The sequence below is a fragment of the Puntigrus tetrazona genome, chromosome 2, assembly GCF_018831695.1.
Source record: "Puntigrus tetrazona isolate hp1 chromosome 2, ASM1883169v1, whole genome shotgun sequence".
Lineage (NCBI taxonomy): Eukaryota > Metazoa > Chordata > Actinopteri > Cypriniformes > Cyprinidae > Puntigrus > Puntigrus tetrazona.
In genome coordinates this window covers 6,378,919-6,523,097 of record NC_056700.1, presented here as the reverse complement: position 1 = coordinate 6,523,097, position 144,179 = coordinate 6,378,919, and the positions used below count along the sequence as shown (strand labels likewise).

Genomic DNA, 144,179 nt, shown 5'->3' with positions numbered 1-144,179 from the left:
CATTTGATAGTGTGAAGGCACTCCTGTGCAGCGCTCCAGTACTCGCAACCCCAAATTTTGAGCGTCCATTTAAGTTGGAGGTTGATGCTAGCGCTGTGGGGGCTGGTGCAGTCCTATTGCAAGAAGATCCAGATGGAATTGACCACCCGATTTGTTATTTTTCTCGTAAATTTGACAAGCATCAATTTAATTATTCTACTATTGAAAAGGAGGCTCTTGCATTACTTATGGCACTCCAAAATTTTGAGGTATACGTGGGTTCTAGTTCACTCCCTGTTATTGTCTATACTGACCATAATCCGCTTGTCTTTTTGTCGAGAATGTACAACCAGAACCAAAGGTTGATGCTCTGGTCTCTAATAGTACAAAACTATAATCTGGAGATCCAGCATAAGAACGGAACTGACAACATTGTAGCTGACACTTTGTCTAGGTCTGAAATGTGAGTTTGTTCTTTTACTTTTTGGATGGACTTGTGTTTGTTTATTGTCCCTTGTTATGTAAACTTTGATTTAACAACCATGTTTTAAAATGTTTGTTTTTAGTGGGGGGGTGTTACGTTACAGAACGTTATTGGGTTTTCTTGTATGTTGTTTTCTGCTTTATTTCAGTTTATCCCTTGTTGTCGCTGCTGATTGGTTGCCTTTCATCCACGTAGTCCAACTAATCCTGTCATCCTGCTTCCTTGATTGGTTGCTTCACATGCCAGCATTTCAACCAATCCTGTCAGTCTGCTCTCCTGATTTGTGCAGATAGTGGTCCATTGCTCAGGCTTCAACCAATCGCCATTCTCAACTGGGTTTTAAAAAGCCTAGTTTAGAGACTGATGGGAGATTTTGTTTGAGACTCATGTTGTAAATGGTTGACATTGTTGGTGGCAGAAAGACTGGCTAAGGAAAGCAAGCCACGTGGTTTACATCGCAACATTTAGGTGATTCTTTGTCTAGAGATACACTAGGTAAGGTGGTGCGTGCCAACCTATGTACTTCTTAAGAAGAGCAGTTTAGGACTTCCTGGACGTTGAAGATTTTCTTTTTCCTTTTCTTTTGTTTTTCTTAGGTCAGTTTTAAAGGGGAACTTGTTTGTAGTTAGATTGGCTTTTTGGTTTATTTTCAGCCGCACCAATAGCCAGTCTTTCTGTCTGTTCTGCTTTACACTTGAAATGATTCTTTTATGTAAATGTTTTTCTTTAATTAGTATTATTTCTTTTGCACTTTCATATTCATTGTAAATAAATCACCTCATTCAGCATCTCGTTTGTCTCGTGTCATCGCTTTGGTAGGCTGAATATCCAACACTGGTTACAACCAATGTCTCTTAAATTTAAGTGTGCGACCCATACACCCCTAGTCCATCTTGGGATCGTAACAGGTGGCCTTAACTACTGTGTACTTACATTTAAATTAATAATTTGGTACACTGCATTCACTGTGTCATGCACGTTTTTACACTGTACTTATATTTTTTAAAAGCACCTATATACAATTTAATTTGTAATTAATTTCTAAAATTACATTTATATTTACTCTGACCCATCCTAAACACCTAAACCTACCCATGCCACCAAACCTGCCCCCAACCATACCTGTATCACAGAATAATAGCACAGAGCTTAATTTGTGCCAGATCAATACGGATTCGGGCACATTCGAAATCCGATACGGCACCTCATTTTACGAAGTACCAAATAATGTTCCAGCGACCTAACTTTGTGATTCCCATGTATACGTCTTGGCGACATTATAGTGTTGTGACTGGAACGTGGTGAACTACCAAACTGGCATGTTGCGAGAACGTTACTTTATGGTACCATATTGGTCTCAGCGACATACCAAATAACGCACCAGCTACATAACTTTGTGGTTCCCATATTTGTCGTGGCGAAGTTATAGTGGTACATCATTGGAACATGCAGAGTACGTCCCGGGTGTGTCCTGGAACATGAAGCTGGTGGCTAATAATAATAAAAAGCTAATAATTTGGTGCTATGAAAACGGGACATGTCGTTGCAGTTGATTGGGTGTGAGGGGGTTTTGGTGGGGCTCCACCTCATGACAGTACTGTAAAATACTCTGCAGACTCTGTAAAAAAGATGACATCTTGAATAAATGACGTCATCCAGAGCCAGTCTATGTAATGTCCTAACGACCAAACTGGCACAATGTCACAGCAACATACCAAGTATGTCCTAACGACATACTGTATGTCCTTATTTTTTTAAATGTACACCTCACCTTTAGTCCAGGTCCTGTGCTCCAACCATTCCCTTGAAATATATATAGAACTAATAAAACTCATAAACTTTATCAAGTGAAAAAATAGAAACCATATACAATCTAATAGCAATCTAATTATTTGGGATTAATAGTAAATACATTCACTACACACATTCAATGCAAATACAAAACAATACATTTTAATAGAAAATAGACAAAACCACAATGCATTCATTCATAAATCAGTATCAGTATTTCTACTTTCTATAATAATAATTAATAATAATATAATCAATAATTATCAGTACTCTCATTGGTACAATTACCCTTAATTTGGTGCAAAAAATAGTAAAATGATAAAAAGATCAATTTTATAAAGTGAAATTGTTTCATGAGTGTGACTGCTGACTATGGAGAAGAATCTTTCAGACAGTGCTGAGGAGGCAGAGTTAAGTGCTGGAGGGTTGTAAAGGAAGAGTAAGAATGCCTTTCTTAGGCCAGCAGGAGAAGGACAAGACATTGACACTTCACTCTTAACCTTTTTCTTTAGGGGACGATAGAGTGTTTTGCTGTAGAACAAGACTCCTTGTCAGCATTTGGTCATTTTCAGTTCCTGTAGTGTTCTTGTAGTCAGAGACTCCAGATTCATTGCAAATTGGAATCTTTTAATACAATTATTATTATTACTGTAATCAGGTGCATTGTTTTTATTACAACACATGGCAAAGATATGAGAAAATTGTTAAACATGTTCTTCCTCTTCACCATACCGAGCATTTACTGTAATATCCTTTTGTTGCAGTTGAAAGGGAGGATATTATGTTGTTAATGTTGCTAATGTATGTACACAGTCAAAAATCTTTTTTTTTTATGTTTTTCCTCTTTTGTTCACAACGGCTATATTTTTATAGTTTTTATACTATTTCAAATATACTTTAAAATGTGTTTCACTGCCAAAGATTTGTTTTCATGTTTTCCTTTTGTTTATATTAGCTTGGGGATTTTTGGAGTTAGGTTGATTATTGTTTTATTACTTTTTTGATTTTCAGCTCTGCTCATGTCCCTTACCATTGGTCTTCGTATCATCTGTGCCATAAACATCTTGTTGTTTATGTGAGAGCTACTGTCCCATTGTTTGATGAATATTTATTCCTTACTAAAATATTTGTGATCAAGTGATCTTGTTTGTTTGCCTCATTATACTCATCAGACCACATTACTGCAGTAACAAACAACTTTCCTGACTTCACAAAATGATACATTGTATTACTTTATTATCTTATTATTTCTTCTCTGTGTTCGGCTTCCTTACTCCCTAGACTTATTTTTACTCCCTTTTTTTTTTGCACCTAATCACATTATTACCACAAGAGTGCATGTGCTCATGAATGACGTGACACCAAAAAGCATCTTTAGCTAACTATTCCACATTGTAACTAGTTCCACTGAGATTTTGGCCAAATGTATTAACTTACAACCCAATAACAACTGAGTGTCCATATAGCTACAATAAACTTTATAATCTGCAAACTAATGAAAATGTGATGCTATTCATTTACTATTCTAAATTAGCATTCTAATTATGGACAAAACATATATCTCTGTCACTGGGTCATCAAAAAACTTAAACTCGATTTAAGTATGATTTTCAGAAATTAGGTGCAAATCATTTATAAAGCCAAAATACCAACCATTATAATGCAATGTTTCATTACTAATATATTTATTTATTTATTTATTTATTGTACCGTTTGTGCTGGGAGAGAGTTTCGTATCCTTATTGGTTCGCAGCAGTCGGGTGCTCGGAGGTTTTTCGGAGTCCCAGAGAGGTTGAATACACTAGGCCAGGGGTGTCCAAACTTGGTCCTGGAGGGCCCTGCAGAGTTTAGATTCAACCCTGCTAAAACACATATACTATGTATGTCTGAAGTACTTGATTAGCTGGATCAGGTGTGTTATTATTAGGGTTGGAGCTAATCTCTGCAGGACACCGACCCTCCAGGACCGAGTTTGGACACCCCTGCACTAGGCAAACTTAGCCAAAGTAAATTGCCAAAGAAAGGTGTCTCAAAGGGGGAACACATGAGCAAGTACGAGCAGGTCACGGGAAGGTCCAAATGAGCCAGCTGTTTTATCTCCTGTCTCATTTGTACTTATATGACCGCCTGCACGAGCATGCTTCAGGAGTTAAAAATTGTTTTACACAAGAGTAAGATAACGGTGGAATAAGACACATTACAGTACTATACACCATCATTTAAGAAATAACAAGAGGAGCATTTACATATGAAACATGGCAGGGATTTGAGTATATTCACCCATAGTTTCAATAAGAATTTAAATATAAGCAGGATACAGTTGCTATGTTTGGCCTTTACAAGTGAGGTAGAATAGGATGAAAACAGCTAATTAATATACAGTAGAGTCATGAGTTTTATACATTTTAGGCCCTTCTGTTGTAGCCAAAGGAAAGACAATCTGAACTCCATTGTTAGGACCTGAGTTTCTGGTTTTCTGGGGCAATGTGGCATTTCTCATTTCCCAAAAGGCCCTTTGAAGTCACGGGGGTCAACCCATAAATAAATTAGCTGTACCAGGAAAAATAGGTTTATCTGGGTAATACTAATAATATTAGTTAATACAAACCAACAAAATCAAGTTGAGTTAAGTAATGTAACAGTTTTTATTATACTTAAAAAAGGCTGAAAGTTGACTCAATTTAAAACATCCAATGCAGCCACTTGCCTCACTTTTTATGAGTTAGATCTAAGTATTACTTTTTACAGTCTTACACAATAGCAATACACAATTTGTATCAATGATATATCCAGTGTCATCAGAGGAAAGTAAACAGAGTAAAGTAATGACTGATAAAGAAAATATGGGAAAATATGTTGATTTATTGTGGTGCAGGGGCGAAGCCAGAAATGTTTAAGTGGGTGGGCTTACATAAACCTGGGTGGGCCAAGTGTAGTGTAGCCTATAAAAAACTGCATATAAAATTCCCCAACAGAAAATACAACTGTCACACAGTTGGACTCCCTTTTGTTGTTGTTTTTGTCCTGTGCCATGTGCCCTGTATGACCAACTTTTAGTTAATTGTCTAATTTGTTGTCAGCTGTATCTTATTATCTTATCTGATTGTATTTAAGTTCCAGTTTGAATCTGTTTAATCGTCAGTTCTCGTCTTTAATATGTGTGTGTCTGCCTGCCTACAAAATAAATAAATAAATATATATGACAGATGAACAAACGAACATAAGGATTTTAAGGTATTTATTGAGTTTAACAAGTAAAATTAATATAATGAAGGAGCACTGATTTCAGAGAGACCCAAGGCCAAAATAATAAACCAAAAGAGCTTAATAAAATAAAATATATAAATTACCTAAGGATAAGGAAAAGAAAATACAAATCATCTTCCCTAACTCCCTAGGCAAAAACACATAACCAAAATTATGTCGAAAATAAAGGGCAGATCTCTCCTACGCTCTAGAGTGGTTACTTCAACATTACACTTCTTTTGTTATTAACTGAAACCGACAAAACATAACGACGAGGAAGGCAGATGGTCTGTTGGCTGTGGTGGAATCCGGAGCTCATCACGCCATGGTCGCAAACGCCGAATTGAGCTCGCCATGTTTTGGGGCGCCGCCCTTTTAAAGACGTCCCCATCCGGATTCGCCCAATCACGTCCCTCGAAGAAAAGCCAATCCCTGCACACAAATATTCAAAATACACAAACCCCGATGCCGGGTACCGTAACAATATATATATTTATTGTAACTCTCAGTGTTTCTACCCGTTTCTACCCTGTGTTTGCTGCATCCACTGCTTATTTACCGTCGGCTGTTTGGGAATCAGATGCCTGAATCAGATCAGATTGTTTGAATTACCAGCCAACGGTAAGGACGTTTCCACTCAACTCATTCACATTATGAAGAGTTGACATTTTTGGATTTTGTAACCATTACTATCAAGATAGACAACCTGATGCGGCAGAACCCCAAACGCAAGAATTACCAAAAGCCTCCTTGTCCTGCACCAGTAAACACTTCCTCTCAAGCACTTCTTAAGGAAAACCCCATGCAACTCAATATTTCCCGACTCTCTGAGAGCAAAATAGAGAGACACAAGCACCTGTTATGAATGAACTTGTCTTTTCAGCGACACCAAATGAAGACCTCCAACCTTGTAGTCAGCCAATGGATATCCATCAGCTAATTCACTTTCCCTCGATGGAGAACAGGTCAGTTCAAAGGCCCTAAAATGCTTTCTATAACAACAGTCCCTTCTGCACTATACACATCTGAATAATCTCTGCAAAGCCCGTCTAAAGTGACAAAAAAAATGATCATTCCATTTCTGTAACTGAGGCCTTTACTGATGACACTTGTGCTGATCAGGACAAATTCAATGTCTCAGTACTTGTCTTGGATGACCTGTGTTATTTCTGTTCTCAAAACAGTCAGAGGCATTGTTGATACATCTAGTGCAGATTTTTCAAGATGGTATGATTTCAAACTGTGAGAAATCATTAGCTGGTGCTTAGCTGCTAGAGTAAGGGGGATATTTTTGAAACAATTGGTAACCCGACCAACTTGCTTGGAAAAGCGGTTTTTGGCTTCAAAGCGCATAGTCCACAAATGCACAAGTGGACCATATGACTTGATAAGTGCAGGGTAGTGCTCCAAGAAGTGCTGTTTTGGAAGTAACTTCACACCTGGAAAAACTTCCTGAAATCTATGTTGGTGTTCAGAAATGTTGCCATCAAGGTGTGCAATTGATTCATCAGTGTGAACTGGTGATACCACAAGCTCAACAATGTCTTTGAAATCCATAAGCACCAGCCATGCAGGCTCATCTTCTGGCACCATGTGTCCTACAAGAAATGGAAGCAACCTTATCAGGTTCTAATTCTTGTGAGCGTTGCCTCCAATAGTATTCTGGCTGAACATTGAGCAAGGGATTGCATGAGGTCTGTTTGTCTTATGCATCCATTTATAGGGGAAATTAATAATACGTTCATTGAAAAATTTAAAGGTGAAGTACTTCTTCGATAAAAGCTATGATAAACAATGTTTAAGCTAACACCTTCAAAAACATCATGCATGACAACCGGGGGATAACCAGAGAGAACATGAAAATAAGCAAGGCGTGTGGAGAATACACATTCTTTTTTAACACCAAAACAACAGCTGCCAGTCTGTTGTGCAGATTTCAGGTGAGCATCATAACTCTCTTTCTTTCTTAGGCTAAACCCGCCTGACCGAAGTCTGAAGTTCCAGTGCAGAATCTGCAGTAATACTCAGAAGAAAGATTCTCAACATAAGCAGCTATGCTATGGGCCCCAAGGTTGACTGCAATCACAACATGAACTGTACCCTTCACAAAATGACCAACTGAAGGAATAAAAATGCCAACTCCTCAGGTCCTCAAGAAGAGGCTCAAGGATTTCATTGAAGCCGCATTCTTTCACGTCATTACTTTTACACAATACAGCCAAGTAAATGGACAAAATTGTTGCATGAGACCTTGTAGGTAAAGTGCTTAGAGTCCAATACACTGCACAGAGCTTGTGTGCTCTCCGAGAGGTACCAAGAGGGTTACACACTTCAAAATTATGAACATTCAACCTTAGCAAAAGTTATCTCCTTACAGGAACGCATTTTCCCTAAAGATACTGCCATCCTGATAGGATGAATAAACAGCTTAATTTTGCTCATATCTGTGATTTGCCAGTATTGTTTCAATCACATCCTCCTTGGCTAAAAGCTGCTGCAAGAACAGTGGACCACGCGATTCTATTGCTGTGTTCAGTGTATGAGACTCACACACAACTTCAGCAATGTTTTGAATAATTGCATAATTGCACTGTGTTCCTGAAACAGTTATTTGACCCTGTCACATGTAGCAGTTTGGGATGAGGTACTCAACAAAAAGTGCAGCTCTTCTAAAAACTCATTAATTGCTATGCCTGATGACAGATGACAGCTGAAGGTAGTCAGTTCTGATTGAGCAGGATTTGAATGAATTTGACTAAGATGGACCAATAAAGCACCCCATGTCTTAAAAGAACAAGGACAACTTGAATGCAAGCATGGGAATGAGTGGCTTCAGCCAAAGTGCTTATGCTTTAACTTGTAATGTTTCAACAATTCAGATCTAGAATATGCTGAAAACTCACAGGTCTTACACTTCCATATATCTAAATGTTTGCATTTTCTTTTAAATAAAAACAAAAATGTAGATTTTTAGAGTAAAATGCAAATGTATAAAATATATAAAAGAATATAAAAAGGGGCAATACTGGATGCCTGGCACAAAGTTTTAGGTAAGTATGCTTGAATTAGAAATTTTCTAAATTTGCAATATTCTACATGGTCCTCAAAATTACTACAATATTTTCTCTAATATTCAATGCATCTTACAGCCCTAATTCTCTCATAAAAGCAGTAGTATCAACAGACATAAAATCACAATCATGCAAATGGATGGACATGCAAGTTACCCGTTTGTTTGAGGTTTGATTTGAGTTGTTGGCGTAGTGGTCTTTCAGGCATAAAAATTGTGCATTCTGTCATAAATACATTAGTACATAACATAATAAAGCGGGTGCCTAATATAGTTTCTAAAACACCAATGCAAATAGACGGACACATACCTGTTTGTCGTGCATCACCAGCGTTGCCATATTCTAATATTAAAATTACTTATGTGTTATGACACAACATTATTGCTGTATTAATTATATCAATATAATTATATTAATACTATCTGTTTTGGTTAATTCTCTGCAGCATATAGTTTGCAAACATGGTTAAATGACTTTCTGGTACAGTGGCTTATGGCTTTCCGACTCCTTTTCCTTGTTCCTCCTCGAGCTCTGCCGACACTGTTGCAGTAGGTCAATCCCTTCCGCCTGGAGTTGCCTTTATCCTGCTGGTGTGTATCCACTGCGGCTGGAAGTCAGTCAGCACTCTTGTCCTCGTTACAGCGATGACAGTCGCAGGTCCAAGGTATCCCAGCTTCAGAGGTTTCAGACACCTTATTAACACCTGTTGGCCAGGAACGAAAGAGTGAGTTGGTCCTTCTGCAGCAAGAGGGAGAGAGAAACGTCACCGTTTATGCAATTTAACGTTTTTACCAGGGAATCATCTGCGATGATTACCTCCATGTCTCCTGTGGAAAAAAGTACCAGCACAGCCTTTAACCCAAGGGGTTGGGAAAGGTCGGCCCATGATTATTTCAAATGGAGACATTTTTGTTGTTGCTGAGGGGGACATTCATATTTCTGGTAAAACAGCAGACAATACATGATACATTCATTCCACATTTGACGCTGATTGTGGATGGTAGGGAATGTGGAAGTGCCAATTAATATTAAGCTCTTTAGCCAATAGCTGTGTCACTTTAGAGGCAAATGGTGTGCCATTGTCACTGTCAATAACTGACGGTATACCGAAACGCGATATAATTTCTTTAGCCAAAATTTTTACTACTGTCTGTGTGTTTTCTTTTCCACACAGGAAAACTTCTGGCCATTTTGAAAAACATTCCACTATCACAAGTAGATATTTGTGATTCCCACACGGAGTCATGTGTGTGAAATCTATTTGCAAATGTTGCAATTCTGGGTGTGGAAGAGAATGTTTGCTGGCTTTGTGTTTGTTTGTTTTAGCATACCAAACAAGCATCTAGTAACAACAGGGTGACATTTTTTGCTGACATTTTCTATACAATACGAAAAATTCTAATTTTGAATTACTTTATCATGCCATGATAATGACAACATAGCATGATGACAGCAGATGCTGCCAGTGCAATCCTGTCCTGCTTGTCTCTCAGAATACCTGTGTGGTCCAGTTTCACCTCATTTGCTGCGCATTGTGGCAAATCAGCTTGTGTAGGGTTAGCCTGTTACAGCTTAAAATCTAGATCATCAGTTAACACAAAAGACATCATAGGCACATTCTGTACCATGATAGCTGTAGCAGCCACTGCACACAGACAGGCGGGAAGCTCCTTTGCCACAGAATCCAATGTTTTTGACAAATATGCCACAGGATGAAAATTACCCCCATGTTTCTGAGCCAAGATTGCCGCCGCTGTTCCTCCGCCTTCGTGCACATACAAGTGAAAGTCTTTCGTATATGCAGGTAAGCCAAGAGCAGGTGGCATAATCAAGGACGCTTGTAGATGTCTGAATGCGTGGTCCATTTCAGTCGTCCATGTAATATGATTTAGTCCAGTAAAGTGGCCACTCTCAGGATTTTGTCATACTTGGAACAATTTGACACTCACGCTCTGCAATAGTTCTCTAGGCCCAAGAAGCTTTGCATTTACTTCTTCGTAGAAGGATGCTTGTATGTAGCAATGGCCTTGATGCGCTTTTCAGACAGTTTTATTGTGCCTTGCGACAGTTCATGTCCAAGATAATTCACCCTCCTCTGAACCCACTGTATTTTGTCTTTGGATGCCTTAAAACCGGCCTCTGCTAGAATATTGCACACAATGGTGGAGGCAGTGGCACTTGAGTCCTCAGAGGCTCCGGTAACTAGCAGGTAATCCACATACTGCAGCAAACAGGTGTTTGGAAGTAGTTGTGCATCCTTGAGCGTCTCGTGTGCACGAGTAGTGCTACCGCGAAGAACGAGGATGGCGCATTGGTCAGACCCATGGGAAGTCACTGAAATGTATATTGGGTGTGGTCGTTTCAGGATCTACAGGAACAGAAAAAAATGCAGAGCAAAGATCAATAACGTCTCAGGTTACGAATGTAACCATGGTTCCTCTAGGGAACGAGACGCTGCATCACAAACGCTTTGGGAACGCCTTGGGCGTGAGCCGTTCTGAACCACGAGTGAAATCTGTCCAATGGAGGGAAGCGGCGTCATGGGCGAGATGACGTCGCCGACCAGGAAGTATAAAGTCACGCTCTGCGATGCGGCACCAGCCTCGTAGTGAAGTAAGCGCCGCGGCAGGGTGCGGGAAGTATGGCATCGGGACGCAGCGTCTCGTTCCCTAGAGGAACCATGGTTACATTCGCAACCTGAGACGTTCCTCTTCAGGAACTCGAGCTGCGTCACAAACGCTTTGGGAACGAGATGCCCACGCCGCCATAATTCCAAGGCCCTGCCTGAAAACGGGGTCCTCAGACCACCCATCAGGATAGGACCGAGGAGCCAGGAGCGGCCCTCATGTCAAGGTTGTAGAACCGGGCAAAAGTGGAGGGCGTGGGCCACCCCGCAGCGTTGCAGATGTCCCCGAGGGGCACACCGCTAAGATAGGCCTTAGAGGCCGCCATACCCCTGGTAGAGTGCGCTCTGACCCCGAGAGGGCATGGGAGTGCAGAGGCCTCATAGGCCAGGTGGATAGCCTCAACTATCCACCTGCTAATAGTCCGCTTAGCAGCAGCGCCACCCCTATTCGTCGGACCAAAACAAATGAGTAATTAGTCCGACCTCCGCAGAGACGCAGTCCTGCGCAGATAACTGGACACACGCTCCTCGTAGAGGGAGCTCTGGATTGGAGGATGGTCTCAACAACCTCAGCTGAAAGACCAGAGGCTATGAGTTGTGCCCCATCAGGGGCCACACCCACAGCTTCAATAACTCCGGGCGAGGGTGAACTATTGTTCCCCCCACCTGAGAGAGTAGATCCGGCCTCAGGGGGATCTCCCACGGATGACCGTCTACTAGGCCGATGAGGTCCGCAAACCATACTCGGCCCGGCCAGAACGGGGCTACCAGCAGTAGTCTGATTCACCACGTCGGGGTGAAGCATCCATTCCCCCAGCCTCAACCCCTGTCTCGACAGAGTGTCGGCTCCCGTATTGAGATGCCCAGGGATGTAGGTCGCTCTCAGCGAGCAGATTTTGTCCTGGGACCACACAAGGATCTGGTGCACCAGCTTGTTCAAGGGGCGTGAACGCAGTCCTCCCTGGTGGTTGACATAAGAGACCACCGCTATGTTGTTGGTGTGCACCAACACATGGTGACCTCTCAGGTCTGGGAGAAAGTGCTTCAAAGCACGAAATACAGCTAACATCTCTAGCAAATTGATATGCCAACCCCTGGTGGTGATCGCTCCACAGACCGTGGGCCGGGCGCCCGTTCAACACTGCGCCCCAACCGGTTAGGGATGCATCCGTCGCAAGGGAGGTACGGCGACATAGAGCTCCTAACCTTGGGCCCTGATTCAGGAACCAAGGCTTTCTCCACAAGTCTAAGGCCCGAACTGCACGGCGTGACACTTTGATTTTGCGGAGTGGGTTTCCCCTCGGGGAGAACCCCTTGGCCCTGAGCCACCACTGTAGGGGTCTCATGTACAGCAGGCCAAAGGGTATCACGTTGGACGCAGCTGCCATCAGGCCCAGCAGTCTCTGATACTGCTTGACAGCGAATGACTGGCCTTCCCTGACTCTCTCGACTGACATGAGGATCGACTGCACACGAGCAGGAGACAAACGTGCCCACATCGTGGTCGAATCCCACACCACGCCTAGGTATGTGGTCCTCTGAGCGGGACGCAATACGCTCTTCGTGGCGTTCAGTCTCAAACCCAACTCCCCCATGTGAGACAGAACAACATCTCGATGTTGAACTGCCATCTGCTCTGATTGAGCTAATATCAACCAATCGTCGATATAATTGAGTATGCGGATGCCCTGGAGTCTCAATGGAGCCAGAGCTGCATCCATACACTTCGTAAATGTGCGGGGTGAGAGTGCTAGGCCGAACGGAAGTACTCGATATTGGTATGCTACGCCCCCAAAAGCGAACCTCAGAAACTTCCTGTGTTGAGGAAGGATGGATATATGGAAGTATGCGTCTTTCAGATCTATGTTGACAAACCAGTCCTCGGATCTGATTTGAGTCACCACATGCTTGATGGTAAGCATTTTGAACTTCAGTCTGTTGACTGAGCGGTTCAAGACCCTCAGATCTATGATAGGACGCAACCCCCCGTCCTTCTTCGGAACAACGAAGTAGCGGCTGTAAAACCCCGATTCCACAGCATGAGGAGGGACCACTTCGATGGCCTCCTTCCTGAGCAGGGATTCTACTTCCTGTTCCATCACCAGAGCCTGCTGGGGGCCGACCACCATCGGTGTGACTCCCCTGAATGTCGGAGGTGGAAAACCGAACTGAATTCGATAGCCTTTCTCTATCGTTAGTATGACCCATTGAGATACATTTGGCAGAAGTTTCCACGCTGCTAAATAATCTACTAAGGGAATCAGCCTCTCGAGGCTGACCTCTGGTGTGTGAGATACAGGTAACTCGGTGGCCTGAAGCAGTTGACCGGCAGGCAGACACCGGGCCAGCTGTAAATGGGACCCCTGCAGGGGTGGCGCGTTCCCCGGCCGTGACGCACCCTCGGGTGAATCCGGCTGGGGAAACGTGCTGGAAGCCTCCGCGCTCTGGCACGAGGGCAGAGATAGCAGAGTTACTCCCTGAGGGCCCTGAGGAGGAACGGGTGCCGTCTGACCCGTCATAACCTGATCCTCCCCAGGAGGGGCAGCCCTCAGAAGCCCTGAACCATTCATATCAGGGCTTCTTGGCCGTGGACTTCCTGTCCAAAAAGGCCCTTAGGCCTTTGGGCCCGGAAGTCCCCGGCCCAGAGCGCCGCTTCGCCCCCTGTTGTTTTTTAGAGGGGGAACGAGAGGCGACGCTCTGTTTCTGCACTCGCCTGTATGAGGAGCTGGCACGCGGTGGGGGCATCTCTCGTCCCGATGCCCCCTGAGATCGACGTGGTAGGAAACTCTTGAACGCCGCCGCCTGTTTACGGGCCTCCTGGTACCTATCGACGACCTCATTAACAGAGTCGCCGAATAGGCCAGAAGGCTGCAGGGGGGCGTCATAGGCAGACCCTGTCCCGCTCTTTCATATCGGACAGGGTCAGCCAGAGATGCCTCTCCGCAGCCACAAGGGATGACATAGACCGCCCCACAGCACGGGCGGTCTCCTTAGTGACGCGGAGGCAGAGGTCAGCCGTCCGGCGCGCAGTTCTGCGATGTCATCGGACCTGACCCCCTCTCCCTCATCGATCTCTTTCAGCAGGTCGGCTTGGTATGCCTGCAACACCGCCATAGTGTGCATGCAAGACCCAGCCAGACCCGCTGCCGCGTACCCCTTAGCCACCAAAGCCGACGTTGTTCTCAGCGGCTTCGATGGTAAGGTCGGAGCCTTCAAAGACGATGCCGCACCGGGGGACAGATAGGTAGCAAGAGACTGTTCTACCCGGGGCATCGCCTAATAGCCGCACTCCGCGACTCCCGCCACATTGCCAAAATAACTAGCAGCGGTGGGGGAGAAAACACGAGCGGAGTACGGCCTTCCCCAGGACCTCGACAGCTCACTGTGGAGGTCTGGGAAGAATGGAAGGCTCCGTCTTAGAGGTGGCTGCTTCACTCTCAGAAATCTTTCATCTAATTTAGATTTCTGTGGGCCAATCGATGTTCAGTTTGGCTACCGCACGAGTTACCACCTCTAAGAGCTCCTCATACTGCGGCGTGTGCAATGGCGCGTCGTCCACCACCTCAACATCAACCTCCTCGGAGGAAGAGTGAGCGCGAGTGGACGTCTCCCCCGTGGCCGAAGAAGCCGGAGTTCGGGCTTCGGACACACGGGATTGAGCGCCCGATTTGCGATCCCCAGACGTACGTTCGCTGCTCCGCCTCGGCGGAAGCGGGTCCCGCACCCCTGGGAACGCTGGTGAAGGCTCCCTCCTCAAAGAGAGCCCTCCGGGAGCGGAGTGTTCGCAGCGGCAGCTGCAAACAATGCGGGCAATCAGTCCCCTCGAGGGCTGACGCCGCGTGCTCCGCTCCCAGGCACGCCACGCACAAGCTATGTGTGTCCCCACCTGTGATGTAGCGAGGGCAGGGATCAGCACACCGCTTGAAACGCGGCGGATCACCACAATGCTATCCTTTGCTTTTTCTTTTCAAACCCTGATTATCAGCCATGTCAATTTATCTAGACAGACAAACGATAAATCACAGACAAAATCACAAATAGCGCTTACTGAACAGCAGAAGCTGGTGCCGGCATCGCAGAGCGTGACTTTATACTTCCTGGTTGGCGACGTCATCTCGTCCATGACGTCGCTCCCCTCCATTGGACAGATTTCACACGTGGTTCAGAATGGCTCACGCCGAAGGCGTTCCCAAAGCGTTTGTGACGCAGCTCGAGTTCCTGAAGAGGAACTGTAAAATAAGCATTTGAGTGAGGAATAGAATTAAGTATTGTATGTACATCAGGTACAATAGGAGCTCATGGCTTAATCAGTTCATTAATTTTTCTTAAATCCTGTGTTAATCGCCAAGAACCATTAGCTTTTTTAATTTGACTAATTGGCGTATTGTAGGGTGAATGAGTGCGGATCAGAATGCCTTGAGCCAGTAACTGTTCAATAACAGACTCAATTCCATCTTCCTTTTCCTTGGAGAGAAGGTATTGTTTACAATAAACTTGTGTGCGTTTGAGCAGAGTAGCCTTGTATGGGCGGGCGTTAATAAGGCTTGCTTCATTGTTATTCGCCGCCCATAGTTGTGGGTTAACAGCAGTCAGTTCCGGTATGGTTGCAGATGCAGCTGTGTCCTCCAAAGGAACACTTCCTGCATCAACAGTGAGAGAACAGACGGCAGGAAACATGAGTTGCAGAGAATTATTGTCAAATGTAATTTGAGCACCAAGTTTATGTAGCAAATCTTGTCCCAAAATGGAGCATCAGGTATTATTGCAAATGCATGCATTGTAAACAAAGAGAGATCATCTTTAGACGTCACCGGTAGTGTTAGTGTCATCTCACATTGAACAGGGACACCACTTATTCCCATAGAGTTGAACGTTTTCCCTGTAATAGAGCCATTGTAAAATTTACTAGACAGATAAGACTTACTAGCTCCCGTGTCGATCAGGAAAACATATAGTTTAGAATCAACATACAATTCAATAAAAGGCAAAACAGACGGAGTATTAGGGTATGTAATGTAAATCATTGAATATACATCGCGAGAGGGCTGACACTGTGGGAATCCCTAGCGAGTACTCCAACTGGTAGGATATTGCGGGTTTTGTTTCTGCTGCTGCGGGCTTGGGACTTCAGGCCGGGGCCTGAAACCACCCAATCCTCCCTTTTTCCTCCTGTTGTCAAAGTCTCTTTTTCGACAAGTCTTTGCGAAATGCCCATGTTTTCCACAGTAGAAACAGACTGTAGACCCTGCTGTTTGTTTTGGGTGTGCATTCACATTAAATTGCATCATTGCAGGAGCCTTCACCCAATGAGCATCAAATGCCTCTGCAGTGGAGAGCTCACGCAATCTGCGAGACAAAGCCTCAACTGCAATATCATTAATATTTGGGGTAGTCAGTCGAACTGTGCAGTTTCTTTATGCATATTATTCAGGAATGTATTAACAAACAATCCAGAATGTTGATGCAATGGGATGGCTGATTCCGTCCATGCATGCTTAAATCGATAAAAAAATGCAACTGGATTTTCACCACTTTTCTGTTTAGTATTTGCAGCATGCGACAAGTCTTGTTTGCTGAAGACAATTTCACCAAAAACGCAGTTAATTGTTTAAAAAACTGTTTTGAGCTGTACGGAGTCAGCCGACACCCATGCATCATCCTCATCTGAATAAAAAAAATCGCAACTTACGCACTGGTGGAGCGTCATTTACACGTCTTAAAAACACGATTTCATCAATCAGTTCCTGTTTTGTAATGTCTGTAGGCAACGTTTTGGTCAAAATGAAGCGATAATCAAGCCCAGTCAGTTGACTGTACGCGGTTAAACGCTTCTGCATTGACACATATTGAAGTGGACAATGTGTCGGATCTGGCAGTTCCTTAGAAATTGCCATTGCCTCAGACATTTGCAGGGGAACTATTTTATAACCTTCTGGCATTTGTAGAAACGGAAAGGCTTCCGTTGCATTTGGAAGCTGCGGATACAAACGATTTGGGGTTGTTTTTTCTCTATCTGCAGGATGCGCAACATTCTCATAACGGGGTGGGGACATGCTAGAAGAATCAGCAAAAGACATTTGCGAATAGGAATTGTTAGTCGTATTTTTGACCCGTTCAGGTTCTTTATCCCAATAAAATAATTTTTTTTTACATTCATTATATGACTCTCTCATATAATCATGGTCCCAATTTGGATTGCCCCAACCCTGTTTGACCATAGCTTTGGCCGATTGCATATCATCATCTTTAAATGAGCCATCGTGAGGGAAAGGATCCAATTGTACTTTTCCCTCCGACCAACCAGCCAAATTACTCAAATACGGTTCTGTATTAAAACCTTTATTGTTTCCACACATTCAATCTCTCGCCCATCAACAGTTTTGTTTCTTGACCCATCATTCAACAAGGATGTCTCCTCAGATTTAATACACTTTTCACAATTTTTACGATGCCCAAATAAAACACAAAATAAATTCTGCGGTTTAATTTTAACCTTTTGATATTTAGGCCAAATGAAAAGTTTCAGATCTGTATTATTCATGAAATCACTCTTTGAGTTCGAGAAACTCTAACTAAGTGTGGGTACTGAAAAAATCAGTCCAAACCATCCACACTTCGTCCCATGAACAATTTGTGAGGAAAAGCCAATTCTCCTATTGTTATATATGAGAATATCCCTTTGTTTACCAAATATGGTTCAAACAAAATGACATTATGAGAACGCAATCAAATTTCTCTCATAGACAGGAAGAAAGAAAAAACATTTCTTACCTGTCTCTTTTGAGAAACTCCCAGTAGGACGAGCCCCTAATTGTTAAATAATTAACAAAGTTTAAGGTCCCGCTGTTCTTGTAGAATACCTCTAGACGAATTCTCAATCTCATAAAGTGTAACGGCCAGGGAGCAAGAAGACACACAGAGATGTATATTTCCTCACTCCAAAGTTTATTCCAGAATACAATGATTTATATAGGCATGTAGCCAATGAAACAAAAGCCCCAAAGCAGCCCCAGATATAGTATTAGCTCATCCTCAGCTGCTTAAGTCTGCTGAAGTAAATGTCGCACAGAAAGCTGTCCAGGTAACGGGAGTCATTGGCGAGGATGAGGAAGGTCTCTGTATATTCCTTGAGAGAGCAATCCCTCTGCTCCAGCCGGAAGAGGAGGACAGTCGGGTCGATGAACGGGTAGAACAGGACGGAGAAAAAAATTTCAAAAAAGGAAAACGTGCTGCTAATTACAGGTCCGATTGTTCTGAAAGGGTCCCCCTTTTCCTGCAGAACGGAATCCAGAGGCCCTGGTTGAAGGTCAATGCGTGTTCGGTCTTTTCTTTGCATCTCGTTAAAAATCACTAATATTTATTAATCTTTTGGGTTTCCAATTATAGTACTGACCTTATACATAATTTTATCTGACTCCAATCTTTCGTGATTTTAGTTATATTTATTAAAATGTAACTGCTGATCCCTCTAGTTGTGATTAAATTTGGATCATTAATTAATTATAATATTTCCTAGTTTCAAATTATCGTTCGTTAGGAGTCTGGGTCGCTTAGAGACCTTGTTTGGCCAGAACAGACTCATGACACATCTGGGCTAGTCCAGGTCTTAGTCAGAGGCTACCCCGTAGATCGCTTACCTTAATGCAGACATCTCCTCGATAGACTCAAAAAGAGTAATTTTTTATGTGTTGCCTAAGTAATAGCATGCTAAGCCAGTTTGGTGGCCAGAAGTTAAGATCTCAAGACGGCTCCATCCATCGATCGTTGATCTGACTCACCCTAGCACGCCAACAATGCGGAAAACCTCAGAAGTCACTAACCTACTAGAAAAGTTATTTCAGACAATATTATAAGTTAACCAAGATTAACATTTATTTTGCCAGGCAAGAACAGTTCCCAAATTGGTATAATTGATAAACATTTGCACAACTGATCAGCAGTACTAAAACAACACAAAACAAAATAAAACAAACTTAAAAGGTCAGTATACCTGGTCTTTAAAAAGTACATAGTGTAGTGTATGAGTGTCACGCCAGCACCACCATCAGATGAGCCGGTCACATGGTCAAGATCCAAATTACCCGATTACTAGTTCTCCCATATTTCAAAGGCTAATGGAATGGGTAAATAATTGAATGGGTAAATATTTTGAGGATCACATTTTGAAATTTTGAACAGATTCAGGGAAGCAAGTCTCCGATCTTTGATATTGATCCCACAAGATGCAGAGGTTGGTGGGCTATAGAGCTTGATCCATATGACGAGCTTGATCCAAACGACCAAGATGGTGGCGCGTACACATCGCGAGGCTCAGTGTCTCTCCAGTTTTTGCAGTTTTGCAGTATTTTACCTGCTCATTTCGGGCCTGTTCATGCAGAACAGCAGTGCCTTTACACCGTACACCCGACAAGAGCTTTTGGATATTGGTTCATCCATTTTCGACAGTTTTAACGGCAACCTTCAACTCGTCCCTGAGATCATCAGAACAACCGAGGCTGAGCACTCTTCCCGGCCGGGCGGAAGCGCTCGAAGACGGTGGCGCGATCGTAAACAAAGACGGGGAAAGCGCGGAGGGCTAAGAGCTAAGCTAAAGCTAACACCACATCGGCTCTCTTTACCCAGCATTTTCCTTCCCAATGTACGATCACTGGTGAACAAAATGGACGAGATTCGACTCCGCATCAGATACAATAAGAGACTTCAGAACTGCAATGTCATGATCTTCACCGAAACATGGCTAAACAACAGTATACCAGACCATGCTATCAGCATAGCTGGACACCACACATTCCGGGCAGACAGACCGGCGGATGACTCCGGTAAGACCAGAGGTGGGGGATTGTGCATTTATATTAACTAACTTGAAGGCAGTACTCCCTAAATTTCATCAAAACGTTTTCTGTCACACCAGAGGAAACAAAACTTTGGACCATGTATACACAAACATGGCTGAAGCTATGCTGTGACCCCCCTTCCCCATCTAGGACAATCGGATCACCTTTCTTTTTTCCTCACCCCCAAATACTCCCCCATCATCAACCGTGTGAAGCCATCAGTGAGGACCATCAAAGTCTGGCCAGCGGGGGCTGACTCCACACTCCAGGACAGGTTTCAATACACAGACTGGAGTATGTTTGCTTCCCAGGCTACCTGTGGCTCTTATACGGATATAGACCACTACACTTCCTCTGTTCTGGATTACATCAACACCACCATAGACAGTGTTACTACCCAGAAACAGATCACCACATACCCAAATCAGAAGCCATGGATGAACAAGGAGGTGCTCCTTCTTTTGAAAGCACACAACACTGCCTACAGATCAGGTGACGCACAGGCCTACAGCACTTCCAGGGCAAATCTGAAGAGGGGCATCAAAAAGGCCAAGTACTGCTACAAGCTGAAGCTAGAGGAGCACTTTTCCAACTCTGACCCTTGACGCATGTGGCAGGGCATCCAGGCCATCAGTGACTACAAACCCAACCACTCCACCCCCACAGCACCTAATGTCTTCTTTCTGAATGAGCTTAATGACTTTTTACGCTCGCTTTGAGAGGGATAATAATGAAACGGTCACCAAGATCACCCCCTCAACCGACCCACCCATCACACTCACCTCCTCAGAGGTTTACACTGCACTGAGCCGGATCAACTCGCGCAAGGCTGCTGGACCAGACGGTATCCCTGGACGTGTATTAAGGGCATGTGCAGAGAAGCTCGCTGGACATTTTAAACATGTCCCTTGCCCAAGCAGCTGTGCCAACATGCCTCAAATCCACCTCCATTGTGCCAGTGCCAAAAATCTCAAGCCCAGTGTGCCTAAACGACTACCGCCCTGTAGCACTCACACCCATCATTATGAAGTACTTTGAGCGACTAGTCTTGTCACATCTGAAGGACTCTCTGCCTTCCACACTGGACCCCCACCAGTTTGCCTATCAAGGCAACAGAAGCACTGAGGATGCAGTCTCCATCGCACTGCACTCCGTACTCACACACTTGGACTATAAAAATACTTACACACGGATGCTGTTTGTTGACTTCAGCTCAGCATTCAACACGGTCATACCCTCTAAGTTAATCACCAAACTCAGAGATCTGGACATTAACACCTCACTGTGCAACTGGGTTATGGACTTCCTGACCAACAGACCTCAGCATGTTAGGTCAGGCCACATCTGTTCCACTACTGTCACCCTCAACACTGGTGTACCACAAGGCTGTGTGCTGAGCCCTTTCCTCTACTCCCTTTTCACCCACGACTGCAGACCTGTGTTTGGATCTAACTCCATCATCAAGTTTGCAGACGATACTACGGTGATCGGTCTCATCAGCAACAATGATGAGACTGCCTACAGGGAGGAGGTCCAGCATCTGGCCACGTGGTGCAAAGACAATAATCTGCTCCTTAACAACTCCAAAACCAAGGAGCTCATTGTGAACTTCAGGAAGGTGAGAAGAGGCACACATGATCCCATCCACATAAATGGGATTGCTGTGGAGCCAGTCTCATGCATCAAGTTCCTGGGAACCCACATCTCGGAAGATCTGTCCTGGACCACCAACACCTCCAGCCTGGTCAAGAAGGCTCACCAGCGTCTTTTCTTCCTGAGGAAACTTAAGAAGAATCAGATGTCCTCAGCCATCCTGGTGAACTTCTATCGCTGTACAATAGAGAGCATCCTAACAAACTGTGTCACAGTCTGGTATGGGAGCTGCTCTGTTACTGAGCGTAAGGCACTGCAGCGGGTGGTGAAAACTGCCCAGCGCATCACAGGATCGCCACTTCCATCCATTGAGGACATCCAAGAAGAAACACTGTTTGCGTCGAGCACACAGTATTCTTAAGGACTCCTCTCACCTTGCCCACAAACTGTTCTCCCTCCTGCCATACGGCAGGTGATTCAGATTCCCCCGGACTAGAACAAGTAGACTGAGGAACAGCTTTTTTACCAGAGCTGTCTCAATACTGAATTCTACCCCCCACAGATTTCTGCCCCACCCATCCCCCATCCCCACCCATTAAAAATAAAAAAATACAAAAATGCACTGTTTAACATTCATTGCACTCCACTGTACACACACACACACACACACACACACACATATATATATATATATATATATATATATATATGCATTTTGTTACCTTGTACTTGTACATTGTGTAATGATAATAAAGTTGAATCTAATCTAATCTAAAATGAATAGGTGAGCATTCACAAAGATGGCAAGAGACTTACTAATGATGATGCCATGTATTGGATTCTTTGCTTTCACAGGTTTATAGTTGGGTTGAAAATATAAAGAAACCAAACCTTAGACAGGTAAAGGGAAAACTGAAACAACTTTGGTGGCAGCTTCCTCAGTTGGTATTGCAAGGTGAAGTCTTGTGTTAGTATAGCCTGTAGCGCTCCAGGTAAGCCCACACTTATCAGGTGGCCATTCCTGATGTCCTCATTCAGGACATGTTACACTATTTGCATGGTGGTCCCTGTTCTGGACACTACAGTGCTGAACATACACTGAAGAGAGCTCAGAATTTGTTTTTTTGGCCAGGAATGAGAGGTGCCATTGAACAGCAATGTGAGTCGTGTGAAGCTTGTGAATCCAGTCTATTAGTGCTGGTCAACCTTTTAAATTTGTGTGTACTGATATCACAGAACTGCCTGTCACGTCCAGTGGTAGTTATGTGTTAGTGGTGCAAGATCACTTCATTAAATGTCAATGCATATCCTATGGTGGAGTAAATAGCCAGTACAGTGGCATGGTTGTTGTGTGAACGATTGCTCCTGTCTGCTGAGAGGTTCGTTTGTTTGTAGCTCCAAGTAGCTTCGCTCTTCAATTTATCATCCTCTGTTCTTTAGCAATCAAATGTAATTTAATTTTCTACATACCACTGATACTATCTATCAAACTGATCTAACAAACTTGACTGTTGTTCGTTTGCTCTCCTAAATCTAAAACCGTGCGGTGTGTTAGCACTCGCTAGCCGATCAGCTTATTACTTTCGTTCCCACCTGCGTTTACATGCTTGTTATTGTCTTCTTTTCCTCTATGTTTCATTTGTGCCTCAGGCTATTTCGCTCCGTTTTTACAAGCTTGTCAAACAAGACTGTTAAGTAATTCTTCCATCATTCACGGTGAGTAAATGGCTTGTCCTTGCATCGTCACTTGCACCACTTGCCACATGTGTAATTTATCTGTCATATCTCTGGTCTTTATTATTGTTTTTGTCTCGAGCCACGTGCTATCTGTGCCCTGCCTTCCCCTTGTGTTTAATTGTATTATTGTCTGCAGTCGTGTCTCATTAATGTAGTTAATTTTGTGTATTTAAGCCCTGTGTTTTGTGTTCACGTTTGTCCAATCGTTGAAGTCCCTACGTGTGGTTTTTTGTTCTGCCTACCAGTTTTGAATTAAATCTGTTAAGTTTATTTCGAGTCTCGAGCCCTTCTCTCTCCCGAGAAACCACAGAAACGTGACTGAACAATCGGACCATAAAAGTGAAGCGGCGTATTTCCCCTTTTGTTTTTTTTTGTTTGTTTTTTGCCATGGATTCCCCCTACAACGACCCAAATTTCCTCATCTCTCGAGGGATATACTAAGGACTTCCTCGCCCTCGCGAACGACTCGCGCTTCCCGGACAGCTTCCTGTGCTCGATCCACTTCCGAGGACTAAACACCACCACATGAGCGAAGCTGTCCGGGAATGGCCCTTGAGAGAGCGTCGCCGCTTACATCGAGTGGGTGCTGGTGTCGTGCAATTCGCCGATGACTGTTGCGCTGGAGGACAACGACACCAGCCCCACTCCAGATCCAGAACCCAGCCCATCATCTCCCCGCGTCCCGGAGTCCAAACCTGTGCCTACGGAGGGCGCAGTCGCCGAGTCTAGGACGACCACGGAACCATCGCTGAGGAGAGCGACAGAGCCGTGGAGCGCGACCGAACCCGAGCCGACTGTGACAGACCAGGTGTGTGAACCGGCAACAGAGCTCGCCGCGGTGGAGACAGCCGACGGCAATGAGAGCGCGGAGTGGAGCTCCGCCCACTGCACATCGGCTGAGGATGAGCTGATCATCCACCTGGGGCTGCTGGATCTATAAGAGGAACTGGATGATGTGGACTTAGACTGGGCACCTCCCGTGTATCCTGAGTTCCTGGCCCCGCCCAGCCGTCCTGTTAGCCCGCTGGTCCCGCCCAGCTGTCCTGTTAGCCTGCCTCAAGAATGCACCCTAGAGACTTCCCTGTGCGCTCCTCCGAGTTCCAGTGCCCGTGCCCCGAGCGCTCCCCTAGTTCCAGTGCCGCGCCCGAGCGCTCCCCCGAGTTCCAGTGCCCGCGCCAGCGCTCCACGAGTTCCAGTGCCCGCGCCCCGAGCGCTCCCCCGAGTTCCAGTGCCTGCGCCTCATGCACTTCCAGTTTTCCCACCCTCCCACCCTGGTCATACCACGACGATGGATCCCAGCAGCCCCTGTGCTCATCCTCAGCTCTCCATCAGGAGCTCGCCACGGGTCTGCCGGTCCCCATCACCGTCGAGGGTGGAGGATCCCTCGCCTCACCGTCCTGCCTCCTCGGCTCGTAGACCCGTCGGCTCCCCCTGGGCTTCTAGCTCCCTCCTCTCCACCGTGGTCCGTCAGTCCACCAGCTCCATCAGGCTCCATCGTCCCTCCGGCTCCGCCTTGGTCTGTCGTCGACCATCCGTCGCCTCGGGATTCCTCTCCTCCGGCTTCGCCTCGTCCCTCCATCCCACCGGCTCAGTCAGGCTCCTCCTTCCCTTCGGCTCCACCTCAGTCCTCTGTCGCTCTGGCTCTGCAGCGTCCTTCCCGCCCCCCGTCTCCGTGTCAGTCGCCGAAGCCTGCGGTGTCGCCTAGGACCTCCAGCGCCTCGACGTCACCTTGGCTCTTCGGCTCTCCGCCTCCGCTTCGGTCTCCTCCGCCACCTGTTCCGCCGCCGTCGGTCGGACTCATGGAGTCGATGGCTGCTCCTCCTCTATGGCTCCTCCCTCCATCGGCGCCACCATGGACCATCATGGCTGGGCTCTGGATCTCCTCCCTGGCTCCTCCCTCCTTCTGTGCCCCCCTGGACTCCTGTCTGCTTACCCCCTCCTGGGGGCCGTCCTCCACCAGAACCTCCTCCCAAGATCCGGTATCCCCAATTCCGAGTTGTGTTTTTTTTATGTTACTTTAGGTGCGAGGACGCACCTTCCGGGAGGGGGGCATTCTGTCATATCTCTGGTCTTTATTATTGTTTTTGTCTCGAGCCACGTGCTATCTGTGCCCTGCCTTCCCCTTGTGTTTAATTGTATTATTGTCTGCAGCCGTGTCTCATTAATGTAGTTAATTTCCTTGTGTATTTAAGCCCTGTGTTTTGTGTTCACGTTTGTCCGATCGTTGAAGTGCCTACGTGTGGTTTTTTGTTGTGCCTACCTGCCTTTTGTATATATTTTTTTTGCCAGTTTTGAATTAAATCTGTTAAGTTTATTTCGAGTCTTGAGCCCTTCTCTCTCCCGAGAAACCACAGAAACGTGACATTATCTCTCTCTGTCAGCAACCAGGGATTCACATATGATAAATGCAGAGAAATAGCTAGGCTGACAGAGAAGGTTTTAGAATTAAAGACACGCTTCTAAACCTTAATTGATGCAGAAAGAATTTGAGGGCTGTAGATACTGCTTTGGATGTGACTAGTACAGTGAATCATGTACATTGTTCGGTTCCGGCTTTAGAGCCCAAGCAGCAGTGCAACTGGGTGACTTTGAGGCGCACTAGTTGCGGGTCAAAACACCGCTCTTCCATTCTGATCAAAACATCAAACAGGTTCTCCCCACTCAGTGACGCACCCACTGAGAAACCTGATGAAAGTACACTAGTAATTGCCGATTCTATTGTACGGAACTTGAAAATAGAGACACCAGGTACCATTGTCCAATGTTTACCTGGAGATAGAGACATCTTTAGGCTAATGCTAAATGTAAGTTCCGTAAGATTCTTAATCCTAAAGATTAAAGAAGTTTAAATTAAAGAGTTGTGCGAATTTGCAAGTACGATGTCAGACAATGTAATATGTTCAGGTCCCCTCCCTGCTTACCGGGTTGATGAGATTTACAGCAGACTACTGGGTCTCGATGGCTGGATGTTTATGTGGTACCAGCAGAATAACATAGGTTTTATAGACAATTGCTATAAAAAACCTGGATGAGTAACATTTTAATGCTAAATTTGGAAAAAATGGAGGTGCTAATTATTGGAGCTAAAAACCCCACATGTAATAATCTAGAACACAGTCTAACACTTGATGGCTGCTCTGTTAATTCTTCACCATAAGTTTGGAACCTAGGTGTGCTGTTTGAGAGAAATCTTTTCTTTGAAAACCCTGTTTCTAGCATCTGTAAAACGGTGTTTTTCTATCTTAAAAATATATCCAAATTACGACCTATGCTTTCAACGTCTAATGCAGAAATGTTAATTCCTGCGTTTATGACCTCTAGGTTAGAATATTGTAATAGTTTATTGGGTAATTCTCCCAGGGGAAGACCCGAGAAGTCAGCATCTGCACCCGTATTAAGCCTCCGCCCACCAGGGGGCGGCAGAAGGCCCCCAGCTAGTGCTAGCAAAGCCCAGGACCCAAACACCAGCAGCTCTTCCTCCAGTTTCCAGCAAACAACCCACGCAGCAGGCACCACGGCTCCAGCCCCCACAAGCCATCAGCCTAGCCCGTACCCAGCCCCCCCCAATCCACTGTCCGTTATTTACCAGCCTCAAGTTCCTCCTATTGCTCCAGGACCTAATTCGTCCATTTCTGTTCCCACAGCCCAGCCAGCCATAGGTGCCAGCACAGGCACACAGATGCCTCCACTGACGATCCCAGCCGTACCACCTCCTATTCCTCCTCCCCTCCCCTATTTTTCTGCTACCAGTCTGAACGCAGGTTCAAGACCCCCCCCCCATCATCTTTACACACCCATTCTTCTTTACCTCCCTATCTTTCCACTCTTTTCCCCTAGATCCCCTGCCATAGCCGCCGTGAGCTCCAACCCACCCCACAAGTAGCTCCCATGAGTTACCCCCGCCATCTCTCCCCTTGCCCACCACCCTTTCTCAGTATCCACTGCTAACCCCCTTCCTATGCCCTCAAATGCCACCGCGCCGGACCCCACCCCTGTCTCCAATTCCATCAAAGCACAGATCCTTGCAGAAATCCAGGATGCTGGTGCCAGAAGCGGAACCCTATGCAACCCTGGTGCTTCTCTTTTCACAACTAATATTCCAGCGAACCATCCTTTAAGGTCCCTCCTCGAAGCCTCCCTCGACTCTATCCTACAAGCAGTTTCTCACAGAATCCTGCAATCTTACCTGACCACTTGGAAATGCTTTAAATCTTTCCAGGCAAGGTATAACCTCCAATTCCCCAATTTTTCCCTGCTATCCATCACTTCTTTCATCTCCTTTCTTAACACCTCAAAAAACCTGCAAGTCAGTTCTATTAAGGGCTACTTGAGTGGTATCCAATTTTTCCATAAACTCATCCACGGCATCGCCTCACCTCAAATAACCAATGCTCAGACTTCACTTTTAATCAAGGGCATCCAAAGAAGGCATCCCTCCCGATCCGACTCAAGGATGCCCATCACCCTTGAAATTCTCTCAAAATGCATATCCACCTTCCGCAGAGGCTACTCTTCTATCCATACTGCCCGCACTCTTGATGCAATGTTCATTCTGGCCTTTTTCGGTTTCCTCAGATGTTCAGAATTTACAGTCAACTCCAGAATCGACCCAAATATTTACCCCACTATTTCCGACCTATCTATCGTAGACCACGAAACTGTATCCTTTTTCATCAAACAAAGTAAAACGGACCAGACCAAAAATGGGCATTTCATATATATTTTTAACCTCCAAACTCCTACTTTTCCCCTTCAAACACTTCTAGCTTTCCTCCAATACAGGAAATCCCAAACTAAAACTCCACTCGACCCTCTGTTCACAGATGATTCCAACCACCCCGTATCTCGATTCTGGTTCCAAAAGCACCTCAAATCAGTCCTATTTTACTCCGGAATCCCATCAAAAAATTTCTCCACACATTCCTTCAGAATAGGGGCAGCCACCACTGCAGCAGAGAAAGGTCTCTCCCAACAGCAAATCCAAACCCTCGGCCGCTGGTCTTCTAACGCATACAAAAGCTACATTCGTTCAGACCAATCACTCATCAAAAAAGCCCTCCAGACCCTAACCAGTCCCAACAGAACTCCAAACCTACCACCCCCGCAGCGGATCACCCAAGGCACGGCATCACTCCTTCTACAACGGCCAGCTCTCGCTGTATACGACCAAATACAAAATCCGCCACCGCAGCAGCCACACCAAGCAGGAACATTGCACCCACCGCCCTGGGCCGCTCCCGCTATAAACAGCCATATTCAAAATCTGCCACCACAGTGGACATACCAAGCAGGAACATTGCACCCACCGCCCTGGACAGCTCCCGCTATAGACGTTTGTATACAAAATCTGCCACCGCAGTGGCAATGCCAAGCAGGAGCATCGCATCCACCGCTGTGGACCGCTCCCGCAGCAGATGACCCTATAGAAACCTGCCACCGCAGTGGCCAACACAAGCAGGAGCACCGCACCCACCGCCGTGGACCGCTCCCGTCGTAGATGCTAATACACTCCCACTGCCTTAACAGCGGACCACTCTAACTAGAGTACTGCACCCACCGCCGTGGATCACTCCTGCCAGAGACGCTCTCATGCACCTACTGCTTTTAGCAGCGGACTGCAAAGCAGGAGCATTGCACCCACCGCCGTGGACCGCTCCCGCTGTACATGACAGTATACAAAACCTGCCACCGCAGTGGCCAACAGAGGCAGGAGCATTGCACCCACCGCCGTGGACCGCTCCCGCCGTTGATGATAATATACAAAACCTGCCACCGCAGTGGCCAACACCGGCAGGAGCATTGCACCCACCGCCACGCACTGCTCCCGTTACAGACGCACACTCGCACCCACTGCTTTTAGCAGCAGACCGCAAAAGCCGGAGCTTTGCACCCACCGCCGTGGACAGCTCCCGCCAGCGACGGTCGTTCACACATGCTGCTATTACAGTGGACCGCTCTAAGCCGGAGCACTGCACTCACCGCCGTGGACCGCTCCCGCTAGAGACGCACACACTCGCACCCACTGCTTTAGCAGCAGACCGCAAAAGCCGGAGCTCTGCACCCACCGCCGTGGACAGCTCCCGCCAGAGACGGTCGCTCACACATGCTACCATTACAGTGGACCGCTCTAAGCCGGAGCACTGCACCCACGGCCGTGGACCGCTCCCGCAAGAGACGCTCACTTGCACCCACTGCTTTTAGCAGCAGACCGCAAAAGCCGGAGCTCTGCACCCACCGCCGTGGACAGCTCCCGCCAGAGACGGTCGTTCACATATGCTGCTATTACAGTGGACCACTCGAATCCGGAGCTCTGCACCCACCGCCGTGGACCGCTCCTGTAAGAGACGCTCACTCGCACCCACTGCATTTAGCAGCAGACCACAGAAGCCGGAGCTTTGCACCCACCGCCGTGGACAGCTCCCGCCGGAGACGGTCGTTCACACATGCTGCTAATACAGTGGACCACTCTAGCCGGAGTACTGCACCCACCGCCGTGGACCACTCCCGCTAGAGACGCTCATCTTAACTCACAACATTTTCATGCCCATTCTCCTACACCCACATAATATCATCCTAATACCATTCCAATTTCAACTAACATATCCATGCTCATCCTCCTTTTTAGCTAAGCCAGTAGCTTTTTTGGGGGGCCGCTTACACGTGTTTTTGGCTGCTGTCTTAATTGGCTTTTTTGGGGGGCACTCAGGGATCGGGTCGGACACCGAGCCCTGTCCGCTTTCACGGACAAGAGGAAAAAACTCTGGACTCGGTAGTCCACCAAGTTCCGAGCCCTCTCCCTGACAGCACGCCAAACATGCTTACTTTTTACCGTTACTATGATTAATTATATGTAAGTGCGAACACGCTGGATCTTGTTTACACAAACATTCCCTGCGCGTATCGTGCGGAGCCCCGCCCCCACCTCGGCTACTCAGACCACATCTCTGTTATGTTGATTCCAGCAAACAGACCACTCATCAGACGCTCTAAACCGGTTCTGAAACAGATTAAAACCTGGCCAGCAGGATCCATATCTGCTCTTCAGGACTGTTTTGAGTGTACTTAAATATTTAGGGAGGCTGCAACCAACGGCGATTCCATTGAATTGGAGTACAACACATCATCAGTGACTGGCTACATCGAGAAGTGCATTGATGATGTGGAGCGAGACTTCGCCTTTAGAGCAAAGGACCGGGCAGCCCTGAAAACAGCGAGGGCCAAACTGTCCCGAGCTATCAGAGAAGCAAAGCACGCTTATGCTAAAAGAATCCACGGCCACTTCCAAAACAGCAGTGACTCACGGCGCATATGGCAGGGCATTCAAACGGTCACCAAATACAAGACAACTTCACCTGTCTGTGATGGTGACGCCTCCCTAAATGGCTTCTACGCACGTTTTGAAAAATCCTTTCACCAACTCCATCACCAAGAAAGCCCAGCAGCGCCTCTAATTCTTGAGGAGGCTGAGGAAAGATCTCTCTCCACCCATCCTGAATATGTTCTATAGGGGGACCATTGTGAGTGCCTTGTGCAGCTGCATCAGTGCCTGGTTTGGGAATTGCACCGTATCGTATCACAAGACCCTCCAGAGGATAGTAAGGACATCTGCATCTGCAAAGCCCACAATATAGCACAGGACCCCACACATCCCTCACACACATTATTCACCCTCCTGCTATCTGGAAAGAGGTACCGGAGCATTCGGACCCTCACAACCAGATTGCTGAACAGTTTCTTCCCACAAGCCATCAGACTCCTCAATAACCACACCTGAATGGACTTTCTGTTCCATAAGCATTCTTGCATGTCATATTTATTGTTGTGCACTTCGTATTTATTATTGTTTATATTTTGTGTTTTTGCACTGATTTTGTCTTTGCACTGTTTGCACTAGTTTGCACACTGGGTTTGCACTCTACTCCCCTGCTGTTTGCACTAGTCTGCACACTTTGCACTTTATGTGGCTAAGACACTGTCTTAGCTCAGTATGCGAGTTTTTTTATTGTGTATTTTGTTGTAAGTGTGACTTCATGTAGCACCAGATCCAGGAGAAACGTTGTCTCATTTCAATATGTACTTGCACAGCTATATGTAGTTGAAATTACAATAAAAAGCCACTTGACTTGACTGGACTCCAAGAAAAAAAAATCTAACTAAAACCTAGCACAGTGAAGTTTATATGTTTTAAGGGGGAGGAGTACATAGAGGTGGAGACCATTGAAACAAAAGTATGCAAATACAGAACAGGACCTTAGCCCAGAACAGAAAATTTCCAGATCCGTGATTTATTTATCATCATAGTGTCATTTAAATGCATAGGTGCTATAAACAAAGTTGTACCATTTGATTAGCATTCAAACTTAACTTGGAAAAACCTGCCAGATGTTTAGTAACTGAAAGACAAAGGATTACTGTCTCAGGGCTTGGACTTCCTGTGCTTATATTGTAAATTACAATATACTTTCAGATTGGAAGCTGTGTTTAACCTTTTATAAATTTGTAATACAACACAGCAAAAATTTAAACTAACCACCAGCAAATCTTGGACACCATAACTGCACAGAAACAAGATGAGAAAGAAAGAGCTGATCAACTGACTAAAGCTATGATGGTGATGATATCAGGAGAGCTGCAAAAAAAGCAGTCTACATTGATTTCAGAAGTCTGTTTAATGGTGGATCAACTTCAGGTCAAACTTCAGGGAGATGGCAACCTCAAACGAAAGATTGTCCACTTCCAAGAAAACACCCTGTACACCACCACCTGCCACTACTGTTGTTAACCTACAATGATGACCTTCCCCGATCAGTGGCCTGCAAATAAATGTAAGCAACAATTATTAATTTACTGAAAAAAAACAACAACCAGACTAAGGGTAAACCTGTAGTTTAATTCTCAGGTCTGCACCCTATAACCCTTTGTTTGAACTTGTAAAATAAATATTCCCATGAATTGACTTTTTTTTATTAACTATTATATTTTTGTAACTAGTGGTTTTTCTTTGCTATCCTGGGTTGATTATAATTTTGTCAGGTTTAATACTAACTGGCGCCCAAACCCCCTCTAATTTGCGCTAGGGTGGTTGCCACGGTTACAATTACCTATACTATACTTTTTACTACATTAAATCATAGGGTGTATTATTCTACAAGACACTGTATATAGTAAACTTAGTACAGTACTGGAAAAAGTAATTAGTTTATATTACTAAAGTTTTCTATTACAACAACTGTGGTCATTTTATAATTACAACACATTAATTCAAGTACTTTAATAATTTATTTGTTCTAGCACATATTTACCATTAGGAGTCTCTATAACAAAAAGAATGCATTTGTAAACTGTAAGGGTCCCCCTTTTCCTGCAGAATGGAATCCAGAGGCCCTGGTTGAAGGTCAATGCGTGTTCGGTCTTTTCTTTGCGTCTCCTCAAAAATCACTAATATGTATTAATCTTTTGGGTTTCCAATTATAGTACTGACCTTAGGCATACTTTTATCTGACTCCAATCTCTCGTGATTTTATTTATATTTATTAAAATGTAACTGCTGATCCCTCTAGTTGTGATTAAATTTGGATCATTAATTACCTATAATATTTCCTAGTTTCGACTTATCGTTCGTTAGGAGTCTGGGTCGCTTAGAGACCTTGTTTGGCCAGAACAGACTCACAACACATCTGGGCTAGTCCAGGTCTTAGTCAGAGGCTACCCCGTAGATCGCTTACCTTAATGCAGCCATCTCCTCGATAGACTCAAAAAGAGTAATTTTTTAAGCGTTGCCTAAGTAACAGCATGCTAAGCCAGTTTTGGTGGCCAGAAGTCAAGATCTGGGTTTTTTACTCTCTTTTTGAAGTCCTTTTGTTTCTTTTGGATATGTCTTATTGCATTTACAGGTTTTGATTCACCTCCTTACAAAACATTACTACAAACATTTAAACTAATTTAACTAGTTTATGGTAAATAGCTGATTGTATCTTTTTACTTCTAGGTTTCTCAGTTGTTTTGGTATATTTCTCAGATCATAGCTGAAATTTCCAGAACTAGTGTCCACATCATCAACTCATCATTAAAGCAATTTGTCATCTTTTAAACAAGTAGCGCATGCTTGTCGCATTCATAAAATTCATTATGTACAATTGACTTTGTTTCCTACATTATTAATTGCTTGTGTCATGTTTTTCTGGTTCTCTGTTGAATATATAACCCAGTGGTCACCAACCTATTCAAGCCTGAGATCCTGATGAAAGGCAAGATCTACCAGAGGGACAGGTAGAAAAAGACAACACATTCATAGAGCCTTTTAATTTAGTACTGTAACCAGAATTCATCATTTTAATTGTATTTGAATAGCATTTTTTTCACTTTTAAAAATGTTACAAACCAGAAAACATCAGTCACAATACTTTTATGTTGCAGTTAGCAGCACATTAAACTCCACTGTAAAAACTGTTAATAGGAAAATGCATTGCATCTAATACTTATAGCAACGTTGGTCATTTTAAAAAAATCCAAAAAGGATTTCACAAAACTAAACAACACTAGTATACCTGATCAACATAAAAAGTGTATACAATTAATCATGAAAGAAAATCCTTTAGTGATTTTTTTTATTTACAGCAGCTGTGTGAGCAGAGTGTTACATACATGTTAATGCATATATATAATAAATGTTATTTGGAATCAACTCAAAGCAATGGAATTACTGCTACAGAATGTTGGAACCTCCAACATTATATTATCCAGTGGAATCAAACAAGGCTTCCTGCTTTTTTTTGTCCGTCTAGTTAAACTTGGTTCAAACTAAAATCAGATCAGATTAAGGCTGAAATGTCTGTGGTTGGACCTTAGACTTTTTAGAAAGGTCAACCAACATAAAATATTTGCTCTAAATATCAGCAAAACTAAGGAAACCCCCGTCTTTACAAAAATATCCATATTCAAGACCAAGATACATATGTCGTTATTTGATGCAATCTACTTTTAAACCTGTATACAGCTTGACAGTGAACAGAAGGGAAAATATCAGTCACACTTAATCATGTCATGCACTTGTTTATTTCAGGCTCAACAGTTGTAATTCATATCCATTATGTTAATTAACCACAAAAATAAAAGAAAAATAAATTTAAAAATTAGATTTACTTATCCCTCAAATTAAAAAAAGAAACTGAACAGTCCACCTTTAATTAAGCTGAGGAATTTACTACTTAGTAAGACAAAAGGATAGTATTTATTTCATACCACAGCAAAGGAAATCACTTCTCATCTATCAACATTTAATTAAATAATATCAGAAAAGATTAAAATAATATTCAGTATGTCACTGTTTCCCTGGCATAGGAATTGGTTCATACAAAATAACAAAACCAAGACTGCTGGGACAATTGCTGATCACTGGTGCAGAATGAGACTGGGTTCTTGACTGACTTTGTCTTGTTTAAACATCATTTTTCTGTTAAAAGACACATTATTTAAGGTCATCTAAATCACACTTTATTTTATTCAGCAAAATAAATGAAAATAAATCTAAATTAATCCATGAAATTGAGGTTTTGAGATTTTAAAAGATTTTTTAAAACTTTTTTTATTTACAAAATCCACATTTATGCTTACTTTTTTGTTCCTTAGTGAAAGTGATGTATGAGTACACAAGACTGCCAGCAATGCTATAGGGGAAAAAGATAAGAAAAACTTTTAATAGAACAGCTGAAGGAAACATTAAATAATTATGTAAAGCATTATTTAAGCATTATTGACATTAATAAAGATTTTAATGAAAAGTAATCAATTGTTTTATATTATATTCAATCATGTTTTCAAATTACAGTAAACTGTATACAAAAATGTTTATGTTTAATGTTGAAATGTTACTGACTGCACAACAGTGCAATCACATTTTTTGATCATGATGATTACCACCATAAACATTCCCTAAACCATTTTCTCAATAATGGCCGATTCAAGAGCGAAAGAAAGGAAGAGAGAGAAGTTGTATGTATACCTCTGTTCGTCTTCCTTTACAATGAGTGAGTTTACTTCAAAAACAGTTATTTCAGTATTTAAATTATAATTCTAATAATTATAATTATAAGTCATGGGGCAGCATTTTATTTGCACCTGGATGTGAGAGCTGTACGATATCAGATATGTGTGTATGTCAGTAGGCAGCGCATATTAGTAAAGCTCAGAATGGTACATCAGCAGATGTTTGTATTTTGATGTATGTAATGTATGACGTTAAAGTAGTGGTGTCCCTTTCTTAGGGGAATATTTTCACCCTTACCCCTTGACACTCTGTTTCAAGGGACAAGGGAAAGAGGCAGGGAAAGAGATATAAAATAGAAGTGGGATTCAGTCTAAATTATGATTTTTTATTAAATTTTTTACTTCTCTTCTAAATTCTTGTTTTCTGAAAAAAAAAAATTAAATACGTTTCTGCATGTTAATTAATTGGACATGATGAGGAACCAATTTATGGTTTCTTTTAAAGTATTTTGCTAAAAATATAATATAATTTTGGGCTATCTTCACTGTCATTTTGAAATTGACCTTTTTACCTGATGTTTAGGCCGATAAAATTCACCCACGTAAAGATGTAATCTCCACCAAATACCATCCCGATGTATGTCACTAAGATATTCTGTTGGGTTGATTAACAGAAACAAATGTAAATTAACTGATTTAATTTAATTTGATTTAATTTCATGTCAATTTACCAACCTTGATGCAGCCGACAATGGTTGTCGTCAAAGCAGAGTTACGATGGGTGCATAACATAATTGAGTACATGAGTATAAACCTGCCAAAATAACCAATGAGATTATAAATCATGAGTACAAGAGAAAGAAAAAAGCATATACATCTCAAAAGTGTACACTATTTACCTTAGTAGTCTTAAAAACATACTGCACTTAAGGACAGAAAGATTGGAAATATTAGGCTCACCCCATGACACTTGATAACACAAACTGAATCACAAATAAAATATCAGCCCAACCATCATACTCCAAAGCCTGAAAATTCACAAGATACTGTATTATTTAATCAAATTAAATTGTAAATTTTTACTCATATGAATTCAAACAAAATTCTGATATACATTTTTCAAAACATTTAGTCTCATAATATATTTTCTTAATTCAAAATCTTACTTTTTTAACGTCTCCAGTAAAGTATGCTAAAATCATAGTGGGAATAATCATGAATAGAGCATTGTAATACAGCAGCCCATATTTTCCCAGTTCCTGAAATGCAGGGAGGAAAAAAACTGTTAAACTAAATATGCTCTAAAAAAGTCTGGTTAGCAGGTCTCCTGCTTGTAGCTCAAATCATACATGAGACTAAACACTAAGTGAAGCTAACAAGAAGCAGCACAAGTAAAAACATCTTAGGTTACATATGTAATCTTGATTCCCTAAGAAAGGAAATGAGATACTGCTTCCTCTAGTGCTCACTACGAGGGGCTCCTTCAGCTTGAATGGTACATACATCTACACATAACAACAACATTGTCTGCCAACAGCCTGACCACACAATAAAAGGCCATGGTATTCAATGCATGAAAAGAGAGGATGCAGTGTCTAATTCCCTTCTTAGGGAACCAGAGTTACATACATAACGTGATACGTTTCCTTCTGAGGAAAATTTGAATTACATTGTCCAGCGGTCGTTATGGGGAATGGTATACATTCTTCCATGCTGAGGTGAGTGCATGCCAAGCACCAAAGTGACTACTAAGTACCAACTTTACCAAGGTTGTGGGTGTTTTCTTTAGAAAACCTTGACTGTCAGTGACACTCTCCACTTGGGCCAAAGGTCTGAGCTGTTACCTGGTAAAGTAGGCTTTATTCAGTGAAAAGTCATAGCATACGTCATAGAAAAACCCTCCAATTGACCACCGTTTTCTAAGGACAGGATTATGGTCATACATAACTTGAAGAAGTGAAGCACCCAACTCACAGAATGAGAAAGGGATACAAGCCAGGTTTTCATCCGAAGAGTTTTTGCAGAAAAATTTAGTACTTCAAATATAACTGATGGAAATAGCATTTATCGCAAAAAAAATTCTTATGTGTCAACAATTTTTTTTCCACTTAACTTTAGCACATAAATTCTACATAAATACTTCAAATGTCGCAAAAATTAGTTTGGAAACACCTTTTGTTGAAAATGAGCTTTAACGCAAATAAATGTAGTGTGACATGACTTCTGTGTTCGTGGTGTTGCTCATTAAATCATATTGTTATTGTTGTAGGCCTATGTAAAATTGTATACATGCTAAGAAAAAGACGAGTTAAAAACATACACATCTCAAACATACATATCTTAATTTGATGTTGCTTTAGTATGTTGAAAGTTGAAATTTATTAGGCCTAACTTTGTTCTGAAGATGAAAGTTGTCCCATCAGTAATGTGTAACTGCTTGCGTAGCCAGCGCGATCACTTTATTCTTTTGCCTTATAAAAGGTGAACAGTTTACAATACTCATCCAAGAATAAGACATTATTGAAAACTATTCAACATATTTTATTTGTGTATATTCCCAATAAAACAGCTGTGCATTTCTAATGAAAGGAAATTTTTTTTTTTTTTTACAAAAAAGGCGCATCACAAAAATTAAACTGAAATTCTATTGATATTTGTTTTTTTTTGGTTTTTTTAGAAAAATATATTTGGGATATGGGCCTCTTTATTTCTTTTATATATAGCTTTAAGTTTTTCTCTGTTTGCACAAACTCGGCTCGTGATGTGATCCTCACATTGTGATGTTAACGCTGCTTTCTACATGTTATAAAATGAAAACCTGGAAACAAATGTAGGTATTTTTAATGGATTCCATCCACGTATCAATTCAAATTTAATTTAATTGGTAATTAATCAAAATTAATTTACACAAAACTCTCATGTAAAGATTAGAAACTAAAGTAAAAAAATAGAAAAAACAAGACTACATGGTTTTCTTTTTACCGTGGATATGCAGCAATGGCCATGCCAACCAAAGCTTACTGAAACGTCTTTCAAAGAACGCAAAAGTGATTGCAAAAACATGAGTAAAAATTTAATCCAATCTGATTCTTATCTTGAGTCTCTACGAATAATTTTGCTCATGTGATGATCAGAATGTGCTGTGACAATTAATATTTTCTTTTGCATTAATGTTGCAAGCTAGTCCGTGAAAGAGTTGTTTAGAGATAGAAATAAGAAGTATCTTATTTGCTTTAAAACAATACAGTAGAAACACCTAGCATGGCTGCTTAACGGATATTGAGTTCTGAGTGTATCAGAGCAAAGCCTGGTGAGAGAACATGCATTCCTACTTGTGCTTAGGTTTCTGCTAACATAAAAAAATTATCTATACTGTGTGAAACCGGCAAAGAGGCCATAGACTGTCATCAACCAATGTTGTTAGCATGTTTAGATGTAGGCTTCAGACACCGGTCAAGCTGAAGGCATCCCCCATAGCAACCTCCAGAGGACACATTTTGAAGTTCCCTCAGAAGGAAACAAACGCTGACAAAAAGTACAGAAACCATTTCTTCTTTTTATTAATGAAACTTTTGTATCTAAATGTTTTATTAAACAAAGGCTGTGGATAAATACCTTTTCTAAGCAGAATAACATATTATGCTTTTGGATTTTAAGATTTTTGAGCATGTTAAACAAAAAGACAACAGGACTTTGGTGCACATACACACTTGCACTTAGGTGGATGTGTCAAGCTAAAATCAGGTTTATAAGATAAATTACCTTGGAGTCCAGTTTTTGTTTCATGTATGTCCCATTAGCCGCAGTCAGAATGTTGTTAAGTGTAATGAACACATATCCATGGAGGTCAAAAGATAAATCTGTACTGTAAAAGTCAAATGAAGGAAAATTAATTGAAAATAAAATGTAGAACACCCCCCAGTTCTGCAGCAAAGTGATGATATTTCAGATCATTATCTAGTCTTGCGTGAACTCCACATGCAAACTCTGCACCTTATTACAAGTATGGTAGAACCATCATTTCCGCCACAAAATAGTACTTTCTAAATATTCTGCCCTGATCTAAATTCCTTAGCGCATCCAATGCAGCAAAAAAACTTGAGGATGTAACAGGATGTATGTATGTATCTTTCCTTTAGATACAGTCGCTTCTTTAAGCTTTAGAAAGATGAAAGTAAACAATCTGACACTGTTGTATAATGAGCACACTTGCACCTTAAAGAGAGCAGCCTGGAAAATGGAGCAAGTGGAGAGAAACAAAACTAGAAGTATTTCGTATAGCCTGGCAGGAAAGTATCCTATTGTACAGAAAAGCATTAAAAACTGCTAGATCTGATTATTTTTCATCTCTTTTAGAAGAAAACAAACACAACCCCAATATTTATTCAATACAGTGACTACATTAATGAAAAATAAAGTGTCAACCGGTGCTGACATTTCCCAAGAGTACAGCAGTAATGACTTGGACTACTTTACTTCCCAAATTGATACTATAAATACTATTTTGACCATTATTAATTTGTCCTTGTCATTAGTATATGTATTAGGATACTTAAGTCTCTCAAGAAACCATATCTTGACCCCAAAGACTTCAAAATTACAGACCAATATCGAATGTCCGTTTTCTGTCAAAGATACTAGAAAAGGTAATATACTCAACTATATTCATTCTTAGAGAAAAAGGGTATCTGTGAAATTTTCCAATCAGGATTCAGACCGTACGATAGTACTGAGACTGCTCTCATTAGAGTTACAAATAACCTGCTGCTACTTGATCATCTGATCGTAGTTGTATCTCGTTATTAGTGCTATTAGATCTTAAACGCAGCGTTTGACACCTTTGATCATTGAACATTCTCCTGAATAGACTAGAAAACTATGTTGCATTAGTGAAAGCCTCTTAGCATGGTTCAAGTTCTGCACGCTTGATAAATAAACTTCAGCTGTTCCTAAACACAGCAGATAGAGTTCTTACTAGAACTAGAAAGTATGATCATATCAGCTCGGTTCTGTCAACACTGCATTAGCTCCCTATCAAGCATCGGAGAGATTTTAAAATCTTGTTAATTACTTACAAAGCCCTGAATGGTTTAGCTCTTAACACATCCTGCATGTGTTCCACTGTGATCTCAAAAGTCTGTACATTTGATAATACCTAAAATATCAAAATCAACTGCGGGCAGCAGATTCTTTTCCTATTTAGCACCCAATCCCTGGAACAATCTCTGTTTGTGAAGCAGACACACTGTCAGTTTAAATCTAGATTAAAAACATCTCTTTAACTTAGCCTACACAAAACATACTAGTACTACACATATATAGGAGCGTCCCGAGCAGCCATCGTCGCCCTGGTAACCAACGAGGAGCATGAGCATGCACTCGTCACAGGCTGACCGGTCTCAGCTGTCGCTCATCAGCGGGCTGGGATAAAAAGGCTACGCTGCACGCTGTCAGTGAGTTTTTGCCTCCATAAACTCTGGTATTAACGACTCTTCTCTTTTCCCCCGCAGAAAGCAGCGTGTAGGCCCTACGTTCCGCCGCTGCTCAACAGATTCCTCTGCCGGACCCCCGAGCCCAAGCCACCAAACTGCTGCCGAAAATGTCCACGGATGATAATCCAGAGGCGTATTTGCAAATGTTCGAGACGACAGCACCCCGAGGAGTGGGCGCAGATACTAGCCCCCCTCTTAACCGGCGAGGCGCAGCGCGTGTATTTCTCGCTTTCGTGCGAAGCGGCAGAGAGCTACCAAGACGTGTGCCGAGAAATCCTCTCCCGTCTCAGCCTCTCGCCGATAGTCGCGGCCCAACAGTTCCACAGCTGAGAGTATAACCCACGCCTTCCCGCCCGTGCGCAAGCAACCGAGCTCACACGCCTCGCCCAACACTGGCTTCTCGACGGGTCCCCAACCGCAGGTCAGGTGGTGGAGCGGGTTGTAGTGGATCGATTTTTGAGAGGCCTTCCCATGCTATTAGGAAGATCCGGCACCCCCTGCACCCGCATGGCTGGTATCTCGGCCAAGCAAGGGACCTGGACAGTGGAAGTCGGGGTGGTGAAGGACCTACCTGTATCAGTCCTGTTGGGAAGGGACTGGCCAGGATTTGATCACCTGCTCGCTGCCGCCACTCAGCCTGCCGACCCCAGAGGGAACCGCCAACGACCACGGCCAGCCCGCGAGCCACTGATACGCCCGGCATTACGCATGGTGGCCAAAGACAGACGAGACTGGGACCTGATGCTGCCGTACATACTCTTCGGCATCCGGGAGGTTCCCCAAGCCTCAACTGGGTTCACGCCCTTCAAACTCCTCTTTGGCCGACAGCCTCGGGGCCTCCTGGATGTCGCCAAGGAGGCCTGGGAGCAGCAGCCGGCAGCCCATCGTATCGTCGTGGAGCATGTAAAGGAGATGAGGGACCGGATAGACCGCGTCTTGCCATTAGTCCGGGACCACCTGTGTAAAGCTCAACAGGCCCAACAGCGACACTACAACCGGGCAGCCCAACCACGGGAATTCCAGCCCAGTGACAAGGTCTTGGATCCGGACGCCCCCTGGAGTTATTGTCCGGCAGCGGCCCTACCGTGTCCCGGAGGCTCGTCGGCAGGCTATCGAGGAGGAAATACAAGAAATGCTCAAGTTGGGGGTAATCGAGCCATCCCGTAGCCCGTGGTCCAGTCCTATAGTGATGGTGCCAAAACCCGATGGCTCCCTCCGCTTCTGCAATGATTTCCGCCAGTTGAACGAGGTCTCAGAGTTTGACGGGTACCCCATGCCCCGCGTGGACGAGTTGTTGGACCGACTGGGAAGGGCCCAGTACATCTCTACACTCGACCTGACGAAAGGCTACTGGCAGGTACCCCTCTCAAAGTCCTCAAGACCTAAAACTGCATTTTCTACACCTAGCGGACACTGGCAATACCGGACCCTTCCCTTCGGACTTCACTGGGCCCCCGCAACCTTCCAGCGTATGATGGACGTTGTCCTCCGGCCCCACCAGAGCTATGCCGCGGCCTATCTGGACGACGTTGTCATCCACTCGGAGACATGGGAGGACTACCTAGAGCGCTTGCTGAGAGTGCTGTCAGAACTCCAGAGGGCTGGGCTCGCAGCCAACCCCAGGAAATGTCACCTGGCACTGTCTGAAGCAAGGTACCTGGGTTACCAAGTCAGGAGGGGCCTTATCCGGCCCCAAGAAGACAAGGTGGAAGCAAGAACGCCCCTAGGCCCCTCACCAAAACCCAGGTACGAGCCTTTGGGTGTGAGGAGCGTCCCGAGCAGCCATCAGCGTCGTCCTGGTAACCAACGAGGAACACATGCATGCACTCGTCACAGGCTGACTGGTCTCAGCTGTCGCTCATCAGCGGGCCGGGATAAAAAGGCTACGCAGTACGCTGTCAGTGAGCTTTTGCCTCCATGAACTCTGGTATTAACGACTCTTCTCTTGTCCCCCGCAGAAAGCAGCTTGTAGACCGGTCAGTCGGCACCCCACGGCATGCATTCACTCTGCACCAAGAAGGAAGAGAACGAGCACCGGAGCACGAGTATCCCACGGACTGGCACTTTCACCCGTATTTCTTTTGGCTGTTTTGGTTTTGTTGAATAAATCCACCCTCGGGGGTTTTGACTTGAGCCCTCCTTGCTGTGTATTTCTTCACCCCGTCCCAAAAAATATATATACAGTATATATATATATATATATATATATATATATATATATATATATATATATACACACACACATATAAATGCATACATATACATATATACATGCATATATACATACTGTAAGCCCCTGACCACCAAATTGGTGTGATTAGCTCAGGTTGTCCACTCAGGAAATACAGCAGGCAGGTTTAGGTGGAACAGAACTCAGATTTCTTTATTTTGTAATAGGGTGAGGGAGAGGGGTTGGAAGAAAACTACAACTAAAGCTGTTCCTTCTTTGTGGGCTGGTCTCTTGGCAGCCCTTCAATTTCCCTGAGGGGAAGGCAGAAGAAAAGGGAGTTAGTGGAAGGTGTCCAGGCTACTCACGGCCACACTGCACTTCTGTGGTTCAGGGGTTCCAGCATTCAGCCCCTGCTCATCTGCCCTTGTCTCCCCCTACTGAGGCTTCTCCATCCTCTTATGTGGTGGTTCCTGATCGCACCCAACAGTCTGCAGCTGAGGCTCCCTATTAGCGAAGCAAGGATGAACACCTGTGTGGGAGCTATCCTTGGTCCTGATTACCTGGTGACCCCATTCTTGTGGGGTTCTCCATGGTGCTGAAAGTGCTCAGGATGCCTTGTGGGGGACCATTACTCTTCCGGGCCACCACAATACATACACACACATACATATATATACACATACACCATATATACACATACACATATATATATATATATATATACACATACATATACATATATATATATATATATATATATATATATATATATATATATATATATATATATATATATATATATATATATATATATATATATATATATATATATATTATTCACACACACACACACACATATATAAAATCTGTTTGTGTATGTGTTGCAATGCACACATTCTGAAACCTGAATACGTTGACACTGGAAGTGAACTAAGCAGAAGAGAATGACAAAATAACGTTGGCTAACAAAATAATACACTTTTATTATTATTAAATGTGGCACAATGTATTCGTCGATGCATTTAATAGTTTCAAATCATTTAACTTTCAGTGTCTCAGTTGACCAGCAATGTGGCGATGCTAAGACTGATTTCGCTTTTCTTGGACATGACACATATACATGACAAAATTCTGGAGGGCACATATGTCTCAAGAAGTGAAAAAGAGGAGATAGTGGTTGTTTTGTAGGTAAGCACAAATACTTACAGTTTATCATGTTTATGAGTTTAAATGACTTCAGGATGTTTTAATTAAAATTCTGTCTGGCTGCAAGGGCACTGCTAGGCTTTTGCTGTGATGTCCTAGATGGATACTAAATTAATGCTAGGTGTTTTTTAGGTTTTGCTAACTCCTACCCAACTCACTGCAGAATTAAATGTGCACCTCATCTCTCCTGTTTCCACCAAAACTGTCCATCAAGTGCTCCACAGGGTCAATATAAATGGCTGGGCTGCTATAGCCAAACATTTGGTCACTCATGCCAATGCCAAACGTCATTTTCAATGATGCCAGAAGTGAAAATCTTGGGCTGTGGAAAATGTGAAACATGTACTGTTCTCTGCTTGGTCCACCTTTACTGTCTTTCCCACATCTGTGAGAGATACGTTGTGGAGAACCTCCAAAGAAGCATACCACCCAGACTGTTGCATGACCGAAGTGAAGCATTAGTGATGGGTTGGGCTGCAATATCATGGCATTCCCTAGGCTATGTGGGGCCTCGATGAACAGACACGAACCATAAAAGGGGGAATCGCTCTAGAACCAGGTCGTAAAATCGCTCATCCTCCGCACCCCGGACCATAAAGGCAATCAAGATGGTCAGCCGAGCGATGCAGAGCGCCACAACGTCTACCAAACATTCTCAAGGGACTGTCGCTGCAGTGAGCTCGGCCAATCCGAGAGTACCCACGTCAAGATTGGGATGATTGAAAACGCAACATCTGGTCGACAGCGCGATAACCCGTTCTGTGCACTGACCTGGGATCAGTTCTACCAAGCCACCAAGTCAAAAGGTGATAAGACTCCCGCGGTGAATCAACGTGGCCAGGACAGCCTCACACTTTCCAACCCCCCAGGGAGGTTTGCTCTGTCCCAACATACATTCCTTAAAAGCGCGCCTTTTTCCTTTTCGCTACAATAAAGGAACTGCCAGGACACACATAAAACCACTAAACGAACAATCTAAATGCCTTCCTTTCAAACGAATAAAGGTTCATCTGTAAATAACTGCTTAATAAATGTTTCGGGATGTATGTAGGAACCGCTATATACTTGTTAAATAATCCTCTAACAGAGAGCGTTCCATAAGCGCTAGATAATGCATGTTTGATATCAAATTGAAGCTTACGATGTTTCCAATATCGTGATGAATGAATATATGTGTTTGTGCAATGCACAACAGTGTATTCCACTTATAAGCTTTTGATAGGGAACAGAAGTGCAGAATGTCAATTCTAACTGGGATAAAGTATGCACGAAACCGGGAGTCGAAAGCAGGTGTGGACACGCCCCTTGACCTCGGGATTGGACAACTGCCCAGGGCACGGCCCAAAACTTGCACCTCAAAACGCAGGAACAGAGCTCTCTGAGTTGAGTTGAGAACGAGAAGAATCGGAGTCGGAGTCGAGTCGAGACGAACCTTTCGGAACTACCGGGAGTCGCAAGGTAATTCAGGTCGCTGCAGGAATCGCCAAGGAAACAGAGAAACTTCGGAACTTGGAGAAGTCAGAAGACTCCGAACCAGAACGACCCGATACCCTCGACTCCGGTCCGCTCCGTCACATCACTCCACGGACACTCACTGCCCTTTTCATAACCAACCCGGTTCATCCAAAGCGAACCACCAAGCTAGAGACTTCATTCAAACGGCCCGGAAAGCCCGACCACGTCATCCCAAGGACGAGCCTGCCCAATCAGCACGCCGGGATTTCCCCAGACACGCCGAGTGGTAAAACTACCTTTCCGTCTCTACTGAATTGGCGCAGACACATAGAAGCGAGGCTAAACCTAACTTTGCTTTGTTGGTGCTCTTAGTGCGATCTCAGAACTAGCTAACAGACTTTGGACAGACAATTATCCATTTCCCTTCCAACCCGTGAATGTGTGTATGAATGCATGTGTGTGTGTGTGTTTATGTTTAGTCTTCTCAGTGTAGTCTTGTCAAATAGTAGGTACTGTTTAATAAATTGTGTTTCATTATTACGAATTCTTGTTTGTGTGTTATGTAACTGGAAAGTCAAACTCATGCCCAGATCCGTTGTTACCTGCTCGAGGTAAAGCGAAGAATCCAATTGATTTATTTTGCTGATCACAGAGTAAATTCATATTGGTAACATACATTTAAATTGCCCTAAAACGCTGGACGCATTAGGTGATTTAAAGGTATATTTGAATTACATACTGACTTGAATCTTTTAAGATTCAATTCCCCAAACTTGAATTGAGAGCTGATTCAAATGACAATTCATAATTATCATAATTAAAATTAGGTGTGAAAACCCTACAGCTAAATACATTGGTATATGAGCGCGTCACTGCCAAGGACTACCGAACCATTCTGAAGGACCATGTGCACACAATGGTTCAAACATTGTATCATGAAGGCGGTGTCATGTATCAGGATAATAATGCCCCAATACACACAGCAAGACACAGCAGATCTAAATATTATTGAGCCACTTTGGGGTGTTTTGGAGGAGCGAGCCAGGAAACATTTTCCTCCATCCATCACATAGTGACCTGACCACTATTCTGCAAGAAGAATGGCTCAAAATCCCTCTGGCCACTGTGCAGGACTTGTATATTTTATTCCCAAGAAGAACTGATGCTGTATTGGCCCTACACTATACTATAATGAATTATTGTGTAAAACTAGGTGTTTCAGTTTCATTGTCCAACCTCTGTATGTATATATATATATATATATATATATATATATATATATATATATATATATATATATATATATATATATATATATATATTACTCAGTTCAATTAAAGAATTAAAACTTTTCCAGGCTTACCTTGCAGCAATAAAAGCTCCCAGGATCATAGTGAATACGGTTCCCTTTATGGACCATGAAAACTCCTTTCTACAAAATAGAAATATTAAAATAATAATAGGTTAATTCATGAGTTGAAATCTCACATCTCATAAAACATGAACTAGGTCATTTGAACATACTATACATACTTTAAGAGGTAACCCTCAAATAGCATTGTGAATAAAATGGAGAATCTTCTGAGCACAGTAAACATTGGCAGACTGCAAAACATACAGCTTGTTATGTTATTGTACATTCAGTATATAATAACAATAGCCATGTATTAACATTATTTTTTTCCTTCAGCATATTGCACTTACTTCAGTTGTTTTGTTCCAAACAGGCCTGTTAACTGATTTCCCACATACACTAAAGGTAGTGGCCATACCTACACAGAAAACATAAAGAATACTGAATTTACACTTTGTATACATGAAAACTGAAGTATAATTCAGCTTTGAGAATGCACAAACCTACCTTATTGGGTACACGACTATCAAAATCTGGGAAATGTACCACTTTTAATGATTTTGCTCCTCGTAGCACAACAATCGTTGCAAACATCTGAAAACAACATAAAGATCCTTCATGATAGAATATGTAAAATATCTGTTTAATTAAGAAAAAAGCTTAATGCCAGTTTTTAAAACTCCATTCTTAGCATAGGTTTATATAACTTTTTAATAGTCTACAGTGAAATGTCAGAACAGCTGTCAACATCTTTGTTGACCCTGGACTGTGATTAAGATCCAGTCTATAGTTTTTGTCAAGTTTATGCCTACAATCAGTGTTTGGTGCTTGTACATCAGTGTCATTAACCTATCATTTCCTCTTTTTTAGAATTTTAGGCATTATTGATGGGTAAAGTTAGATTTAGGTGTATAGATAAGGTCAACATTATATTTTTGGATTAAAATGTTTTGATTACATTTCAAATCACATTTATCTTCAATAAAAAGTAAATAATCAAAAAGTTGAAAAAAAGTATTGTGTAGGTTCTTTATTGTCCAAATAAGTGTGTCAACCATGGTATCTATTTAATAATTGTCATTAAAATTAACATTTACCTGCAATAAGTTGCATTCTGTTTTAAAATGTACTTAAATACTGAGGTACAGATAATTGCCACTTGCAATAATTAGTATAAATAGCTATTTGCACTTAGCCTTTATTTATATGCGTAATAATAAGGTGATTTAGGCCAAAATAAAAGACCAAATTAAGACATAAAGTAATTTTATATATAATATATACATTTATATTTATTAAAATGTCATGCAAAAAAACAACAACAAAAAAACCCACTAAACTAAAAAAAATAGCTATAGGGTTTGTGAGATTCATAGCTAATACACACTGGATTATAAATAAACTAAAAAAAGTACAGTTAATAACTTGCTTACTTGTCCAATTCCCACTGCTAAAGAAGACGGGAATCTGAGTGGAAACACAGTTTATTAAAATAATAAACAGGAATGTATAGCGATAATAATAATGATGATGAATTCCAAGTATGAGTGTTTACATAATGTATGCAACTAATTTATCTGTTCAAAAGATCGACAATAATAAAGATAGATGAGATTGCAGAGTTCACCTTTATTCATGTGGTGAGAGCTACCCGAATAGCAAAGCAAGGTGAATAAGAATAAAACTCTTGCGAAAGACAAAGTGGTTAGATCTATAGACTGTAACTATACTTTTCTTGGCCAACATCTGGTAATAAAAACAACAAATGAATAAATGAACGTGCTGAAAAAAAACATAAATGAGTACGGTGATATTAATGCGGTTACCTGTAGTTAGTAAGAACACTCTTGTTAACGACAACAATAAGGAAAGAAGAGAGTCCATAGAAAGCTGCAGCAAATAACTTAACAAGTAGTACAGATGTGCCAGTACTGCTTTCTCCGGAAATATTATCTTTTAGGTTATTCTTAGTAAATCTCACACAGAGACGTTTTCGTATGTCCGCCATGTCTACCGAGATACGAGCGGTTTACGTGGTAAATAGGTCCAAGCACTTTTCCGCACAATAAATCATTTCCGTTACTAAAGTTTTAAAGAGACAGCTGTGTAACAATAGAATGGTGAAACTATCACGTCACTTTGTACACGTGATACTAAAACAACGCTCTATTCAGATACGTTGCGCTCATTCGATTTAAAACAAACAAACAAACAAACAAACAAACAAGCAAACTTAACGATGATTTATTCGTTTCTGTTTTAAAATGAAATTATTGTGTTTAAAAAGTTTCAACTCCAAGTTCCAAGTTGAAATTTTTCTGGAGCGAATGCACTTTTCAGTACCTTCGACTTGAAGTGACAGAGCTTGTCACCTTTCTTATCTGCTAGTAACTGTAGTGGCAGTCAGCTCTAATTTGCGTACAGAATCCAGTATTGCAGGTTATATATATATATATATATATATATATATATATATATATATATATATATATATATATATATATATATATATATATATATATTAGTGCTGTCAAATGCATCCAAAATAAAAGTTTTTGTTTACATAACAATCTGTGTGTGTATGCTGTGCATATTTATTATGTTTATAGTCTCATATGTATACTTTTTTTTTAAATATTACATGTATTTTTTGATGTCCCTGTTGTGTTGTCACGGGAACATCAAAGCTGATGATAATGAGGAAATTACATTGGAATGCACTTGGCAAAGGGAGCACACAACTACATAATGGCAAGCACAAGCCCTGCTCACTACAAAGTCTCCACTGACCTTAGTGGAAAAAAATTGCATTTGCAATATATTCCTGGGTTTAAAAGTACATTGCAAATATACTAACAAAACATTTACTATTTTTATATATCCTATTTTCAAGATATAATTTTTAACACACTTAATGTAGTATATTTTACAAATATATATTTTTACAAATATATACTAATATATAATATAAGTATATTAATTTGTACTTTACTATAAATATTTCATATTTAATATTTTCTGCTGAAAATGATAATTTTAACAATGCATTTAAAGTATAATTTCAAAGTACATTTAATAACCTTGTTATTGTAGTATATTTTAAGTCCCCTTTATTGAGTAATTTTTAAGTTTACATGCTTGGAATTTACTTTTAGAAAGTAATAAACAAAATAAAGCAAATACATTATCAAATGTATAGTCAAGTAAGCACTGTATATATATATATATATATATATATATATATATATATATATATATATATATATATATATATTGTGACGAGCGTCCCGAGGACCCATCAGCGTTGCCTTGGGAACAAACCTGGAACACCTGCACCAGCCACTCATCGACGGATTCACCGCACCTGGAGCTCGTCAGCCGCGGACCAGATAAGCCCGGCCAGGCGGCGGCTTCAGTGAGCCACGAGACTCCGGACTGCACGCTAACTTGTTGTCTCTCTCTTTGTCTCCCAGAAGCCACACCGTGACGGGCCTACCTGAGCTAATTCCCCGATTGCCTCACCGTGGACTCCCTCACTACTCCGAGCACTGGAAGCACTGAAACAACTCACCGCTGCACTCCCCGGACTCCTCGGACTCATCGGACTCATCGGATTCACCGCTCACGTACTGCTGTTGTATAATAAATACGGCCTCCGGGGATTTCAACTCACCTGTTTCTCTTGTGCTTCCTCTGCCTCGCCACAAGTGGTGGAGAATGTGGGCAAGTTTAAAGCGCAAGAGAACAGAGAAAACAAAGAGAAAAAGAAAGAACGCCGTCGCCGCCATTATTAAAGGTCCCCTGCAACATCACCAACTTTTCTCTTTGTTTTCCCCCCAGGCAAGCGTTCGCTTCCCAGCGAAGATGGAGGAGTTCCTCCAACGTCTCGCTGAGATTTCTGTTAGTCAGCAACAAATCGTTGAGCGCCTGGCTACCCGGCAGGACAAGACTGAGCGGGAGCTCGCTGCCCTCCGCACCGCCACTCGACCGCGCCTCGCCGTGCCCGATCCCCGGATGCAAGCCGCCCAGCTGCTACCCAGAATGTCCGCCAGCGATGACCCCGAAATCTACCTCGAGATGTTCGAGAGCGTCGCGACCACCGAGGGATGGGATCGGCGGGATTGGGCACGCACGTTGGCCCCGCTGCTGTCAGGAGAGCCCCAGCACGCCTACTTTAGCATGCCGGCCGACCTGGCGAACGTATATGATGACCTAAAGAGGGAAATATTGGGCAGGGTCACCGGTCTGCGCAGCCCAAGCCTTCCAAGAGTGGGTCTTCCAGTCCCGCCGGCCGGCGAGAACCCAGGCCGCCAAGCTTACCCGGCTAGCTCAACACTGGCTCTTGGACGGAACACCAACCCCCGCCGTCATAGTGGAAAGGGTGGTGATAGACCGGCTCCTGCGGGCTCTCCCCCGGAGTTATCGCCAGGCGACCGGTATGAGAAACCCCAAGACCGTCCTGGAGTTGGTTGATGCGGTCGAGCTGGCGGAAGCCGCCCAGCGTCGAGAGGCCGGGGAGCGAGCGCCATCTTTTCCCCGGAGGGTGTCCCAGGAGCGACGCGCGCCGGAGGGCACCCGGCGACCGATGGAGTGGGCGGCGGCCCCGACCGCGATAGACGAGCCAATGCTGACCGAAGAGGCCTCCAACCCCCTAGAGCGTGGCTGGCAGGCTGTGGCCTCCACCGGGAGCTTCCCCGCGCCGCACCGGAACTCCCTATCGGCTTGAATGGGCGGAAGTTCAGTGCCCTCCTCGACTCCGCCAGTACCGTCAGCCTGGTTCAGTCCCGCCTCCTACCCCCACGCACGGAACCGCGGAAATGGCTGCCCCTGACCTGCGTCCAAGGGGACATCAGGAAAGTGTCCACCCGCACGGTCACCTTGACGACCGCAGTTGGAAGCTGGCCCCTGGAGGTGGGCCTCGTGCAGTTGAAAGTGTTCTTCCCAACTCTTCTGTTGTCCAGGTCCAAACCATTGCAAAAATGCTTGGACCTAAAGATATAGAGAGAATCTCCAAGAGCTTACCCTCACCTGGGAAAGAGACACTGATTTTACAGCCAGAGTAAGGATTGCAGCATCCTTTAAGGTCAACACTGAGAACAGGCAGAAAGGTAAATGTCCTAAGAGGGAGGGCAATTGCCATTACTGTGGAAAATCTGGACACTGGATGAAAGAGTGCAGGAAAAGCATAAAGACTTTAGGAGAAATTAACAGCTTTACCCAGCTCCTACTCAGTCTGCTAGCTACTCTGAAGCAGCCCCTCCCCACTTTACCCAACTGTTGGAGCAGTTTGCTCAGGTGTTAGCTGTTAGGGCTGTGAGTACTTAATTTAAAGTGTCTCCTTCCATTGAGAGAATGCTAGTTAAGTACACTCACAGCCTTCAAAGTTATGCTACAGCACACTCCAAATTACACCTATCCTCTATGTTATGATGTTTGCCATGACTGATGTTTCATTGGAGAATGAAGATGTTTTTTACAATAATGGTTTACAAATCACCTACAGGGACAGACTAGGACACATAGACCAGTGAGGAGCCCAGGGAAGAACCGAACGCAACAGGCCTCGGGGGCCAACCCCTGCGATGAAGATTTTCCTCATAGGCCTTTCCCCATCCACTAGTCCATCCTTACCTCACTGGTCCATAGGTGTCAAATGACTTAAGACTAGGTCAACAAAACCACTATACGATCATCAAAATTAATCCACTATACGATCATCAAAATTTAAACCACTATACGATCACCAGAAGTCTAAAAATGTCTATGCATGAATACTGCTGGTCTGCTGTTTCTCTGTTTTCTTGTGTTTCAGGTCCGTGTATATGCCAGGTCATCTCATATGCAGCACCCTGATTTACACCTCAGACATCCATGAACAAGCTTCATGAGGACAAAGAGTCATCCAAATGACTCTACAGGGGAAATGGACTACAGGAAACAGACGTCACAGTTATTCAGATACCATGGATTTCAGGACTTCCACTCTTATGCTACATGATTGTGTCATCATGTAGTTTTGTACGACATATTACCATCCATGTCGTATTTGTCAAGAGTTATGGTTCTGAAAAGAACTATTACAACCTAAGTAAATCTAGGCAAAGACACAGAATAAGATATATGTGCCTGTAACTTTTTCAAGTTGCATGACTGCAAGATAGAGCTTATGTTATTAAACATAGGCTATAGAATGGATTTTAGGAGGATTAAATTTGTGTTATGTGAGAGTCATTAAAACTCTCAAATGGGGGATTGTTGTATTACAAATTTATAAAAGGTTAAACACAGACTCCAATATAACAGTATATGCTGAATGTGTATTGTGATTTACATTCTAAGAGCAGGAAGCCCAAGCCCCGAGACAGTTATCTTTTGTCTTTCAGTTCTTGAACATCTGGTAGGCGTCCTAAGTTAAGTGTGAATGCTAATCCTAAGGTACAACTGTGCCTTTTGTTTCACCTATGCATTTGAATGACACTTGGATGCTAAATAGATCAAGGATCGGGAAAGTTCCTGTTCTGGGCTAAGTTCCTGATTGCATTTGCATACTTTTGTTTTACTGGTCTCCACCTCTGTGTACTCCTCAGTTAGATTTGTTTCTTGGAGATTTCTTGAAGATTTTCTTGGAGATTGCTTGACGATTTTCTTAAAGATTTCTTGAAGACTTCTTGCAGATGACTACAGAAAACGAACTCCTGCTTTACCAAGAATCTCCTGGTCTCTTCTTAAAAAGAAGCTAAAAAAAAGTTTCCAACAACCGCAACCACCAGAGGACACTCCAGTGGCTGCGCCTCCAGAGTTTTCAGTTCTCCCTAATTGTGTCATTGTGTTTAAATACCCTGTTATTTAATTCATTCATCTTTCTTAAAGTATGTTAATGTGTCTATCCAAGTATGGACGTAGTGTTTACTCTATTTATTTATTAAAAGCATCTTTATTTTTGTTTATTTAATTTTCAATGAGATTTTTCCTTGTGTATGTACATAACGTTACAATTATAATATATAATTATAAATTATGTGAAGAAATAAAGCTGAAAAAAACAACAATTGACAATGATCTCTGTATGTAGAAGTAGTTCCCCAGGAATTAGTAATTTCAATATTGTTTGGAAGTGGAATGAAATAAACTGTTTCCTTAGATCTACAATAATATTTACACATTTCCATTTGAGTGACTGAGGATGGACAGCAAGTATTGAATCTTGACCCTCACCCTCACTCGAGTCCCAGGCGTTCAGCAGTTTACAGTGGCTCTGGTGAATTCACGTGGCTTTCTCAGCGATTTTCAATGCTGTGGGTGTGGTCAGGTTTACAGTATACGGCCCCTCCCACCTTGGTGACGACCAGTTCTTTCGTTTGATGACTTTCATCAACATGCTGTCACCCGGTTTCACCTTTTGATCCTGTGGAGACAAAGGAGTATCTGGCACCTGCAACATCACCTGTCAGTGCGTCAGCCTGCTTGCTTGGTACAATTTCTACCCATTTAGAAAAAAGGGTCAATCAGGACCAGACAATATTTATACTGTTGACATGGTGATAATTCAATGAAGTCCCTGTGAATGATTTGAAAAGGGTGTTCTGCTGTTGGAAATTTACAGCGCTTAGGCCTAAAATTTCCCTGTGAGTTGTGTTTGCAGCAGATCAAGCATGATCTACAAAAAATTTTTAGAGTAATTTATAAAGTCTGGTGCATAGAAGTACTGTTCTACCCTGTGCACCATCCCTCCTGTTGACACATGCGCTTGCCCATGTGTCAATACCGCAGCTGTTTTAAACAAACTTCGTGGTAAGCAAATTTTACCTTTATATCTATAAAGTTCATTTCTCAATTCATCCCCTTCTTTGATCTATGGTCTTAGGTTTCAATGGTACTACCTTTACCAGCTTGCACAAGGTCACCTACAGTATCAGGGCGAAAACCTGGGCCTGGGCTGTCTTAGACTTCTTATCTTTTAACACTTCTTGAGCTTGTGTAGCATAATTCATGATGGGCGTTACCCCATCGGTGGGTGTATTAACATTGTGCTTTCTAATAAAGCTGGAGATTGCTGGTAGAAAACCAGTAAGGAGGGCCTGTTTTAGGTGCTGTTGATAAGGGCTTGCTACATCATCATTTATTGGTATTCCACTATTAGCTTGGAACACTGTTTCCATTCTAGATCTATATTCGGATACATCTTCACCTTCTTTCTATCTACACTGTGCTATTTTTGCATAGTCTGGCCTAGTAGCCAAACCAGTGGTGATTCTCAGGCATACTGCTTCAAATGCATTATTTAAATCATTTGAATTGGGTGCTAATGCTTCGCCTTCAGCATTCTGTCCGGTATAGTCTCCCCTTACAGTACCATATCGATATTTCAAACCCATTCTCAGCACCATGTTTATTTCTGTTCCATTCAAATTGTAAGTGGTGACCAACATTTTAAGGTTATCTATCCACTGAGTTATGTTATCAGTAGGACCTAGTCCATCGACTGCTTCTTTCAGCTCATTTTGTGACCAGGGCCTATAAACCAACATGCATCTGTTTTGGTCCCCATTCACTCCGAAATGAGGATTTGGGACCTGAATGGATGGGTAAAATTGACCTTGATCATGTTGGGGTATGTATGGTGGTGGTGAAGAGGTCCCTTCACCATAGCCATATTTCTGTTCATGTGCGAGTAAAGCACTGACAGATTCATCGTACAATGTTTGTTTTCTAGTACATTTGGGGCTAAATGCAGCATTCGTTGCGATACCAGGGGTCCCTATATCTTTCTTTGTTACATCTGCGTATATTCTTTGTTCCGTTTCGCCTGGATCTTCTTTTTGTAATGCACAAAACTGAGCCTTCTGATTTGCTTTTCTCTCCCTCTCTTTAGATCTTTTTCCAGCCTGCTCTAACCATTTCATTGCTTCAATTATTTGTAATTCGTTCACCGAGCTTTTACTTCCCTTTTTTAATGAGATGCATATTGTTAGAGCCTCAACCAATCTACTGCACTCAGGCAGAATTAACTTGCCTTGGAACCATGGATATTTTTTTGTCCATTCCACCAGGTATCTGCAGCTACCCGGGGCATATGTTTCCATGAATTTAGCATCTCCCGACAGTTTACTGTTATCGTTCCCCATTTTTTAGGTATGATTCAACGATAAACCACACGTTGAATGAAATCGTCCACAATACCAAGCTTCTACAGGCTCTAATAGTCTGCGGGTATAGCCGTTTCACTCAACCAGTTTTCTCAATTTTGAATCATACCACCCCTTTAAATCCTATTTGAAAGTCACTGTTTCACGATAATGTGAAAAAAGATTCAACTAGTGACTTTTCCTAATGTTCCCCTTTAATTTATTGATTTCCTTGTAAAATCAATAACATACACACTATCATTCATACCATTCACACAAAATTTTCCTCAGTCGACAACAAAATGTATCTAACGTTTTACTCAGAATCTGTTGCGGAACTGACATCTAGCCGGGCTTCTAGCCTCGTCCGGAGTGAAACTTATCGCTCAGTGTAACTAACACTCAATCAGAAAAACACTGAAATGTAGGCATCTAGCCTTATGGGTCGACAACAAAACGTATCTAACGTTTTCTCAGAAATTTTAATCTGTTGCGGAACTGACAAAAACAGGCATCTAGCCTTGTCCGGGACACAACTCTATTGCATGCATTCAAACGATGATTATATTTACCTAATTAACGCTGAGATGTCTTCTGAAAAATGGTCACCGTCAGACAGCGCGGAGAAGTAGATTTTTGCAGACGGAGATTCACTGACCTCCCACAAATTCACGAGGGAGGATTTTAGACAGGTTTGCTTCTGAAACACAGCCCCTCACACATCTTTATTTATACATAAAGAAAGAGCAACCCCCATAAAAAGGTCACAATAGGGCACATTCCTTTCTTGTGGGTGCTTGATCCTAATTAGATATCATTTAGATGGAATCTGCTTGGGGGAGAGTTCAGCAAGAGTTCAGCAAGGTGTCGGCTCTGGACAGCGTCCTGTCCTTTGTAAGCATGTTGCCAAACTCTTTACACACACACAGAAGTTCGTCAAAACCACTTTGATATATGAGACAATAATGTCAATAAAAGTACGAAACAAGAATAGTAGTTCCAACACCCTCCTTGATGGGTGAGGCCCAGCGGACATATTTCTTCCTCCCACTCAAGTCGGCTGACAGGAACAGGGATGTGAAGAGGAAGATCTTGACTGAGTTAGGGTTTTCCCTTATCTCTGCAGCGCGGCAGTTCCACGAGTACAATCCCCGCCTGCTCGCTCTTTCCCAGGCTGCTGAACTCACCCGTCTTGCGCAGCATTGGTTGTTGGAGGGGACTCCATCAGCCAGTTAAGTAGCGGAATGTATGGTGGACGACCATTTCCTTCAGGCCTTTGGATCCGACGAGTCTGGGGAGCAAGACCCGGAGGGTGGTCCAGGAGTGTCGTGCGGGGCTTGTTTGCCAAAGCCCAGAAAGTAGATGATGGGCTTCCACGAGTACAATGGGCTTCCACGAGTACAATCCCCGCCTGCTCGCTCTTTCCCAGGCTGCTGAACTCACCCGTCTTGCGCAGCATTGGTTGTTGGAGGGGACTCCATCAGCCAGTCAAGTAGCGGAATGCATGGTGGACGACCATTTCCTTCAGGCCTTTGGATCCGACGAGTCTGGGGAGCAAGACCCGGAGGGTGGTCCAGGAGTGTCATACGGGGCTTGTTTGCCAAAGCCCAGAAAGTAGATGATGGGCTTCCACGAGTACAATGGGCTTCCACGAGTACAATCCCCGCCTGCTCGCTCTTTCCCAGGCTGCTGAACTCACCCGTCTTGCGCAGCATTGGTTGTTGGAGGGGACTCCATCAGCCAGTCAAGTAGTGGAATGCATGGTGGACGACCATTTCCTTCAGGCCTTTGGATCCGACGAGTCTGGGGAGCAAGACCCGGAGGGTGGTCCAGGAGTGTCGTGCGGGGCTTGTTTGCCAAAGCCCAGAAAGTAGATGATGGGCTTAAGGACTGCTAGCCCCAAGTGCGGGTCATTGAGAGGACAGACATTCAGGCAACATCCCCTCCCACACTTTGTCATTAACAATGGCCTAACAACGGAGACCATCCCGCACCCCATTGCAAACACTATCCAGTGCATTCAGAACCACTTTCACTGGCCAGGCCTCGAGGCCGACGTGAGGTGGTTTTGTCAAACCTGCCTGACCTGCAATATATTTACTATATTTCACTGGATGAAACTATTTAATTGAATTTACATCTGATTTTTAAAAAAGGTGGCTGCAATTAATTTATTTTAGCTACATACAAATAAACACATTTAGTTGACTAACTTTCAATGTTTTTTTATTTAAATGTAATTAAAATAGTAACCACTTACCTTAAAAAATAAAATTTGTGTTATGTGTGACTAAATCTTTCATTTTATATCTGCATACTCAGACTTGCACGCTCAGAGCAGCACTTACAGAATTATAATTCAGAGCAGAACATTTGTTTTGTAGCATGCGCACAGTAATAATTCCCAACATCATAAAACTGCTAGCAAGTAGCAACATCGGACATGTGAGTAAGATTATTATTTTATTAAAGTGATTCCTAATGAAATTTCCAGGTTTTATGGCATAAATCAATGTTATTACACTATTTTAGTATTTAATGGTAGTTTAATTGGTTTGAAAAAATAAACTGATTTTTGTTCTCCCAAGTTTTTTTTCAAAAACATGGTGTGTAATGTCTCGATGGGTATATAAGATAGCACTGTGCAACCACTCACTCAGGTTCAGAGCTGATTCATAACCCGACAGTTCAGCGCAGTTCAAGACTCTGGCAAGACAGACGTAACATCTATGTTCCCCTCTTTAGGGAACTAGGGTTAAACATCTTGGATTGTAATCCAAGATGGCGACGCGGCAGTACCACGCAGCAGCCACTTCGGAACCAAAATGGTGTTTTTTGTTTGTTCGAAACTAAATTTTGTATGCTTCAGCAGAAATTTCATAAGGCATGGACACCAACGACAGTTGTGTCTGCGCACATGATCACCAGACACTGAAACTGCTCAGAAACCATGCACTAACTAAACTGAGCGCCGGTGTTGCACGCGGACTCCGTGACCTCGGCTTGCTGTGTGGATCATGCCCTCAGTCCTCGGTGCCTCATGATGCCGAAGGCCAGGTAATAGGACGCCACAAGCGGTGTTCGAGGAAACGGAAGCGCGGTAAACGGGCGGGTGTCTGTGCTAGGCAAACCGCTAACCCTAGCCGGCCGGCACTCCCTTCCATCTTTCTGTCCAATGTCTGTTCACTTGATAATACGATGGACTACATTCGACTTCACCGAACTACAGGGCGTGAGTATAGGGATTGCTGCATCTTTGTCTTTACGGAAACGTGGCTCAGCGACAGAGTTCCGGACACCGCCATTCAGCTAACCGGGCTAACCGCATTTCATGCTGACAGAAATGTTGCACTGTGCGGTAAGACTCGCGGTGGTGGCATGTGTGTTTATATCAACATAGAATGGTGTAAGGACTCTGTGCTTATATCTAACTATTACTCATCACAAGTGGAGTTCGTTATTGTCAAATGCAGACCCTTTTATCTACCCCGGAAATTCACTACTGTCTACACCATCGGAGTTTACATTCCACCCTGCGCTAATGCTATAGAGGCTCTGAGCGAGCTGTACAAAGCCATTAGCAAGCTGCAGAATGCCCACCCCAAAGGACTGTTTATCATTGCCTGAGATTTCAATCGTGCAAATCTCAAAACAGTGCTCCCTAAATTCTATCAGCATGTGGACTTTGCTATGAGAGGAGCGAACATGCTGGATCGTGTTTACACAAACATTCCCGGCGCGTATTGTGCAGAGCCCCGCCCCCACCTCAGCTACTCAGACCACAGACATACAACCGGCCGAGTTTTTCTCTGTTTACCACATGGACAGAACAATGGAGTCGGGGAAGACAAGGGGAGGTGGAGTGTGTCTGATGGTGAACAACTGCTGGTGCACGAGCGTTGTTCCTCTCTCACGCTCCTGCACATCAAACCTGGAACTTCTGACCATCAAATGTCGCCCTTTCTATCTTCCACGGGAATTCAGCTTGGTCATAGTCAGTGCCATTTACATTCCACCTCAAGCGGACACGGACACTGCAATATTGGACTAACACGATCACCTAACAACACACCAGTCACAGCACTGGGACGCCGCAATCATTATGCTGGGGGATTTTAACAGTGCAAACCTCAAGCGCGCACTGCCAAACTTTCACCAGCACATCACCTGCCCCACCAGGGGCGAAAGGACACTGGATCACTGCTACACACCCTTCAGAGAGAGCTACAAGGCAAAATCATGCCCACCGTTTGGTATATCGGACCATGCCGCCATGTTCCTCGTACCTGTTTACAAACAGAGGCTGAAACAGGAAGCCCCGGTACAGAGGGAGGTGTCACGCTGGTCTGACCATTCGGTGGCCGCTCTGCAGGACGCTTTGGATGACGCAGACTGGGCCATGTTCAGGAGTAGCTCCAAGGACATCAACGTGTTCACGGAAGCGGTGGTGGGATTCATCGGGAAACTAGCGGATGACACAGAAGCCGTGGGTAGACAAAACTATCCGCGACTCTCTGAGATCCCGCTCCGCAGCCTATAACACGGGGATAGTCACCGGGGATATGACCGAATACAAGGCTGCGTCGTACAGCGTGCACAGAGCGGTAAAGGAGGCAAAGAGGCACTACGGGAGGAAACAAAAAAAAAGCCCTTCAGAGGGTGGCTGCGGTCAGCTGAGCGCACCATCCCCACTGAGCTCCCTGTGCTGCAGCACATCTACAACAAGCGGTGCTGTACCAGGGCCAGGAAGATCGTGGAAAACCTCAGCCATCCCAACAATGGACTCTTTTCTCTGCTGCGTTCAGGAAAGCGCTTTCGTTCCCTGAAGGCAAACACAGAGAGAATAAGGAGGAGCTTCTTCCCACAGGCCATTTGGAGTCTGAACCAGAGAACACCCAGCACCTAATCACCGGGATTCCCATGTCCACCCCTCTTTCCCCAGATACTTGCCACTTACAATTGGACAATTACACAGGAAAATATTGCACTAGTCACTTTGCATTGGACATTCCCACAACCACTTTACACTTTATATTTTATACTGTGACGAGTTGGCTGCCCCTCCTCTTTATTGTCATCATCACCCCGTCCTTTATTCGCTGCCCTTCACCAGGCTCCCGACGGGAGTGGGTGTGTTCGAGAGGAGGGGCATGGTATTGGTTAGGTCTGGCGGCGTGTGACGAGGCACACCTTGAGTGAATTTAGCCTCGTTATCGTCGCCATTAAATACCGAATGCGCCTCTCTTCGAGAGACCGGTCTCTTCCCCCATGCATGCACGCTGGTGTCCTCGTGGTTCCAGGAAGGGTGTGTTATATCTTGATGTATTGTATTTTGTGGTCTTTTGCTTTGCTGTTTTGTTTTTCTTTCCAAGTCTGCTGCTGTCTATGACTTGATTGTCTTCACCTGTTGCTGTTTTACTACCTGGGCAACACTACTCCACTGATTGGCTGCGCTCGGAAGAAAACCAGCATATAAAGCCAGCATTTTCACAGAGCAAGCGGAGAGGGGGAGATGGTTGCTGATGGTTGCTGATTGCTGCTGAGGACCTAGGCCTCTTGTCTCTGGTGCCAAAGTGGTTGCCATTTAAATCTTGATTATTGTGGCTAAAGTGGGAGACTTGTAAAACTATTTATATTTAAGTTTTCTTTATTTTGTAAGGAGTTTGTAGGGAGGGGGTGCCTTTTTATTTTAATTACTTTTTCTCCTGATTTTTGGGTTAGTTAAGGAGTTAGGGTAGTTAATTTGTCATTTTTTTCTTTTGGTTAAGGTATAGGTAAGTTAGCTTTAATTCTTATTTAGATTCTTTTTGTTTGTTATGTTGGCCTTTGGCCTCCTCCTGAAGTTTGTACTCCTTTTACTTTGTTTTCTTATGCTTTGAATAATAAAAAAAGAGCATTGTTTAGTCTGGTGCTATTTGGACTACAGACAAGAGTCTCGGTGCCTTCCCTCTCCCATTCTAGTTATTTGCTGAGCCTAGTTCCCCTGGACTAGAAACTGGCTAGCATGTAACAAGGGGATACGGGCTCGGTTCAGTCGTTTATTTTAGAGGAGTTATTACCTCGCAATATTGAGACTTATTCTGGTACAGACGTGCTTATACGTGGAATTGGAATGCAGTGCATCAATGTTCCTCTCCACAACGTCTTTTTGAAATCTGACCTTGTGACAGGGACTGTAAAACTTGGGGTACGTTCTCAGTTACCTGTTAAGGAGTAGGAGTTATTCTCGGAAGTGATCTTGCAGGCGGAGAGGTTTTTCCCCGGCCAATTGTGGTTCATAATCCTAGTGTGGATGAACAAGTTGATTTGGCACAGAATTTTCCAACTGTTTTCCCTGCGTGTGTTGTAACTCGTGCTCAATCTTCTAAATTCAATGACATGATAGATCTCTCAGAGTCATTTTTGGTTTTACCATCTTCTGGGCAGCCGGTGGAGGATGACTTGTGTTGTAGAGCCAGAAACCTGTGTTGGTAGTGAGGATGGAGAACTATTCCCTTTGAAAGTTGGTAGGGAACAGTTGATAGCAGCACAGAAATTAGATGCTTCGTTAGTAAAGTGTATTGAGGCTGCTGTTCCCTTTAGTGAAGGGTCAAAAACTAACGTAACCTATTTTTGGGAAAATTCTGTGCTCATGTGTAAATGGAAAGGTGGTGTCCATCCAGGTTCGCAAGTTGCTGTCCAAATTGTATTGCCAGTTGGTTATCGAGAGCATGTGTTAAAATTGGCTCATGAACACGTGTTATCTGGACATCTGGGTGTCACCAAAACTTTTCGACGAGTTTCCCGCTATTTCTACTGGCCCGGACTAAATTCCGACGTGTCAAATTTTTGTAGATCGTGCCCTGTTTGTCAATTGGCTGGGAAACCAAATAAAAATATACCAGTTGCCCCTTTACAGCCAATTCCGGTAATGAAAGAACCTTTTGAGCGACTCCTCGTTGACTGTGTTGGTCCCTTACCTAGGTCCAAGACTGGGCATGAATATATATTAACGATCATGTGTACTGCTACACGTTTTCCAGAAGTGGTACCTTTGCGTTCCATTAGGGCTCAAGTGGTAATTAAAGAGTTGGTGAAGTTTTGTACCACCTTTGGTTTGCCCCGTATCGTACAAACTGATCAAGGATCGAATTTTACATCCAAAGTGTTTACACAAGCCTTTGCTGAGTTAGGGATCAAACACCAGCTCTCAAGCGCCAATCACCCAGAGTCTCAGGGTGCGCTTGAGAGATTTCATCAAACCCTTAAGTCAATGTTGCGCTCCTATTGTGTAGCGCATGGGAAGGACTGGGCTGAGGGTCTTCCATATCTTATGTTCGCTGCCCGTGAAGCAGAACAAGAGAGTCTTGGTTTTAGTCCAGCAGATCTTGTATTTGGACACACTGTGCGTGGCCCTTTGAAGTTGCTTAGTGAACAGTTATTAGCTAAAGACTCTCCTCCTGTGACTGTTCTTGACTATGTAAGCACTGTTCGTGAACGGTTGCATGTGGCCTGCAAGGTCGCTCAGGAACATTTGACCATAGCTCAGTCAAGAATGAAATCCCACTACGATAAGAAAAGTGTGAATCGTAGTTTTCAACCCGGAGATTCTGTCCTTGTTCTTTTACCTGACCCTGGTTCTGTATTTCGAGCTAAATTTTCAGGCCCTTATGAAGTCAAAGAGAAGGTCAGCGACACCAACTATGTCATACATACTCCTGATCGTCGTCGTAAAACACGTATGTGTCACATAAATATGTTGAAGCAGTTTGTTGTGCGTGGAGAGAAGCCAGTTTCGCCTGTTTCACCCGTAGCTGTGGTTACGGTGAGTGATGTGTCTGAAGAGGAGGTTTTTAAAGCTGCTTCAATCGTTGATAAGAAACTTAAGAACTCTGCTATACTGAGTGATTTGCCGAACTTTCTTGCACACCTTGGAACAGAGCAGGGGGAACAAGTTATTAAATTAATTGATGATTTTCCTTCACTCTTTTCAGATGTGCCAGGTAGAACAACTCTGCTGACACATGATATTGATGTCGGTGAATTTTGTCCAGTTAAACAACATCCCTATAGAGTAAAACCCAAGAAACGCGACATAATGAGATCTGAAGTTGAATATATGCTACAGCATGACCTGGCACTGCCTAGTCAGAGTCCTTGGAGCTCGCCGTGTCTGATGGCTACCTAAGCCTGATGTACCTAAGCCTGATGGCTCTTATCGTTTCTGCACTGACTATCGTAAGGTTAATTCTCTGACAAAACCTGATGCCTTCCCCCGACCTCGGCTGGAAGACTGTGTTGACCGAGTAGGCTCTGCTAAATATGTTACTAAATTAGATTTGCTAAAGGGTTATTGGCAGGTGCCTTTAACCCCACGTGCTGCTGAGATTTCCGCCTTTGTCACCTCTGATCACTTCCTTCAATATAATGTTCTAGCTTTTGGTATGTGAAATGCTCCTGCCACCTTCCAACGCTTAATGCAGCTGGTGTTGTCAGGTGTTCCAAACTGTGATGCATACCTAGATGCTGTTATCATCTACTCAAAAACCTGGGAGGAACACATAACAATTTAGGAGTTGGTATTCAGTTGTTTGGCCGCGGCCTCCTCAACCTTGAATCTTGCTAAATGTGAGATTGGTAAAGCTGTGGTAACATATTCGGGGAAACAAGTGGGCCTGGGTTTTGTTAAGCCGGTTGAGGCTAAGGTTGGAGCCATACTTGAGTTTCCTACACCCCGTAATAAGCGAGATCTACGCCGGTTTTTGGGAATGACTGGCTACTATAGAGGGTTTTGTTGTAACTTTTCTACTATTGTGTCCCCTCTTACCGACCTTCTTAGTACCACCAAGAGTTTTAAGTGGAGCACCGACTGTGATAAGGCCTTTCAGGCTGCTAAGGATCTTCTCTGCCATGCCCCTGTGTTGTCTGCTCCTAATTTTGATCTGCCTTTTAAACTCCAAGTAGATGCAAGTGCTACTGGTGCTGGAGCAGTCCTTCTGCAAGAGGACTCTTGTGGTATTGACCATCCTATTTGCTATTTCTCAAAGAAGTTCTCAATGTCAACAACGCTACAGCACGATTGAGAAAGAAGCCCTTGCTTTGCTGTTAGCTCTGCAACATATTTAGGAAGCAGTGCTGTGCCTATCGAGGTCTATACTGACCATAATCCACTGATCTTTCTTTCCCGCATGTCTAACTCCAATCAGCGTTTGATGCGCTGGGCTCTGGTTCTCCAGGAGTATAACTTTAATCTTCAACACATCCGTGGTAAAGAAAATCTGGTGGCAGATGCTCTGTCTAGGACTGTAAGTGTTGAGACATAAGTGGGTTCATTTATTACTGGAGTTTTTGGAGTACAGTAGGTGATTTTTACCATCTTTGGTTGTAAAAATCTTTGTTAATGGTAGGCGTGTTACATCTTGATGTATTGTATTGTGTGCTCTTTTGCTTTGCTGTTTTGTTTTTCTGCTTTTCTGCTGTCTATGACTTGATTGTCTTCACCTGTTGCTGTTTTACTACCTGGGCAACACTACTCCACTGATTGGCTGCGCTCGGAAGAAAACCAGCATATAAAGCCAGCATTTTCACAGAGCAAGCGGAGAGGGGAGATGGTTGTTGATTGCTGCTGAGGACCTAGGCCTCTTGTTTCTGGTGCCAAAGTGGTTGCCATTTAAATCTTGATTATTGTGGCTAAAGTGGGAGACTTGTAAAACTATTTATATTTAAGTTTTCTTTATTTTGTAAGGAGTTTGTAGGGAGGGGTGCCTTTTTATTTTAATTACTTTTTCTCCTGATTTTTGGGTTAGTTAAGGAGTTAGGGTAGTTAATTTGTCATTCTTTTCTTTTTCCTTTGGTTAAGGTATAGGTAAGTTAGCTTTAATTCTTATTTAGATTCTTTTTGTTTGTTATGTTGGCCTTTGGCCTCCTCCTGAAGTTTGTACTCCTTTTACTTTGTTTTCTTATGCTTTGAATAATAAAAAAAGAGCATTGTTTAGTCTGGTGCTATTTGGACTACAGACAAGAGTCTCGGTGCCTTCCCTCTCCCATTCTAGTTATTTGCTGAGCCTAGTTCCCCTGGACTAGAAACTGGCTAGCATGTAACAAGGGGATACGGGCTCGGTTCAGTCGTTTATTTTAGAGGAGTTATTACCTCGCAATATTGAGACTTATTCTGGTACAGACGTGCTTATACGTGGAATTGGAATGCAGTGCATCAATGTTCCTCTCCACAACGTCTTTTTGAAATCTGACCTTGTGACAGGGACTGTAAAACTTGGGGTACGTTCTCAGTTACCTGTTAAGGGAGTAGGAGTTATTCTCGGAAGTGATCTTGCAGGCGGAGAGGTTTTTCCCCGGCCAATTGTGGTTCATAATCCTAGTGTGGATGAACAAGTTGATTTGGCACAGAATTTTCCAACTGTTTTCCCTGCGTGTGTTGTAACTCGTGCTCAATCTTCTAAATTCAATGACATGATAGATCTCTCAGAGTCATTTTTGGTTTTACCATCTTCTGGGCAGCCGGTGGAGGATGACTTGTGTTGTAGAGCCAGAAACCTGTGTTGGTAGTGAGGATGGAGAACTATTCCCTTTGAAAGTTGGTAGGGAACAGTTGATAGCAGCACAGAAATTAGATGCTTCGTTAGTAAAGTGTATTGAGGCTGCTGTTCCCTTTAGTGAAGGGTCAAAAACTAACGTAACCTATTTTTGGGAAAATTCTGTGCTCATGTGTAAATGGAAAGGTGGTGTCCATCCAGGTTCGCAAGTTGCTGTCCAAATTGTATTGCCAGTTGGTTATCGAGAGCATGTGTTAAAATTGGCTCATGAACACGTGTTATCTGGACATCTGGGTGTCACCAAAACTTTTCGACGAGTTTCCCGCTATTTCTACTGGCCCGGACTAAATTCCGACGTGTCAAATTTTTGTAGATCGTGCCCTGTTTGTCAATTGGCTGGGAAACCAAATAAAAATATACCAGTTGCCCCTTTACAGCCAATTCGGTAATGAAAGAACCTTTTGAGCGACTCCTCGTTGACTGTGTTGGTCCCTTACCTAGGTCCAAGACTGGGCATGAATATATATTAACGATCATGTGTACTGCTACACGTTTTCCAGAAGTGGTACCTTTGCGTTCCATTAGGGCTCAAGTGGTAATTAAAGAGTTGGTGAAGTTTTGTACCACCTTTGGTTTGCCCCGTATCGTACAAACTGATCAAGGATCGAATTTTACATCCAAAGTGTTTACACAAGCCTTTGCTGAGTTAGGGATCAAACACCAGCTCTCAAGCGCCAATCACCCAGAGTCTCAGGGTGCGCTTGAGAGATTTCATCAAACCCTTAAGTCAATGTTGCGCTCCTATTGTGTAGCGCATGGGAAGGACTGGGCTGAGGGTCTTCCATATCTTATGTTCGCTGCCCGTGAAGCAGAACAAGAGAGTCTTGGTTTTAGTCCAGCAGATCTTGTATTTGGACACACTGTGCGTGGCCCTTTGAAGTTGCTTAGTGAACAGTTATTAGCTAAAGACTCTCCTCCTGTGACTGTTCTTGACTATGTAAGCACTGTTCGTGAACGGTTGCATGTGGCCTGCAAGGTCGCTCAGGAACATTTGACCATAGCTCAGTCAAGAATGAAATCCACACACGATAAGAAAAGTGTGAATCGTAGTTTTCAACCCGGAGATTCTGTCCTTGTTCTTTTACCTGACCCTGGTTCTGTATTTCGAGCTAAATTTTCAGGCCCTTATGAAGTCAAAGAGAAGGTCAGCGACACCAACTATGTCATACATACTCCTGATCGTCGTCGTAAAACACGTATGTGTCACATAAATATGTTGAAGCAGTTTGTTGTGCGTGGAGAGAAGCCAGTTTCGCCTGTTTCACCCGTAGCTGTGGTTACGGTGAGTGATGTGTCTGAAGAGGAGGTTTTTAAAGCTGCTTCAATCGTTGATAAGAAACTTAAGAACTCTGCTATACTGAGTGATTTGCCGAACTTTCTTGCACACCTTGGAACAGAGCAGGGGGAACAAGTTATTAAATTAATTGATGATTTTCCTTCACTCTTTTCAGATGTGCCAGGTAGAACAACTCTGCTGACACATGATATTGATGTCGGTGAATTTTGTCCAGTTAAACAACATCCCTATAGAGTAAACCCAAGGAAACGCGACATAATGAGATCTGAAGTTGAATATATGCTACAGCATGACCTGGCACTGCCTAGTCAGAGTCCTTGGAGCTCGCCGTGTCTGATGGCTACCTAAGCCTGATGTACCTAAGCCTGATGGCTCTTATCGTTTCTGCACTGACTATCGTAAGGTTAATTCTCTGACAAAACCTGATGCCTTCCCCCGACCTCGGCTGGAAGACTGTGTTGACCGAGTAGGCTCTGCTAAATATGTTACTAAATTAGATTTGCTAAAGGGTTATTGGCAGGTGCCTTTAACCCCACGTGCTGCTGAGATTTCCGCCTTTGTCACCTCTGATCACTTCCTTCAATATAATGTTCTAGCTTTTGGTATGTGAAATGCTCCTGCCACCTTCCAACGCTTAATGCAGCTGGTGTTGTCAGGTGTTCCAAACTGTGATGCATACCTAGATGCTGTTATCATCTACTCAAAAACCTGGGAGGAACACATAACAATTTAGGAGTTGGTATTCAGTTGTTTGGCATGGCCTCCTCAACCTTGAATCTTGCTAAATGTGAGATTGGTAAAGCTGTGGTAACATATTCGGGGAAACAAGTGGGCCTGGGTTTTGTTAAGCCGGTTGAGGCTAAGGTTGGAGCCATACTTGAGTTTCCTACACCCCGTAATAAGCGAGATCTACGCCGGTTTTTGGGAATGACTGGCTACTATAGAGGGTTTTGTTGTAACTTTTCTACTATTGTGTCCCCTCTTACCGACCTTCTTAGTACCACCAAGAGTTTTAAGTGGAGCACCGACTGTGATAAGGCCTTTCAGGCTGCTAAGGATCTTCTCTGCCATGCCCCTGTGTTGTCTGCTCCTAATTTTGATCTGCCTTTTAAACTCCAAGTAGATGCAAGTGCTACTGGTGCTGGAGCAGTCCTTCTGCAAGAGGACTCTTGTGGTATTGACCATCCTATTTGCTATTTCTCAAAGAAGTTCTCAATGTCAACAACGCTACAGCACGATTGAGAAAGAAGCCCTTGCTTTGCTGTTAGCTCTGCAACATTTCGAAGTTTATTTAGGAAGCAGTGCTGTGCCTATCGAGGTCTATACTGACCATAATCCACTGATCTTTCTTTCCCGCATGTCTAACTCCAATCAGCGTTTGATGCGCTGGGCTCTGGTTCTCCAGGAGTATAACTTTAATCTTCAACACATCCGTGGTAAAGAAAATCTGGTGGCAGATGCTCTGTCTAGGACTGTAAGTGTTGAGACATAAGTGGGTTCATTTATTACTGGAGTTTTTGGAGTACAGTAGGTGATTTTTACCATCTTTTGGTTGTAAAAATCTTTGTTAATGGTGGGCGTGTTACATCTTGATGTATTGTATTGTGTGCTCTTTTGCTTTGCTGTTTTGTTTTTCTGCTTTTCTGCTGTCTATGACTTGATTGTCTTCACCTGTTGCTGTTTTACTACCTGGGCAACACTACTCCACTGATTGGCTGCGCTCGGAAGAAAACCAGCATATAAAGCCAGCATTTTCACAGAGCAAGCGGAGAGGGGGAGATGGTTGCTGATTGCTGCTGAGGACCTAGGCCTCTTGTCTCTGGTGCCAAAGTGGTTGCCATTTAAATCTTGATTATTGTGGCTAAAGTGGGAGACTTGTAAAACTATTTATTTAAGTTTTCTTTATTTTGTAAGGAGTTTGTAGGGAGGGGGTGCCTTTTTATTTTAATTACTTTTTCTCCTGGTTTTTGGGTTAGTTAAGGAGTTAGGGTAGTTAATTTGTCATTCTTTTCTTTTTTCCTTTGGTTAAGGTATAGGTAAGTTAGCTTTAATTCTTATTTAGATTCTTTTTGTTTATGTTGGCCTTTGGCCTCCTTCTGAAGTTTGTACTCCTTTTACTTTGTTTTCTTATGCTTTGAATAATAAAAAAAGAGCTTAAACACATTGTTGTTTAGTCTGGTGCTATTTGGACTACAGACAAGAGTCTCGGTGCCTTCCCTCTCCCATTCTAGTTATTTGCTGAGCCTAGTTCCCCTGGACTAGAAACTGGCTAGCATGTAACAGGTGCGTGAAGGAGCTCGCCCCGCCACTAGAGAAGTGCATCGTGGGACCACGTAGTCCAGGCGACGACCGCACCCGTGTACCGCTGACGGGCCAGGATGCCGAGCCGTTTTATCCCCTTAATCTCTGACGACCAGAGGAAAGAAGCGAAAGGAGAGGGGAGCGCGTGCGGCCGCTGGACTCCGCCCCTTACCTGGACCCTGCCGCTTACCTGGACCCTGCCCCCTGGATCACTACCTGACCTGCACTTCCCCTGCAGCACGACGAGGACACCAGTTCCCCCTTTTTATTTGGACACTTTTCCCCTGGACACCATATTTTGTGAATAAAAAAGCCTCTCCATGGCCTGACGCCACGCCCACTGTGTCTGTCGTTGGCTCCTCCCGTCACAATATATAAGTGTATGTTTATGTATATGTATATGTGTGTATGTGTGTATGTATGTGTGTATGTGTATATATATACAGTATATATGTATGTATATGTGTTTTCTATTTTGACGCTGGACGGTTGTAAAAAAAACATTTCACTGCATGTCGTACCATGTATGTGTATGTGACAAAATTTGAATTTGATTTGAAATATTATAGTTAATTAATGATCCAAATTTAATCACAACCAGAGGGATCAGTAGTTACATTTAAATAAATATAACTAAAATCACAATAGATTGGAGTAAGATAAAATTATGTATAAGGTCAGTACTATAATTGGAAACGCGAAAGATTAATAAATATCAATGACTTTTAAAGGGATGCAAGGAAAAGACCAAACACGCATTAACCTTGGACCAGGACCTCAGGATTCTGTTCTTCAGGAAAAGGGGGACCCTCACAGGTTCCACAGGCATCGGTTCTTGGACCCCCTCCTCTTTTCCACATACACTACATCATAAGGTCTCACCATACAGGCACATGGCTTCTCCTACCACTGCTACACTGATGACACACAGCTCTACCTCTCTTTTCAAACAGGTAATCCAATGGTAGCCACACAGATTTTAGGCTGCCTAGCAGAGATCTCGGCATGGGTAAAAGATCATCACCTGCAGTTCAAGACTGTGCATCTTTCCTGCCCCAGCATCCAGGTAGGTTCATTTACAATTTTCTCTAAAACTTAGGTCAGAAATCTTGGTGTAAATCTTTGACAACCAGCAGACCTTCAACAAGCACATTGCAAAGATTGCTTGATCTTCCAGATTTGCAAAGCAGGCCCTTTTTACAGAGCATGCAGCACAACTTCTTTTCCAGGCCTTTGTCATTTCCTCTACAAATGATACAAATTGCAACAATTGGTCTGTAATAAGCCCAAAAGAGCCCATGTTACACCTCTCTTTACCTCCTTGTTCTGGCTTCTTGTTGCAGCTCACATTAAATTCAAGAGACTGATGCTTGTTTATAGAACAGCCACAGGCTCATCACTTGCCAACTTCCATTAACAATTACAAATCCACACCCCTCCAGAAGTCTGAGATCTGCAAGTGAGCAACACATTGTGGTGCCATTACAGAAAGGCATAATTTCAGAACATCAGTACATTCTCGTTCACAGTTTCTGGCTGGTGGAATAATCTTCCCACCCCTATCCAGAATGCTGGATCCCTGTCAATCTTCAAACAACACCTGAAAAATAATTTATTTTGACACTACTTGACTTCATCCTAAATGTATACATTTTCTGGTATTCTATAAATTAAGATAACGAGATAATATGTGTTGTTGTGCTTTTATAGGACTATCATGGACTCCTAATATTGAGTGCTTTGATGCAACCTGTGTTGTTAAAAGCACTATATAAATAAAAATGATTGATTGAATATTATGTGTGGCAGTGAGTTGTGGCAGTTAGTAGTCAAGTCTAAATTGATTTTTACCTTTATGGGAATTTTTACTTTTATAAAGCCATTTTTTCTAAAAGTGTGTGTCAAGTTCTTACATATCAATCAGTCAATTATAATAATACATTTATGCTGTTACTAAAATAAAATATAAATTAAGTTAATGTTCAGATTTCAAAGCAGTTAGATGTACAGGGGTTGGACAATGAAATTGAAACACTTTTGAAACACAAAAAAAAGCATTTAGTGTTGAAGGTTTTATGGCTAAATTTGACTAGCCTGGTGGCCAATCTTCTTTGATTGCACATTCCACCAGTAAGAGCAAAGTGTGAATGTTTAATTAGCTGAGTAATAGCAATAGAGTTCAATGCTTTTTTGTGTTTCAAAAGTGTTTCAATTTCATTGTCCAACCCCTGTACACTTCCGGTTCCGGCGCGTGGTTTTGTGTTTGAGCTCCGTAGTTTTGACTACTAATCTTCGTTTTTTTTCGTGATACATAAACATTATAACCGATTTATTCTTTCTCTGACCAAGAGTAAACATACTTGCTATATCTTTTACATCGAATCGCTTCCAAAAGTTGTATATTTGACAGTTCTTTTCCATTTTCAAGATCACCTGCTTCTAGCTTGTAGCCCGTTAGCACCACTAGCCGGCTATCACCACACTAGCGCGGCTATCACAACACAGCGCACATCACAACACAGGGTTTACTAAATCCACAACCTAACCTCTGTCATCTTTAACAATGTCGACTGCTTGTCTACCTTTGAGTGCAGGGGAGGACTCACTCGAGCTGCACTCGCTGGTGTCGGAGCTGGAGGCTATGGAGAAGCAGATCGGCGTTCTCCAGGTGAAGCAGGCCCAGCTCAGGAAGCGGATAGCTTTGCTTGAAACTTCCCGCTTCCAAGGTTAGTCCGCGGCGCGACACTAACACCTCCCCCATCACCTCGACTCCGTGTGCTTCTCTGTCCAGGCTCACTGCAACCAGGTCCCGGACCGCTCGGGTGTCGTTCACCCCGATGCCGGGCACCGGATCCTCCTGGTTGCAGCCGCGACGACCGCGAGCCCGAGCCCGAGCCAGAGCCTCCCTCCTCCGCCTGCCTTCGAGATCTCGGACGCCAGAACCGCCGCCACCCTCTGCGAGAAGGATCCTGAGGCTGTCATCATCGGTGACTCCATCGTCCGACACGTCCGCGCCACCGCGGTTAAGTATAAGGTTCGAACACACTGTTTTCCAGGCGCTCGTGTTAAGGATGTCTCTGCACAGGTGCCGGAGATCGTGACCGAGCTCACCGGCGCTGTGGTCGTGCACGCGGGGGTGAACGACATCCGGCAGCGGCAGTCTGAGGTTCTGAAGAGGGACGTGAGGAGCCTGGTGGAGGGAATCCGCAGCGCCGCGCCCGAGACGCAGATCATCATGTCCGGACCGCTTCCCATGCTCCGTCATGGAATAGAAAGGTTCAGTAGACTTTTTGGTTTCAATGAATGGCTGTCTTCATATTGTAAAGAACAGAAGCTGCTCTTTGTTGATAATTGGGATTCTTTCTGGAAGCGCCCTAGGTTCTTCCGTGCGGATGGTCTGCATCCCAACCGTGCCGGAGCAAAGCGTCTCCACCGCGCTACACTCCATTTGACTAGTAAGTAACGAATCACACGACAGCAGCTTTGACAATATGACATGTAATGTAAATGTTAGACCCGAGAGTATGATTACCCACATAGAAACTGTGTCTGTCCCGCGAAAAATCAGATATATCAGTAAATCCCGCACAGGCCTTAGAAATAACCTAGTCACGATCAAAACAACAGTTAAAACCAGTCAACAGCAGCAATATTTAAAGTTTGGTCTCCTAAACATCCGATCACATGAATTAATTACAGACAAAAGTTTTGACGCGCTCTGCCTGACTGAAACATGGCTGAAACCTAACGATTACATCAGTTTAAATGAGTCAACTCCATCAGGGTACTTATATAAGCACGAGCCCCGCCGGTCAGGTCGAGGTGGAGGTGTTGGAGCTATCTATCGTCAGGAGCTAAATGTTACTCAGAGAACTGGAATTAGCTATAACTCTTTTGAACTGCTTGATCTTAATATGGATGCTACAAAGAAATCTCTGTTATCTCTTTCTCTTATCTCTGTGTATAGACCACCAGGACCTTATGTAGATTTTCTTAAGGAATTTGCTGATTTTATTTCAGACTGTTTTAGACCTAGATATCTTACCTCTAAGTGACGATATCACTGATCATTTCCTTATATCTTATAAACTCTCTGTAAGTGAGATTAACCGAGCCGCACCTCGTTACCAACTGGTTAGAACCATTATCCCAACCACTGTAGATAAATTCACAAACAACCTACCAGATCTATCTGACCTGCTCCGCAAACCTGAGAAAGCAGATGATCTTGAGCAAATGACCAGCAGTATGTGCAGTATCTTCACTCGCACATTAGATACTGTCGCTCCCATCAAGTTAAAAAAGATTAGAGAGAATAAAAGTGTACCATGGTACAATAGTCATACACACGCTCTAAAAACAGCTACTCGTTTCGAACGTAAGTGGAGAAAGACTAAGCTAGAGGTTTTTAGAATTGCCTACAAGGACATTATGTGCACTTATAGACAGTCACTAAAAGCAGCCAGAGCCGAGCACCTCCGTAAAATCATTGAAAGCAACCAAAACAATCCTAGATTTTTATTTAGCACAGTGGCTAGATTAACAAATGATCGGTCAGCAACAGAACGCTGCACACCCTCTCAGTTAAGTAGCAATGACTTCATACAATTCTTCACTAATAAAATAGATAATATCAGACTTAAAATAACAGAAAATCAACCCTTAACTTTGTCCTTTAGTCCAGCCTCACTCAGTACCCAGCAAATTCAGTTACAGTGTTTTGCAACCATAGGACAGGAAGAGTTAAATAAACTAATCGCTAAGTCTAAATCTGCCACATGTGTATTAGATCCTAAACTAAATTTCTGAAAGATATATTACCAGCAGCTGGTGAACCTCTTCTAAATATTATTAACTCCTCCCTATCATTAGGTCACGTACCCAACCCATTCAAATTAGCAATTATTAAGCCTATGATCAAAAAACCACAACATGATCCTAATGAACTATCTAACTACAGACCGATATCAAATCTCCCATTTATATCAAAAATATTAGAAAAAGTTGTGTCTGCGCAGTTATGCTCCTTCTTAAAGATGAATGATGTCTATGAGGAGTTTCAGTCAGGTTTTAGACCGCACCATAGCACAGAAACCGCATTAGTTAAAATCACTAATGACCTGCTCTTATCCTCCGACCGAGGCTGCGTCTCGCTACTAGTTTTATTGGATCTCACTGCTGCATTTGACACCATAGATCATAATATTCTCCTGGAGCGTTTAAACACCGCTGGTGTACAGGGACAGGCGCTAAATTGGTTTAAATCATACCTATCAGACCGTTATCAATTTGTAGATATAAACGGAGACTGCTCTACTACAATGCCTGTAAAGTGTGGTGTGCCTCAAGGATCAGTTCTAGGCCCCTTACTGTTCTCTATATACATGCTGCCCCTGGGGAACATTATTAGAAAGCACAGGGTTAATTTCCACTGTTATGCAGATGACACACAGCTATACATTTCATCTAAGCCTGATAAGTTATCAGAAATGTCTAAATTAACAGAGTGTGTTAAAGACATAAAAGACTGGATGACTAGAAATTTTCTTCTATTAAACTCTAATAAAACAGAGGTGCTTCTTATCGGACCAAATTCATGTTTACAGCAAATTTCTGAGCTCAAACTACAATTAGATGGATGTGATATAAACGTTACTCCGACAGTTAAAGACTTGGGTGTGATATTGGACAGCAACCTGTCCTTCGAACACCATATCACTCATGTTACAAAATCAGCCTACTTTCATCTTAGAAATATTGCTAAACTCAGACACATGCTCTCTCTCTCAGATGCAGAAAAGCTAGTTCATGCATTCATGACATCTAGACTGGATTACTGTAATGCCCTGCTCGCTGGTTGTCCAGCATCTTCAATAAACAAGCTTCAGTTAGTGCAGAACGCAGCCGCTCAAGTTCTTACCAGGACAAGGAAATATGATCATATAACCCCAGTTTTATCCTCCCTGCACTGGCTGCCTGTTCATTTCCGAATTGATTATAAAGTACTGTTACTGACCTACAAGGCTCTAAATGGTTTAGCCCCCATTTATCTGACCAGCCTTCTGTCAAGCTACAACCCGTCACGCTCTTTAAGATCTCAACACTCAGGGCTCCTGGTAGTTCCTCGTATAGCAAAGTCTACTAAAGGTGGTCGAGCGTTTTCACATTTGGCACCCAAACTCTGGAATAACCTTCCTGCAAATGTTCGGGGATCAGACACACTCTCTCAGTTTAAGTCTAGGCTAAAGACATATCTTTTTAGCAAAGCATACTCGTAAAGATTAACATAAACCTATGCTACAGTACATCGTGATTCCCAATAGTATGAATGGCCGCTACTCTAATTATCCTTTTGTCTCCACCTCGGGATGTACATCCCGAGGCATCTAGTTACCGAGCCTCTCCAGTGGACCCAGTGAGGAGATGACCTTCCTGCGATGACGTCGAGGAAAACTCAACCTTCTGTCTGGACTAATTCTATCTTGAACTTTCTGCATTGTAATTCATCCTGCTGTTTTGTAACGCATCCTGCTGTGTAGTGACTTGCTTTTGTCTGTGGAATGATTTGCTTTTGTTATGTAATAATTTGCTTTTGTGAAGCTGCTTTGGAACAATAGCCATTGTAAAAAGCGCTATACAAATAAACTTGAATTGAATTGAATTGAAAAGAGGACAAATTGTTGGTGCACATCTTGCTGGCATACCTGTAACTCAGACAGGAAGTCTTTGTGATGTATCAAGAGCCACAATATTCAGGTTAATGTCAGAATACCAACAAGAGGGACAGAACACATCCAACAGGAGTAACTGTGGAGGCAAGTGGAAGCTGTCTGAAAGGGATGTCCTGGTGCTAACCTGGAATCCACAGCTGCCCAACTCCATGCAGCTCAGAGGGACATGGAATACTTTAACCTTCAGTTACAAATGCATAAATGATGTTAATATTTCAGAAATATTAAAAACTATTTATTTCAAAAATGAAAAGTTAATTTAAATGTAAAAATAAAACTGCCAGTAGGTGGCCACTGTTAAGTGAATCATTGTGATTGAACAGAATATCTGGGCTGAGCTTTGGGCCAATTTTCACATCATAGTTTAGAGATGGACGAGGCCTCTATCCTGTTTAGCCTGTAACGTTCAGCCTAAACAAGGGAGGCTACACAAATAAAGTTTGCTCTTAATAGTGAGATTGTTTGAATGTAAGGACAAATAAATGAGCAACCAAGCAATGAATAGCTGCCAACCCCCCAAATGTTTTTTACAAGACAGTAAAAAAATCTGAATATATATACAATATTTACAAACATACATGAGCGTAAGGGTCTGTGAGTCTAATAGTGTCTATTTATGTATAATGATTCGGTCTAACCGGTGAAGCGCCTTTGTCCAGGAGCACATAAGTGTACAAAGATATTCTGTGATTACAACATTATTTCCACAAGAAAAAACAAAGTCACAGTCCAAAAACAGCAAAGACATAAAACCAACCTCAACCCCCCATCAGTCAAAGGAGGTTTTGGTGGATTATGCGCTCCAGTGGTCCCAGCACTTGCCTGCCCAGCCTGAGCTCTACAGGTGTCTTCCTGGTGCTTTCTTGTTGGGCTGTGTTAATGGCATAGTGGAATTCTGGTAGTCACTAGTCCGACGTTTGGTGTTGGGGCTCGCATTCGAGTGCCAGGTGGCCAGGTGTTACCACACAGGGCCCTGCCGTGCTCAGCCTGAAGGAGCGACATGGGGCCGACCTCCTATGGGCCCACCACCTGCAGGAGGGACCGTAAGGGGCCCAATCGTTGGTCCCAGAATCTGGCTCTAGGAACATGGAATGTCACCTTGCTGGTGGGGAAGGAGCCTAAGTTAGAGCGGGAGGATGAGAGGTACCGACTAGAGATAGTTGGGCTCACCTCTATGCTCAGCTTGGCTCTGGAACCCAACTCCTTGATAGGGGCTGGACTCTTGACTACTCTGGATTCGCCCCCGATGAGAGGCAGCAGGCTGGTGTGGCCTTGCTCATAGCCCCCCAGCTCAGCCGCCATGTGTTGGAGTTCACCCCGGTGAATGAGAGAGTTGTCTCCCTGTGCCTTCAGGTTGGGCGTAGGTCTCGTACTGTTGTTTGTGCCTTTGGGTCGAATGGCAGTACAGAGTATCTTGGGATCTCTGGGAGGGGTGCTGGAAAGTGTCCCTGGAGGGTTCATGGTAGTTTGCTCCAGTGTTAAGTCTTCACAGTCTGTGATGATTTGGGGAGCAATGTTTTTGTTAAATGTGAGCCTAAAACATCACAAATTAAAAGACTTAAACTACTTCAGTCTGTGTGCATTGAGTTTATTTAGTTTCACAGCTTGAGTTGAATTACTGAAATAAATAAATTTTCCATGACATTCTAATTTATTGAGATTCAGTTGTAAGTAAACTAATAATTTAGTTGTCTTGGAGTGATAAAGAGTTTTGGTTATCACTGACCTCCATTGTACTTATTTTTAAAAATATGTGTGTGTGTAATTTTCAGTTCCAATTAAAGTGAAACATAGCAGCCTAATGGCCCACTTTGGTTGGTTAAGCACAGATGTGGAAATAAGGTGCAGTAAAACTTTAATGAGAGCCTGACATTTTTAAAAAATACCCTTTTCTTATCCACTGACCTGTTCAATTCTTTCACCCAAAAGTGATGAAAAACAGCACTTATTCTTCTCCAAAAAGCTGCTAAAAAGCTTCAAATCTGGTTAATAGCAGTTATCAGGCTAGCAGACCTGTGAGATTTTAACATTTTTTGTAGTTTTGCCACAAAAGTTTACTATGCCTCTGACATAGTTTTCCCATTTATTGACTGCTAGATCAGTCACAGAAAATGTAGGAGGTAGGGAGGAGGAAAGTGGCAAAGTGAGGGAGGAGGAGGGGGATCTTGAGAAAAAAAACAGATCACTGCTTTTCATCCCTTTGTGTTGACAGTAATAATCCATTTCAATAATCCCCTGCTGCAATATGAAGCAAATATGAACAAATCTCAAGCATCCCAACTATCTATCTATCTATCTATCTATCTATCTATCTATCTATCTATCTATCTATCTATCTATCTATCTATCTATCTATCTATCTCATTATTATTGCATTATTATTGGACTAAAATATTCAGAGATAATAATTCAAGCTAAATTGTTAGTTATATTTTGCTTGTAAAATGAAAAGCAAATATAAATACATAAACAAACCATGTAGTTAATTTCATAACATGACTATTTATTTAGGGATTTTAAAGCTTGGCTTTTTCACTGTGTTGTTTACTGGTTGAGGACACTGGGAGTGGTGCTTGCAGTTGTAAAGCCAAGGGGCTGAGTCTAATGAGGTCACACCCTGAACACCGACCCCGCCTACTGTGCTATGATTGACATGTGTTTTCCTGCCTCTTTTACTACAGCCCATCAACAATAGCAGAGCTGCAGAGGAGCTGTCCTTGGTACTGAGAGCTGGAAACGGTGTGTGCAAGTGCATTTGAGGGGGAGAAAGGAGGGTGGAGGCGTGTTCTTTGTGTTGTGCAGCCTGAGTTAATCTGATGTGGCATCTACTCAGAGAGGAGCCATATATCCGAGAACCAGCACTGCTGTAAGGTGACCTGCACAGCTCCTGCTCAAGTGTGTCCTTTTTAAAAAAACAAAACCAAAAAAAAAAACAAGCATCCACTTCAAAGGTCTTCTCCTGAGACTGTGTGATACATTTTGGAAGACTCAAGGAGCTTTTTGTTTTGTGCTACAGTAAGACTTTTAAAAGTGCATGTGGATCAGCACTAGAAAGGATGTTTTTCTCAGGTTGTTTCCAAAATGCTGTTGCATTTTAGCAGGTGTAGCATGTACAGATGAAGAGGAGGGAATCTTTTAGGTTACAGTTACGTGCGTACCCGGGGGGCTGAAGGTTCTTCAGCTACAAGGAACTGCAGACAACTACTGTCAAATGAATTTTTTATGGACTGGAGCTTGACTTTGAAATGGCTTGAATCCTTCCTGTTGGACTAGATTTGGAATAGCAGGATATCGGACCAAGGCATTATTGGGAGTCTAATGGAGCTATCTAAACTTGGTGACATTGCCTGCAGGGACTTAGTTCCTCTGTAAGTACTCCTCTGAGCTCTTAATGTTAGATGTAACTTTCTGGATAAACTTTCTTTTCTGATTTGAAACTATAGCTGCATTTTCATATACACATGCAGACAAAATATTTAACCCTGGCCTTTAGATTAGTTTGGCTATTACCTAAAAACATGAATTGTGTTCAGTTTGTAAAATAGGGTCATCTCATAGAGCCAGCTGCTGCAAGTATTAAGTAAACAGGGTGAATAAGATGAGATGTTGGCAGAACAAGCTAGAGAATCCAGCAATAAAACTTACAGAATTAATTTCTCTAGTGTTTAGAACCAAACCATTAACAATGTGCTGTATGATATAATGTGCATTATGCACAGATGCACAAAAAATACAAATATGCTTGGAAATTCTTAAAACAGCATTATATTGCAGGTGAAGCGTGTATATTACTTTTTAATATATTAAACAAGACACAAATTAGGAAACTTTTTTTCCTTTTTTTTTGCTGATTCAAACTTGCAACATTTGAAAAAGTCATACTCAGTAATTCAGCAAGGTTATGTGATATTGAACAAGTTCAAATGCAATAGGAAGAAAGTGAATTAGAACTGAACACAGTTCAGCATCTGCTCTGAAATCAAATTTCTCAAAGGTCAACTGTAGATGATGCAGAGGATGTTGGACAATGGTGGTGGGTCTCTGTGCATTACCCATTTGTCTGCTTTAAACCCCCCTTCCCCCACCAACCTCCCTCCTCACACACAAATGCCTTTTACACATAAACAAGCTTGCCCATATTCTTGGATCACGCTGAAAATACTGACCTACATAACACAGAGTGCTGCCTCCTCTTCCTAGACCTCTGCAGATGTACATTGCAATAGACTCCGCACACATTTCTGCATTAATGTGATTTTATGTGCACTTTACACTCCACACATTTTGTAGAAAATATGATTATTCAAGGGTTAATTAAGCTTAAAAAATAGTCACACAACATGTTTTGTCTTACTAAATGCTGCTTGATAGTCCTCTAACATACAGTCCTGTCACTGTATGTTTCATAATCCAGGCTCATAAATGCTGCTTTCACAAGAACAAGGCTAACAATGATACAGATTACTTGAAGTAATAAACAATCTCTCTTCTGTGTTTGCTGATGGTGGGCGATTCTCATTGACCCAGAATCCTTATTTACACAATAATCCATTAAAATAGCACTACTGTTTAAATGCAACAGTTCTAAGCACATCTATCTATTTACCTATGTATCTTTCTGTCTGTTTATATATGATGATGATGATAATAATAATAATAATAATAATAATAATAATAATAATAATAATAATAATAATAATAATAATAATAATATAATAATTGAAAGAACTATTATATATTATAATATTCACAATTATAACTTTTTATTTGCAGAATGCCCTGTTGAAATATCTGTGAGCAATGATTAGCTCAAAAGAGGAAGATTCACTAACATTTCTGCAGTATGTTGAAGATTGTGGACTAAGAGCATATGACAGACTGGTCTCACAGAACATCAGCAACGTGTGGAATGAGAAAAACTGGATTAACTTTCAGGAGATAATCGACAAGAAGCAAAATCAGGAAGAAGCCATTAAAAGGTAAGAAGTAAAATATATTAGGAAGGAATGAATGAATGAATGGATGGATGGATGGATGAATAAATAAATTAATAAAAAGAAAAAAAATAATGCAAAAAACATCCTCATTTAAGATAGCTCACTTGACTTTTCAAGCTTACATAAAACATTATGGCACACAATCCAACCACATGACAGCCACAAAAAGGAACAAAGCTTAATATAATTTCTTATTGGCCTTGCTATAATGTAAATGCAGCTGTAATTGTGTCAATGTGCAATTTACTGTTGAGTGCTGCCCTAGACCCATTGGCATAGATTGTATTGATCACATTTGGCAGTCTTCTAAGTGCGATAAAAGCTAAATTCTCTCAGAGACCTCTTTCATGCATGTGGCTCAGGCTTCCATTACTTCAAAACATTAAAAAAACATCTATTTCAGACATAATGTAAATATGCACTCGCAAGGAATGCTGGCTAATTTTATTATGCTAGTTACTGAAAGATAAAACATGCACACTTTTGTTTACTGGAAGAAAAAACATGTTCACTTTTGTTTACCTTAGCACATTTAGGAATACACATTGTAATTGCTTATGCTTTCAATCAGCATACAATTTAATGATAGATAGAGAGAGATTGGTTCAGACATTTTAATACTTTAAAAACCAGAAAATGTAAATAAGATGCTTCTGGCTTATTTAGTTGGGGACAATTACTTTCCAAACGATATTGTCAACTTGATTGCACAGATACTATTTGAACTGAACTGAGCAGGATGTTGACACCACTGAATCAATAGCTATGTTTACATAGACTCTTATTGCTTCCATCGGAAAAAATTCATTCTTATTGACAAATCAAAACATAGTGTTTATGTAAATAAATTGTGATTTTTTTGATATGTGAAGTGATATGACAGAATTAGTCTTTTGACATGTGCACACTGCTTTGATCTGGTGTGCCTGTGTTGCTTATTTTTTAAAGCAGTTAAAATGCTCCTTCTTGCACCCAATCTGTGGATGAGAATCTTAAACAAGGACTGGTGGGACATTGTCCTGCTTCACTTCACAGACATTGAGTGAAAGGAGAATTTTAGAATGACCGAAACCCATTCATTACACTTTATTCATCAGTTCTGTGTGTCATACATCATTACACTATTTTTATGTCAAAGCACATGTGCGTTTATGTTTTTAGTCCGATCAAGTGTATACATGTCCTCTCACTCAGATTACAAAAGAAATAAATTATCTGCAATCTGACAAAACTGTACTCGGATCTGGTTAATTCAATCCGATTGCCAATTTTATTCCAATTGTTTAACTTGACTTTAACTGAAAATTGAGTGTTTAATGTACAACTATACATAAAGCTGCTTTGACACAATATGTATTGTTAAAAGCACTATATAAATAAAGGTGATAAGACAGTGTTGCAGCTACTTGAACCCTAAGAGTTTTCACCAAAATATTACCATAGGTTACATACTTGACCATAAAGGGTATTAACCCTCTGTTATTGGTCTGCTTATTAGCTGTAGCTTGTATAAAAAATTTTAACTCAGTGAGGATGGGCAGTATAAAAGAATAGCTGGATATTTCATGAGGCATATAAGTGGGTCAATGAGACGACCCATTTTTACAGGAACTGATTGGAAGAGAGAGAGAGAGATCTGGTAGAAAGAGATTAAGTGTGAAAAGTGTGCTAACAGTAGTTGTGTTCTGCCTGGTGACAGCTGGAGCAGTCACCAACCAATCAGATTGCATGCACATGCACATCGCTCTGACTGAGGCGGGTCTTCTTTCTTTCTCTGCCATTCTGTTGGAGCTTTCGTCTCTGGGAGTGCACAGAAACTTCCATGCACAGCCTCGCAAGCTTATTTGCTTAGACAGAAATAAAAGGAAATAATGAATACTTATTATTTATATGATGCTATGCAGGGCTGAAAAAAATCATGTTTTAAATTGTGCTGTGCATGACATGTTACTTCTCTGTCCAGCAGCTTCAATACATTTTTCATTACATTCACAATTTTTTTTAAATAAATAGATTAAAAAAAATAGACAGCCTAAATGTAATTCTTGTTTTATGGTTGCTTTATTTAGAATTTTAAAAAAAGAAACTGCACTGAAACTGGGTAAAACTGCACTAAATGCTCTGCTAAGGATGATGTCAGTTACATTTAACAGTAGGAAACGTGTCTGCGCCAAGCCAGAACAGGACCATGCAGTGCAGACAGCTGCTCCAACATCACAGTTTCTCTTCCTAATGAGAGCTTAAAGCTTGATATGTCACATGGGTGTGTTTTAAATGGTGTCATGTATGCAAGAGTGTGTGAGAAGACTGGTTGCACAGAGCAGCAGCAGCAGATTTTGTTTATTTTTTGTGTGTACCCTGTTGCTAGGCAAACTTAAACCCCTGACCAATGAACTATTCTCTCAAGACTCCTGCTGTTTAGCAGCTGTATATGCAGGAGTTAACAAGTTATACAAGCACATACACACACTCAGGTAATCAGTGAACACACCTTGAACTTTGGAAACACAAACAGCAATTGCATCTTGAGGTCTAGTGTCCAGTATTCTCATTTGTGACACAGAAATCTTTAGAGGGAGAGAAACAGAGAGATTAACAGAAACTTTTGATCTAGTACATCAAAAGAATCAAAGTAGATTATGACTACTAGAAGCAAAAGATATAGAAGTGAATAAGTGGCAAGTATGGTTTTAGCATTTTATGAGAGAAAAAATATCAATATCAAGAAAGATCAAGAATATTTTCCTGTGTAGTCTGTGTAACATGTTATATTTTTGTAAGACTAAATCACTGTTATCAGTGCATTAAACCCTGAATAAGCTTCTTGGTATTTAAGCTTGCATTTCTCTATATATACAGTACAACGACTAGTGTTTTTTCTTTCTCAAATTACCAAGCCTATATTTATTTTCATCCAAAATACAACAAAAGCAGTAATACTGTGAAATATTTTTTTATTTTATAACTGCATTCTATTTTAATAATTTTAAACATGTAATTTATTCCTTTGATCAAAGCAAAAAAAATTGCATCATTACTCCCGTCTTTAGTTACATGGTCCTTTAGAAGAACATTCTATTAAGCTGATTTATTATTATTATTATTATTACAATTTAAAACCTTTTTTTCCGCTCGATTGTTTGCAAAGATCAGCACTGGTGCTGAAGCACAAATGGAAACCAGACTGTGCTTTTCCAACTCAAAAAGGTGCTCAGGACCTGGTTTCAATCCAACCCCAATACCTTGCTGGTCTCGAACATACAAACCTATAATGCAAATAGGTGGTTGTAAATTAACAACATTAGCAACAACAATTACATATGTCAATTCAACATCGGTTGCAGAACTGCAACTGCAAGACATAGCAAGAGATAACAAGCAACTACAGTTGCATTTTGGTGACAAGGCTTGCTTCCTGACGGTGGAAACACTAGCTGGTTCTGAATGAGCACTGGCTCCAAGCACTAGTAGAAAAGGAACTTGTCAATTTTCTTCATTGCTGACATCAATAAGAAAGTTACAGTCTATGTTGTCTTGATGGTGTAGAATCCTGAAGAAGAGTCTTTGGCCCTGTTTCCTGTAAAGTCCTGTATTTACGGTGTGTGTGTTCACTGCTGTGTGTGCACTTGGATGGGTTAGATGCAGAGCACAAATTTTGAGTATGGGTCACAATACTTGGTCAGAAGTCACTTCATTATCTGTTCTCGTGTCCTGACGAGAGCAGCTTCAACTCTACTATTCCTTCTGAAAATTGTCACTGGCTCTGATGTCTCTGTTGTGGTTAAACATGAGGCTTAATTCATTTTGGGTAAATATAACTTATAATGTTTGATAAAAAGAGGCAATACTGTTTGATATAATATGTTGTTTCATTGTAATATATGTAAGCCTACATTCCCAGAACTACATTTTTGTGGCTAATAATGTTTAAATGAAAACAAAAAGCGGCAGTGGTTTTATTATTTATTGTAAATATGCTGTCAGGAAAATTGCAATAGCCAAGGAAAGCTGACAGATGTTATCAAGTACTCTGCTGTTTGCAGAATTACTGGACTTGTCCAGTCTGCAGGAGTTCAAACTCCAGAGTCAAGCTCGCAAAGTCTAAACTACCTACCAAGATGCAAGTCTGAAATTGGTGTACCTGGTATTGAGAAACTCACGCAGATCTTTGTCACCAGTCTATTAGCCTAATATTCTTGGTACTTTAGACTTTAATAGAAACAGAGTCACCAACAGTTCTGGGGGAAAAAAAAGCTCCTTGGAAAAAGAAAGAATGATTTGTTCAGATGGCTGATGACTTATCACCCATATTCTTAGATTGCGTAGCCTCACGCCAAAAAACACCAGAAGGAAGGAGGGATGGATGGAATCCAGATTATATATATATATATATATATATATATATATATATATATATATATATATATATATATATATATATATATATATAAATTTTGATTAATTGTATCCAAAATAAATGTTTTTGTTTACATTTTTTTACACACACACACACATATATACATGTATATGTGTGTGTGTGTGTGTAAAATGTAAACAAAAACATTTATTTTGGATACAATTAATCATTTGACAACATTTGACATGTTCATACATATATGTATATGGGGGGGTTGATCCTTGAAACCAATTGGTTAAAAAATACTTTTGTTTAGGGAACTGTCGTATGTAGTTTGCCTTTAATGTTAATGAGTGCTCCTTATCATTTATTCTCAAAAACATGCTTCTGAATTTTCCTTCATTCCAAGTGATCCTCTAAGTTCTCATGTGGCATACAGAAATTTAACATTTGTGTTGTATAAACTGAATTTAACATGAAGTATTTCCGTATAGGAACTGGTTCACTGTAATACAGAGTATAAGCACATACCAATCTTTATTTCTCCAGACATGTCAAGGTGATCTAAAAAATAAAAAATATATTACCAAATAAACTGTGAAATATTACTTTAATGTATCACACAATGCTACTCTTCCATACATAAACTGTTTTCTCATTCTTGTCTCTTATCAGGGGGGGAGAGGTGATCACTGAGGGTAAGCACCTGCGAATGGGCTCCATGAGCATGCCAGCCCCTCTGGAAAACATGTCCCCTCACCAGCACCAGCCCCCCTGTAATCCAGGTTTCAATGTTCGCTCTCAGTCCCTGCACTCTGTTGAAGGAGAGGAAGAGGAAAACAGTCCCACATCCCGTAAGCAGCCCCCACCCAAACCCCGGCGGGACCCCAGCACGAAGCTCAGCATCTCATCTGAAGCTGTGGACCTCAGTCCCACCGGGTGTAAAGGTGATGACTCAGAGAAGTGTGACGGTAAGATTCTATGGTTGTTTAATCCAAGCCTCACCTTCACGATTTCTGATACACAAAATGTTGTGTTTGTTTTTTTAACCAGGTATACACTAGAGGATGAAATTTGGTTGAATTGGTTCAATTGAACAATGGCTGTTGCTTTATGTTAAAGCAAACACACATAACAATGTGGACAATGACATGATTTTAAATTGCCAAATCATGTAAGGACTTACCTAGAGCACAAACAAGAATATAGCATATGATGACTGCCATGTTCAGGACGAAATATGGGGAACAGTTTTACACATGCCAAGGCATTCATACAGTTAACTCAAAATTTGTCTCTCGCCATTTTCCTCCCATAATTTGGGAGATGGTGTCGTGGTTGAAGCTGCTTGCTTATAATTTGTAATTATAATTTTGCAGGTTTTCATCACTGCAAAAAGACATTGAGTGTCAATAGTGTTTTTGGGGGCAGCCCCATGTAGATCTCATCAAACCCATCAGTTTATACATATGCAGTGATGGCTCTCTTTTGTCTTTTGTTTAGCTGCAGTATGAAAGTATTAAGTCAATTTATATTTCTTATGTTCTGAAATGTGCTGTGAGAGCTGCTCTTGACCAAATTTGAAGTGATCACAGTGTACACGCAGATCTTCCTTAATACCACGGCAACCAGCCCACAGAAACAGAGACCTCCAGCTGATTCACCAATCCAGACATCAGACATCAGCCTTAACCAATCTTTAGCGAGGTGACAGGAAGACAGAGAGTGGCAACAACCAATAAGGAATGGGCTAGCAGCCAGCTCAACAGCGCTTTAGCCAATGAGCACCAAAGAGTAGGGAATGTCCCTAATTCAGAGGACAGTTGCATAGTGAACCGGAGATTGAGGGGGTGTGGGGGGAGGGACCAGTCATCACAGGATTCATTCAGGAGGAGTGACTGACCTAGATTTAGCTCCCCCCGAGGAGAGAGGGCGAGGGTAAACAGATCCGCTCGTAGGGAGGGGAAAGGCAGAGAGAGCAGAAGGAGGGACATATTCAGAGGTGTTGAAACAGATCTCAAGCACCTCTAGTGTACACTTTCATAGAATTAGCAAAAATATTATCTTTTTTTTCAGGCATTTACAAAGAAATTCTCTCACTAATACTTACTGAGAGAACATGAAAAATGACTTTAATCTGGCCGTAATGTACTTTTACCATTTTCTTTCTCTTTACAAACACAAAATTGGATCTTTGGAGTTTAATTGTGCGTATGGGTGTGTGTGTGTGTGTTATTTTTGAAACTGCAACATTTTTATTGCGTTGTATAAAATATATTGCAGTGTATGTTGGTGATAAGATAGTGATAGAGTTAGCGCAGTTGAATAATTTCTAAATTGTCCTGAGTACAGTGACCCAAACTCTCTGCTACTATGGTAGTATCTAGTCATATATTTTCTTCATGCTTTTCTGCTTACTCAGGAACACAAAGCTGCAGTGAGGACTGCAGGAAAGTTCCCCCACCAAAGCCTAAGAGGAATCCCAACACACAACTGAGCACATCCTTTGACGAGTCTTATATCCGCAGTCATGGTTCAAAAGGTTCTCCCACCACACTTTTCTCAAGTGATGGCCAGGCTCCTTCTCCTGCTCAAGTTCCACAGGATTCAGATTTAGATGAACCTGTCTATATTGAGATGTCTGGGAATGTGGGACAAGAATCAACTCTTCATCCTGAGGAAGATGAGCAGAGTGAGGCTGTCTATGAAGAGATGAAGTACCCGGCACTTGATGAGTTTGACTTGCGATGGGATCTTTCTAGCAGTCGTGCCACACCCTGCACAACTGAGCTTGATATCCATGCCCCTCTAAGCCGTTGTGCCACCCCTCGGGGCATTCCAATATGTGAAATTCCTGCCCCATTCCCCAACTTGTTAACCCATAGGCCACCTTTACTGGTTTTCCCTCCTGCCCCTGCTCAGTGCTCACCCAACTCGGACGAGTCCCCACTCACTCCTCTCGATGTAGCAAAGCTTCCTATGTTAGAGAATGGTTCTTATGGCAAGTCACCAACCTCATCTTCCCTAGAACCCTCTGGCTCTGCATCTATGCCACACCTAAGACGTGCTGAGAGGGAGCTAACAGCTACTCCTACTATAACAATATCTGGGCGATCGTCAGCACCACCACTGCCCTGTGCACTCTATAAAAGTTCCTCCTCTTCACATGGTTATCAGCGCAGCCACTCAGCCTGCCCTTCTCCTGTGAGTATGGGACGCTGCCTGACACCTCTCAGCCTCATGCGATCATCACCTTTTGATGGGCCATTTCCTACTGCAGGCCTTCCTCGCAGCACCTCTGCTACACCTCATGGAAAAGGATCACCACCACAGGATGCAGGCTCAGGGGGACGGCATCATGGTTCTATGCAGAACGTCTCAGTAGCACGATCACGGACTCCCACTAGCCCTCTGGATGAGCTCACAAACCTCTTCACCACTGGCAGGAACATGCTGAAAAAGAATACCAGCAGCAGAAAGAGCAAGGAGCAGGGAGAAAGTGAGTGCCGACTGCCTTTAATCATTTTCAGTCACTAATTTAGTAATTGTACGCCAGTTTTAAAAACTTGTGTACACAAGTTTAAAAAATGTGTATTTGTAACACAGATAGATACATTTGCAAAAGTACAGATTAGCTTAGTGTGCACAGTCCATTTAGTAAAATTAAATGCTCATGTAATTTATGCTGATTTAAACTATCAAAAAGATAATGAAATCAGATTTTGAGCTTTGTATATAAACAATCATTTTATTTTCTTTCAATTTTTTTTACACATGAAGACATTTATTTTGGAATTTCCTTACCTGGGGAATTTTTGGGGAAATTTGCCGGAACTGATTTGCTTGCATTGATACTTTGAAATCTGGGTCCCAGTATTTGTAAACTTTGTAAGACTGCCTTGGACCCAACATACTCTTTATGTTTAGCAAAGACTTTTTGGCATGTTTCTCTGTAGTTTAATCTGGAGTTTATGTGTGTGTGTGTGTGTGTGTGTGTAAAAAGACATAAAATAAAAAACATAACATTTAGTTAAGATTAGGAGATTAAGATGCTAAAGCCATGAGTATATTTTATTTCCCTCTCGTGAACAGCTCTGTTTACACATCTTTTAAAGAGTACTCAGTTACAGATAGGCACGGACAAATGAGTTAAACATGCACAGTACCATCAAGTGGAATTTTCTGTCTCAGCATTCACCTTGCATGTGTGCTGTTGTATGGCCACTAGCACAGTATGCAGATTGCAGAAGTTTACTTTGGCCTTAAAGCTATGTGTCAGTTCGGGTACTCACATTTGCAGTGTTTGCACTTTGCCACTTGTCTGCTTACATTTAGGTCCATATGTATGTGAAAACAATTTTCATAATATCGGCTCTATATACTACCAAATTAGAATTAAAAAGAAACAATCAAAACGAAATAATAACGCAGATATTAAGATTTAATTTGAAGGGGTTGAGCAAAAATATAACATAAGCTGCTCAGTAATTACAAACATTTATATACAGTTTGAGCCCCCATTTTCAGAGGCTCAAATGTAATTGTTGCACAGATGATGTTATATAATTTGGATGATGAGCTATTCCAAACCTTCTCCATACTTTTCCCATCATTCTAGTAAAGGTTGATTTTTGAAACTGTCTTTGCACCTTGTGGTGAAACCTCTTTATTTGCTCCCTATAGTCTTTTTTTGATTGTAAACTTTGACAGTGACATGCTAACTGGATCTTTCAGAGGGGGTATTTATTTACCATGAAGAGGAGGATCCTCTGATCATCCACCATTGTTGTCCTCCATGGATATCCAGGCCTTTTTTATGTTTTGAGCTCACCAATGTTTGAGCTTTCAGAATGCATCAATCTGTTGATTTGGTCAACCTGCTATCGCTCTGATGGTCTGATTTTGATTTTGAAGCCTAACAACTGTCACTTACATGGGGCTCCTTTATGACAGTATCACGTGGGTTCAGAGCAACAGTTTCCAAATGCAAATAACACACTTATAATTAACTCCAGAACTGTTACCTGCTTATTTTATGTAGAAGTAATGAATGAATAGCCAAATACATATCGTCCCTTGACAAAGGGTTAAAATATTAAAGAGGTCTAAAATAACTATTAGTTTTTCCATAACCTGTTAGTCAACTTATATTCATTGTCATAGTTTTAAGCACGACAGCTTTCGTCTTTAAAGAGGCAGTTTTGCATCATGGCATCCTTGTTCCCAGGTAGAATGGTAAAGACAACAAGTCTCCCGAAAATCTTGTATAAACAAATCTAATGGTGATTTCGAAAGTATACTTCCTGAAGTATTTCCAGATAAGTGTGCCATATTCATCAGATATTTAGCCAGTGTTCTGTGGATATGACTTCTAAGGCAGAGACTAGTGTTACCTCAGATTTGCTTCTGATTCATTAAACCAAACAGCATAGGGGTCAGCATAGGGGTATTTTGTACTGTTCTCTGAAATCTTTAAATCCAGCCTGGTTTCATTGGCTTTCATTCCCCATTTAATATTGAATATAAAACAATATAAAACGCTATTGACCAAAATATGCAGGAAAATAACAATTACATAGTATTTAAAAAATTTTTTTATAGTTGCTAATCTCACTCCTACCTCTAAACCTAAACATAATTATCTATGTACAGTATAAGAAAAACATGACAGACAGATAAAAACAATTACAACTGTTGATTTTTGCAAAAATGTCAAAAATAGTACCAAAAGTAACCCAAAGGACGATATTTTGCAGCCACAGTCCTCTCTGGAGGAATACAGTAGGTTTGTGTAAGGTGCAGAGAAGAATTTATGTTGTTAATCACTGAAAATGTCATCCAGATTATTTTGCCGATCCTCTCTCTGTGAACTCGCAAAGATGCGTGCACATTGTTCGAATACACCTAAACAGAAACACTGCATGTCGCAATCTGTGACGAATACAGAGAAGAGCCAATGAACGTTCGAGTATACTGCCGCAAATCCTTCAAAGTCATTTGAAGCTGCAACATTTCAGTTTGTAACGAGTGCCTCAGTCAGGCGCGGGCTTCACTGTTCATGGTCAGTAGACTCACTGTTTGGGATAGAGATGAAGATTGCAGAATAAAAGCTTGGATTTGGGTGTTTCCTCGCAGTCGTATGAATCCGGAAGATTTGGAGTTTCATTTTGTAATTATGTTGTGCTTCTGGTGTATTTTATAGTTCTATTGTCAGTCACAACATGCCAGAGAAAGTGCCTTTGTGGGCAAGTGGCACGCAAGTTCCACATTAAATCATAAGTAAAGGCTAAACTATTGCAGAAATTTTGTTGTCTAACATTATAAAGGCCTATTTTTGGCAGCAGAAATCTATCATTTATCATTTCATATGTAAACAGTAAACAGTGTAATAATGCAGTTGCAAACAATTCATTGATATGACAACTAAAAACAACAAAAATAATACAATTAATGCAACTTCAATATTTATAGGATCCATTTTTAAGTGTACTCAATACGTCAGTTTTGTACATTTAGATGCTAAAATACATAAGTTTTGTATGTTTCAGTGCCTGTAAAAACGTAATTAAATGTTAGTTTTATATTTTTTATATTTTTACGTAAATTTGTTATATATTTTTACGTAAAATGCATTCGAATTATAATGAGATCACATTGCCACTGAGTAACTCCTGTCCATTTCTTAATAGTCAACTTATACAAAGATCTCCAACAACCTTTCACTGACTCATCAGAACCAAAAAACTCAAACCACCTCGATGTTTTCATTCTTTCAAAAGATGCTATGTAGTACTTTCACATATAGTATACTGTATATGCCTCTTTTTCAAAAGAACCCAAACATAATTTTTTTAAATGAAAAAATAAATAAAACATCTCCTAACCCAATCCATACACTCACAGTTAGAGAGACATCAAGACATGGGAAATTATACTCACACCCATCCTCCCACTGATTAACCATATCATGATCTTCAGCAAACTCTCTTAATGATTGTGGCAATAATTTGCCAACTTCTACCACAAAACATCTACATCAATTATTCAGATCTAATGTTTTCCAATTGTCCTAATTCCGCAAGAGATGAATGCATAGCTTTTAAAAGATGGCCTAATTTTGTACTCCCAACCTCTCTCAATGCTGAGTGCAGGCTGGTAGTTTTAAGTTTTAAGAACTTACATCAAGAAATTCATTTTAAAAAAAGCGCCTCTTCAAAAATCCACATTCCAGGTGGAACAAGGGGATCTCTAGATACTTTCAAAATTTGCCATGCCTGCAAGGCCGAATCATAAAAAGAGGTTAATCCAACCTGCTTACCTTCTGTAAAAGCAGCTTTGCAGTTTTATGCCATCTCAATCCATTGTCATACAAAAATCTTGTGCAGATTTTACTCTAAAAGCTACTATTCAGGAAGATACATCAACAAGCCCCTGACCTCCCTCACAAAGTGGGACATATAAATCAGCAGCTCTAATCTAATGATACCCTGACCAAATAAAGTATCTTCTGCCAATTGTAATTAAAGCTTTTGGTGAATTTAATCACATAACTTTATGCCAGAGCAAACAGGCAATCAAATTATTAACTACTAAAACACGTCCTCTGTATGACATCTCAGGAAATGACCATTTCCATTTAGAAATTCTTACACATACCTTCTATGATACCCCCCAGTTCTTTTCTTGGAATTGTTGTGTGCCAAGAAAAAATACCAACATTTTTGTCCCATTACCTCCTCACCAAACCACATGGTAAACAAGGTATCTTTTTCTCTTTGCATTGTGCCACTTTTAACTAAGGCCTCCTTCCACCTTGACCACACAACAAGCATTATTATAAAGAAGACTCACCCTTTATGCTATAAACCTTTCTCCTAAACCAAAAGCTTTGAGAACAGAAAAGAGAAAATAATGATCTATTTTAGTCTTTTCTTCTGATCTGAGGATAAAGTACCATCAGAGGATTGTAAACAATACACACATCCATCACATCTGTCATTAAAAACAAATTCTGATCTGGAATGCAATAGGTATGATCCATATGTATAAGTACGCCTATATAAGACTTTAACCTATTAGACAAGGCTCTAGAGAGCACTTTATAGTCTTTACATAAAAAAGTAATTGGTTTTCAATTGTCTAGTTCAGTTAAATCTCCCTTTTTAGGAAGTACAGTTAAAACAGCCTCACAAAATTGAGGAAGACCTAAAAGATCCTGAACACACTGCTCCTCACATTGTTCCTTGTCATATAACTTGCTTACCCTCCTCTATAGCATATTTTAACAAAAAAAAAAAAATGTATATTGTTGACAAAAAAAAGACTTATCTTTCCACTTATGCTATAAAATCTTAAAGTTCACACAAAACATGTTATCTTGAAGTAGTTTGTTAATAAAATGCCTCTGAGATCTATTACCTTTATGCTTTAAGAAAAGTCACAATGATTAGATTATGGTCCAACTGGACCAACTGGTCTAATTAAGCTATCAATTAATCTTGATCTAAGCCCTTTTGACACATAAAATCTGCACTCACTCTTCCATCCACAACCTTCACCCATGTATATTGTTTTACATTTGGAAATGTAATTCTCCATGCATTTATTTAATCAAAATGAAGTGATAATCTTTAATTTACTGGATTGTAAATTAGGTCCCTCACTAAGCCTATCAATATTAAAATCAGTAGTAGAATTCCAGTCTCCACCCATCGCAATCATTTTGTTCATGACTTTTCTCTATATTAATAAAAAAATTAATTTTTTCAGTCCCAGTGCATAAATATTAATCAGCTGAACCCTATGTCAGCTTTAACCATTAAACCTCAACCTTTAACTAACATTAAATATTTGCTTTTAAACTGTTATAAAAAACCACAGCTACCCCTCCACTAATATTACTACCATGATTTAAAAACAACTGACCACCCCAAAATAGACCCCAATGAACTTAATCTTTTAAAGTGCTTTGTGTTTCCTGAAGAAAAATAATATCAAGTTTATTTATACCAATTTACTACCTTTACCAATTTCTCTTCGGTCTGTCCCTCCCACCATTTATATTCAAAGAAGCTACTCTTAAACTCCCCAAAAGCCTTTTTACTGCAGTGACATATTTCCTCAATCAATAACGCTTTCTTTCATCGAATAAATCGAAACTTACAATTTTTTGCAAAACTGCAACCAACCTGATACATTTTTCTGCGTCAGCAAAACAGTTATTGACCGTAACAGACTGTTTAAACGTTTCATCAAGGAAGTTATTCCTCCAATGAAAACAGATCTCTTGACTTATTTGACCCATCAAATCCTTCTCCATCTGACTCATCCTGTTATTTCTGGTTATTTTTTTTTTCAAAACAGGCACATTTTTGCACTGTTTGCACTTGTAAATAGCCTCTACAGCTAACATGACTTCACTGACATTTAATCTTTCTCTAAAATCCCATCAACTTTTTTATTTTTCCTATTATTAATTAACATCCTTTCAATTCTGAGAGACAGACTTCCAGGAGGAAGCTATAACTCCTTGCCCATCAATTTCCTTGGATTGCTCAGTAGGTCTCTCTACACATTCCACTTGTTCTCCATGAGGGCAAGTAAGACACTTGTGCCCCACATTCCCACATTCAGAGCATTTCATGTACCCTAAACTAGCATAAATGGTGTAATATTCTCCTCCATGCTTTATTTTAAACTAGACATGCTTCCTAAGCAAGACTACATGTTTCTTGGCATCTTTACATCCAAGAGTCACTGTCTTAAATCTACTTGCAAATTTTCCAAACCTTCGCAATTCTTGTTCAGTCAGTTCATTAGGGATGAAGAGGGGAACACCTGAAATAACTACTCTCATTGAGAGTACAGACAACCCCAAAACTTGCACAAACATATACACTGTGTTCTGAATTATTATGCAAGCTGAAATTCTGGTCATATTTTTTTTCAAGCACATTTTTTACCAATCTCAAACCACATCAATCTTAATAACTACTAGTGATTTTGTGTTTAATCATATATAAGTAATGTATAATTGTCCAGGAAAGCTGAAAGTCAAAAATTGTTAAGCATGTTTTTTTTTTCAGATTAAATGAGGTAAGAAAGAGTTTAAACTCAAAAATTGTAAAATGATTAAATGCCCATGAGAAGGAAGCAATACTACTGCAATAATAGATTTAGCATTCTCATAAGGCCAGCAGTGTCAGAAAAAACAGGTGAAGAAGAAAAGGGATTTTTGGTACCAAGCTTTAGGTGCTCATATTAGTCAATTTCTCCAGGACATACATTTCAAGATTGGAGATGGACTAAAAATAAGCTCCCCAAACTTACTGCTAGATTCTGGAAGATAAATTCTTCAAACAGTAGTTCAAGATGATGTGATGCTGTTCCTTTTAAGAATCACTCACAACTTCTCTGTCCATAAAGCCTATAAAAAATCAGTGTTAATGGATTTCACAACACTTCAGCATGTTATTCTTAGTAAGGTAGGGTCTTTTTTTAGGATTTCACGCCAAAACAAAGTCTCTGAGAACCTGAAACATCCTACTTGTGGAGACTCCAGGAAGGTTGCTGTTCTGGAAAACGATAGTGCTGAAGACTAAATATATCCTGATATTTTCTTACCTAATTCTTGACACTAATGCTTAATGCTTTTGCAGTTAACATGTGTCTTATCTTCTCCACCTGTTTTTTTTCGGACACTACTGGCCTTATGTGCATTTCGCCACCCAATGGTCATTCCTTAACTTTTCTAATTTGATTATTGCATTAGTATTGCATCGTTCTCATGGGCATTTAATTATTTTTAACTTTTAATCTGAGTTCAAACTCTTTCTTGCATCATTTTATCTGCAAAAAAAAAACATGCATAATAATTCGGAAAACACTTGAATATAAAGTGTTTTTGACTTTCAGCCTTCCTGGACAATTACACATCACTTATATATGATTAAACACAAAATCAACACCAAAATATAAGTAATGTCTTAAATTAAACAGTGTAACATGTAGACATGGCCGACTATAATGTAGCTTTTGAGATATATATGTATATATATATATATATATCTCAAAAGCTACATTATAGTCACAAAGTTATATATGTGTATATATATATATATATATATATGTATATATATATATATATATATATATATATATATATATATATATATATATATATACGTATGTATATATATATATCAATCAATTTTAGTTATATATCACTTTTTTAGTTATATGCAGAGATTATATGAAAGCACTGAACAGTATCAAATTGGAGAATAAAATGATGATGCATAATGACAGCCTCAGTTGGGGCTAGTTCTCCTCTGGCCGGACACCCAGCACTTAATTTCCAGTTCAATTGCATAGATAGTTTCTACAATTTTGAGAATGCAACGGACATGCTATATAATGTGATAAAAGCTCGCTTAAGTATTGAGGAGCTAAACTATGTATGGCTTTATAAGTAATCAAAAAGATTTTAAAATCTATTTGATGTTTAATAGGGAGCCAATGCAGTATTGACAGAACTGGCCCAATATGTTACATACTTCCTAGTTATAGTAAGGACTCTAGCTGCTGCGGTTTAGACCAGCTGAAGGTTATTTATCAAGCATGAAGAACAACCACCCAATAAAGCATTAACTTCAAGGTCATGAATGCATGAATTAACATTTCTGCATTTGACATTGAGAGCATAGGTTGTAATTTTAATATATTTTTGAGATGGAAAAATGAGATGGTTTTTGAATGAAAGATTGGTATCAAACAGCACACACAGTTCCTAACTGATGAAGAAGAATTAACAGAGCAGCCATTAAGTGTTAGATTATTACAAGTGGATTATTACTTTCCTATTTGCTGTCGCTCTCAAAAGTCACTGTTCATTTGCAAGAAGTTGAAGGATTCTGCACATTTTTTTTTGTCCCACTCCCATGAGGTTATATGCCGCACCCACCCACTCCTGCTATATTTTCACTCTTTGTTCACCCACTGTCCTCTCCAACCTGACCGTTCGCCCTAAATTTAGGTTTTCACAATTTTACATATAAATTTTTGCTACTAAATGAAACAGAGATTGGCTAAGAAATAAAAGTGTAGCCTGCACACAATTGTATTTATTGTATTCATTTTGTCAAGATGCTTGAATTTATTTATCTTAAGACGCAAAATTTGTTTAAAATTCTGCTGCCTGTAATATCTTCACAAAAGAGCAGTCTACTACATGACATGAGTTGAAGTCAACCTTTTATATTTACCTTAGCACACAGCAACAGACATCAGCATCGCAGACCTTGTACATCAAGGTATATTTCCCAACTAACATTCAGACAAGAACACAACACTTATAACACAATGACTATTAATTGGATGTTAAAAAAAATCTTTAAAAAAATCTATTATTAAATAATTCACACAACTAAATGCCAACATAATTGCTTAAGATATATAACATGCCATCAACAATATCTTAATATTATCTTACTGATCAGGAACTATGCATTTTTGCGAAAGAACTCTTACATGAAGCATTACTAAGAGTTTCTTACTAACTGGTTCTGTGCAACATGGTCTTTTAGTAAGATGGAGAATGTCTTTCTATGGAAGACCTTCTCGAACTCCTAAATGAAGCATTACTAAGAGTCTCTTACTAACTGGTTCTATGTAACATTATCTTTTAAGTGAGGTATTCTTTGTGGGTTGTACAGTCATGAATATCTAATCTGTACCGCAAGCTCTTACTTGCTCTACATGCCTTTTCACAGTATGGCCCTGTCCCAGAATGGCCTTATAAAGAAAGAGGATAAAGAACCTTCCACTACTGCAGGTATCCACTTTGGTCCCCTGCTGTAGTTCCTCAAATACAATATGGTAACAGCTGTAGCTTTACTTCTACTTTTGGTGGTACTTCCCAGGTTTATACACAATGTTGTACTGATATGCTTGCAACATTACAGCCCACTTTTGCACTCTCTGTGTTCCCATTTGAGGAACTGCATTTCTTTCATTTAACAAATTAATCAAGGGCTTAATCAGTGCAAATTGTGAATGCATGACCATACAAGTACTTGTGAAATTTTTGAAAGCCAAAAATCATGGCCAGGCCTTCTTTGTCCAACTATTCATAATGTTTTTCAGCAGCTCTTAATGTTCTTGACATGAACCGAAGAGGCTTTTCCATACTGTCGCCCAACCCCATAGGGTGAGGTATCACAAGCCAGAACTACTTCTAAATTTGATGAATAATGCACTATGTACATTTGTTGATTTTAGAAGAACTTTAGATTTTGTGAAAGCTTCTTTCTGAGGCTCTTTCCACATCCACTGAACATCTTTTTTAGTAGCAAATGTAAGGGGGCCAGCAGTGTTGCCAGATTTGGAAGGAACTAAACTAATAACTAATAAGCTCTGTCATATGCCAGCAACATACACATTTCCCGCTTCAGCCGCAACCCAGCTTCTTTCAGCCTGGACAATACTTCCACAAGTGTCTTCAAGTGACTTGGTTTACTCCAATCACTAATATATCATCCAGATAAACAACTTCTCCAGGAATCCCTTGCAATAATCCTTCCATTGTTCTCTGAAAGATAGCAGGAGCCAAAGCACCTCCAATGGGGAAGAGACTATGTCTGAATAACCCTTATTCTGTATTCACAGTCAAGTATTTCTTGGAGTCTTCATCTATGATGATTTGTTGGTATGCGTGACTCATGTCCAGTTTTTTTTAACTGCTTCCTGCCATCCAGTCTAGCAAAAAGGTCCTCCATTCTTGGTTTGGGCATTGTTCCAGTGTTGACACTGTTGATTGCAAGTTTGTAGTTGCAGTATAATTTTATACTCCTATCTGGTTCAAGATAGAAACAACAGGAGCTGCCTATTCTGAATACTTAACTTTCCCGCAGCAGACAATTTATCTCTTCCTCTACCTTTGATTTCAAAATGTGTATGGCACTGATCTAGGTAAAAGTAAGTGAAGCGTCAGTCTGCACATGAAGAGTAGCAGTAGTGACTCTTAATGTTTCCAGCTCATCTTTAAACAATTTTCTCATAACATTTGTCTCTTTTAAATCTGCATTCAATGGCATTGTGTTTTCTTTTTTTTTCTGATAAACCTTCCTCAGTTCGACCTTGATGCTGCAACAAGTCTGTCCACTTCATTTATTTTGTAAAGTCAAGCACATGTTTACTTGCGGCTTTGGTGACTACTGCTGTCAAATGTCAAATTTGTTTCTGAAAGCAACCTTCTCTGTAACAAGCCTATCTCTCAGCATCTGATTCAAAATTACGTTCGTAACTAGTCTTGTGCCAAACGATGCAACTCTGCAACATACTTGGTCACAGTCTGTGTTCATCTCACTTGGCTGGGAATTGAAATGGTTTTAGCATTGTTACCAGCTGCTGAGAAGTTCTTTCCCTCGGTTTCACAGTGCTGAGAAGATTTTGCATCACACTGTAAGTTTGTGGTCCCATGACACTTATGAGAATAGCTCTTTGCTTACCCTCATCCTTATATTCATTAGCCACAAAAAAACTGCTCCAGTACCAGTACTAAATATTCTCCCAAGTTTAAGATTTCCCATCAAATGCTCCTAGTGTTCAAAAAGTTCCTGTCGCAATTTTTCCTTGTCTCTCTCGTTTTTTTTTCTCAACTCCCATTATCAGCACAATGCTCCCTCAACCTCTTTCTCCCTCAACTATTACCACAGCTATTTTGCTTCTCCTCATGTTCCTCGTACAAAAAAGGTAGTATCTTCATAAAAGAGCAGTCTATTACGTACTTCTATTTACCCTTAGCAAACAGCAACAGACATCAGACCTTTTACAACAAGGTGCATATCCCAACTAACGTTCAGATAAGAACACAACACTTATAACACAATGGCTACACCTTGTGGTTACTCCAAGATAATACACTGCCAACACAGTAGCAAAAAAAAGTGTCACAGAGAAAATAAAAATGTACGTTGTGCAAGTTGTACAAAAATAGCCTATTAGCAATTTTTTTTGTCTTGTCAAATGTTACATTTTACAACACAGTAGAAAATTGTCGCAGAGAAAAAATAAAGAAATAAATACGACAGATGTCATTTAAAAAATAGCCTAAGAGAAAAATATGATCAAAACCAAGTTAAACGTCAGAGGACAGCGCATCCACACTAGCTCCATTCTTATTCTGCTCTGCACCAACAACCTGCCTGTTCTGTCTGAGGACTGTTCTGGGAATTGACGCGCACATGCTATACATAGACCTTGCCAATAAAACATGTGGCGCAGAAAGTACAGTGAATCCCTGGTCGCTGACAGAGAAAGATAAACTATACTTACTGAAAAAGTGTTGGTGCTTAAAGTGCCTTACTTAGCTGAAATTTAAGCTTAAACTCAAGAGAAATCAAATAAAAATAAAATCTAAATTTGAAAATTAAAAATGTCTTCGAAATATACTTTGCCCTTTTTGATTTCAGTTGGCTCTGTCTCTAGGATTTCATCTTTAGGGGGGCTTATTCCTCAGAGAGAACATTTGATACAAATATCTAAATAAATTATCTAAATAATTAATCTAAATAATACAAATTATCTAAATAAACAGAAAGTATGTTACGGTGCTTATGAAAGCTGTATTACAATTACCTATTAAAGTTACAGAAATTACTAAATGATTCTCAAGATTTTTTTTTTTTTTTTGCTTGATTAAAATCATTAGCCTAAAACAAGAAATGCATGGATCTGCTGTACTTATACACATTCATTATTTTTTTAACAGTTTATTTAAGACTTAACCAACTGCGTTAACTTGAATACTTGTCAAGAAAGCCATTGTGATATGTTGTGATTTGCTTATTTGCTCAGAAAAATGTGAACGTTTTTGACACAATATCTTGAAATTGTGTTTTAATGGCACTATTTGGTGCTATAGTATATGCAGAAAGTGACTTTGGCGCGCATTTGAGATGCAATGGTTAGTTATAGAGGCTTGGGAAAGCTTCACATTATAAGCAATAGAAACAGAAAATCATGCCTGTGTAGTGCTGTGTGCATTCAGGCAATTGTTTGAGAATCCCTGGACTGTACACGTACAACAGCGAATGTGTGAAAAGACTACTGAAAGAGCACAAGTCAAGTAGGTGGCATTGCACATGTGTTGAGCTCATCTGTCCGCACTAATCTGCGATTGAGTATACTTTGTGTGGACGCAGCTGTGTGCGAGATGCTGAAAGTGAAGTATACCTGGGCCTTGATGCCACCTCTAGACCAAGGCTTGACATAACCTGAGAGGTTGATGGCTCCGTTTTAGAGCATTGGTTATTTTTGGATGGATCAGGCCTTCATCGTTGTCAATCATTCTTTTCATCCACTCTGTTTATTTGATGGGCCTAGGTTACTCACCTCTCTGGGTAACTGTAGCACCAGCATTTTAACTTCTAATATCTGGACCACGGCCAGGGGGGTCTGCCCTTCACTATCTCTGATTGGTTCAGACCATGACATGTGTCTAATGTGTGCAATAGTGTTGAACCACAGGGAGACTTTCAGAGTCGCAGAGACTTTTGTCCTCTCGAACAGCTGGTCACACCATTGAGAAATTAGGTTGCACGTGCGACCAAATTGGTTGCACTCTAGAGTCCTGAAAAAGTGTTAGGTTTTACTATCCAAATGGGGATATTTCTACAATGTAGAAAAAACAATTACACAGACATACAATTGCTAAAAGTATACTTGCTATTAAATTGTGATTTTTTTGTACACATTATCTAATTATATGCATTGACTGATTGAAAGAATAATCCAATCATGTGGTATTATTGCATTTATTAACCTAAGCACATTAACTTAAATCTGTTATAGTTATTGTGTTGTTAAACACACAGGAAGGTGAATTTTAAGTGTCATGGAATCATAAAAATGTTTTTTTAAGATGTGAACATATATGAACAGGTCAGTGAAAACAACAACATTCATTATGTCTACTATTAAGGTAAAAATATTTTTTTTATTCATTTTAAACAATTTAGTTTTTTAAGTTCAAAAGTTGATTCAAAAGTTGAATCAACATCACTCATGCATGCATTAATTTGCAGTGGTGGAGATTATGTGTCCATGTCATCAGTTTTCTGTGCTTTTCTCAGTATTATTCATAAGAATGAACTCTTATGATCCAGTCACTGCACTGTATTATGCACAAGGTTGCCTTACATCTGAAAATTTCAATGTCATGAAAGAGCTAACACAAGAATTGCAGACTCTGCTGGACAAATGGGCCACAGAACATGTTCCCGTGCCAGACAAAGAGTCAGGCTATTATACAGGGGGTTGCGTCCAATTCTAGATCTTTTTGGGTTAAACCGCTATCTCAGAAAATACAAGTTCAAAATGTTAAGAGTTAAGATGATTGTTTCTCAAATCTAAAAGGATTGGTTTGTTACAATTAATCTGAAGGACACATAGAAATATTGCCACAACACAGGAAAATCCTGAGATTCGCTTTTGGTGGCAAAACTTACCAACATCAGAAACTTCCTTTCTGTGTAGCCTTGTCACCCCGCACATATACCAAATACATTTGTGTTTTGAATTAATTCATTAATTGAATTTTAGCCCAGTCTCAAGAGCACTTTGACATCGGGATGTTTTCCTAGCTTTTCTCGAATCTCTGCAGTTGAGACTCAATGCCAAGAAAAGCGTTCTCTCTCCTGCTCATTTATGGGTTGTATGGGATTTGGTCACAATGCAGGCTCCAGCATGCATTCTAAACACCCTAAAAAAAATCAAACTAGCCCAGAAAGTTCATTACTTTTAGAGTGTTCTAGGTCTCATTGTAGCTGCTTCCATGCATCCTATAATACCTTTGGTCCTTTATCCGAGGGCCAATCCCCAAAGGCAAATAAGGGATACGAGCCAGGGGCTCTGTACCCATTCAATGTGGCTTACAGTTTCTGACGTTGGGTCCCACTTTATGTCTGTGTTGTTGTCGCAAGATGCTAATGACAGACCGTTCCCTCATGGGCTGGGGAGTGGTTTTGGATGGCCATCCAGCCCGAGAGATCATCTTTTCGCATGGCACATCAATTGCCTCAAAATGATGGCTCTGTTTCAGGGCCTTAAATATTTACTCCAGCAGTTGAGATGCTACCATATTCTAGTGTGAGTGGACAACACTAGAGTAGTCTCTTAAGTAAATCACCAGGGTGGACTGTGCTTGTGCCACTTGAACAAGCTAGTGCAGCAGGTTATACTTTGATCAAAGGACAATTTCTCTCAGGCGGTAGACCTCTTTGCCTCACAGGAGACAGCACAGTGTCCCCATTACAACTCTCTGACTCATCCAACTCCCATGGGTTTATACACGATGGCCCACACTTGGCCCAGACTGTGTCTTTATGCATTTCCTCTGATAGCTTTGCTCCGTGGAGTCTTGGTGAAGGTTCATCAGGGTTTTAACCTCTTATTGATAGTGCCTCATTGCCTGACCAGAGTGTGGTGCTCAGATCTAATATCCATCCTTGGCGACTTGCATTGGGCACTCCGATGAGTAGGGATCTTCTGTCTCAAGCGCAGGGGACAATCTTTCACCCCCGACCCGAGCTCTGGAACCTTGATGTCTGGGCCCTGTGGGGCAACCAATTAAGAGATGCTGGCTTTCCAGCCAACACATCCTGCAGACCCAGTTCACTGCCAGATTGTTTCATTTCGGCTTGCCATGTTCTAATTGACAGGGTTTCTGTGGGAAAACACTCTCTAGCTGCCTGCTTTATTTGTGGTGCCAAGCAGTTGAGGCCGCACACCACAGTGATGGTCCTTTCATAGGATCTAGTCATAGTGCTCGGGGGGCTGGCTAGCACCACTTCTGAACCATTAGAATCAGCACCAGTCAGGCTTCTGACTCAAAAAATGTTTTTTCTAATGGCCATTACTTCTCTAAAAAGAATTGGGGATTTGCAGGCTCCACTAGTCTTGCCATCCTGCCTAGATTTTGTCCCTAGGCTAGTCAAAGTTATTTTGTATTCTCACCCTAATTATCTTCCAAAAGTGTCTTTCCCAACCATAAATCCAGTCGATCTCAATGCCGTCTGTCCTCCGCTGTTCACAACACTGAAACAGGGAAGTCTTCACTTATTGTATCCAGTACATGCTCTTCAGATTTACGTTCACCGTAATAACCAGTGGCGTAAGTCAGAGCAACTTTTTATATGACAAAAATTAACTTGAGGATGTTTCCTTTTCATGCCAATTTATAACCTCCAGGTGCACATAATCAAGTGATGTAACCTAACTGAGGTTATATAAGTCAAACTTTGGTGTGTTTGACACACATGCTTCGACAACTGGTAGAATCAAAGATTGTTCTCATTAGCACTTTTGAGGGCATCTTGTTCACACTTTTTCTGGGAACAGGATTACAGTCAAGTAACCTGAGACAAACTCAGATAGTTCGACAGCTATCAAGCTTATTCATGTTCATATTTATATGTACTCCAGATAGGCTAGAGTACTTAGCCTTCAATGACCTGTCATTAAAGTCATTCAATAACTTACAGTAACAGTCATTTACATCAAATAAATGTCACTGGAAAAATGTCTACTATAAATGTCTAGTATTAATAAAATAAAATGTTGGGTAGATGTTGATGAGAGGCCAGGAAGAAGCTAGGATGGCAAGGTACTACACGGTAATGGACAGTTTATTCAATTAAATTTACTTCATTTATTTAAATTAACAAAATAAATACAATAAAACACTCACTGAAGCTACAAAACACAAAGAAGAAAAATGTTGTCAGCAGCAAAACCAACATCTCAAATCACTTGCTGGGGTGCTTCTTTCAGTTTAAACATATCTCACAGCAGACATGCCTTTCAAGTCAAACAGTTTCAGCTCTCTACCCCCAGCCACCCTTACAACTACAAACACACTAGTTAGGCTATTTTCCTGCCAAATATAAATGGGATGAACCCTCATCATAGGGTAACAAAATCCCAGTGTACATTTCACAATAGACATTTCCTTAAAACAGAATTATGAAAATGAAAATACATAACACAAATACAAATAACAAAGCAATCACTGCATATAAATAACATAGCCACACTGAAACAAACTTTTATATACATATGTATATATATTTATGGTGTGCTATCAAATCTCCCAGTTCAGAAATAAAGTACACTTGCAACATGAGGAGTCAGTGACTGATGTTCATAATAACTTAGATATTCATAGTCCATGAGACATAATCCATATTCAATTTGTAAATAAATACTTTAAAAACATTGCTTCCTTCCAATCAGCCTCAATGTAAACAGAGCCAAACATTTGGCTCTTCGTTAATGGTGTCATCATCCTGATCATTATCACAAAGTTGTAGCCTATTGTTGGAAACTTTTTTTTAGCTTCTTTTTAAGAAGAGACCAGGAGATTCTTGGTAAAGCAGGAATTTTTTATTTCGTTGCTGTAGTCATCTGCAAGAAGTCTTCAAGAAAACTTTAAGAAAATTGTCAAGCAATCTCCAAGAAAATCTTCAAGAAATCTCCAAGCAAAAAATCTAAATAAAACATGTTAGGTTGAAGTATATATGTTTCAAAGGGGAGGAGTACACAGAGGTGGAGACCAGTAAAACAAAAGTATGCAAATGCAATCAGGAACTTAGCCCAGAACAGGAACTTTCCCGATCCTTGATCTATTTAGCATCCAAGTGTGATTCAAATGCATAGGTGAAACAAAAGGCACAGTTGTACCTTAGGATTAGCATTCACACTTGACTTAGGACACCTACCAGATGTTCAAGAACTGAAAGACAAAAGATAACTGTCTCGGGGCTTGGGCTTCCTGCTCTTAGAATGTAAATCACAATACACATTCAGCATATACTGTTATATTGGAGTCTGTGTTTAACCTTTTATAAATTTGTAATACAACACTATTAACAGTTTTACTATTAATACCATGGCTAAACTATGAATAATGTAGCAAAACATGTTTAATTTATTTTTGCCATGGTTTACCTATAGTAGCCATGTTTTTTTTTTATTATAACCATGGTTAATTTATATAAGGGATATTTTTATGTCATTTTATTTTTTATTTTACAGTATGTATTTTTCATGTCAAATCATTACGCCAAAGCACTTAACAGTATCAAATTGGAGAACAGAGTGTCAGTAACGTTTGATGACAGGATTAAACACTACATTTTTTTTAATTAAAAAAAATTAATTATAGTACAATCTACATGTATGCCAAGTTTTTTAGATCCATGTCACACAGTGCAATTTGCAATGATCTTGTAGAAGGCTAAATGCACACTTTCTGACATAAGAGTACCATCTATTCTTGTTTATGGATGGAAAACAATGTGTGTCCTATGTGTAAACCCACTCATCAATTGTGCTGTAAGCTTAGGAAGTACAGATGTACAGCTCATTTTAAACAATGGGTCTCTGCGAACCCTTCACTGACTGTGGAAAATCAGGAAAGCATATTTAAGACTATCATAGCACAATTTGAATACAAAACAACTCTAGACCCCACTGACACAAAACACTGGGCTAGTTTTGAAAATATAGTTTGAAGGATGAGAGAAAAAAAAGTACATGCATGTTTGAAATGAAAAGAGAGTGAGGGTGTACTCACACTAGGCACAGTTGCCTTGAAATGAGTCCCAAGTCCCTCCCCCACTACAACATTCCGAGCCAGAGCACACCTACTTCATGTACAAGATAAAGGCAAGATGAATGCCTGATAAACAGATAATTTATGCCATGCAGTGATTTTCACTTGTATGTACCAGAAAATTAATATGGAGGCAATTGACGTTTATGAAATTATTTGCAGCTTTACTCTCAAACCACAATGTCTGTTCATTAATAAGGAAGACACATTAAAAATATTGATTTAATTAAATAATTAAAAAGTGTAGCATAGTAGTAGTAGTTATAGAATATGTTTGCCGTCATAAGAATGACAGTAGTGCACAAAAAATAGTAGATGTTCTGTGTCATGCATACTGTGGACCAGCCCAACTGAACTGTAATCTAGTCCACCTCTTCCAAGCAAGCCAATGATGGTTATATGGAGCAATCACACAATTTAAACATAACATGGTGCATACTTAGTGTGAGTGAATTCTAATAATATGATGTTGTGCTGTCTGGTCTCTCTAAATATGGCACATAAAAACACTTTTGGTTTTAACAGACCAATTTATGTTAATTTGTTAACATAATCTTTTTAAATTGTATTTACATTTTTAAGAAACAATGCAACTTGTATTTTAGATTAATATAATACATATTGTGCGACCATCTGTAAGAAATGTTTGGGTGTGTGTCACACCCATCACAACAAAATTTATTAATGAATCCTTGAGTATCATGGGAACACGACGACCTAACAACCTAACTCCAGTACTGCAGTAATAATAAAAAAACATTTAGAAGGCATTTGTCTCTCAAAAAATGAATCGCTTGATGTACTCTCAATTGTAAGTCGCTTTGGAAAAAAGCGTCTGCAAAATGACTAAATGTAAATGTAAATGTAAATGCATTAATGTGAATAGCCATCTGTAGTTGTTAAACATGAGGTTAAGTCACTGAAATATCTGTAATGTCTTCTTCTTCTAGTTGAAATCAAAGGAAAAGGTCACAGTTCTGAGTCCAAACGGGAGCACAAGGAGAGGAGTCACCACAGCAAAGAATCCAAGCGTGATAAAGACCGTAGCAGCAATGGAAAGTCCTTGCATCGGCGTGACAGCAAAGACAGAGAATCAAATGTCACTGAAGCCTTATCTCGACATGACAATAAGGACTCTGGATATATTAATGTTGAGCCATTAGCCAGAAGGGACAGCAAGGACAGGGGATATAACTACTCAGAGCTGCCTTCCCGACAAGAGAGCAAAGATCGAGGCAGTAGTACTGATGCACTGCCTCGACAAGATAGCAAAGAAAGGGGCTGCAATAGTGCAGAAACTTTTGCCAGACATGAGAGTAAAGAGCTGCTAAGAAATGGTCTGGACAGCAGGCGTGACAGCCGAGAGAATGTTTGTTACGGGATAGACCTTCTTCTCAGATATGAAAATAAAGATCTTGGTAGAACAGTCTTGGAACGTCAAGGGGATAAAGATGGTGGCAAGCATGTCATTGAGCCTGGTCAAAACAAGGAAAAAAGCAACCACAGTACAGAGAGTATGAGGGGGAGCAAGGAAAGAATCGTGAATGGCAATGATATCATGAGCAGATGGGACTGCAAAGAAAGGGAAGTTCAAACCAATGGGACTTTACCCTGGTATGATGAGAAAGATAGAAGTAATTATAGCACAGAATCACCCAAAGCACAGGACAAGGATACAAGGCATGGCTCTTCAGCTATTGTATCGTCCACCCGGCATGGACGATCCTCCATGAGTCCAAATATAATTTTAGGGAACTCAAACTCTGGTAAGTACATAATTTTATTTTACAGCCCAGCTAAAAAGAGAAGCACAGCTTGTTAATAATATATTTGAATGCTTGGGTGATCACCATCACCATGAATTTGCTAGACCAGCAATAACCAGCCTTATCTATTCTGGATGAGCAACAAAAATCATGCTACTCAAAAGTAGTATTTTCAGGTGGTAAAATAATGTCATAACTGATGCTCCATGTTCATCTGTAGAAACATTGCTTGCAGATTTAATGACAGTTCCAAAGGCAAGACGGTCTTCTTCCACAACAGTATCACCATCTCCAAAAGGCACACCTCAGAGACAGCCAGCTGATGTCCAACAGGTAATGTCTCTATCACAAAACTTATTTGTGCAGCTATAAAATTACATACAGTTGACAACCTTTGTTCTTTCTTTTGACAATAGATGCCCCCTATGCCATGGTTGTATAGTGACAGTACCATGCTGGAAATGATCGAGAGAAAACAACGTCTCTGTCGGGAGATACGGTCTCGACAACATCTTCCTGACCATAGCCCATGCAAGAAAGAAGGCCTGCCTAGCATGTCCAGCTGGAAAAAAATTAACGGGGCAAAGAAGCACAGCCCACCCCCCTACACTACTCAGACTACAGTCTTCTGGGACACAGCCATTTGACTTTGTAGTCTTGTGAGCATATTAGGATCATGCTCTGTTCTTTAATATCAGACAAGGTTGAACCCACTAGTGGATGAGTGGGCTTACCATAGCAATATTTCAGAGGTTACAATTTATGAGGTTTTCATATTATTGTTAATATCTAATATTTTTATATGCAATGTGATTCCTTAATGACTTAGGATCAGTAAATATTTTCTAAATTAAATGCATTATCTTTGCAAAGATTGTGTAGAGTTTTTCTACCATTCTTTTTTTTTTCCTTTTTAACTTTGCAATACACAATCAATCAATTTTCATCAAGCTCTGACTTGCCTTTGTATTTTAAGACCTCTGGAAATTAAGTTTGTGTGGTATATGAAATCTGTTTTTAAACACTGGATGTTATGATGATCGGATTAGGGTTAGCTTCCTTCAAGCTGCCTTTCCACATGTTAGATCATTTATTTGAATGTCTAATATTAAGAAATAAACAAATCAAGTATTTCTCAAAAATCCTTCAAAAGGGTTATATTGTTTTGAACTACATTGTCATTTGCTCTGTCTTTAGTTTTTCTAGTCATTTTAAGTCAGTGCTAGTTTTCAGAGAGTATGCCTCTGATTTAAGGACAGTTTGCTGCACATAGAAAAAGGGTAACAGTTTTTCTGTCTTGATACAGAAAATGTCTCCTTTATGGGAGGTTGTATCAGTGTACTCTGTGTGTACATGAAATGTACAGGTGTAAAACCCAAGGGACAGCACTCTCCTCTTTGGGTCTGTGGCAATAGCTGGCAGGTGCCATTGAGAATCCTCCAAAGTGGAAAGATGGTCAGCCAGAGATTAATGACAATCTGGAATATCAGAGTATTTTTTTTATCTCAGCATTATTTAAGAATGGTGTACATGAACTGACAACTGAAAAATTAGATGATTTTTGTGTAATTTTTTGTATAGAATGACTGTGCCATAATCCAAGATAATGGAGTAGATTTGTATTTGGAAATTTTAAACATACACAACCATCTGTATTAGCAAAACAAACCAATGACCAATAGCTACATCAAGAAAGCAGTACCTATGGCTTCAAGGACTGGTAATAGGGTTTATGGCTAAATAAACAAATAGGCTGTATGCAAGAGAGCTGTAATTTCATAATCCTTTGCCACATATTACCTGAATGGATACCCACTGTTGTCCCTCTACCTCAACCTTTCAAATCAGTTCAAATGATCATTTGCACAACCAATTCACCATCTGCATTGCCAAAGTACTTTCCCTTCCCTCACCCTTCCTCATTTCTTCTTTGACCCCCATGTTTGAAACTCTTGTCTATACAAAATGTGTTGATTTGAAGACCGGCACACACTGACTGAACACAGTTGCAGAGTGTATACTAATCCTATTCGAGAGATATAGACCATTGGTTGGTAGTTATAAATGTTTTGGAGAAATAAAATTACTAAATGTCTGAAATAATGTTTAGGATACAGTATGAAACAGATCAATTTTATTTAACTCAGACTGAAATACTGTTTGGAAAAATATGAAGCTTGTAATACTAATAAACTAAGGTAGTGTGTGCTATACAGTTTCAAACAGGTGGGGGTTGCAATATGTTGTAGTCTGTTCGTATGTATGTGTGCCAAGCAGATGCAGATCATTAATAAACTTTGGATTTCTCTCACCAGAGGGTGCAGTTTGGAAATGGAACAAGCATCACTGAAAAATCATATGTAAAATGTGCACTGTGACAGGCAAAAAGCCTATGTCTTTTGTTGTATGTATGTTGCGTATGAGTGTACGCTTCTCTGTACAGTGCCACTGAAAAAAGTATGATTGTCACAAGAGACTTTTCAAAATTAATAAATAAATATACATTTGGAATTTCTCTGATCTCTATCTCTCTCTGTGCATTAGCTAATCTTGAAAATAATACCTCTGAATAAATATCTAAAGTTTGAGGCTACAGTTATGTAAAGTGATGTTTTATTTACAGTGTGCCAGTGGAAAATCCAGTGGGGAGATCGAAATAGCAAAGTACCAAATAAACCCAAAAATAAAAGAACAAAATAACAAACAATCCAGAAAACAAATATAAACAGATGACTATCCACACTATACCACAGGTTTTGAAATTGCTTATTGCTTGTTGCGAGCCAGGCCTCCCTTCTTATTGGCCAGGCTCCACCCCATTCCTGGAGGGTACCAGTAGCAGGTACGTATTGCAGGTGGTTGCTAAGGTGTTGCTATGCGGTTGCTATGGTACCCATAGATGTTGCTAGGGTGTTGCTATGTAGTTGCTAGTGTAATTAAGGTGGTTGCTAAGTTGGTTGATAGGGTAAACGGGGTGGTTACTAAAGTGTAGCTATATGGTATCTGGGGCTGTTGCTAGGGTGTTGCTATGTGGTTGCTAGGATACTTGGGGTGGTTACTAAGGTATAGCTATGCAGCTGCTATGGTATCTGGTGTGGTTGCTATGGTGTTGCTAGAGAACTCAGGGTGGTTGCTATGGTACCTGGTGTGGTTGCTAAGGTGTTGCTAGGTGGTTGCTATGGTACCTGGGGTGATTGCTAAGGTGTTGGAGTGTTTTTATTCATAAGGTTTAAAGATGTGTAAAAAAATACTTGAGAAAAAAGAACTCAAGCTGTCCGTGAGCTCCCAGAGCAAGACACACAGACTGATGCAATGATCTGAGTTTCACAAAGATATGCTCACAAACACCTGTATTTTTGCTCTTGTTATGTTCTAATGGCACAAATGATGTTCGACTTTGCCAGTAGGAGATCACAAAAAATAACATTAAAGAGGTGTGTGAATTTACAAGTACAATATCAGACACTGTAATATGCTCTGGTCCCCTCCCTGCTTAACGGGGTGATGAGACTGCTGGGTCTCAATAGCTGGATGTCTAAGTGATGCCCTCAGAATAACATAGGTTTTATAGACAATTGGATGACGTTTTGGGGCAGGCTTGACCAGTTGAAAAGAGATGGTCTTCATCCCTCCTGGGGTGGTGCTGCTCTTCTCTCTAGAAATATGGCATATAGTCTTAGATCTCACACTTGACTAACTAATTTGAAAAAGATCAAGATCAGGATGTGTGTGATTTCACTGACAGATACATCTCATGTAAATTACCAGACCCAAACAACGACCCTGAGCTGCATAGAATTAAAATAAAAAAGTGAAGTACAGTGTGCACAGTCATAACTACTTAAAGTCCTGTAGGAAAAATAAAGAAACACTGCAGATTTAGATTTCCTAAACCACCCATTAACAGAACCATGATCACCTGCCAAATCTGTAATGCCAAGCCAGCAGAGGGATCTTCACCTGAGTACTAGCTGTACTCCACCCCTCTGCTCACACGTCATTAATTTCCTGCTTGAGGGATTTATAGCCAATTTCCCTCCAGTTGTTCAGTGCGAAGTATTGCCAGTTCATCTGCCTTACCAAGCATTCTACCTATTCTCTGATTACCTGCCTTTACCTGTCTCTGATTACCTGCCACGTGTATGAGTATGAGTATTTTATAGAAATTTTATCTACATCAAATGTAACAGTTATGGAGAGATGAGCAAAGGACTGCTGGGTTAACGGCTATAATCCTTTGCTGTTAAGAGCTTGGAATGCAAACATGGACATACAATTTATTCTGAATATTTAAAGCTTTATCATGTATAAGGTTTAAACAATGAAACCAAAATGCCTGGTTTAGGACCACAATAATTCATTAGTATGGTGTAGGGCATCCTTTAGAAGAAAACAAACACAACCCCGGGTATTTATTCAGTACAGTAACTAAATTAACAAAAAATAAAACGTCAACAGGTGCTAATATTCCCCAAGAGTATAGCAGCAATGACTTCATGAATGTTTTTACTTCTAAGATTGATACCATCAGAGATAAAATTGTAACTATGCAGCCATCAACTACAGTTTCACATCAGATAGTGAGCTTTAGATCCCCTAAGGAAAAATTACACTCTTTCTCTATTATAGGAGAAGAAGACTTGTACAAACTTGTTAAATCATCTAAACCAGCAACATGTATGTTAGACCCTATTCCATCTAAACTATTAAAATATTTGCTTCCAGAAGTCATAGATCCTATTTTGAACATTATTAATTCATCATTGTCATTAGGATATGTTCCCAAAACATTCATCTGCTTCTATCATCGGATCGTGGTTTTATCTCGTTATTAGTGCTATTAGATCTTAGCGCAGCATTCAATACTATCGATCACAACATTCTCTTGGATAGACTAGAAAACTATGTTGGCATTAGAGGAGGCGCCTTAGCATGGTTTAAATCATATCTATCTGACCGCTATCAGTTTGTAGCAGTAAATGAAGAGGTATCATATCGCTCAAAAGTGAAATATGGAGTTCCTCAAGGCTCAGTGCTAGGACCGTTACTTTTCAACCTGTACATGTTACCTCTGGGAGATATTATCAGGAGACATGGTGTTAGCTTTCACTGCTATGCTGATGATACTCAGCTCTATATTTCAGTGCAGCCTGGTGATACACCCCAAATTGAGAATCTAACAGAATGCATAGTCGATATAAAAAACTGGATGATGAGTAACTTCTTAATGCTAAATTCTGAAAAAACAGAGGTGCTAATAATTGGACCTAAAAACCCCACATATAATAATCCAGAACACAGTCTAACACTTGATGGCTGCTCTGTTAATTCTTCATCATCAGTTAGGAACCTAGGTGTGCTGTTTGACAGCAATCTTTCCTTCGAAAAGCAAGTTTCTAGCATCTGTAAACCTTACTGTGGAATATACACATATAGGATCACCATGGAGAATCAGCTATATGGAGCACCTAGCCCAGTACAGGGGCAAGCTACACCAATATTTGGCCTGGCATTAGACTGCTCCACAAAGTCTGACTGCTGAGGGTGTCGGAGGAAGCTTCACCAGGGTTTACTGACTGGAGAACTTACTGAAGGAGAAAAACAGTGTTTGCATCTCTGGATGAGGGGAAATGGTGCAGCAAGAGTAACATCGGAAAGTTCTTTCAGCCAATTACCTGTTACCCAACACACAGGAAGCAACTGACCTCGCAAAGGTGTTCGGTGTCGCCCAGCCCACAGCTCTGCAGATGTCTGCCAGAGAGGAACTGTGAACCAACGCAAAGGAGGAGGCAACACTTTGGGTGGAGTGACCTCTCACCCCTAGGGGGCATGGATTACCTAGGGCCTGGTAAGCCAAGGTGATGGCATACACTATCCAGTGGGCCAGCCTTTGCTTGGAGATAGCCTTCCCTTTCTGCTGACCTCCGTGGAAGACAAACTAGCTGCTCAGAGCTGCTGAAGCTCTGGGTGCGGTTCACGTATATGTGAAGTGCTCTGACAGGACACAGCAACACCAAGGCTGGACCTGCCTCCTCCGTGGGCAGTGCTTGCAGGTTCGCCACCTGATCGCAAAAGGGCATAGTGGGAACCTTAGGCACATATCCAGGCAAGGTAGGGTAGGCCAGCCTGAACACAAGGCACTCTTCACTCATCGAAAATGCTTGGAGGTCCCCGACCCTCTTAATGGAAAAGAGTGAGGTCAGGAGCGCTGTCTTAGCAGAACGATATACAAAGAACAGGGGCTCAAATAGACCCCTCTGAAGGCCAGCCAGGACAACAAAGATGTCCCTTGAGGACACTAGTGGTGACCTAGGAGGAATTAACCTTCTGTCAGGAATCTCACAACGAGATTGTGCTTTCCCAAAGATCAGCCGTCTACTGTATCGTGATGGGCTGCAATGGCAGCCACATACACTTTCAAGGTGAAGGGTGAAAGTCTACTCTCAAACCTTTGCTGCAGGAAGGAGAGCACTACTCCAATCGTGCACCTTTGGGGATCTTCTTTTCGAGAAGGACATCAGTTCGCGAACAGACTTCACTTTAGCACATAAGCCTGCCTTGTAGAGGGGCCTCTAGTCTGGGTAATAGTGTTCACCACAGCTTGTGGTAAATCACAGAGACTTGGTACCATGTAGCACCTGTGTCCAGACCTTTAGAATCTTCATGTGTGGCTCCTGGATAGGATGCGGATCCCATCCAGGAGCCACACATGAAGATTCTAAAGGTCTGGACACAGGTGCTACATGGTACCAAGTCTCTGTGAAAGGAGGTCCTTTGCAAGGAGACTGAGTTCAGAAAACCAAGTCCGAGTGGGCCAGTATAGCGCAACCAACAGGACCTGTTCCTCATCTTCCTAGAGTCTATGCAAGCAGGCTCACTGGGGGGAATGCGTATTTGCGTAGGACCCAAGGCCAGTTGTGTGCTAGTGCGTCCATACCAAGGGGAGCCTCAGTTATTTCTCTGTTGATTTTACACTTGTCATGTGAAGTTCCTGTTTAGCCCCTGTTTTCCCTTATTTAATTTAGTTCCTGTTCCATTTAGTTAGTTACCTTCATTGTGTTCACCTGTCTCCCCCTTGTTATCTGCCCTATGCTAGTTCTTGTCCACTGAGTTGCAGATTGTCCTGTCTCATATTGTGTTAGAGTTTGTGTTTTTTCCATGTGGTTTCATTAAAGATTTTGTTTATTTTGACTACCGGCTACTTCATACTCCGTAGCCCCCGTAGCCTATGACATCACATTTATTTGATGTTTTCTTTTTATTAAAAGAACCACGTTATTACAATTAACAATAATACTCTTTTCAAGTCTGTTGTTTTAAGTGTAAAATCACACATATATTTAAAAATATTAGGCAATCTTTCAACTTTCAGTATTATAAGAAATTACAAATATTTAAGTGGTCTTTTTTTCCCAGTAGTCACACACCCTGTCAAAGTAATGTCCAGAAGCAGTCCAAGGCTGCATGAAAAAAAAAATAAAAAAGCTTTTTACAGTTAAAAAAAACAACTAATTACAGCAACCTTTCTCCTGTAGTAAATCAGATCAGTCTGGCTACAAAGAATATACCAAAACCTTTGGAACATTTTGGTGGAATATTTGTGTTCTGTATGAACAGCAAAGGTGAAATTGGCTGACTTTTATCTGTAGTAAGTCAGTTTGGCCACTGAGTGTACTACATTCTTTGGAACTACAGTAAAGAAGATATTTTAAGTTTCTAGGAGAAAAAAATCTAGGAATGAACCACAGCCTTTGGAACGTTCATGGAATCAGAGTAATGTGTTTAATAAAAATTTATCAGTATTGCATGTACAGTAAGGAAGATAGTGCCAAAATTGTAGACAGTATTGTAACTAAAAATGTACTGTAAGGAGGTGAATCAAAACCTGTAAATGCAATAAGACTAATCTGAGAAGGGATATTCAAAGGAACAAAAGAACTTCAAAAAGAGAGTAAACAACACCCTGTAGCCAGATCGGCCCGTAGTGTGGTGTGTGTCCCATACACTACACTATGTACTTTTTAAAGACCAGGTATACTGACCTTTTAAGTTTGTTTTATTTTGTTTTGTGTTATTTTTGTACTGCTGATCAGTTGTGCAAATGTTTTTTGAATTATACCAATTTGGAAACTGTTCTTGCCTGGCAAAATAAATATTAATCTTGGTTAACTTATAATATTGTCTGAAATAACTTTTCTAGTAGGTTAGTGACTTCTGAGGTTTTCCGCATTGTTGGCGTGCTAGGGTGAGTCAGATCAACGATCGATGGATGGAGCCGTCTTGAGATCTTGACTTCTGGCCACCAAACTGGCTTAGCATGCTATTACTTAGGGAACGCATAAAAAATTACTCTTTTTGACTCTATCAAGGAGATTGCATTAAGGTAAGCGATCTACGGGGTAGCCTCTGACTAAGACCTGGACTAGCCCAGATGTGTCGTGAGTCTGTTCTGGCCAAACAAGGTCTCTAAGCGACCCAGACTCCTTACGAACGATAAGTCGAAACTAGGAAATATTATAGTTAATTAATGATCCAAATTTAATCACAACTAGAGGGATCAGCAGTTACATTTATGTAAATATAGCTAAAATCACGAAAGATTGGAGTAAAATAAAATTATGTATAAGGTCAGTACTATAATTGGAAACCCAAAAGATTAATAAATATTAGTGATTTTTAACGAGACGCAAAGAAAAGACCGAACACGCATTGACCTTCGACCAGGGCCTCTGGATTCCATTCTGCAGGAAAAGGGGGACCCTTACAGTACTATAGACACTGAACATGAAAAAACTTAGAAGTACAGTATTTGTAATATTAACAAACTTTCATCTGTAGTAAGTTAGTCTGGCCACAAGGAATATACAACAACCTTTGGAATATGAAAAAAAATCATATTGGTGAATTACTGTAATTTTTTCATAAACATGTGTGTACTGTACGTACAGTAAGGGTTATATTGGCAAACCTTCACCTGTAGTAAGTCAGTCTAGTCACTATGAATGTACTACAGCCTTTGGAACAAAAAAACCCTTTTGGGGAAGTACAGAAATTATTTTCTAAGAATAACTATTTACAGTATGTACATGGTGATACCGGCCAAAAAGTTACTTGAAGTAAGGCTGACTACTAAAAATGTACTACAGCTTTTGGAATATAAGAATATACTACAGACTTTGCGACATTAGAAAAACGCTTTTGTAAATTTCTGTAATTTTGTAAATAAAAAAGTTGAGTACTGTACATACAGAGTCTTGTAGCTACAAATGTGCCACAGCCTTTGTAATATGAAATGTGGCGAATTATTTTTTCTAAGAATTGCATTGTACTTCACATACAGCAAGGGAAAAACTTAAATACATAATCGCATGAAATTAGATTAAAGAATAAAACATTTAGATAAGAAAGCAGCATTATGGTTGTCTGAACCAATGAGCATGAAGCTGTGTCGTCAGTCACTGGTTATCAGTTCTGCACAGATTTTGCTCTCAAACAAGCCTAATTACATGTGATTTGTTGGTTAAATGTAAAGTATTGTTTAATTAGTTTATATATTTAGTAAAAAAAATGTAAACACTTGTTTATCACATAATTCAAGAAACGTTAATTAAATTATGTTGTTTGTTATAGACCACAGAACAAACATGAACATTTTTAAAGTTGCAGCACAAAATGAAGTAAGTGTAAATAATGTTTATGTTCAGATAATGTTTATTTCAGAGAGTTTAACTGTTAATTTCAATTAAGAGGGAAATAGTCAATAAAAAATTTAAATAACAATAATAATAATTAAATATAGGCTAGAAATAAAAAAATGAGCAACTTTAAATACAAATCCTCTAACAGTGTTGTTTATTATTTTCAGACTTAAACTGCATTTCCCAGAAAATATATTTTATATACCCTAATTTCAGAAATCAAAGTGACAGTGTCATTTCACCAATGTTTTCTGTGGTAAAGGAAAAACTAAAAACAAAAAAACAGTCAACCGCTGCTGCTACCTGGACTAACATGACTTGCTAAGTGTGTCCAATGACGTAAGAAATCCTACATACACACTTGGGTTTATCACACCCACAGGATATATACCTAATTTAAAAATACAAATACACGAAATACCTCATTTAAGTAGTCAAGTGCAAAGACCGCAAGTGTGGGTATTTGGAATAAGCCTTGGTGTTAAGAAACGGCCCTTAGTCTGAAATCACTTCACACTCCAGCACAGGAGTTGGCGCTATGGACCTAGCTGGTATGCGATCCGACAATAAATTCACAGAAGAAGAACGGGCCTAGTTTCGTTCCTTAGCACAACTTAAAAATATAACTAAACACTAGCGGGGTGTTTGAAATAATTTCTAAAACGTTATAACATTATTAATACGGACTCACCAACATGGGAGGTGGTGATCTTGTAAGTACAATTTTGTTATACCTTTTTAATAGCGCAGTTGCTAATGATTACCATTGTGTTTAATAAAACAGACTCAGCGGTTACCATTTCATGTTATTTATGTTGCTTTTTTATACAGGTTACATTAAAAACGTGTCAAAGCGGCTTTAAATAGAATCATTCTGCTTTTAAACGAGGGCAACATCCAGCTAAGTTTAGTTCACCAGTGTTTGTGAGATAACATTCAGTCGATAATATTGCCAAATATCAAGTGTCCTCAAGCAAACAACCAATAAGCTGATTGATAAATATGATTTACGCTGCCCTCATGTGCTATCGGAAGTGTCGTTAATACGAGTGTCCTGATCGGAGATTGGACGTGGCCTCTCAAATTGTGTTTACCACCGGAAAATTCGGAAATATCCCATCACACAACGCGAGCTAATCTAGGCCACACTTTAGCTGTTGATATGGTGCAGATCCGTGGCAACGGAATTCATTAATTTAATTTCCGCATAAAACTGACATAATTGTTAAGATGAGAGTTTGTTTCTTATCGAAGAGAACAAAAACATTACGATTACAGAATGTAATAGTTGTAATGAATATTAATCACAGATTAAACTGAAGTGGATTGTTCCGCACGTGCAGTGGTTAAAATTACACTATACAGGTCGAGTGAAAAATAACGGATAAATTTAATCCACCAGTAGGAATAAGGAAAGACACAAAGCAACCAATAGCATTGTTGAATGGACTGAGATGTGGACTTCTACACATGACAGTGTTTTTCCAAATAAAAGCCAAATGTTAACCATAAATTCAAAATAACCACTCAATAAAGCATAACAATAGTCTTAACCTTGAGGTCATAAACACATGAATTAACATTTCTGCATTTGACGTTGACAGCGTAGGTCATAATTTGGATATATTTTTGAGGCGGAAAAAAGTTATTTCTTTTATTATTATTATTTTTTTTTATCAACTATGCATTCTGTTTCTCAATTAGTTGTTTATCGCCTGGCCACAAAGAAATATAGAGCTGAGTGTAATCAGTATTGCAATGAAAAGTAACTGCCCTAGTACTGAGCCTTGAGTTGCTAGATAATACGATTAGATACGATTTGAACCATGCTAAGGCACTTACTATAATGCCAATATAGTTTTCTAGTCTATTCAAGAGAATGTTGTGGTCGATCATGTCAAACGCAGCGCTGAGATCGCTATGGTATGGTCGAAATCCTGATTTTAAAATCCTCACAGATAACATTTTTCTCTAAGAAGGAATATAGTGGTGAGTATTACCTTTTCTAGTATCTTTGATAGAAAGGGGAGATTGGAGTTGGTCTGTAATTGTCTTAAGTCTTTGGGGTCAAGATGTTTTTTTTTTTTTTTTTTTTTTTTATGAGAGGCTTAACAACAGCCAATTTAAAGGTTTTGTAACAGGGACAAAGGTTTTTTTGTACAATTCTTCCTCTCCTGTAATAGAGAATGAGTGGAAGTGGAATCTGATGTAATACTGTAGCCCTATGGTTGCAATTTTGTCTCTGATTGTATCGATCTTGGAAGTAAAGTAGTTCCCAAAATCATTACTGCTGTAATCTTGGAGAATATCAGCACCTGACCATCAGTATTAGTAACAAGATAACTAACTCTTATCAACAGCAACAACAAAAAATAAAGTGAATCATATTTATTGATTTATTGATTGTTAATATTAGGCATGCATTTCATTTATCACAGATCAGATTTTTCAGATAAACAAAATAAATAATTTTTCAGATTTGCTTTTCATCTGTTACTAAAAAGCTAACTTTAAGGATTTCTATACCCCAGCAGAAACTACTTTCTAAACTACTAAAGTCAGTAATACAACAAGAACAATTGCACAAATTAAAAGCATAGATGAACAGCCTACAACGTAAAATTATAAAAATTGTTAGATGAGCAGACCAAACAGTTGCAGGTATTTCTGTTTAAGACCTGATACTGACACACATTCTGACATAACCTACTGTGGTTACCAGAATACTTTCCAAAACGGGTATTTTTTTTTTTAACATAACTCTGTGTGTGTGTATTTATCTGTTGAGGCGCTGAAACGCTGTGTCTGAATTGCGCGTCTCTCTGTCTTTGTCTGCTGAGCACGGAAAATGTCGACACTACATTAGACACAAAAACCGGAAAATATGGTCTGAAAAAATACACATACTAGCATTAGCTTACACTATTTTCTAACTGTATGAAAACGTTAGCTTCAAATTACACTGTGCGTGTGTACCTAAGAAGATAGGCCGGGATCACTTAGATACATTTTGTGAAGAATAAAATGCACATTGCCTGTAGATTGAATTAAAAACTTGACATTCAGGCAAAGATACAAACATGAAATTTATTGTTAATATTACACATTTTAACTTAACATAACATTTACTTCCACTCAGATAAAAAATGTTTTCACTATATTGGTATATAGCGCATTCCTACCTAGGACACATGTATTTCCAATTAACGCTTATGCATATGACTTATTCTTAAGATGAACTATTCTTAAGGCATCGTTAGATTAGTGTTACTAGTCATATGCAAGGATTTTATTTCAAATAATGGTATCATAGCTTTTTTAACTCGCCGATTCTTATTTTAAAGGGTAAATAACACACATGGTTTCATCCAATCTCATGTTAATCTTGAGTACCTATAGAGTAGTACTGCAAAAAGTCACCATTTATCATGTTTATATCAAAACGATACAGTTGTATGATTCTTCAAAAAAAACAACTACTACTAATTACTGGGGCCATGCTGTGTGTGGCGTGTTTCTGATAACGAGTAAAAATGGTATGCTTTCTCTGAGTTATGGTAATTAAGCAGCAGCCTCTATGCCATGTCATAATTACCGTAATTCTGAGATGACAATGTGACCTTTTAATCACTATCAGAAATGTCCTATTTTCCTGCAGTTTACTCATAGCTTTTCTATGTTGTCTGACTCTGTGGTAGCGTCTCTGGTCACTTTCCTACTGCATGGTATGACTCGGGCTCAGCACAGTTGGGGTTACGTTTTCAATGCAAACAAACGCACAACAAAAATGTTTTCATTGCGCCTCACCCCATCAAGCTGTCACTGGATCCACTCCGCAGCTATCAAAGAGAGGAATGGCTGTACTGCCTCAGCAGACAGTTTACTAGATAGTGTTTAAACAAAATTGGCATCCGTTTCTTTGCTGGCTGTGCTGATTTAAATCTAGTCGGTATGGTGTCTTGTCACAAATTCAATAGTGACCATTCTCTCCAGCCAATCAATGATCAGCATTGTTTACACGTTATATTTTGGTAAGAATTAGAAAATTAGAAAATCTCTCAAAAGTGAGCCGTACCATGCAGTTGGGAAGTGCTATGAGTAGTGACAAAATGTTACATGGTATATAACACCCAGAAAGTTTACAAGTTATAATTACAGATTCAGGGTTTTGGTGGTGATGGTGTTGCCATAGAAACGCATCATTCCCCTAGACGTCTGTTCTTATATTAAAAGTAACTCCACATCTGTTTTTCTAACAAAATCTGTATTATTTGTATATATATATATATATATATATATATATATATATATATATATATATATATATATATATATATATATATATATATATATATAATACCACCAGAACCTGAAAAAGAGTTGGCATCCACAAACTCTGAAAAACATCGAGCGTGTATGGAAAGCAGAGCAGAAACATGAAGCAGAGAGAAAGAAGATCGAGGAGCTGCAGAAGGAGCTTAAAGAGGAGCGAGCCCGAGAAGAGATTACCAGATATGCTCAAGAGACTGGCGCTGTGAAGTGTGTAACGTTCAGCCACATTCTCTATTTTCACAGTTAATCCCAGAGCATAGCTTTTCATAAAAGAAGTAAATTATAACGCACACTGTAATTAGACTTAGTGATAATGACAGACTTACAGGTTTAAGCATATAATGTAATATCAAACTTTTCAACATTGCAGGAAGAAAGATGACCGTTTGGACTGGATGTACCAGGGCCCAGCAGGACAGATCTCTCGGGAGGAATACCTTCTTGGTCGGCCCATTGACAAGCAGATCACACAGCAGTATGAGGAACCTGAGAGTGGTCCATCAGCTGAGACAGGCCTCCTGCCTGGTTCTATATTTAACCCTACAAGTTCTGTTTCTACTAATGATATGGCTGCCAAGATCAGAGAAGACCCTCTTTTTGAGATTCGGTAAGTTGTAATGCTTTTATTTACTAACTAAATTTATTTTAAACTCTGAAATTTCAGCATTGTATTTAAAGGGCAACTTTGATTAAATGTTTTTGATCCCATTCAACTGTTGACTACTGTTTGTGTGTGTGCTCGTAAAAAGGTGCTTAAATAATGAATTTTTTCCCAAATTAAGTCCTGGAAAACCCTTGAAACATAAATTTTTTGTGAAGGTACTTAAAGTGTGTCTGAAAAAGTACTTGTTTTTGTTTGTTTTCCATTTAAAATAACCTTTTATCACAAAATGAATGATGTAGTGCGATGCAGGTGAAAAGCAGTCTCACAATCTTGAAAGCTATGCATTCTTCAAGGTCTTATTGACCCGCAAATGATGTTTGCAAAATTTAAAAAAGTGTATCTTCTCCAAATGGCATGAGACTTTGGATGGCATCTATAAATTAAAAAAAAAAAAAAATTATGGTATCTTGATTTGATTAAGTGTGAAAAAAAAATTCTGTTTACTAACGTTTTGGAGAACTTTTCGTATTTTTTTACATGAATAAAAAAAAAAAAATTATATATATATATATATATATATATATATATATATATATATATATATATATATATATATATATATATACGCAGGTTTTTATATAATAAAAGCTGCTTTTTATGTAAAGTTCACATTATTGGCATAGGCAAAAATCTTACACTAAACCATCTTTTGAAGAATGCAGTTTTAAAATGAAAAAAATCTCACTTTTACCAGTAAATGGTTGCAGAGTTCCAACATTTGATATTTGTTATTTGTAAAAAAAATAACCTTTCTCAAGTCACGTAGACTTAATTAGGTTAATTAACACGTAGGTTAATTCTTCACATTTTAAATAGATTGGGTTTAATGTATGCCTATCTGGATCTGTGAACATGTCTTCAAAGACTGGTAAGTATATAATGTTTACAGTAAGTGTAATCACCGTTTTTTTTTTTTTTTTTCAGAAAACGTGAGGAGGAGAAGAAGAGAGGGGTTCTTACAAATCCTGTCAAAATGAAAGAAATCCAAAAGATGGTGAGTAGTACTTTGTATATTTGTGGTATCTTTAGTGCCTAAAAGTCTGTGTATACATATAAGCCACTTTTGTGCTCTTCTGTGCCACCTCTGCACTGCAAATGAATTTTGTTATACTTGTTATACTTTTGTTATACTTTATATATGATTGGTAACTTCTTTTATTCTATTGCTTTAATTAGAAATAAAAAAGCGTATAAGATAATGGTAATTTTAGATCACTTTTCCATTGTATTTAATTATAAAACACTTCATAATCTAAAATAACATTTTATTTACAACTTGGTCTAAGGACCTCATGCTTAATTTTAACAAATGCGCTTAAAAAATGACCACAGCACATTTTAATTTTAACTTAAGTACATTAAATTGTTTACTCAAAAGTGTGAATCTACTTCTGTTCTGCCAGCTTAAGTAAATTGCGGAAACCATTGCCTTGAGAAAATTAAGTAACCACAATTTATTGTAATTGTGCAATTACAGTTCACTTTTGACTGATATGGTTTTGTCTTATTTTACTGATTTCTTTCACATTGAAGGCTACTAATACAATTCTCAAAAATACTAAATTGTTGAAAACAGCACAAAATTCCATGAAAAAATTGTCAAAAGCAAGTAAACATACCATTATTTATGCATATAATATGTTTTGTGCCAATTGCCAATGGCCATGTAGTTAATGAGACCCAAAGACAGATCCCCAGTAAAGGCCTCATTTAGTTGAAACAGTGTCTGCTGACATTCAGGACTGTAGATTTGTCTCCACCATCTGATCTGGATATGGACTGGATCCAGGTAGCTAAGGTGACCTTGAGTGTACAATCATCAGTCAATTCTCCTTAATCCTCTAACAGACATCATACACTGCCACTGTTCTCACTTTTGCCTTAACATCAGAATCTTTTTCCCAAGTAACTAATGTGTCTAGGTTACATCTGAGAGTTCTATTAGACCAAGTTAGATTTAGGAATGACAAGGCTTTCTGTACTCAGCTACAAGGCCACCTGACCAGATACGGACTAGGGGTCCATTGTCATCTAACACACTTTCAGTTTGTTTCACACTTTGTTTGTCCACGGTCTGTGGTCACTGCTCTCCAGCCCCTTGCTTGTACATAGCTGTATAGAATAAAAAAAAGTTGTGCGTTGTGGGTAGGTGCAGAAGACAGGGAACAGTGAGCGATATGCATTTGAAGGAAATATAGAAATAATGTGAAAAAAATATTTATACATACCAAACTTCCTGCTGACATCTGGTCGAGCTATATCTTTAACTGAACTTTAAAATGTAGATGTCTTCAGACCAGAGGTTTGATCAAACATATTAAGTTTGGTGCAGATTGAACATGTTATGCCAGAGCTAGATTACAGCATGACACATCCTGTTGCCAGCTGGTGGCATTATGAGTATAACAATATTGGCCTTCAGATACCTTCAGGCCAGTGTTCTTTCCAAATATGAGAAGTTTGGTGCAGATTAGAAATTGCATGTTGAAGTTAGTGCAAAACAAGTCATTTCCTGTTGCCAGTTTATGATGGACTATTGGCCTTCATATGTGTTTAGACCAGGACCCTTATGAAACGTGTGAAGTTTGGGGCAGATCAGACATTCTATGGCTGAGATATGACAACTTCTATTCCCATGCCAAGTCATAGAATTTTGTGTCACTGCAACGGACACACGCATTGGTGAAAACTGAAGATCTTTTCACAATTTAACTTTTTAGTTTACACTGACCAAATCAATCAATCAATAATTTTTATTTATATAGCGCTTTTAACAACACAGGTTGCATCAAAGCACTGTACAGTATAATGTAGAAGAGTACAATGACAGGGATGTATAATGATGAGAGTGACCAATTTCTTATTAAATGCAGAGACGGTCTCTGTAATCAATTCGACGTTAAATCACTAGAAGTTAAGTGTCCCCAACCAAGTAAGCCAGAGGCGACAGTGGCAAGGAAACAAAACCCCATGCATACAGAATGGAGAAAAAAAAAACCTTGGGAGAAACCAGACTCAGTTGGGGTCAGTTCTCCTCTGACCGGACGCCCAGCACTTAACTTCCAGTTCAATTTTAAACGCAACTGTGTCAGATAGTGTAAATGACTTGGTGTGTGTGTGTATGTGTGTGTGCATCAGGATCTGGTGATCTGTCGACGGGCGCATCTAGGTTTTCTGGTCTCTGATGAACATAATCTCTGTGTGGTGATCCACCATCTAGTCTGGATACAAACTGTGAAAATCAGATTGAGAAAGAGACAGGACTAATATTAGCGTAGATGCCATTCTTTTTACGATGTCACAAGTACATCGTATTTTAGGAGTAGTGTTCCCGGTTCCAGCAAATCTAAGTAATGCAGCCTAAAAATCCTTTAACGGATTTGAATAATAAAAAGTGTGTTGGTGTGTTATGTGTAGGCTAAGTTAAAAAGATGTGTCTTTAATCTAGATTTAAACTGGCAGAGTGTGTCTGCTTCCCGAACAGAGTTAGGGAGATTGTTCCAGAGTTTAGGTGCTAGATAGGAAAAGGATCTGCCGCCCGCAGTTGATTTTGATATTCTAGGTATTTTCAACTGGCCAGAGTTTTGAGAACGTAGCGGACGTGCAGGACTATAATGTGATAAGAGCTCGCTCAAGTATTGAGGAGCTAAACCATTCAGGGCTTTATAGGTAATTAATAAGATTTTAAAATCTATCCGATGTTTGATAGGGAGCCAGTGCAGTGTTAACAGAACCGGGCTAATGTGATCATACTTCCTAGTTCTAGTAGTCCAAATAAAATGTTGATATCATTAAATTTGTAGGAGTTTGTTACAGAGTAAAAAAACGTCACTTCATGTTGCCAGATAGTGGCGCTATGACTATATGGACTATATGGACATGTAGATCTTCAGGTCAGAAGTGTCATCAAACATCAAGTTTGGTTTACATCAGACATTATATGGCTGAGTTATAACAACTTACTGTTTCATGGCGAAACATCAGATTTTGCCAGGCCTCCACGAACACTCCCTTTAACGAAAATTCTAGATCTTCTCAATTTTTGCATTGCAAAGGTCTTTAGTTTACACTGAACAAATTTGGTGTTGAGCTGAGAGGAGTTATCTGGGAGGAGTTTGTTAAAGCATGATGCCTGAAATGGAGATTATTAAAAATAACCGACTTCCTGTTGGTTTTTAAGACTTTTTTTTCATACATGTACCTGAAATGCAGCTCAAGGTGCACACTTTTGAAAGTTTACAGGTGCCGCTGTTATTTTGCTTCACCAACTTCTGAAACCCACACCAGATGTCCATTTTCACCACTTGTGTGCAAAGTGTTGTGACTTTGAGTATGTTAAGGCCCTCAAATATTTTAATAATAATAATATAGCTGCAAGCAGCAATGGCAGCCCCTCACATCAATGCAACCGAGAACAGTGCCCAGAGGAAACATTACAGTATTACAGTAACCCTCTGACAGTTTGGATTTAAGGGATATAGCAATGAAATGGTTAATCCAAATCATCAAGACACACACAATGACATATAAAACTCTAACACATTCAATAAGGTGTCCGTTTAATCAACATTAAATTAATCGATATGAAAAGTAATGATAGCATTTATTAATGATAGTCTGTCTCTAGTTTTTTAGTTTTTAACATTAGGTATGTTAATGTAAACAATATTTATATAGCATTTGTGAATCTTGGTTAATATGTACAAGATTGACCTCTACATTATAATTGTATAGTTAATGTACATTAGTTAATGTATTATGAACAAACTAAGTTTGTTGTTGTTGTTTTTTCAAAAATAAACAGTAAAAACTTGCTGTTCATACTTGGTGATAGTCATAAATGAACTGCTGTTAAAACTACATTAACAGTTAACGTAAACAATAATTAAGTTATAGTTAAAAGTTTATAATTTAATAAAGCATTATTTAAATTGAAAGATGTTTGGTAATATTAATTTTATGTACTTAAAAATAATACAATTATTTTTAGCTGTGTTAGTTAATAATGCATTAACTAATGATAACCAGTGTTTTTATATTTTAAATTTATTTATTTTTTTTTTTTACTTAAATGATTTATAAGAAATTGTGAAATAACTATATTATTCTTAGAGTATACATTTACTTTATTCAAAATAATTGAACTGGCCAGTAAAAAGTCTTAAAAGACTTAAAAGATTTCTTATCCTATTTATCGCTGTGTTACACAGAGAATTAGTTATCTTATATCTCCATCCAGTGGTTACACTTGGCATTACAGCCTTCATTTGACTTACAATAACCTCTGATAGTTTTAATTTTCTCGTGGCCTTGAGCATTATAAAGTTATAAAACTAATCATAGTTAATCAGAATAACTTGTGTTCTGTTAGTAAAAAAGAGGTTTGAAGAGTTTGGATAATGCACTTTAAATATATAAGACTATTACTTAAAAAAAAGGCTTTATTTGTTTTTATTTATTTATTTTTTATTATTTATTTTTTATTCGTAATTTAAATTAAAGCCAATATTAAATTAAAGCCATTCGTAATTGAAATTCCTTCAACGTCAACTCAATTTGGAGAGTATTCCTTAAACTCACAACCGGACTAAATAATGCCATGGCAACAGCTTTAATGTTATCATTATCCCTTTGACAGTTTTACATCGGCTGTGTTTTGCCATTTATTCAGAGGATGTTTTAAACAAATCAAGTTAAAACAAGCATTTTAACAATGACACACTTCCTGCTGCCAGTTGGTGGTGCTATGACTCCTAATACCCACATCTATGCCTTCAGCATTAAACAACAAACAAACTCTTAAAGTTTGAGGAAAGTCTGATAATGTATGTGGTTGTTATTAGACACTTCTTGTTTCTTCCTACCATAATTTCATTGAAACTTCTCTATCAAAAACTCCTTTGTCTTGATCATGTTCAGAGTTTGGTGGCCTTGGTATGGAAGTGCTAAGAGGTAGAATGAACAGCATGTTTCACAGCATGCTCCTTTTAAACAACCCTGAATAGTAGACTTCCTGTTGGATGACTTGTTACTTTTTTGTCTCTTAATATTCTTAATAAACTTGAATTCAGGAGTTGAATAAATTTTTTTTTTCTACTTGTTTTTCCCTTTTTTCAACAGTTGCGTCACAATCTTGAGAAGGAAAAAAAGAGGAAACAAAAAAAGAAGAGAAGAGAGGAGAAAGAGATAAGGAAGGAGAAAAAGCACAGGAATAGGAGTTCAAGCTCTGATGAGGATGACGCAAAAAACTGGTTTCTCTTCACCAAATTCCTTTTATTTCAAATTACTGTTATAAATATCAGAAATCTTGCTACTTGTTTAAGAGACAGCATATCTAATTAAAATAAGTTTTTTAACAGTATGTGTTTGTTTTGCCAACCAGGTCAAAAAAGAAACGATCAAGTGCCACAAGGTCTAGTAGACATCACAGATCAGGCTATGGTCTTCAAGTGAGTAATTGTCTTCCTGTTGTCATGTCTCTTTTGTATTTTTATTATTAAAGATTTTAATCAATATTTTAATATTACTTATATCAAAAGTTCCTTGAGTCACATGACCTCAGTAATGGATGATTAAGAGTTGTTACTGGATCTGCATAACCAAATTCATTTATTTTGACTTATGACATCCACACCACTAATTAACTCTGATCAGGAAATATTGGTCACACTGTAAATATCCGTTCTCATTTTTGAGTAATTGCATGCCTACTAATAACACATTGGCTGTTTATTATAACTTGCATCACATGTACTGCATGATCCACATTTTACATCCTTATTCTTACCCATGACCTAAACTAAGGTAAGGTAAGGTTAACATTAAAAAGCAGCAAATTATAGGTAACTGAGGCAAAAGACATAGTTAATAATTTGTTAACAGCAAGAATGTAACCTTAAAATAAAGTATGAAAATAACTTCTTTAGCCATAAAAGCCTTAGAGAGGAAATTAAAGCATTCTTATCATGATACAATACAAAAGTATGTGCATTCTGTCAAGAAGCTAAAAACGTAATATTCACTCGTATATACAAACAGTGACTTTTCTGTTTTTAGCTGGGCAGTGTACAGTGCTATTGTTAATGAGATGCAGTCTTTATTAATGTCCTGAAAATGTTCGTTATTAAATAAGACACGAATGTCACTGCTCAGATGATAATTTGCTTGTAATAAATAGCTTGTAATGAATTATTGAATATAAAACCACCTGTCTGTCAAAAACTTGTTTTGAACTAAAAATGTTATTGGTAATGTATTGGGCAAATAAAAGACTGACAATTAAATAATCTTTATTCACACACAATGCTACTGCAAAATATTTGTGATTTGTTGTGCATACTATGAGCAAAGAAACAATGCACTTTTTGCCTATGTCTGGATTGCAGTGTGTGAATCTTTCACATGCATTTGTGAAATTTGCTGTGTACTTTTTAAGGAAAAAAAATTTCTCGGAATAGAAGCATCTTGGAACTGTCTTTGATTCAGTTTCTTAATAACTCTGGAAACTTTAAAGTAGCATCAAAGTATATACGTTCTTAGGAAATATATTTTTTGTTGTTTTATTGTTTGTTTTAGTTTTTTTTGCATGCTGATAGTCATCACTTCCTTAGGAACAAGAATCATTTGCAGACCTTAGGACCTATTGGTGTGCCTCTGAGAAGTCTAAGAGAATTCTACGAGCATCAAATGCTAACAAAAACCTTTTATCACAGGAACGACTAACCTCTTTTTGTAGTTTTTGTAATTCAAAGTTTTAGGAATTTATGTATGTGAGGTTGTTTTAACACATATTCTTTTGTAATGTTTGCAATATGTTGCATTAAGTTTGTTATATGGTGCTACTACCCTTCTATAGTTGCCCCTTGTGGGACTAATAAAGGTTTTAACTTAAACTTATATTTGTGAACTTTTGCAGTTACCAGCAAACAGATCCCATTACTCTTCAGTATCTAACCACAAAGATCGCAGTTCAAGAGACAAGAAGAGTCAATCCCCGATGTCTCATAAAGCAGACAGAGATGATCACTCCTTTAGAATGACAGAGCAGAGACCTAAAACAAAAGCCCCCAGCCCATCAAGAACCAGAGACCGCTATCAAAGACAATACAGCAAGTATGATATTTCAATGTTGATCATTAAATCTACCACATAAAACAAGCATGTTTTTTTTCTTATTTATATAATTTACTCTAAACAGGAGTATAACTAAAAACTTCAGTATTAATACATTTAATTATTGTTTGACTGTAGAAAACATTGAATACTATGTAGCTGATAAAACAAATACATTTTTCCATTCTCAGGCACCTATCAACTGAAGAGTTGGAAAAGAAGAGAAGGGAAATGATGGATTTTGCCCGTGAAAGAGAAGTGGAGAGGCAAAATAATGTGCAGAGGTACAAGAGACAAGAAGAACAGGAGAAAGCCAGAGACGATGCCAAACAGGACCGGCATGCTGGCTTCATACAGTCAGTATTTAAATGACTAAAACCAGAATTGACCTAAAATAAATGTTGTACAAAGTTTTTAGATTTTTGAAATTTGTGATCTTATATTGGTTTATTATTTGTGTTCTGCCTTCAGTGTGCACATGGGCAAAGCACTTAGCACTTATTTTATATCATTTGGATAATTCATTTCTCACAAATTAACTTGTAAATTTGTTTGCAGTGACATGAAATTAGAAAGTGCTGCCACCACCTCTTTGGAAGACCGTGTAAAGAGAAACATTCACTCTATTCAGAGGACCCCTGCTGCTCTGGAGAAGAACTTTATGAGAAGATGAGAACATGGAAACTTTTACAGCTGTCTTTTATGTTACAATTTTTAAGATTTGTAATTTTTAAATAACATCATGATGACAGATCATGGTTGTAAATAAAATGATTAAATTACTTTTTTCTCCTCAAGGTCTTTGTTTTAACCAAGTATGCAGCAGCAAAGCCACTAGAAGGCAAGCCTGCAACCTTTAGCCAACAAAGCATAACGGCTAATGGCTTTTTATGTGGATGTCAATGTAGTAGAGGTTTTACTATGCTGAATAAACACAAAATCTGTGCAGATCCAACCACAGGTGAACACCACAAGATGCATACCGGTTAGAAATGTGTCCAAGGGCAGTCTTTCTTGCTCTGATATTATGCTGACATTTGTAAAATCTTGAGTCAGCCATGCAGTTTCTTTCTCTTAGCTACACTGAGTAAAAGCATGGTGGGAAAGCTGACAACACAGCTCAAAGGGTTAATCACTTAACATTTCATCCTCTGAACACAATTTAAGATATTTTTGGATAAAATTTAGGAAGCTTATGACCCATGTCCCATTTACTGCCTAGTAAATAAACTGTCAAGAAATCATCAGAGTAGTCCATCTGCGATCAGTGGTTCAATCTGAATGTTATGAAGTGACTTTATGTAAATGAAGAAAACAAAAATAATATTATTTAATGCGTGTGCTTGATGAAACCGTCTATATGCTATTGTGTCAGCCATGCCATAAGGATGTATTTTTTAAAATTTTAATCAAATACATTTTTTTAAAAATGTATATGTTTGGTGCACCAGAATACTGTATATAGTTTGGGACATGGGATTAAGTGATTGACAAAATGATCCTTTTTTGAGGTGGATTAACCCTTCTAATTGTATGAATCAATATTATGAATATGAATAAATATATATTGTATGAATATTGACTGGATTAACATGATAACAATATCAAATAACAAATGTCTTTAAGAAAGCACGGTGTTGAGTGTTTCACAATTACCGTATGAGTGAAAGAAAATAAGTACATCCCAGTCCCCCCTTAATCTTCAAAGGTCTTTTAAATTAATAAAACTACAGGACTTCTCAGAACTAACTTTAGCCTGAGCTGTGTTGTCCCGGGTTAAAAACATAACCGCATGTTTTGCTCAAACTTTCACCATGGCATTAGAACTGCTAAACCGTTGTTGTTTGCAAAATTGAAATGACTCACTGTGGGTGTAAATGTACAGATTAAAGGGCGGTATGATTATGAGCGAAATTTTGCAGCGAAATCGGTTTTTTCAAACTTTTGCAGAAAAAAATCTTACCAAAATAAAGTTACTAGGTTAATCTTTTTCACATTTCTTTTTTTTGGAAATTGCACCAGGGACATGATTATAGCACATAAAACCTGGAAAATTAGATTTTCATGAGATTTCACCTTTAACATCCATGTTGATACTGTCTACTTTAATACAGTGCATCCGGAAAATATTCATAGTGCTTCACTTTTTCCACATTTTTTATGTTACTGCTTTATTCCAAAATGGATTAAATTCATTTCCTCAAAATTCTACACACAATACCCCATAACGACAATGTGAATTGTTGCAAATTTATAAAAAAAACCCTGAAAAATCATGTGTACATAAGTATTCACAGCCTTTGCTTAATACTTTGTTGATGCACCTTTGACAGCAATTACAGCCTCAAGTCTTTTTGAATATGATGCCACAAGCTTGGCACACCTGTCTTTGGGAATTTTTGCTCATTCCTCTTTGCAGTACCTCTCAAGCTCTATCAGGTTGGAGGGGAAGCGACAGTGTACAGCCATTTTCAGATCTCTCCAGAGATGTTCAATAGGTTTTAGGTTTGGGCTCTGGCTGGGCCACTCAAGGATATTCAAGTTGTAAAGCCACTCCATTAATATTTTGGCGGTGTGCTTTGGGTCATTGTCCTGCTGCAAGATGAACTGTCGCCCCAGTCTGAGGTCAAGAGCACTCTGAAGCAGATTTTTTATTCAGGATGTCCCTTTACATTGCTGCATTCATATTTCCCTCTATCCTGACAAGTCTTCCAGTGGTGCTGCCACCACCATGCTTCACTGTAGGGATGGTATTAGCCTGGTGATGAGCAGAGCATGGTTAGTCTCATCAGACCAGATAATTTTGTTTCTTATGGCCTGAGAGTCCTTCAGATGCCTTTTGGCAAATTCCAGGCAGGCTGCTATGTGCCCTTTACTAAGGAGTGGCTTCCGTCTAGTCACTCTACAATACAGGCCTGATTGGTAGATGGCTGCACAGATGGTTGTCCTTCTGTAAGGTTCTCCTCTCTTCACAGAAGAATGCTGGAGCTCAGACAGAGTGGCCATCTGGTTATTGATCACCTCCCTGACTAAGGCCCTTCTCCCCCGATTACTCAGTTTAGATGGCCGGCCAGCTCTAGGGAGAGTCCTGGTGGTTCCAATCATCTTCCACTTACGGATGATGGAGGCCACTGTGCTCACTGGAACTTTCAGAGCAGCAGAAATTTTTCTGTAACCTTCCCAAGCCTTGTGCCACAAGACAATTCCTTTGTCTTCATGCTTGGTTTGTGCTTTGACATGTACTGTCAACCCTGGGACCTTATATAGACCGGTGTATGCCTTTTGAAATCATGTTCAATCAACTGAATTTACCACAGGTGAACTCCAACTAAGCTGTTGAAACATCTCAAGAATGATCAGTGGAAACATAATGTAATTGAGCTCAATTTAGAGCTTCACGACTTATGTACATGTGATTTTTCAGTTTTTTTATTTTGAATAAATTTGCAACAATTTCAAAAAATATTTTTTCACATTGTCATTATGGGGTATTGTGTGTAGAATTTTGAGGAAATAAATGAATTTAATCCATTTTGAAATAAAGCTGTAACATAAAAAAATGTGGAAAAAGTGAAGCACTATGAATACTTTCCAGATGCACTGTACTAATAAACTAATGACTGTTTCGATCTTATTCAGAACATTAACTTCCCAACTCACACTCATGGTCATACACTTGATCTGGTCTGTACATCTGGTTTGAATAATATCTCTTGTCAGTGGTTTAGTTATTCCTATCTCTGATCACAAGCTTATTGTTGATTTCACATCAATCTGCCCAGCCAAATGCACCGATAACATAACTATTTCATATTGTCATGTTAATGCTGTTGATATCAGTACATTCTCGGCTTTTGTTGCTTCTCCTACTCCTGAAGTTTGAAAATTTACCTATGATTTATACAGGTGCTGGTCATATTATCAGAATATCATCAAAAAGTTAATTTGTTTCACTAATTCCACAGAATTATATATTTCAAATATTTATTTATTTTACTTTTGATGATTATAACTGACAATTAATGAAAATCCCAAATTCAGTATCTTAGAAAATAAGAATATTACTTAAGACCAATACAAAGAAAGGATCTTGGCTAACAGAAAAGTATGAGCATGTACAGCACTCAGTACTTAGTTGGGACTCCTTTTGTCTGAATTACTGCAGCAATGCGGCATAGTCGATTAGTCTGTGAAAGTTCTGCATTGAGCCTGGCATATTGCATCTTCCTCTTCACAATTCCTCATAGATTTTCTATGGGGTTAAGGTCAGCACTGTGTGCAGATGCCAAGTCCTGTTGGAAAATGAAGTTGGTCAGCAGCAGGAAGCATGAAGTGCTCTAACTTCCTGGTATACAGCTGCGTTGACCCTGGACCTCAGAAAACACAGTGGACCAACACCAGCAGATGACATGGTAACCCAAACCATCACTGACTGTGGAAACTTTAGACTGGACCTCAAGCAACATGGATTTTGTGCCTCTCCTCTCTTCCTCCAGACTTGGAGACCCTGATTTCCAAATGCAAAATTTTCTTTCATCAGAGAACATAACTTTGGACCACTTAACAGCAGTCCAGTCCTTTTTGTCTTTATCCCAGGCAAGATGCTTCTGATGCTGTTTGTTGTTCAAGAGTGACACAAGGAATGCGACAGCTGAAACCTATGTCTTGCATACGTCTGTGTGTAGTGGATCTTGAAGCACTGACTCCAGCTGCAGTCCACTTTTTGTGAATCTCCCCCACATTTTTGAATGGGTTTTGTTTCACAGTCTTCTCCAGAATGCAGTTATCCCTATTGTTGTACACTTTTTTTCTACCACATCTTTACCTTCCCTTCACCTCTCTATTAATGTGCTTGCAATGACCTTTTGTGTCTTGCCCTCCTTGTGCAAGGTGTCAGTGGGCATCTTTCCTTTGTCCTTTGCAGGTTTTTTGAGTTAATTAGCTGAATAGAGTGTGGCACCAGGTGTCCTACCTTTTCACAATATTCAAATTTTCTGAGATACTGAATTTGGGGTTTTCATTAGTTGTCAGTTATAAGCATCAAAATTAAAAGAAATAAACATTTAATATATATATTAATAATATATCAGTCTTTGTGTAATAAATGAACACAATTTACAAGTTTGTATTTTTGAATGGAATTAGTGAAATAAACTTGATGATATTCTAATTAAATGACCAGCACCTGTATGAACCATTCTCTCATTAATAGCATGCTGGATGAGTAGGAATTAGAAAGAGGTCAGTCCCCATGTCTCACTACTCTCCTTGATTTAATGCAGGGCTTTGTGCTATGAAAGCGAAATACAAACAGCTTCAAAGTGTCTGTAAACAACTGTCTTCAACTGTTTAACTGTACATTATCTTCTTTATTCTTACTGTATTAAGAACTATAAAACTGCCTTGAACATAGCCTGCTCATCCTATATATCCAGCATCATTCTAAAACTGATTTAGCATGGTAAACAAGCTAATAGAATTCCAATTCTTCCCAGTGTTGCCCTGTGAAACTCCTGAGAGCTGATTCCGGACCGTCCCACTATATTTCCAGTTTGAAGTGAACTTATAATTTGTAAATCATTCCAAGATGGCGAACATGTCTACTTGCAAATAAACATTTAATGATTTAATTAGAAGTCTTGGAGCTTCACTCGCTTTAGAAGTGTTACTCCTGAAACCACCGAATAATTTATATAAGCAATTGTTTGCCATAAAGATCAAATCACGTTTGAACTAGTTTGAGTTAATTCATACTCTTTTAACGTGACATTACCGATTAACAATGCATATTTAGGCTAAATAATTTCAAATAAATTTAAAAAAAAAAGTCATTTAATCATGCTGTCAAGTAAAAGGTCGCCAGGCTGTGGGCATCCTCTGCTGGTATTTGTTATAATACATAATGTACTAATGTTATTTTCATATGTTCATATTATGCAAATGCATTTTAAGAGTGTTGTTCAGTAAAACCATGTAATTGATTTTGATGTTTTGTTTGAGTCATGCTAAAGACTGGTGGCTTGTTTGTGTTATTTTATATTGTGTTATATAATCATCATCTATATCAATATCATAATCTGTTACAGCCCTTCAATATTTCAAAATACAAACTGCATTTAACTTTTCATAATTAAAAGACAAATGTTTTGTCATTAACATGTCTTAAAAATGGTATTAGAACCAAGTATCTGTATTTTTTTCTCATCTCGTGTTGTCACACCCCTAGTGTTGATAAGCAGTGATATCTCATAATTTTGTATGATATAGCTTTAATTTTTCAGGTCAACTATATATTCAAAACGCTTCTAAATGACATTTTTATTTAAGAATAATGATGACTAACCATTTCTTACCAAATTGCATTAATTCCTGTACTTAATACTTAGTAAGAAACTAAATACATCCCACTTTCATATTTTTTTATTTATTTCTTTCAACAGTAAATAAAATTAGTGCTTACAAGCCAGGGAATATACACTCCTGAACAAAATCTTAATACCAGGGGAAACATTTCAAGCATTCATATTTCAAGCTCTGCCTTTTACAGTAGGATGAGAAACACAAGGAAGATAAAAGTAGAATAATGCTTAATTAGTATTAAACAACCTGTCAATAGTCCATATCCAGTATGATGCTCATTCCACTATTGCTTAGAGGAATCTTTGGAAGAAAACAGACCCCCACATCCTGAAAAGCCTTAGCAGTGAGGCAAACAAAAGCTGGCACTACAAAGCAGTGTTTCCAGATTGGAAATGTCCAAATATCGTACCAGAAGCTCAAAATTATCATATTTGGAAGAAAGTTATCTTTTTCTGTGTTTAAAATTTGCAAATTGGAACTAAAATCTGCAGGGCTTTTGCCCTCCAAGTGTTTGGCAACCTGCTTTAATCTCTGAAACATAAATAATGTTTTTACTGACATTAGGACATTTCTGTCTATTTCTGTCTGAGTAACATGAGGGTGCATAATGACAATTTAATTTTTTTGACACTAGTAATTTGTAATATTTTTAAATGTTACATAAGTAACCCTAAATATATGGAATTAAATAGAATTTAATGTGTATAAATAAAAAAATTAATAAATAAAAAATTTAATGTGCAGTGTATGGGATTAAAATACAAATTTGACAGTATTTAATTAATAATAATATACTGTACCTAGTCGTCCTTGTTATCAGAGAAATAATTTTCTGAATTGAGTGATTTTAAAAATGGAATTTCTTCAAACTTTTAATTTACTTTACTGAACAGCTGATCATATTCAAAACTATACAAAGTGGATGTCCCATCATCTCAGACATTTCAAACAGTGTCAGTTCTGATAGTGTTTTTGTTTAAATTTTTTGGGCTAAAATGCCGTATAATTTTCATCAAGTCAAGTCAAGTCAAGTCAAGTCTGCTTTATTGTCAATTCTACCACACATACAGAACATAAATACAGAGAATTGAAATAGCATTCCTCTCGGACCCTAGGTGCACAGTAAAGTAAAATATAAAAATATAAAAGTTACATATTCTAGTCATTTATATTGTTTTAGTTTTAATCTTGTTTTAGTTGACTAAAAATACAGTAAATTTATCTGACAAGCATCTACTCTAAACTCAAATAACTGTTATAACTGAGTGGGTATTTTGTCTTGCAAAAAGTTTATTAAATTTATTAGATCAAAACGTTACAATTAAGAATTACACATCTATCACGGACGTCAGATCTGACTGGGCATTTTCATAAAATTTTTATTTTTACACAAAAATGGCATTGATTTACTACAGAACTACATAAATGTGCTGTACATACAAGCAAGTGTATTTTCTTTAGAAAATACATAGTGTGGTGTATGGAGACACACACTACGGGCCGATCTGGCTACAGAATAGCACCTTGTTGTGTTTTGTCACTTGTGTTTCGCCAGAAGAGGAGCACTAATAGGAACAAATGCCCTTCGTCTTTTTCCTCAGACAGCTGCGTGTCACCGATCTGCCCTTACCCACGGAGCACAACACAGACCCCCTGCACCAGAGAGAGAAAAAGAAAAAAAAGAGTGTCATAGAGAACCGGGAACATCGTCTGGACTTGAGCACTATTAATTTAACTTAATTTAAACCCTCCTGGGTTTTATTTTGAGCTCTCCTTGTTGTGTGATTCTATACTCTGTGACACTGAGAATGCAGAAGAATGAAAAATCACCGACAAGTGATCTCTTCTCACCTTTTTTTTTGTGTTTACCTGTTTCCCGGTTCATGCATTTTGGTGAGGTGTTCCACCCCCCATCGTGAAGGAAGCCATTTAGTGGCTCACTGAGGTCAGCATCCGCCAGCAGCAGGAGCACCTTGCCACTTGCCAAGGCAAGAAGAAGCAGGAACTCGCAGCTCTCAGGTCTGCTGATAACCTGTGCCTCAGGTGGACAAACTTCTGAATCGACTGGGAAGGGCCCAGTATATCTCCACACTAGACCCCACCAAGGTATACTGGCAAGTACCTCTCTTTGATTCAGCTAAACTAAAAACTGCTTTCTCTACCCCTAGTGGCCACTGGCATGATGGACATCGTCTTGGGGCCCCATCAAGCCTACACAGCCGCCTATCTCAACGATGTGGTTCTCCAATCTGAGGCATGGGAGGACCATCTAGAGTGTCTGAGGAGAGTGTACCATGTCGGGAGGGGACTCATCTGGGATCGGCCCACTGCACCACAGAGCACCATCAAGCACCAGGAGCACAGTTTGGAATCAAGCACTGTGTTGACACTTACTTATTGTAATAAAACCATTTATTTATTTTGAGCTCTCCTTGCCATCTGATTCTTCAAACCCATGACTATATATATATATATATATATACAGTATATACAGTATACAGTATATATATATATATATATATCAGTGTCACCCTGGAAACCTGGACACACCCAAGCTTGCAGTAACATCCATTTCTTTGTGTTCTCTAGAAAGCAGTGTGTGACTGATCAGCCACCACCCCACGGCACAGACCCACTGCATCACGAGCACGAAGGAAGATGGAGAGCACTGCAGCACTTATCACCTCACCGGACTTTTTCCCATCACCCGTATTTCCCTATGTTTTTTTTCAACAAATCCACCCTCCGGGGGCCTTAATTTGAGCTATTCTTGCCTTGTGTTTCTTCACCCCCCACAATGCTGGCAAGTTTGTGAAGTAAACACCAGCAAGTGAGCTTCTTCACCCTAAACTTTCTCGTGCGTGTGAATATCCTGGCCCCTCGTCCAGAGAATAAATTTGTAATCCCCATAACCTGCGTGCACGGTGACACACGGCAAGTTCCCTGCATGGCGTGTCAACCTATCCATAGCCTATTCCAGTACTACTTGGATGAGAGTGGCTCGGAGTCGACCACCTGCTAGCTGCCGCCTCACAGCCTGCCAGCCCCAGAGGGAACCGCCAACCAGAAGCCATGGCTGACAGAAGAGGTCTAAAGACTCCTAAAGGCTCGTAACGCTGCCTTTAGAGCTGGAGATGAGGAGGGCCTTAAGACAGCTAGGGCCAACCTGTCCCGTGACATCAGAGAGGCTAAGAGACAGTACTCAGTATCGCTTCAGTGACAACAGAGACACTCGAAGCATGTGGCCTGTGTACCATCACGGATTACGAGCCCCAACCCCAGACCTGCGACAGCTCCATCTCAGCTGAACTTACTTTGCATGCTTTGAGGCAGCAAACAACACCAATCCACAGAAGACTCCACCTCCTCTCGACGATCAGATGGTGATGCTATCTCTAGACAGCGTGAGAAGAACCTTCAGCAGGGTCAATGTACGCAAAGCTTTGGGTCCTGACAACATTCCTGGGCATGTTCTGAAAGACTTCACAGACATTTTCAATATCTCGCTTAGTCAGGTGGTTGTCCCCACATGCCTCAAAGCTACCACCATCTTTCCAGTCCCAAAGAAGTCCATCCTCTTTCATTGGCTACCATCCAGTTGCACTTACCCATATCCTCATGAAGTGCTTTAAATGGCTAGTCATGCACCATATCTAGTCTGATCCCCCTCCTCTTCACCCTGCTGACCCACGACTGCACACAGGTCCAACCTTTTCATAAAGTTGACGGTTGTTTTTTGTTAATTAATCTCCAGCCTGTCCACACACCTGCCTGGAAGTCTGTAGTTATCTGCTTCAGCAGAACATTATTGAGGCTGGAGCTAAACTCTCAATCAGGGTTAAATGGCAATCAGTACTCAAAACTGATAAGACAAACATTACTTTAATAGTTTAGAACTAGTAAAAATATGTAATATATGGTGTAATATCTGAGAATGGGAAAGGGAGAAAAAAAAGTCTCTCTTTCTCGCTCTCACTTGTAAGATGTACAACCATTCCTACAAAGATATTGTTATATTATATATATATTATTTTTAAGTAATGTTAACATGACTGTAATATGGCTGTAGATATCTTTGCAATAATGTATATTGTTTAAGAAGTTGTTGTGTAATTGTTACCTGTCAGAGCAGTTTACTGCTAAATAGACAACATCAAGGCAAGAGTTAGGAACTCTGAAGGATTGGCGTGGTTCTTAGGGAATACATTAAAATATTAATACCTGCAAGTAACTTGTCTGGGGTTATGTTGCAACCAGCAAATCATGCGGAATCAATTCTCTCGTGGCGATCTTTGGCGATCGCACATTAAACTGCAGCAGGTAACAGGGGACAAATTTCTGGGACATTAGCCAATATTCTAACGGAGCTTTTACTTTCTTCTTATAAACATTTTTGTTTTAAAATATGAATTGTTCTGCTGTTGACTAGCCTGCTTCTTTTGTTACATAAAACTCCAGCCTTTGATACCTTTGAGCTAGAACATACAGGGAAAAACGTCTCGGTTACGTATGTAACCCTCGTTCCCTGAAGAAGGAAGCGAGACGCCACGTCGGATGACCGACGAATTGGGATCTCGCCGAGAGACCAATCTACTTCGAGTGTATCTAAACAAGCCAATTGAAGATTGGCATGCGCTAATCGCATCCAGCTGCCGCTGATCACAGCGCGTGTATAAATAAGCAGCGGTGCAGCGCATATTCAGGTTTTTCGCTGAGGAGCCGAGCTAGTGACCCGGCCCTTCAGCAGAGGTGCAGCACCGTGGCGGCGGGCGTGACGTCTCCGTTCCCTTCTTCAGGGAGCGAGGGTTACATACGTAACCGAGCGTTCCCTTTCAGTCGGTCACTCCGAGTCACGTCGGATGACCGACGAATTGGGATCCCCTACCAAAGCGCCATGGACGCTGCCTCTTCCAGTGTCCTGTGGGAGCCCACAAGCCCCCTCAGTCTATCGGCGTAGGCCGGGCTCAACCACAAGAAGCCAGCTACTTTTGTAACACTACCCATTCGTAAGACTGGAACACTGGGAAACGTCCCACGTTCTAGTGAACAGGGACGTGCGGAAGTCCAGCCTTCCCGTAGGAGGTCTCGGAACGAATACGCATATGGACAGTATTTCAGTTTGCATATGGAAAATTGGAGGTGATTGAACCC

General features: G+C 40.4%; 3 protein-coding genes across 7 annotated transcripts; 2 read left to right on the top strand and 1 right to left on the bottom strand.

Annotated features, from left to right (window-relative positions):
• Window positions 1-34,397: 34,397 nt before the first annotated feature.
• Window positions 34,398-49,076, bottom strand: slc35d1b (solute carrier family 35 member D1b). 3 transcript variants are annotated; one of them, XM_043218872.1, is made up of 14 exons: window positions 48,850-48,989; window positions 48,651-48,769; window positions 48,457-48,490; window positions 47,531-47,617; window positions 47,374-47,441; window positions 47,203-47,274; window positions 47,033-47,101; window positions 39,109-39,211; window positions 36,513-36,605; window positions 36,307-36,374; window positions 36,082-36,160; window positions 35,919-36,001; window positions 34,975-35,027; window positions 34,398-34,813 (listed from the first exon to the last, which is right to left on the bottom strand). In XM_043218872.1, exons 4-14 carry the CDS (start codon window positions 47,615-47,617, stop codon window positions 34,806-34,808), a joined length of 783 nt encoding a protein of 260 aa, XP_043074807.1. In that variant the 5' UTR covers window positions 48,457-48,490; window positions 48,651-48,769; window positions 48,850-48,989; the 3' UTR covers window positions 34,398-34,805. The 3 variants fall into 3 exon arrangements, with proteins under 3 accessions (XP_043074807.1, XP_043074799.1, XP_043074789.1); XM_043218864.1 differs by lacking the exons at window positions 36,307-36,374; window positions 48,651-48,769 and adding an exon at window positions 36,246-36,271 and having other exon boundaries at window positions 48,850-49,076; XM_043218854.1 differs by lacking the exon at window positions 48,651-48,769 and having other exon boundaries at window positions 48,850-49,075.
• Window positions 49,077-79,788: 30,712 nt separating this feature from the next.
• Window positions 79,789-112,377, top strand: nyap2b (neuronal tyrosine-phosphorylated phosphoinositide-3-kinase adaptor 2b). Of its 2 annotated transcripts, none has more exons than XM_043254235.1 (7): window positions 79,789-80,437; window positions 81,843-82,048; window positions 87,099-87,394; window positions 88,846-89,922; window positions 109,047-109,862; window positions 110,098-110,195; window positions 110,279-112,377. In XM_043254235.1, exons 2-7 carry the CDS (start codon window positions 81,870-81,872, stop codon window positions 110,507-110,509), a joined length of 2,697 nt encoding a protein of 898 aa, XP_043110170.1. In that variant the 5' UTR covers window positions 79,789-80,437; window positions 81,843-81,869; the 3' UTR covers window positions 110,510-112,377. The 2 variants fall into 2 exon arrangements, with proteins under 2 accessions (XP_043110170.1, XP_043110161.1); XM_043254226.1 differs by having other exon boundaries at window positions 110,083-110,195.
• A 7,741-nt stretch (window positions 112,378-120,118) lies between these two features.
• On the top strand, window positions 120,119-133,451 carry cwc25 (CWC25 spliceosome associated protein homolog). 2 transcript variants are annotated; one of them, XM_043264182.1, is made up of 9 exons: window positions 120,119-120,273; window positions 123,927-124,099; window positions 124,263-124,499; window positions 125,481-125,550; window positions 130,677-130,807; window positions 130,939-131,005; window positions 132,472-132,668; window positions 132,860-133,024; window positions 133,227-133,451. In XM_043264182.1, exons 1-9 carry the CDS (start codon window positions 120,256-120,258, stop codon window positions 133,339-133,341), a joined length of 1,173 nt encoding a protein of 390 aa, XP_043120117.1. In that variant the 5' UTR covers window positions 120,119-120,255; the 3' UTR covers window positions 133,342-133,451. The 2 variants fall into 2 exon arrangements, with proteins under 2 accessions (XP_043120117.1, XP_043120123.1); XM_043264188.1 differs by lacking the exon at window positions 123,927-124,099 and having other exon boundaries at window positions 120,126-120,273.
• The last annotated feature ends 10,728 nt before the right edge of the window (window positions 133,452-144,179 follow it).

What these genes read in the sequence shown, in the direction of transcription:
- nyap2b (XM_043254226.1), top strand. Translation starts at nt 81,870, where the DNA reads ATGATTAGCTCAAAAGAGGAAGATTCACTAACATTTCTGCAGTATGTT. An exon ending in TGACTCAGAGAAGTGTGACG is followed by an intron (nt 87,395 to 88,845) that starts GTAAGATTCTAT and finishes CTGCTTACTCAG; the next exon opens with GAACACAAAGCTGCAGTGAG. An exon ending in AGCCAGCTGATGTCCAACAG is followed by an intron (nt 110,196 to 110,278) that starts GTAATGTCTCTA and finishes TTTTGACAATAG; the next exon opens with ATGCCCCCTATGCCATGGTT.
- cwc25 (XM_043264182.1), top strand. An exon ending in GATCAGGCTATGGTCTTCAA is followed by an intron (nt 131,006 to 132,471) that starts GTGAGTAATTGT and finishes GAACTTTTGCAG; the next exon opens with TTACCAGCAAACAGATCCCA. An exon ending in CGGCATGCTGGCTTCATACA is followed by an intron (nt 133,025 to 133,226) that starts GTCAGTATTTAA and finishes ATTTGTTTGCAG; the next exon opens with TGACATGAAATTAGAAAGTG.
- slc35d1b (XM_043218854.1), bottom strand. Translation starts at nt 49,031, where the DNA reads ATGGCGGACATACGAAAACGTCTCTGTGTGAGATTTACTAAGAATAAC. An exon ending in ATAGTCGTGTACCCAATAAG is followed by an intron (nt 47,442 to 47,530) that starts GTAGGTTTGTGC and finishes TTTTCTGTGTAG; the next exon opens with GTATGGCCACTACCTTTAGT. An exon ending in CCATTGTCGGCTGCATCAAG is followed by an intron (nt 36,002 to 36,081) that starts GTTGGTAAATTG and finishes TCAACCCAACAG; the next exon opens with AATATCTTAGTGACATACAT.